General features: G+C 31.9%; 2 protein-coding genes across 3 annotated transcripts; both read left to right on the top strand.

Annotated features, from left to right (window-relative positions):
- Nucleotides 1–15,003: 15,003 nt before the first annotated feature.
- LOC148276566 (uncharacterized) lies at nucleotides 15,004–95,296 on the top strand. Of its 2 annotated transcripts, none has more exons than XM_088234074.1 (10): nucleotides 15,004–15,202; nucleotides 68,949–70,040; nucleotides 70,205–70,351; nucleotides 70,876–71,486; nucleotides 86,775–86,899; nucleotides 88,746–88,852; nucleotides 90,614–90,769; nucleotides 91,523–91,694; nucleotides 92,690–92,839; nucleotides 94,231–95,296. In XM_088234074.1, exons 1-10 carry the CDS (start codon nucleotides 15,183–15,185, stop codon nucleotides 94,438–94,440), a joined length of 2,790 nt encoding a protein of 929 aa, XP_088090200.1. In that variant the 5' UTR covers nucleotides 15,004–15,182; the 3' UTR covers nucleotides 94,441–95,296. The 2 variants fall into 2 exon arrangements, with proteins under 2 accessions (XP_088090200.1, XP_088090199.1); XM_088234073.1 differs by having other exon boundaries at nucleotides 70,175–70,351.
- Nucleotides 95,297–107,715: 12,419 nt separating this feature from the next.
- LOC148276565 (solute carrier family 35 member H1) lies at nucleotides 107,716–124,472 on the top strand. The gene is made up of 5 exons (XM_088234081.1): nucleotides 107,716–108,336; nucleotides 114,486–114,773; nucleotides 117,543–117,795; nucleotides 122,024–122,190; nucleotides 123,917–124,472. Exons 1-5 carry the CDS (start codon nucleotides 108,145–108,147, stop codon nucleotides 124,334–124,336), a joined length of 1,320 nt encoding a protein of 439 aa, XP_088090207.1. The 5' UTR covers nucleotides 107,716–108,144; the 3' UTR covers nucleotides 124,337–124,472.
- The last annotated feature ends 6,231 nt before the right edge of the window (nucleotides 124,473–130,703 follow it).

Genomic DNA, 130,703 nt, shown 5'->3' with positions numbered 1-130,703 from the left:
GAATAATTCTTTCATAAAATTATTTCACGTCGGGTGTTTTATTTAAAATATGATAGATGACCTAGGGTCTTGGTTAACTATAATCTCGGAGGTGCTATATTAGTTATTCATAATACAAATAAAAATCAATATTCATGAATCTTGGCTCTACATATACAGGGGTCGGTACTCGAAGTGTTACTTCTTCGGGCCGGATATTTTGCAATGTTTCACTCTCATCTATCCTATCTTACTTGTGTCTGGGGATTTGCTACGAAAAAGAGGATTGCGGAAATACAGGTTCTTCAAAATAGAGCAATAAGAAATGTATTTTGTTTTTGTTCTGTTGCATTTTAAAAAATAGTACCGCTAGCAATATTACCTACATAAAATCGTAAACAAAAATGCCGACTTTTCAGTTCGACGGACACGCAATATATTTTTACATCTTGGAAGGGTGCAATAGAAAGCCAAGCAATAAATGCACATCCGGGCGAATAGTGTGGGTATTGTTTCGTCTCGGAAGGCGCCTTCTAGAACCGAACCACATGTTCAAGTTGGACCATGCAATTCACGGAGATAAAGTAATATTTTTGAAGCTCGACCCATTTTAAACTCAATTTTAAAATGACCATTAGGAATAATATTTAGATTTTAAAATCAACGCATTGCATAATTATTCATATACGCATTTATGCCGCATAGGACACTGCAAGCGTAGCTAAAAGACAAGGTGATCCCGCTTAAGCTTCAAGTCCCAACTCTAAGACGCTAAATCCGGAACCGAACCGGAACTTTACGCGTTTTAAATCTCCACGTTAACTTCTAAGCTACGATGCGGCCGTAATTTAATTAAATTCCTTTACTGAGATATTTAAAATATTTGTAAATTTATTTAATTCAATAATATTATCTTTGCAGTCATTCTGCATGCCTACTCCATATTTTATAATATTTCTTTATATGTAGGCCTCATTTACTATTTTAACATGTTATTCAAAGATAATTATTTATATAAATTTAATTATAAGACTAGATTAATTTTCTATGTTTCATGAGATGATAAGTTAGTTAGGATTCAGAATTTTAACGCAAGGGTAGTAGATACGGGAAGGAAGGAAGGAAGAAGGGGGGGGGGTTTGAACCAACCCCCAACCGAAGATTACGCCAATCATAGGGGAGAAAACGAAAAGCTGATGGCGTCAATCCAATCAGTGGGTGGAAACGTCCGAGGAAATGATAAATACCTACGACACCCGCTAACATATCTCTTCCCTTTGCATCGGCATCCTCGTTGGATCTGCATCTCTTACATCTCTTCACTCCATATGTGAGTTTGTCTTCGAGGGTGCCATCCCCGTGGCCCAGTCAGCAGTCTAGAAGGTAGAGGAACCACCACGCTGGCTATCAAGCCCCCACGTAGCGACGCAGCCGCTTTCAACGTTGCCGCCTAGATCGAGTCTTTCGCGCCCGCATGCCTCCACCCAAGAAGGCCGCGCTCACGTCACCGCCTCCACGATGACGCAATCTCACGCGCCGCTTCCAGAAGCGCCGCCTGCGTCGTGTTACGCACTCGACGTCGCGTCGCTCCTCGCAGGACGCCTCCGCGGCACGCCACACCGCGCTCTCGTCGCAGCTGGACACCGCAGTCCCAGCTACCCTGCCGCCCTGATTGCGTCCTTCGCACCACGTCGCTCTCCAAGGACACACGATGCCTCCGCCCTACGCCGCCTTCGCATCATCACTCCGCCGTATCAGGGTTAATTGTGAGGTTAATTTTTAATTTAGCGCTTAAGTAGTTTAAGGCTAGTTCTTAGTAAGGTTTGTTATTGTTAAGTATAAGAATTTCTTTTAAATACAATATAAAATTGCACAATTTGATATTTTATGCAAAATCACCTCTCCACCTTAATATACTTAGACTAAATGCAAAATAAAATAATTGTTATTCTATAATTAATAACTGGCGCCCGACAAACACCAAATCCGTAATCTATCTCTTTTCAATATTTTTTAAAAATTTAATTATTAATTTTTGTATCTTTTAAATATGTTTATTTTAATCAACTCGTTTAAGGGTATCAACTGGATCGCCATCCTTTGCTCTACCGAGCGCTGCATTTTGACATGTACAAGGTCTTAAAACAACTTTTAAGAAAACACGTATCCTCACTCTCCGGATGGCCGGAGAAGACTGAGTGACTGAGCGACCCAGCGTTCGTTAGCAGACTTCCCCCACTACCATTCCAACCAGTCCGCGCACGCACATAGGGGCAAGATCATTCGAAAATCGGAAACAATTCACTGGGTACATTTAAAACAATATTTTTGGTTCAAATTGATTAGTAATGGCTACTAGTAAATAAATAACTTTTTTTAAACTATTTTAACAAGTTTTATTTTATTTATATGATGTTGGTCAGAAAATAAAAGTATTATACAGCATATTTTTTTTTTAATCGTGATAATACTTATGAATCATCTTAATTATAGTAAAAAATGTTAAGTTATATAAAACATAAAATTTTGCATTTTTATGAAGATCATCATAACAGTCATCATCACTTTCATTCTTATCAGATACTGAAACATTCGGAGAAATTATCATGTTGAAAACTTCCTTCGAAAACTATTTTATCTGTTTTTCGGTAGTTGCCCGTAGCTTGTAATTAAAGGATCAGATGAAATCATCATTAAATTAAAAACAATCTTCACGAGAAAACCTCCTAGAATAATTTTCACTATATTTTTTAAATCTTTGTTTCTAGCCTCTTGGGCCTCTTCTGATAATTGGTCAATTGGTGACAACGCAGCCAAAATCACCTCTGGCCCGTGGATAAGTATTTTGTGCCCAGTAGGAGGCATATTAAACCAAGAATTAATTTTCACGAAATACTTAGCAGTAGCAAAAGTATATTTCCTAAAATTGTCAATTTAAATATCATAACCACTGGTATGTATTCTTTTTATTAATTTTTTATCTACTCCCGTGATCTCGGATGGCAAATCTGCGTCACTAAAAAAACACCTGGCAGTGCTCCCACCGTTAGAGCTTCCATAACCCAGCTTTGGCTGATCAACTCTCAATCCCATTCGTTTTTTTAATTCCTTTTGTATCTTTACTTTATTTTCAGCTACAACTTCCGTATCTTTATTTTGGGCTTATATTATTATTAGTTCTGCTAATAATTTTGATGCAACTGGCTGTTTAAAAGCTTTCAAATTCATTTTCGTTGCAAGACCTAATAGTGAAAGCGAAGTGGAGTTCCGAAGATTTTAGATTTTGTGACGTTTGCCTCGTTCAGAACTATTTTCAAAGTTGTTTCCGAACAGCCACGCCTTCCTTTTATTGCAAAGGTAACTTTGTGCTGTTTCCAGCCAATTTGTATTATTAAACATAAATCTAGGTTTCATTCGATCTGCTTTAATCCATTTAACTTTGAATCGCCATGCAAATTGTGATATCTTATGATTCAGTTCCTTCAAATGTTTTTAATGACAATTGTTTCGTTTTATGAGGTATTTTTTTCAAAAAGCTTAGTTGGTTATGAAATACTTTTCAACCAGATTTTCTCAAAATGTTAAATAATTTAAAAAAAATTACAAACAAGCCATTTGGATTTGAACTTGTATAAAAAATATATGAATTAAAAAAAAATACTTATTGTAAAAATTTTATGTGCCCCCCCCCCCTTCGTGCTTACCAAATAAATAAATAAAAAATTTGTGCACACATTTGCAAAGATTTGATATTTATTCATAAATTAGAGTAATTATACTCAAATATGACATTCAAATCTAAGCATAGAAGGATGTGGAAGTAAACTATAACTCAACGTTTTAAGAAATATATCTTAAATTTTTGGCATATTTCTATTGAAAGCTTAAAAAAATCATTTAAAAAAAATGGAAAATATAATTCATATATAATAACTCAAAATACATAAAACATACTTAAAGGTATCGGATTCATGTCAAAAAAAATATATAAACTCTCTTTGGTGAGTGGAAATAATATGTCAAATATTTGGAGATTAAATTCACCGGTTGACACACGCGACCTCACCAGAAGAAAGCTGCTTTTTCACTTACCTTGTAACAGGTGATGAATCATGTCACTAACTTGAGGGATGGAGGAAATAACGCTCTGATATCTGTGTTTGAGAAACAATAACAGTTTATAGTCGTCTCTCTTTTTTCATTTTGATATTTCTTTCCGATTCTCGTTTAAGGCCTGCCCGTATGTGCAACGTACAGTCGCGTCAAAAAAACCACTGACATTACTTTCCACACACCATTATATCTTAATGTGTGTGATTTTGGTAGCACTAAAGGGGCGATATTTCAAGGTGTGCGAAATCCTAGTCATCCAAGGCCCGAATTTCTAGCGTGATACAGGCTAGTAAAAAATAACTTGCGTTTGTCATATTCCGTTTCCTGGGTCAGCGGGGACGACTTTCGCTTTGGGAGGGATGACTAAGGTGCTAAATTTACAGTAGTTCTTATGCACTAACTTATAATTACACAGTTTAATCTAATACGGATTTCTCTCATCTGTCATATATTTTTTTATCTGTAAATGCTAGCTAGAGTCCATATAAAAGAAAGTGAATGCCCAAAAGTCAGGGTCAAAGGCTACGTTCTTACGGGCTGCTTATTTGTAAAGGGGGACACATTACAATAATCACTAAAAAAATATTTTTAGCATCACAAAAAGTACATTGGCAAGGACTTATAACCCATAGTGCATGAATAACAGCCAAATAGACGTAACACATCGCACCCTGGGAATAACAGTGACACTAATAAAAATAATTTTAAAAAATACAGAAGAGCATTTCAACATATGCATTCAAGCTGTGAGTAAACTAACATTCATTCCTAAAAACTAGAACATCTAAGTTAACTCAATTGAGTCATCTATTTTTAAATGTTTTTAGAATTAAAAATGGCATACCAAATTATCATTAGGCCACTATTAGTTATTTTTTTATTACATATTACATTGCAGCCTTACTCTTGCCAAACCAATATTTATGTTATTTAATTGTTCACTTTCATCTGGTATATTTCCTAATATTTGCAAGATGTCGTAAATAAGACCCATTGTCAAATCGGGAAACAAATCTGATGTATGCAATTACTGACCAATATCATTAATATCCCCCATCCCTAAATTATTTGAATCTTTAATAACTCGTAAAATTACCCCACTATTTAAAAATGTACTGATTGAGGAACAGCACGGATTTAGAACTGCTAGATCAACTACCTCAAATTTGCTGGAATATTCACATACTATTAGCAAAGCACTTGAGAGTGGTCAGCAAGTTGATGTTCCCTACACAGACTTTGCAAAGGCATTTTATAAAGTTAACCATAAAATTCTTATTGCTAAATTACATGCTCTTGTTTTAAGAGACCCATTATTGTCATTTATAGAATCTTATCTACGTGGAAGACAGCAAAAGGTTAGGATTGGGAACTGTTTATCAGCCAGTATCGATGTTACATCAGGTGTACCCCAGGGTGCCCATCTGGCACTCCTTCTTTTTAATTTTTATTAACGATGTAGCAAACGTATTCTCCTTTACTTGTTTTTGGCTCTTTGCGGACGACAATAAAATTCTTAAAATAATTCAAAATACAAATGACTGTTTGCTGCTACAGTCAGATATTGATTATTTTAATATGTGGTGCAAAGTCAGCTACCTAGAATAAAATATTAAAAAATGTAAAATACTGTATTTTTATAGAATGAAAAAACCTTTCTCCTTTGATTACAATATAGTAAATATTAATTTAAATGTAGTCAAGTCTATTAACTCGTACCCACCGGAGATGGGATTCTCAGACCCTATGAATACGAAAATTATCAATTACGCGATAAATAAATTTAATACGTAATTTTCGTTTTGTCTAATCTTTAAAAAAAAAATTGGCTTCAATTCGAGACATAAATGAAAATTTTCGGAGCAAAGCATCAGAGAGAAAACACGAAAAAATGGAAAAAAATATTTTTATTTTATTTATTTATTTTTATTTTATTTATTTGGATAACCAACAGCTATAATTATATCATATTTATATAACAAAACAAATAACAAATAAGCCAATTACAGGTTTTCACAAGTAGCATCACAGTAATTTAAAAAAGATTCTCGAACATAAAATGAATAGTAATTAAATGTAAATTTAAAAGAAAAGAAAAAAAAAATACTACGAGTTATTTTGAAAGCAAACGCCGCACGTTATTAAGATTATTTTCAAATAAATCTATATTAAATGATTTATATGTTCGATTGTTTCCGCAAATTTTATAACGCACGTCGGTCGTATTTCTTATCTTTATCGCATCCACCGTCGTCACCGTGGACATAAGATAAAACACCATAAGGATTAGTAGATATTGTCAACCTTTGGCCCGTGCTATTTTTAACTGCTGAATTTAAAGGACAATATAACAATAATTATTCACAATATATCAATATACAAATAATAAACGACAATATAAAAATAATAATAATGGACAGTATAGTAAAATGATTCCAGTAAAATGGCTTAATAGTGCAGAGTCAATTCTACCATACCCAAAAAAAAACATATTTTATTTTCATGTAACAGTGTAGAAATAACTTACATTTGTACGAACAAAATTTCATAAATAAAAACCTTAAGCCACTACTTACTAGTCAGATTTTTGTGGGTATTTAAAACTTCCACACAAGCAAAACGCGTAATAGAACACCCCTTTGATGGCTTCCGTGACGAAATGGCAAAGATTTTGCGTCGTATATACATAAAGATTCTGGTTTTAAATCTCGCTTAAAACACATTAATTATCAATAAGAAAATATTAGTGTTGCAATTATTAAGTGCAAATTTTGACGCGAAGTTTTTGTGATATTTATATTAGTTCATAAAATCATTATATAATATAAATTAAGAAGAAAATATTAACACACGATACTTAAGAGAACACAGTATGCGTAAGGATTAAGTAATAATCCTTTTATATAAATACTATTATCAACGAAAACATAAACTCTAAATAAAGACCATTCTTTTCCAATGTATCGGTTTCATGTAACTCATCCAAAGATGAAATGCTAATTCAGATCCATGATCTATTTAGATAACGTTAAAACAATAAGAATACATATTATTCACAGCATTCAATAAAAAAATGTTTATAATTACTGAAGTATACTACTTACTGTCCAATGAGCGGGGTGGTGCGGGATGGGTGCGCGGCAAGCAGTACACGACGTACGAGGTAGTCCAACATAAAAAACTCTGCGCGTAGCACGTATTTAAAGGATATTTGCGTCGCTTCGATATTTTTAATTATAATTAGAAAAAACTCGAGAAATCTCAAAAAAAACTTCTGACATGTCATCTTATTGCCTTAATGTACATACCAATAATTATTTTTAATAAAAAAACACAGAACAGACCCAAAAAGCTACTTTTTAAACTGGGTCTGTAAGTATCCACATCGCCACTCGTGTTATTTTTTGGACCATCGGGCTTTACGTGTTAAGGACCTCGGACCATGGACTGTAAACTTACCTTTAATGAACATATTGATATTATGATTAACAAGACATCTAGTGACTTTACTGATATGTTCACGGTTTAAACACTATTTGGCTCACTTATTCGTCCTCTTTTAGAATATGCATCCGTGATCTGGTCTCCCTTCTATGAAGGCCGGATAAATCATATCGAATCGGTGCAACATCGTTTGCTAAGAAAAGTAGCATGGATGATTGGCCTCGAGAGGGGAGACTACACTTACGGAGAAATGGAGTCAATGTTAAAAATCTCAAGTCTACAAAAACGTAGAAGTAACATTGACTTCATATTTATGTTTGATTTCCTGAATGGCTTAATTGATGTACCATCGTTACTGGAACAAGCGGCATTTAATGTTCCGATCCGCCGGTTGCAAAATAATAATGTGCTGCTCCTCGATCTGTAAACTCGAGACAAGATCTGGACTTTTTTGGCGTAAGTCTTTATAGATTTAAAAAATCACCAAGATAGACCGGATCTTGTCTTGAGGTAGTTTTTTTTTAGCTTTAATTTTATTTAGTTGTATTTTATTTTATAGGCGTCTGTATTTATTATAAGAATTTGTATTTACCAGTGTTAAAAAAGACTGCATAAGTCCGTCAAATAAATAAACTAATTACAACAGTTATATGAAGAAATATATGTACAAAAACGGAACAACAATAACATCAAACTATTTGGCAAAGACAAATAAGGGCAATAAAATAATCATATCAAATATATTCATAAACACGATCAACACATGAGAATTCGAGCTGAACCATGCCAATACATCTCCATCCCGCACTGTTTTAGTGGCGAGATCTACGAAAATCTGAAACATCCATGCCAAAAAATTCCAATGAGTTTTTGAATTTAAGTAATAAAATATAGTAGAACTTGACATCAGCCTCGTGGCGTAATGGTCAGCGCGTTTGCCTACCATGCAAGAGGTCTCGGGCTCGATTCCCGACATGGTTGAGATGTAATATTTATTTAAAAATAATCTGGTTTTAAGGCCACATTAATATATTTTAAGAATTATTATACTATCGACTGATAGAAAAACGACTGATCTATGCAATACACCTATTATAACCACTACCCGCACCTGATGGTACATAGGGTACCGCATTTGTAAAGCAAATACAGTATGTCTCGATCATCCGTTACCAGGAGGTAGGTGTGATCAGTCTTACGCTTCAGGTGTCAGTCCAAAGGCAATGAATATAGCTGCGTAAAGCCATATTAAAAACAAATATTTCTTGTAACCCTCCTAAGAATCGAACCCAGAACCTCAGGCATGGTAAGCGAATGCGCCAACTATTACACTATGAGGCGGTTTCTCAACTCGATTTCTTTTTCTGGATTTTTACCTGAGAATCTAGTCGAAAACACTAGTCCGGGATTCTGGTTCTATCTCGCACACAGAACTGTATTCTTCATCCACCCGAACACAGACACTCCGTTTTTTAACTATTATGTAGTTAATCCTTCGATTGACATCTAAAAAAAGCTTTATATTTTTTAAATAAAAAAATGAGTCAGGAGTTCCGTAGGCGTAGAGGCAAAAAACATCATTCGGATAAATAATTTGCATGCCAAGAAAAAAAAAAAAAAAAAAAATAGAAAAATATCAAAAGATGGCGTTTTAAACACGTTCGTGAAACCATCAAAATTCATGATTTAAAAAAAGGATGTGGAAATCATATCATAGGTAGAATGGTAGTAATACACATTTACATATTTGTAAAGTCAGTCAAGTCATAGGCTGGTTTGAGTAAGCTCTGTAACTAATCTTTCATATTTTCTTATCAATGGACTCATTTTGCTTCCAAAATGAGTATTTTATGGCATTGGTCTGTGACTAACATACACAAACATCACTCTGTCAGATTTAAAATTTCCACTAAAAATGCATTTTGTAACTTAGTAGACATTATAATAATAAATATGTACGTCTCCCTTCCCCTCCTTATCCTTTCTTCATGCATCCTTGTCCTAATCCTGCCTAATTTACAATAACTTAGTGTTCTTTTTAGTAAACTCTTTTCTTAAATATGACGTATTTTTTTTAATTATCTAACAGTGGATTCTTTTGATTGGCTCTAGTATTGTTAGTATATTTCTACTTATTTTCTTATGTAATAGCGGTAAAAATCCCTAATAAAATAAATTAAATTAAAAGTGACAAACATTTTGTTCCGCCAAGCAATTTTTTTTTATTACGATTTATTTAAATTTTTAATCGTTCTTAGGTTGGCGCTTTTTTTCATAAAATATATTTATGTATTTATACTTTTACAATGTTTGTATTCTTTTTTTTATACAGAATAGTATTCCCTCACTGGGGTGAAACATTTTACAATAAGTAAAACGTGCCTTAAATTAGTTATTTAACAAAGTTAACTAAATAAGATAAAAATTTTATTTATCCAATTAATCTGATTAGCATTAACGTAATAAGCAATTGAAACAAAAATAATCATAAAAAACATAACCAATTTGTATAGACCTAAATTAAACCTGAATTAAAAACCTTAATTAAAACCTTAATTAAACCTGTAGACCTATTAAAAATATAATAGAGAGGTAAGTCAACTTTTAAGTCAAATTAAATTCTGACATAACAGTCAGTTTTTAAAACGAAGGCCTAGATGCACAGATAATGTGGCTAGATTCTGCCCTATTAACAAATAAGAGCATCTAGGCGTAAGAATTTTGCCACTAAATAAAAAAAATAAAAATTGTTATTACATTTTTTCTATTTATTTTACTATCTTCCTGAGAGTATCGAGATGTTCAAAGACACGGCTTTGTAATCGCTCTGTAGATAAATACAGAAGATCGTTTAGCATACCTTCTTAGAGCCAATTGTATAAAAAAAAATTTTTTAATAAATAATAATATTCATGGCCTCCGTGGGTAGTGGTCAAGACGCTTAACTCACGCACGGAAGGTTCCGGGTTTGATTCCCTGTGAGAATACAAAAAAATAAAATAGATTTTTCTCAAGTTTGGGTGTAATTCACCACTGTAATTGACCCTCCTGGCCTGTTGTAGTGCAAAAATAAATAATAATAAAATTTAAAGTTAAATAATTGTTGCGTTTTCGTCAAAATGGACAATGGAGTTCACACTAAAAGTTCAAATAAAACAGCTCCACATTTTGATAAAAACGATTATTTAACTCCAAACCTTATTTAACATGACTTTTTTAATGCAACTGGCTCTTAGTAATTGTCAAAAGTCATATTCAAGCGAGCATTTATTTTTTAATTTGGATGTTCTGAAGTTTATAATTGCTTTGAAGTGGCCACTTTTTATCACTGAAGTTCATTTAAAATATAAATGAGATCTATTTAAAATTCAAATTAAGTAAGGAACGTTCGGGGTCAATCATTGGTTGGATTCGATCATATGACGTCGGGATGACAAATCGGTAGAACATACCGAGGTAGATAGAGATAGTACAGAAGTTGAGTATATCGTCTTGGTATGTACCGATGAAGAAAGCCGTTGTAATCACTGCCCTGATCTGTCTTTTCTCTTCAAAATTTTGAACATTTTTTTCGATAGTCCTAAAATTACGATAGTAATAAATTGTCATTTTAAGTCAACACGATAGTTCCAATGTTTGTTATAATCCATTGCCAATTTTTTTTTAATTAAAAACTAATTCATCTATCGTAGCTTTTTTCTGCTCTTATAAAATATTTTATTTTTTTATTTTTTTTTTTTTTTTTATATTATATTGAAAACATATTATACATAATTATATACAATATTCCCAAGGAGTTTTTTTAAAAAAAACTCATTTAGGGACATACAGATAATAATTTTTTTAGAGACGTTTTTAAATTTTAAACTATAATATTATTTAACAAAAGCAGAAAAATTAAAATTATGATATACTACAAATTAAAAAGGGTATGAAAAATACTTGAAAATAACAGAATAAACAGAATACTAGGCATGGAAATAAATTCAAAATAATGTTTACATTATGCAATCTGGGAAAGAAAATTGAAAAAGTTTAAAAATTACATGGATGTATATATACATACTGAACTAGTACAAAATAAAATCATTTTTTTTTAATTAACAAAATATGCGCACACCCAATACAGGTTAATTTTTTTTATCAAAAACGTTGAAAAAATTGAAATTATGTATACAAGCTAAAAAAAGTATATAAAAAGAAAAAAACACAAATAACATTTAAATAGTATTAAAAATTACATATACAAGCAAAAACGGTGAAATATTAAAAGGTATATGTTCAAGATGCACATTCTCTATAAACTAACATTATTTATTCAAAGTACTTCTGGAAAAAATAATTCTTCAATTCGCACGTCCTGTTTCTATATTTTGAAATAGGTACTTTAAATTTTTGTGGCAATTTATTAAATTCCTTGAAACCTATGTATTGTAAAGATTTAGTACCAAACTTCGTAGACTATTAAATGTTTTGTTCTTTATTGTGTAATATGTTCGATCATTTTATTTGTGAAAACTTTTATATAGATGTACGCTATCTTTTATATTTTATTATTATTTATTATTTGTATAACATCTGTTGTTTTTCGATAAAAAATAAAAATTAAATACTTATACACAATATTATGAATAACATTATTCAATAATGTTTGATTATGTTCAAATGCTTGCAGACTGGCTGGATTTCCTCCCTAGGGAGTTTTTCATATTAAAATTTATTTCAACAGAGAGGAAAAACATTTTTGAGAAGGGAATATGGAAGTCTAGGCATTTACAGGGCTTATGACCTGTCATTGGCTGGTTTAAGTAGCCACTTTACACACTGTGTAACATTCACCATTCTGCCCATGTTTGAACATCTACATTTCTTCAACTCTTCCATCTGTTGACTTAAAGTGGCCACTTAAACCAGCCAATGACAGGTCATAAGCCCTGTAAATGCCTAGACTTCCATATTCCCTTCTCAAAAATGTTTTGCCTCTCTGTTGAAATAAATTTAAACAATATTATTACTCTCTTACTTGAATTTTAATTGACAATAATGTCTGAGCACCCGATAACGAACTAATGTTTGATGTATTATAATGTAAAATAATATTGTAAATAAATGTGTATTTTCCTGGATAAAGTCTCTAAAAATAATTGTACGAAAAAATAATTAAAATTATTACAATGATGTTCTGGTGTCGATTTTATGTGGGAGCAAAGTATGGATTCGGAAAAATTTAGGATAAAAGTAGGCTTAATGCTGTCGAAACGCGCTCTCTTAGGGAAATGTGTGATAAAACTATGTACGTGCACAAATGCCGAGATCCGTGCATTACGAAAAGCTAAGACAACCATTATCGACTAGGTCGAGAGGGGAGTGCTGTGTTAGTGTGGACATGTAGAGCAAATAGACGCGAAAAAACGGCAAAAAGAATTTACGGAGCGAAGGTTGATGCATGCAGAAAATGAGGAAGACCGAAAAAGACATGGCATAGCCAAATTCAACAAATTCTTAAAAAGATACATGTAAAAAGTCGGAATAATAATCGTCGTGCGTACAAGAGAAGATGTATGAATGTAGAGGAAGCGAGGTCTGTGTGCAAAGACATGGTGATGTAGCGTTCTACCCGAGAGCATGCCCACACCCACAGGGAAATGGCGTAATGATTTGTTTGACAAACATTTAATATTAATGCAACAGAGATGGAAAACAGTTTTATGAAAGCCATACGGAAGTCTCAGCATTAAAAGGACTTATGATCTGTCATTGACTGGTTTAAGCTATCACTTTGCACATTTTCGAAAACATTTTTGAGAAGGGAATATGGAATTCGAGGCATTTACATGGCTTATGACCAGTCATTGGCTGGTTTAAGAGGCCACTTTACACACTGAGTAACATTCACCATTCTGCCCATATTTAAACATCTACATTTCCTTATCTCTTCCATCTGCTGACTTTCGTAAAGTAAAAGAGCTGAAACCTTTATCATGTGGGTGAGATTCAATAGTATATTATTTATGAATTTGCCAGACTGCAACACACGTTATCAATAAATAAACAATGGAGACCTGCTTTGGATATGTAGAGCGAATAGATATGTTGATGGATGTAGAGAACGAGGAAAACCGAGAAAGAGATGGCATGACCAAATCCAACGTACAATTGAGGTTAAATAATCAGCGAGCGTGCACGAGAATATTTATGAATGGTGTGGCGTTCTATCTTCTCCGCCTACCCCTATGGGGAAACGGAGCCGCAGTGTGATGTTTTTTTTGTTTAAATTTTGGTGACGATGCAAAGTTTCAATGGAAATCTTCGAGTTATTTCAAAGGCAGTATTCGTGTGTCCATTGTTGGTTGAGGTAATAAAAGTTATTTGATAATAATTAATAAGATTGTATACAAAAAGTCCTCTTCGTAGTCTAATGGTTAGTGAGTTTGCTTGTAATGCGATATTTATTTGGAAAGTCGTTTCACTCTACATTTTTGTTAGTCACTGATTTAAGCGTAAGAAATTTTATTTGTTTATAATGTACACACGATGACGTTTTAAAAAACGTATCTATATAAATAAACCATTTTATCTTAAACCGGTGAATTATTATTTTTTTGTTACCTTAAAATAAAACGGTAAAATAAACCAAAGTAGGGAAGAAAATGCCGAACACTCCTCTAGTGGAACGGAACGCCTGTTGACTACTGCCAACAGGCCGGCTTCTTCTGAAGAGTTTTAAGTGGTTTCCTCTCCACATGAGCAAATGCTGAGAAGTTCCCGATTGGTCCACATCAGTATATCCCTCCTGATCCTAACAGTTTAGATAAATTTAAAGAAATTTAATTGCAGAAAAATCCACATTTTTATATTTAAACCTTGTATATTATAAACAAGGTAAATAATAAAGCAACTCCCATATAAAAAATATAGAAAACCGGTGTTTTAAAAAAAAACTACCCGCGTATCCTACTCTCAGGTAACAAAAAAAGATCGCGATACTCCTTAATCCATACACCAAAGCCGTGTCCTTTCCACCATTATGTGTGGATAAGGAAATGGTGATGACCATACCTGCTTCATATTGACATATCGGGTTTATCAGTGTGGGGATTTCATATATCCACGGAATAACATTCTTTCGGTGGAAAATATATTTGACCATAACTTGCATTAAAGAGATTAACTTCTCCATCAAGGTAAAAACCTCTGTGTCAGCAGACACAGGCTTCAACGGGCTTCTATACAAGTGGAGATTATTGTGATTCAGGTGAATTTCTGGTTTATTAGTGAATAATGAAATGAATAAGCAATCATTGGTCTCATAATGGTGGTGTTAGGAAAGTGGGATCGGGGAAATGTCACCGAAGTGATGATCAGTACCTTCGGCGGCCCGGCGCGCCTAGTGTTGGCGAGACCAGTCGGAGCTGGCCTGGAGGGGCGGCGCTATATAAAGAGAGGTGGAGAGTGGCCGCCGCGCTACAGTCGGCTTGCTGGGGATCGAACTCGCGTCCCCCGTCGCTGCACATCGCGCTCCCCGCCGCCTGTTGATAAGTGCCTTCAGTTTCGAATGTGCGGTACCCAGTGAATTCAACAGCCTTTTGAAAGCGCGCCTTCAGACAATCGGTGATTTGAAGACAGAACGTACATCAGTTGACATCATGCTTCTCAGGATAGCGCTGTAAGTAAACATTTTATTATTTTGTCGTTTATCGGAGAGATGTGTCGCGAGTACCTCGTCAATATCAAACGAGAGTAATGTTAAAGGTCGGTAGCGAAATAACTTTCGCTTTTTTCAATCGTCCTCATGGCCGCGCGACTCGCTCCATACTTTATGTACTGGGAGGGTTTACCTCTAAATTACCCGTTGTTCGTATTAAATTATTATTTTATTTAGATTCATCTTTAATTTATTTTGTTACTACCACCTTTTTATTATATGTCTTTAATAGTCGATCGACCCAAAAGCAAGTTCAAACTTAATTATACATAAAAGTATCGATAATTATTCTACAACTCCAAATGAATTAAAAATTATAAGCCCTGTAAGTACTTAGACTTTTTGAATTACTTTTGAGATACCCATCATGAGAATAAATAAGTAATTTATTGAAATAAAACAAATATAAATGAATAATGTTCTACGTCCTGTATTTTTTTGATGTAATTTTTGCGTAAATTATTTGAAAACACATTTTCCTGGTTGCAAAATTTGGCTTGCAATTACGGTATATGCAATTATTTACATGACAAATGTTTCTGGCAAAACACATCAGGTATGTTTAACACACGGTATCGCCTCGGTAGCCGCATTACATTTTTCAGGAATTATATATTAACATACGACATTTAGATTCCCAGGGCGTGATGGAAATTTCAAATGGGAAATTCATTTAAAATATCTCGTGCATGTGACAACTGAAATGCGTTTTCAAAACTCTATATGAGTAATTACTACCTACCATTGTTTAAGCATATTATGCGTTGCGACATTACTATGTGCGAGTTTCATGCGTATTCATTTTTAATTTCCGATGTTTTCAATTTTAAAAAAAATATATTTTTACAAAAATCAACATTTCATTCAAACCTTTTTTCAAATATAATATATATATTTCACAGAGGCTATATTAATCTGTGTTAATTAATATATATGTTGTCTAAATTAAACATACGAGTACATTTATAATTATTTACAATAAGTTAAACTTATAATATTTTTAATAAGTTTACTACCTACATGTATACGAAGTTAATAAATTATTTTATTTTCCGTTTTTTTTAATTAATTTTGATTAATTTATTTCAAATGTTTGTATCCTCACTAAACTAATATTACCATAGTTTTCTTTGTGCCCAGGCGGATGAAGAATACAGTTGTGTGTGGAAAAAAAAAACAGAACCCTGGACAATTTTATTCTACTCGATGACTAGTGTCAGGTAAAAATCCTGAATAAAGAAATCAAGTGGAGATAAGTCCGCCTCATTGTATAGTGGTTGGCGCGTTTGACTACCATCCTTGAGGTGCTGGGTTCGATTCCTGCCATAGTAGACGGGAAATATTGGTTTCCAGGGTTGTTTCAATTGCAATATTTTATTGTTCCTGGACAGGCGCATAACGTAGAACTGATCACCTAACCTTATGTCACAGGTGATCGAAATACGCTGCATTTGGTTTACAAATACAGCGCCTTATGCACAACTGGGTGAGGAAAGTGGAATTATGATGATGATGATGATCCTCACTGATCAAAATATAATATTTCGAATAATGTCTAGAACATTTTCGTATTAAAAAGTAAGTGATACAATACATTTAATTAAAAGCGATAGGCAGTTAGCAGCTTAGAATATCATTGGCAGTAAAAGTGTTCTCACTGAATCAGTAACTGTGAAACGTTTCAACTGGTGATAAGACTACCAGGGTCGGATTACAATAATAAACTATGTTCAATGTAATTAAATAATACAATTTTTTTTTTTCAATAGAGACAATTTTTTTTTTCAATTTCAAAAAAAGTTTTAAACAAATCATACATTTAAAGCTTTACCCAGTCAAATTATCATATATAATATTGTTATCTCAAATCTAATAATTGTTTTTATTTACTGTGCTTTTCCTTTATTGTGTTTAACAATGTTTATTTACTAACCATGTTTTCTCTTTATTATGTTCTACTGTATCTTTTAACAACGTGTTTTACATACGAGTATTTTGTACAAATTGGCTACGGCCGTTAGTAAATAAATAACAATAATAAATAATGTTTTTAGTAAAGATTTATATATTTTAAATAAAAAATAAGACTCGCAAATGTTCGACAGTAATTGAGAAACAAAATTGTAAATAATATAATATATTATACTTATATATTATCATCATTTGCCTATCAGCATCCAGTAGCCCATTTTGATCCAGTAGCCCATGATCATTTAGAGATACGATATTATTTTTATTTTATAATAATATGTGTATTTGTATGAATGAATAAAAATAAATTACTAAGTAAACAGGTGAAGACAAAATGATCAGACTTATGGTACAGAAAATCACATTTAAAAATGAACATGACTCCCTAACGGGAATCGAACATGAGTCCTGAAACATGGGAAGCAAACGATTTAACAGTGCACCCCGAGGCGGACGAATTTGCATTCGATTTTATTTTTCAGTTTTTTTTCGGGTACTTGGAAGTTATCTATCGAGTCATCTCTGGGTTCTGGTTCTTTTCCAAATGGAGAACTCTAGTCTGTATTCCACCCAGACACGAGAAATTCTTAGTTAAATTGAATTGAACATCTATTTTTTTCTGTTCCTAGACTTGATTTAAAACTCTGCCCAGATGTAACGGATATTGTTTTCGCTGAAACTGGTTTACCAATGCATTGCCCTATGCACATAAGGAAGTGTTCAGATAAGGAATTATAATGATTGAAACTGTATTTTAATAAAAGTGTCAAATTTAAGATCGTTTTTCCATAAATCAATTAAAGACCTCGTTCTGAAAACACCAAGTGTCCAATATTTTCCAAAACAATATTATTGGATTTTATTATTCTCAGTCTATGCGTCCATACAAACGTTCTTTCCAAATATTTCTAAAAAAGTCGAAGCTACCTTAAATTCACTGTTAAAAATACGGTGTTTTGTGTAAATATGAAAACAGCATCTGTCCGCATGAATTTCTAAGAAAACAATTTATCGTCTACTTCAATTTGTATGAATGAACAAAAAATATCCTTTAATTACCATTTCTACCACTATGCACTCAATATCACTCATTGTTTGACACTTCAAAGGTGTTTTGGATATTCATTACATAGTTTTTTAGCAATTTTTACTAAATATTTTAACTAATCTAAAAATGGAGAGTTCAATTCTTTAATCCTTATTTTAATTTCAATTTACACCAATTTGTATTTGTTTTTTTAGTTTGTACTAAAAACCACAAAGGTTAAAATAAATTAAGTAAAAAAGGCAAAAATTTTATTCAATGCATTAATCCATATATAATATTTATAACTTTTTTAATTTCTGTACTTTAAATATACGAATGTTTTTTTGTTCATTAATAACTTGAAAACAATAGTAAAGCCGTGTTCAAATAAAAAACTCTCCTGAAAAATAGATTGTTTGTGATACTGAGACCCGCATAAAGCGATCATTTTCTTGTTTTGTGATGGCAAAGGGCAAGATGTTCAGTCAAGATGATAATAAAATATTGCTTTGTAAAATAAATAAAAAAACACCTTCTCAATTAAAATTCTCATTCCATACTAACCATGTCGGGATCGAACCCGAGGCCTCTTGCGTCGAAGGCAAACGCACTGACCACTGAGACAGACAATAAATGAATACGTTTATAGATACGTATGTTTGGCGGCCTCCGTGGTGTAATTACGTTTGACTTACTTTTTTTTAGTACGCACGGAAAGTTTCCGGGTACGATTCTCGATGAGAACTCAAATACTAAAACGTGTATTTTCTCAAGCCTGGATGTTATGTGCTGTGATTCACTACTTTACCTAGTTCGGTCTTCTGACCTATTATGGTAAAAAAAAAATATACAGATATTTAGAAAACTTAGTATGGCTGAAATAAATTTATTTACAGGATTTTTAATAATACTTTACATTTCTTGTTTTCATGTCGTTTATTTTATTTTACGCACATTTAAATTTATATTTTATTCACTTGAAAGGCTCTTTTGTTCCATTATTATTTATGACATAAAAACTTTAGAAAAAGATTTCAACTTAAAAGAAAGGTAATCGTTATCTTTATTTTGCCGAAACGCTTGTTCCGTTCCTGCAATTAATGGACATGTGTGTATTCAGTATTCATAGTGTGATCAGACAGGTTTAGAGTGAAACATGGTTTTGCCTTAAGCCAAATACTTGTGAAAAGTAAAATCCCCCCCGGCCACTGCCTCCGATTTGTGAAATAAAAATACCAAAATTTGACGCATTAAAAAATGACAAATAAAAAAGTTGTAATAGAAAAAGTTAGCCTTTTTATCCATGGTTTAAACGTTTTGTGTAAGCATTTTTTATTTCTTTATTTCAATTCAAATAGGGCTGGTTGCATAAAAAATGTTAAGTTATATATTACTTTGTTACCTTTTTTATGTGACCCATTTCGTACATTTTGACGAAAAGGAAACTTTTTTACACTTAACTTTTTGACAGCGGCCTTCAGGCATTATTTGATTTTTAAAATGAATATTTAAAATATTGTTTATAACTATTGAATTGAAAAAAAAATGATTTCATGGAATTAATTTTATTTTTCTGAATTTTTTATTCGTATGCATTTTCTTCATTTATGATTTATTGTATGCGAATGTATACAATGCCAAAGTTATCTTTAATTTAATGAATATATAGGAACATAAACATTAATGTCCTTGTTTTTATATCCAATTAATATAATCAAGCATACAGTTTAACATTATTATTATTAATAAAAAAATCAGACATGTACATTCTAAATAAAGTGTTAACAATTTAACCAGACCAGACATTTCATGACTTGACCATATAATACATATGTTTTTTATATAACCTTAACAGGTTCTCAAAAATATTATAAAATAAATCAAAATAATAAAAGCACTAAGACAGTAACTGCTTAAATAAATATTATTTGCGTAATTAAATTGGTAAACAATTATACTTATCCTGCTATTTAACCAGATAACGACAGATCTAAAATTATGTAAATGTTTTGACTTGCAAAAATTCTTCTCCGAACATATTCGTCATTTTAAAATATGCTTGTAATAATTTATTTAAACTAACACAACAATTGGTATACCTATTTGATAAAATGATAGTGGCATGTATAATTGAATATTTATATTTTTATTGTAGTACTGAAGAAATTCGTAATAATTAGCTTGCCTTATGAATTGCGTATTTTTTCACTTTTTAGTATTGTTTTATAATTATGTTTTTGTATTTACATGTTTGGCGATATTTTGCTTGGCGTTACTTATTCAGATTTTTCTTGTCATGCTTTTTATATACCTGTTTTTGTTTTTAGTTTTATTTACACAAAACTTAATTATTAGTTAATAGTAAAAATATTATTAAATTGCATTTTAGGTAGCATTACTTTTTTCGTAATCAATGCAAAAAATATTTTATTTTAATTTTTTGTTTCTTTTACTGTTCAGTCTTGTGAGTTCTGTATTATTAATATCTGTATTTTGAAATGAATAATTAATCACTGCCATAATTTGTCTATACTCTATCTTTATACTAGTATCTTAATTCTCGAACTCATTTATGACGGCAAGATGATCATTGCCAGTCCAGCCGTGCGTGCTATTCTGAACCGCTTTCGCGGCCGTAGAAAACATTTTTATCTCGCGTATTTTGTATGTAAATAAAAGCGTTTTCTACGGCCGTGAGAGCGTTTGGAATATCACTTCAGGGAGACTGTGAAATATTGCTGTGTAAAAAAAATCAATATTTATCACGTCAACTTTGTCGATCCTTCTCGATAACTCGTGCGTGGTAAGTAAACGCGCTAATTGCTGGAGCACCATTCATCCCGAAATGTGTAGGTGAACATTTGATGCGTTATCCTTTTAGAATTATATCTTGGTAGACAGTAGTTACCAATCTCATTAGAAGCTGTGAAATTACTATGGAACGAGATATTTTTTATAAAGAACTCAAACAATAATAATAAATATACGGATTGTTTGACAATATGTTTCATATTATTGAGATTTTTTTCTTACAGCGATAGGTACTTACATAGTTTTATGGAATATGAGGGCATTAGAATCAAAATCAAAACTTTCTAATAGAGTTAGATCGGACACCTCTAACCCCGCCTTCCATATCCCCACATGAAGTATGCATATGGAAAATGAATAAATTAAAAAGATAATTATAATAGATTAATCTAAAAAGTTATCAATAAATAGAAATACGCCTCTGGGATGTATTTTCGCGTACTACGGTGTGGAATTTAAATTAATATTAATCAATTATTTTTATTCTTCGTAATGTAGGTAGCATATTAAAATAAATAATTGTCTAAGTGGTATTCTGATGTTGTTCGCGGTGACCTTTCGAAACCGGTCAACGTGCATAAATATACAATATGAATACTTACTTACGGTTTCATTTTACTGATTACATATTGCGAAAACATCGCATCAGTAGCAGAAAACATGAATTTATTCATTTATGTCTTAAATGTTACCTAATGAATATTACTTTTGACAATAAAGGAATGCTTTCGACCATTAACAGTCCATTTTACTTTTAAATTAAATTATGTTTTTTGGCCAATTAATTCAATGAAAATTCTAGGAAATTTGTGAGACGGGCATATATACTCACTTAGAAAATGTATAGGTACGTAATGGTTATGTCATCATTCTTCGTATCAAATCCCAGAGCGAACTATTTTTTGACAATAAAAAAATCATAACATCAAAATAACACGAAAAACATTTGGTTAACTAAAACAGTAGTGTTGTCGGTTTTATTAAGAACTAATGGTTAATGCACTAAATAATGACCAAATGGGAATGTTAAGAAATTTGAAACAATTATAAAAGAGACTTTGGCTTTTCAGATTGCCGGCGAGGATTGTAATGTTTATAGTCGTCCTAATCAGTTTAGCAATTTGATTTTTCCTCCATCCGGAGTTTGTGTGAAATTCGCCGCTGTTGTTGGCCCCATGGCCAGTAGAAACCATTGACACTTGAAGAAAAACCAATTTTCATAGACTTCAACTTGTACTGATACCGAACTATATAAAGCAGTCATTACCTAGCTCAGAACAGATCGCCTTTTCATGGTAATTCGTGATAATCTATAATCTACCATTAAGAAGATGTTGAAAACTAGTTATTTGCGGTGCAAACTAAATCGTTTAGTAGTCCATTTATGTTAATTTGTTTGCTTTTGGAACTTAACTTATTTATTTTCTAAATTATCAATTTTATGATATGATAGGACTTCAGCTGAGAGAACTCTTTTGAAAAAATTGTTCAAATTTGTTTCATATAAAAAAAGCCATTAAAAAAATGAAAAAGGACATATAATGTTGTAAAATTACATACTTAATTCACTAGTAGGAAGTTATGTTTCGTTTATTTATCTACAAATAAAAAATGTCTGCCTTTAAACAGGGTGTACCTAGTTAGACGGACTACATATAATCCAGAGATATCTATTACCATAATAAAATGTAGTAGATAAAGTTATTGTAATTTTATTAATAAACTATTTTTATTAGACCTATTTTTTTTTAAAGATTTAAATAGTTTATCAGTGTTTTCATTCGTTATGGTAATGAATGTTCTTTTCAATGGTTTTTGTAATATTAGTAGTTTTTTATCTAGCCTTATTTATAAAACCGTACATTTTTGCATATTCTACTGTTCCGGTTTTTTATGTAATTACTTTTACAACACTTTCAATACTCTTTTATTATTGGATGTATCCATGCTAACATGAGTATATTTTTTTATGTATCGTATAATGTATATTTACTTGTCTTGTTTGTTAAACATTTCTGCTCATCAACGCAATGGTTGTGCCGAAAAAATTATATGTACCTACCAATAATCATAATTTATTATAATAATTTTATTTTTTATTATTTGTAGATAATTTAAAAAAATAAATTATCTTTTTGGAAATGTTCTAAATACCTACAGGAATTTGTAAATCAGGATTAAGTAAACATATTAAAGATCTGCATATCGTAATACAATCTTGCGTGTACTATCCAAGTAGGCCTCGATCGTCAAATAAAAATAGTTAACGCTTGTGTTACTGGTTCGTGGTTTCATTCATCCATGCTGCAATAAATATATTATGTAAGATTGGAAACCGCGAAAATAGTTATACTGAACATCTAGGGCATCGGACTATTTTATTATTTATTTACAGGTATTTCGTAGGAAATTTTATTTTGCGTATACGTAATAACTGACTTTCTATTTCCATTTTATATCTCATTCAATTGATCTAGAAGAAAATGCCAATCTTATTTTGCCTTAAATTACACCAGTCGATTAATTAATGAATTAATATTACTAACTTATCAATATTTCTATTCAACTTGATTGAATTCAGAAGTACCCTACTAAGTGATAAGATGATAAAAAGTTAATGCAATAAGTACTGTAGTACCTACTCGTAATTTCTAAAAGTTTATAAATTGATTATATATTTCTGAATGCGAGAGGTAAACTACGGCAACTCCAAATATGATCAAATTGAGTTATTACTATGTCGAAATCCAATTTTCGTCCTCTATTATATGGTAAAAATACATTAACTCTCAATTCATTTAATAACAAAGACAATTTATTTATCCTCACCAAATTGTTGGTTTAGGACACTAAAAAAACACACAGCACTCCCAAAGATTATTTAAATGTATATTTCCGTAATGTGCATCAATATATTTTAGAAAGCAAATTTACTTTAAAACCTCTCATCGAAAAATCAAAGATGTTCAAAGTATGAAAAATCCCCAATTTAAGTACTAACCTAATCTAAAAAGAAGAGCATTTTCCGTCTCATATCAGATAATTCTGGTGGAATTGCACCACTAAAATTGACTGATTGTTTGATTCTAAACAAAAAAATATTTACAAAATCCGTTGCTTCAACGATTTTTTTTCCACCACAACCGACCAAGAAGTCCAATTAGAGTAGTGAATTACAACGCAGACCACCCAGACTCGAGAAAAATCACATTTTTAATTTCTTTGTGTTTTCACATGGAATCGGACCCGGAACCTTCTGTGCACGAGTCAAGCGTTTGAATCACTACACGATGGAGGCCGCCAAATACCTGTTTTAATGAAAAAAAGTATTGAGACCTCTCTGTTGACTGTGTGATTATTTTAATCCCAAAAGTGTATCATGTAAAAGAAAAAAAAATGCATTAGCATAGAAATTTAAGGCTACGGAAATTTTATGACGTCAGAATTCACAGATACTCTGAATCCAATCATTTCCAGGAAGCTTCGATGTGCTTTTAAAATCGACTCTAAATACCAAGGACATTGATAATTATCTCGAGAGGTATTTTTTGTCCTATTTCTTGTTAATACTCTCTGAGAAACTTCTTAATAAATACCACGAAATAAAATATTAAACCGACTAGTAGTGCAAGATAGTGCATATGCAACAGAATTCGGCTTGCGGTAATATGGGCATCTACACTCTTCTGCTAAATGTGTAAATGTATGTTGTTTAAATTTATCACTTGGTAGAAAATAAAGCCTTATAATATGGAAAAGAAATATAATTAATAAAATGAACGTAATCATGGTGAAATGTGTTGGCGGATTTTAAAATTCTTTCAGAAGTAATAAAAAATACTTATGGTGTAGGAAAGAAACTCGATGATATATTTTTGAAAGGTATTTAAATAAAATCCCTAATATCTTTGTCGGACGTAATGCGCCGTTTTAGGAAATACAAATTAAAAGTAGAATTTATAGCAAACGTTTTGTTCTAATACCTTTTAAAATAAACTTAAATCCATTCAACAAACTATCCATGAATTTCCATCGTTAGTTTTCCTAAAAAACTTGTTTATTGAAACACTATCGCATAATATAATACATTTTTCACTTTAACAACCTGGTCTTTGAGTGATTAAGTGGGTACTTCAAGAGATCGCATTAGTTTATAGACAGGCGTAAGGTACCCATCCTTTATGCTTATTTAACCTACATTACCTACTTGCACATATCCATAAAGTTTCTCAATGAAAGAAGAGCTTAATGAATGAAGATTGTATGAACACGTTGGCTTCTGCAACTGATCAACCCGCGCTAAGAAATAACTTAAATGGTTCGTTACTTTGAAAAGATTTTTCTTATTTACCTTTATCGACACATTTTTGCAATCGGTAATGCTATTTCATAATAAAGCGTTTTGAAATGTCTCTGATTTATTTCAATATTTGCATATTTGTACGAGGAACATAAGAATGATAAAAGGTTAAATCGGCAGACGAGGGCGTTGCGTAATAGAGAAAGAGACCCTCGCTTCATATCCTTGTTACGATATTTATCTCAATTGGAAATGTTACATTCCCACAATAGGTCTGTCTCGGTAACTAATACCGAGTGCGTCCAATTTTCTAATACTATGTACGAAAACACTTATATTTAATTATCATAAAACGGTCAATCCGCTCGATATGAAGCGTGAAACACGATTCCCTTGTGAAATATTGATTCCTAGTCTAATATAACTATTTGTGGATAAATTAAGAGCAAGGCTATAGACTGATTTTGGACGAATAAAAGTAATCAAAAGTCGTGCATTTTTAAATAGGTAGTAACTTCTAGGATTGATCGAACACTAACAACTAAATACCAATTTGATTTAATATCGAAATGTCAATAGAAGTTACACATCTACATATTTTAGAACGTGAGCACTTAATTGTTAGCAAATAATTATTACATGTGATGAATTTCAAATACCTTATATTATTATAAAACTAATTACTGATAGGTACAGCGTTCACTAGGCCAAGAACTGTTGAAAAGGGTTTTTAAGCTAAATTTTATTTTTAAAATGTTGTTTCAACTACCACGTAAAACTGTATTAATTTTTTCGTATGTTATAAGATATATAAAATAAAATAATGGTTTTTCTATGAATTATTTAGATAGCAAGTCTGACGATAATACAAAGCAAATAAAAATAATCTAGGTTTTTTTCAATTTAGCGAACGTACCATAAAATATGTACATAATATTACAAATTTTAATATTAGAAAACAATATTTTTTTTACATTGGAATGACAAGGAGATACTTAATAGGGAAATAATGTCTATGAGTCTTACTTTAAAAGGTTATATCTGAGCATCCATCCAACGCCAAAGTTGTACTAAAAACACACAAAAAACCAGTAAACAACCAAACTACTGTATCGCTCTTTGGTTGCACGCGCAAGCAAAATAAAATAAATTGCTCTTTTATTTTTGTTGTTTTTTAATCCACATTTTTTGTGTATGTAGCCACACTACTGGTTCATAGGTACGTTCCGGAGAGTCAACTTTATTATTTTGTTTATAAAATTTCTCTAATTTTAAATAAAATTTTCAGTAACTCAGTAAAGTTTTTTTAAGTTGATGGTATATGGCAGGTTCGGTATTTAAAAATTTATTCACACGGTGACCCAAAAACGTGTTATTAATAACAACTTTGAATTCAACCAAAACATAACCTTTCGATCAACTATTCAAAATGTTATCATTTGTGGGTGGAGATTATTAATCGGCTATCGACTGTGTTACATGCTAGAAAATTTGGCCCTTTAAACCTCAATTAGTAGGCTCTTTTGTGACTCTCAACTTCAAATCTTAAGTCAGTGGATAAATAAATTACCTATTTCATGTTTCTAGACAAGTCTTTCTTTATTAAAAAAATCTGCTTTAATAAAATAGGTTTTGTTCATACCCGTGCGTTTAGTTTCTCGTGTACTGAGTTCAAACTGTGTATTGTACCCATTGACTGGTAGTTGTACCTAGAAGCGAAAACCGTGATATGATTTTTCTATTATTAGTACAGATATCAATAATAATTTATATTATTTTACTAGCTTTGTTAACATTGTAAAATTCTCAATATCATTATTTGTAGGTGCATAATATGCATGGCACATAGGTAATATATTCACGGAGCAGTGGCTGTCTGTACCTACACAGCAGGGGCGAATGCTCCTTATAATCGATTATTTGCAGCTTACTATATTTTTTTAACATCGAAAGTAGTGTTTTATGTTACATTATTATTGGGAAGAAACACATCCCAAAAAAAAATACATTGCATTTCTTGAGTAAGAAAATTTACATCATATTCCTTTATTCCATACAGCGACCAGTTGCGCCTCTATTAGCCAAAAGTATTACTACTGGATTACACGAGATTACTCTGCTGAAGAAAAAACACGAATTTAAATACGCCTTAAACCTAAAGTTTTAGTAATCTTGTTTGAAAAATTACACTTGTGATTACAGTAAAATTTTGCAGCTTTCATTAATGCAATTTAGTATTTCAATACTTCTTCATAAGGGCTATTATTTTTTTTAATAAATCAATTTGACTTACGACGGTCTAAGGGAGGTGACAATATGCGCACTCGTTATGTGTGAGAAAGAGATAACGAATATATTTTGTATGTCTTAACACGGAAGTTACAATAATACTTGATCATTTATTTATTTGTTTATTTATTATATAAATACGGCCTAAGCCAATTACAACAGTTACATAAAGAAACATAAATGCAAAAAACTGAACAAAAAGAACATAAAACTATTTAGCAAAGACAAACAAGGGCAAAACAATAATTGTATACAATATATTAAAAAAAACGAAAGACCTAAAACTTTGAGCTAAACCATGCCAATCCAACTTCATCCCACACTGTTTGGTCGCGAAGAGATCTACGAAAAGCCGGAAGATCTATCCCAAAAAATTCCAAGTCGTGTGATGAATTGACTAATCTACACATTCTGGACATTGGGGCATAAAAACCAAAGTTGCTCTTAGAAGATTTTATAAATAGCAAATTTTGACTTCTGGTGACACGGTTGGGAACATGAAAAGAAATTGATTGTAACAGATATGGGACATCACTTAAAGCATTAAGTATTTTGAAAATGCATATAAGGTCCATCTCAGTTCTACGTCTCTCCAATGAAGACAGATTAAGAGATTGCTCTATTTCAAAAAAAGAATAATTACCCCTTTGTAATCCGAGCAACCATGCCACTTTTCTTAAAAAACGGTGTTGGACAGACTCGATATGGTCAATATGAGTCCTGTAGAATGGAGACCAAATAGGAGAAGCGTATTCTAGATGGGGTCGAACTAGTGAGCAATAAAGAGTTTTTATGGTATTAATATTTTTGAAGTCCGCCGTCACTCTATTGATAAAACCGAGAAGTTTGAGAGATTTGTTTACAATATTATCAATGTGTTCACGATAGGAGAGTTTACTATCTAAAGTAATGCCAAGATCCTTTATTGACGAAACCATTAAAAGAGAAGTATTTTTTAGTTTGTAGTTGAATTGTATAGGTTTTTTTCGTCGTACATTAGTTCCAGTTTTTTTTTATGCATTTTTTAAAATCAATTGTTTGTGCTACATTAGAAAATATTTTTACTGAAACTATGACCCACTAGTGCCATTTATTATGGATTATTTATCAAATATAAAATAGACTTATTTTCTATGTGCCATATTACCGCTATGTATAGGTACTATACCAATTACCAATTTTAAAACCGCTCGCCACTGCTACACAGAGCATACGTGGTCGGTGAAGTGAATCGACTCGTTACACGTATCACCTGTATATTGGTTGGTTTGTATAGGTACTATAAATATCAAATATCTGGCCTAAAGATCAAGTGTCTTGGTCGCGAAACCGGATCAAGATTATCCGACTCATTTTTATAGCAAAAAACATGTATTATGTGTTGAAAAATTATTAGGGAGGGTAATAAAACACTATTGCTTCTCACGTGAGATATTATATTAGGTTATTCAATTTTAAAAACAAGATATTTTTTCTTATTCAATTCTGACCTTGAATTCCTATTGCAGTAAATTATATTTTAAATGAATTTTATTTACCTCTTTATAATACATATATAGTCATAAATATGTTAATATACACACACATAGTACTTACTTATCCAATCAACTATATAAACATGTATATTTGTTTGTTCATATTTTTTTTATATTCGGCATAAGCCAAATACAACAGTTATATGAAGAAACATATGTACAAGAAACTGAACAAAAAGAACATAAAACTATGTGGCAAAGACAAACAGGGGCAATAAAATTATGGTATAGGTACAATACATTCATAAACATATGAACATATCCGCCGCTTGAATTATTCTATTCTTTTGCATTTCTCATTGATTACAATATTTGAGTTTGTCCAAATGTTCGTAGACAAAATACTGGATTTCACCCCCTCGGGAGTCATTTAGATTAACATATTACAACTGGGATGGAGAATACCTAAAATAAGGGAATATTGAAGTCTAGGCATTTACAGGGCTTATGACCTGTCATTGGCTGGTTTAACTGGCCACTTTACACACTGTGTAACATTCACCATTTTGCCTATGTTTGAACATCCATATTTCTTAAGTTCTTCCATTTGTTGATTTAAGTGAGGTTGAAGAACTGAAACCTTTATTGTTGTGAAGAGATTTATCAGACTGAATTATTTCACATACTAGGCAACGCCAGAAAACAATTTTTCAATTTTTTAACTTCTTCTTGGACCAGTTGGTTTCATTACAATATTTGAGTTTGTCCAAATGTTCTTAAATCAACAAATGGAAGAACTTAAGAAATATGGATGTTCAAACATAGGCAAAATGGTGGCCACTTAAACCAGCCAATGACAGGTCATAAACCCTGTAAATGCCTAGACTTCCATACTCCCTTATTTAAGGTATTCTCCGTCCCTGTTGTAATCTCATTGATTAGTTTGAAATTTATTGCATTAATGTCAAGAGTTTATTTCTGTTTTTAAAAAAATTGTTGAGTTTTAAATGAGTTTTAGATTTAATTTTTTTAACGCATTACTCCTTCATTAAATGTAAACGTATAAACCATTATAAAGTGATTTATTGAAAATAGAATACATTACAAATTAAACAACTTAACTTTTTTCAAAATACTTTCGTTTTGACAATGTACACAAATATAGCCATTTTATTATTATTCTTATTTATTTATTAACGGACATTGTCCATGTATACAATTTATAAGGTTTAAATATTACAATAAAAGAATAGTTTAAAACATTTTTAAAAAAGAAAAGAAGCATTCTCTCGTTTAAATCGTTGTAAACTTAAACCAAAAAAGTCCAGATCTTGTCTTGAGTTAACAATACGACAAAGACGGGTCATTGGAGAATTAAGGCCATAGTTTGTTCTATGCTGGTCGATGAACAGTACTTCATTGTTTCTCAATCTACGAGTCGGAATATTGAATTTTACTTGTCCCAGTAATGGTGGAACATCGATTATACCATTTAGTATGCCGAACATATATATGGAGTCAATATTAGTTCTACGTTTTTGAAGACTAGAAATATTTAACATTGACTCTATTTCAGCATAAGAATAATTATCTCTCTCTAGTCAAAGCATCCACGCTATTTTTCGAAGCAAGCAGTCTCAAATAATTCTTCTTGAAAATAGGAAGCGAGTTGTGATAAAGTGGGTTTTGAATCTCAGATAACATTTTTATTTTGTTTAAAATTACTCATAAGGATTAATTCGCCAGCCGGTTTCAGTTCATAGTAAACGGCGAATCGAAATATCAAAAAAAAAATATTCTTAAGTTATGATACATCGTATCCGAATTCTCTTTTTAAAACCGTCAGAGCGATACAAAGAAATAAAGTTGAGCATTAAAGCAAGAAAAACGGGTTTAAATGCAAGCCGTAAGTAAACGATATTCACTTTTAAATTCCTTATTTTTTAAGAGTAAATATTCTTACCTAACTCTCTTTGCGAACTTACACTCATACTGTCCTCACAATGAAATGGAATGATATAAAATTGACCACAATATATATGAAAAATATAACTATTCTTTATCTTTAGGTCATTTTTAATTTTGTGAGTTCTTAAATTATATTTTTGTCTCTCTAAAATTTTAAAAAGTAGTAAGTGGGGTATGTGTGCAAAACAGAACCAGAATGCTAGACGAGTGGTTTAGACTCAACGGCTAGATCTCAGGTAAAAATCCTAAAAAGGGGAAATCGAGTGGAAAAACGTCCGCCTCGTAGTGTAGTAGTTGGCGCTTTTGCCTACCACGGGGCAGGCTGACATGAAATATTTGATTTTGAAGGTTGTTTTCTACTGAAGTATTTCATTGTACCTAAAAGTGGCACTGACATGTAACACTGGTCTGGTGACCAGGTATGGTTACCTTCCTGTAAGATATGATCAAAATAAGCTGCATTTTATTTAGAAATGTAGTTTCTTATGCACCGTCGAGCGTGGATAAGGTTTTTATGGCGCTCTAGACATCCAACCAACGAATGAAAAGGTTACGTTTATTTTGTTTATTCTGCAACCAATTTATATTATCTGCAATACAATTTAAGCACATGTTTTCAGACGTATTTGTTTTACGTATGACAATTAACAAACTTACGGTTTTGTCCTTTTTTTAGTTTATTATTATTTCGTTGTAATATAATTGCGTATTAGCAAATTAAAAACAACAGATTTTATGAATCTAATTCGGACTTCAAGTCGATTGAAAGTAACTTACTAATATTGAATATTTATTTGATACATCCATTCTATACCTTCTCACTGTATTAGTCTAAGTAGCTTCATAGACGTCGCCGTTGGCATTTCTACTATTTCCTTTTGAAATTTAGACCAGAGTCATCTTCGCTCACACAACATAACTTGCATTAGCAGACACAATTGATTTATTTTTCAAATTTTATTAGAAAATATGAAAGAAAAAAAACTAGGTAGGTACGTACTCTAAGAAGTTGTTTGTATGAAAGGTTGAATCGTTACGTCAGATACGAGACGGTCAGACAGAAATAAAAAGGCAACTATAATACATAAACTTTCGTTAGTCTTTAAATGGATTCCTAATATTTAATCTTCGGCCAAGGATAACAACATATTTAAATATTATTTCGTCGATTCAACAAAAGGATAACTAACGCCATGTCGAGACGTTTCGGCCAATGAAAGAATTCAATTAACGTATTCGTAGATTATACTGACACAGATAAGAGTATTCAAAGAAAGGTAATTAAAATCGATTAAATACAATTTTCATTTCTAGGCAGTTAAATGTTGAAATATAATATAAAATACAAAACTTGCTTATTTTTTCAACAATATTTATTTACCTGATTTTTGCCTGCGTAGCCTCAAATAGAAATTTTGCAATGACCCGTTGTGTTGCATTTACATATAACACACATGTATGTATGTACGTAAGTAGTATATTATAAAATTTACTGAATTTTAACCATTATAAGATATACTAAGCGAAGCATTTAGCGATTTAAATTTCAAGATAACCGTTTTAAAACTGAGCAATTATGTTTTTAATTTATTTTTGTTGAATCCTCTATCTAACTTCATTTACATTAAAGTGCTATTCATACGTATAATTTGTAAAGGATAATCTCAATAACTCATTTGTAGCAAAAATTATGATGAGAAATTTTAAGTATGCTTAATTCATGTTTATTTCAACGCTTTGGTAAGGCAGTTGTTTGGATAAGTTAAAATGCCTCTCTAAACAAAAATTTGGCACTAATAATGTTTCGAAAGTAAACACTATCGCCACCATTAGTATTCGAAAAAAACATTGCAATGGGAATCTCATTATAAAGCTGTGATGTGATTATCACAATGAAAGTAGAAGCATAGTTATATATATCTTAGTGTTTGATGTTTGTCTAAAATAATTCAAAAAGTAACTTAATAATTTCATCAATCTGAATGTTTTTAAAAGTCTGTCCAAAAATCATCAAATCATTCATAGCGGATTTTATATTGCTAATATTATATATTAGTTTTATTAATTGTCAGTCAAATTATTTTAATTTTTTTAGCTAGATTAGCTAGAAGCTGGTCAAATTTATTAAAGATAAAGAAATGATAGAACGACGATAATAGGCAGAGCATTCGGTAATCGCTAACTATTAATTATGATAAATTGGCCCTTATTTATTTGTCCATTTATTTATTTTTTCTTCGACAATTTATAAGTTACTTTTTTTACGTTAAAGACAATGTTCCTCCATCACCTGGAGTGTCCCGTGCCGATGGAGACATTCGATATAATTTTAAAACATGCCTTTTTAAATGAACTCTCAAATTAAAACATCGTAAATAAAAACATATTTTTATCTATTTGGCTCCACAATCATCATCCACTCATACATCCGTGCGCACCCCACCTCTATTATCGGTATATTATCTTAATAGCGGTAATATTTTCTAATTGTCCTCATGGATTATGTAAAAGGGTTGTACACTTTAATGGAGAAGTCGACCAATCCTATATTACCGAAAGTTGTGTTCATTTTTTATTGCTTTTGCAGCATCAGGGTGGAATGTCTAGTAACTGTAGTAGTTGTTTGGTGTCACGGGAAGTATTGAATAATTGTTGTTTGCATACGTTAGTAAAACTTTCGCATACATTTGTTTTATAGTCATAACATAAAAATTTTCGTATATGTAAGTAAAGTGAGCTCGTTCTGACTTTCAGGATAATTTTTATTGAAGATTTTTGTGCAATAATACGTTGATAGAATAATGTGTCTTTTACGCATCCCCTTCCATTTAAACTGCGTAATATGTTTTTATATATTTTGCCTTGGGGCTAACTTATGTCGTCCCTCAGGACCTCTGTTAGTTGATTTTACTTACCAAAATTATTTCACACGCGAACACAAATCACGCATAAACACAACAGTTAAGAGAATATGCGTGACAGAGCAGTTTGATGGATAGCTTTTTTTAAAACTTAGTTTTTCTGTGACTCTCTCGCAGATGCCACCCAGATTCGATGTATTTTTAAAGAAAAAATATCAGAAGGAAATTTTCTGTGTCGGTACCTTTTGCCTTTTTAAAAAATATTTATCATATTTGTATACCGTACGTCTTAAAACGGCAGATAAAACTGGGTGCTTTATTTAAACAATTTATCAAAAAACAAAACAAAAAAGACTCGCCAACGGTAAATAACTGTACCGTGTAAAAAATCATTACTTAGTGCCACAATCCAGAAAGAAAATACAAGAATACGTTTGTATAAAGAAAAGTCAGGCCTCATTTCGTCTTAATAACATACAGTATAAATCAAATACTTTTTATCATTAATTGTGCCCACGTCTAAAAACAAATTTGTTTAAACGTAAAATGTTATATAAAGCAACGAGATACCATCGACAATATATACCCTTCTACGTGGGCATAATTCCATCGACCATCCAGTCGACCTTCTGGTGTAGTAGTCAGTGCGTTTGCCTACCACGCAACAGGTCCCGGGTTCGAACCCCGACATGGTTGGCATGAAATATTGATTGAAAAAGGTGTTTTTGAATAAAACTAATTTGACCAAGTCACAGTTATTGATATATATATTCCATTAACTATTAATGTGGTTATCAGGGATCTCTATTTATTTATTAATTTATGGTTTATTTAGTTAGTTCATAACATCGTAAGAATTAATGTAAACTTTTAATAACAATCAAATTTTTTATCAAATTTTCTCAAGAACATATTTTTTCAAATTCATTGAAAATATATCAATGCTTTATATTTCTTCAGGTACCTTACCTCATTGTACAATTATACAGCCCTGTCATCTAGAAGCATATCGTGTCCACAAACAGCCTCCGTGCATTTCCATCGGCTGCCAGCTCCTGTGCGTCCTCCCAAGTCAGGTTAACGTCCCGTAGTTCTGACATAATAAGTGGCAGGAGGCAACCGCCGTATATGGCCCAGTTAACCGTATCGCCTCCGCTTGATGACAGTTGTCACCGGAGTGTGCTACGTCCGTTTTCTTATCACTTCATTCCTCAAAAAGTCGAGCCACCGAACACCCAAGATTCTTCGGACACACCTATTCTCAAAACGCAGTTTTTTTACTGTTTTTTTCCACGCGAATCCGTAGAGGAGAATAAGTGTTATATAGGCGGAATGTTGTTTTTACTGAGTAAATATCCGATATCCAGACAGACTTCACACTGTTGAATGTGCCACCTGCTACTCCTAGCCGCACTCCCGGAAATCTCTGTAGCTGTAATTATATTTTTTGCCTAAATAAAAAAAAACGGCAATGAAAGCTGTATGGTCAAATTCAATTAAAATTGGGGATTACGATATATTTTTTTTAAGTTAGGTACACGGTTTTTGACAAAAACGTGTTTTTTTAAACACAATCTAATTAAGTAACAAAACGAACTTAAAGCACCAAAACACAGTTCAGTGAAACTCCAATTATCCGGATCTATGAGTGCTAGATTTTTTGCTTTTTAAATAATACAGCGAAAGAGAATTAAAGTAAAAACTTAGCGAAACAATGTTAATTGCACGATTAAATTAAAATTAAAAACGTCTTTATTTTTTACTTCCTGCTAATGATCTGGATATTTGGCAATTCGGGGTGACTGGAATCCGGATAAACGGATTTCTTCTGTATTTGAGTAGTATTTATAAGAGCTATTACTAAAAAAATAATTAATAATATTTTTTAAGTACTGCGCTTTGAGATTTACTCGACTTTTCGTTTTTAAGTTCGTTTAGCGCTAAACTCTCGGTTTCAAACGAATGGCTATGCATAATACATAGTATATGTGTGCAGTTTTTCAGCAATCACTTTCTCTGCGGACAGGGAAATATATTATTCACTTAATAGTGTTATTGTGCTACTCGGGGCCGTGACGTAACCAAAGGTGAAAACAAGAAAATATATTCAAAATCTCTCTTCGCCTGGACGCGATCCACGTGACCTTGATCACGTGACACACGCGAGCGGCGCCGGGTGGGAAGGGGGGCAGAGGGAGAGAAGGAATCCGAGGGCAAATTATTTAGAGAGTCGAAATAAATATCAGCCCTATCGCATTATTCAATTATATTTAACACAAATGTATCACCAACATAATATTACAAACAGAGACGGAGAACGTTTTGGAGAGGGAAATGAGGGTACCATTGGCGAACCCGGCAAAATCCATCTTTCTTTATTTTGAGCGAAGCCTTTTCTATGTTTTCTACGGCCACGAGAGCGTTCGTAATAGCAGCCCAGTAGCGCAATCACAAATAACTATCGACGTGCTAATAAGCGATGTGATGACAATTTCTCACCATGGTTATTTATCGTATTCGCGATCACGATGGAACATCCGTGAACACCTAAAAGTCACTCAGACACCAATATTATATTAAAATTCCTAAATTCCACACAAGTCATGGTCAAAATAGTTTTTTTTTTCAAAGGTGAAAAAAATTCAAATAAACTATCCAATGAACTAAAAACTATTAAAAATAATATATCAATATATAAATTTAAAGTAAATCTAAAGACATTTTCTGAATACGTGTAAAAACTACATTAAATTTTAATTAGTATAAATGTATTATTGTTTTATTTTTTAATACTCTTATAAATAAACAACTACAACAGTGTAAGTCACTCTCTAAGCGCAAGAGTTAAGCTAGGGTTTCCTAGGACAGCGGTGCCCGTATTTTAACGGCCGTAGTGAACGGTGATGCAGTGGACAGCCGTCGTAACGGTGACTAGAGCGTGGTTTCCTAGGAAAACGGTGTTATCAACACCATTTAACACCGTTTCCCTAGAAAACCACTCTCTAGTCGACGTTACGACGGCTGTCCACTGCATCACCGTTCACTACGGCCGTTAAAATACGGGCACCGCTCTCCTAGGAAACCCTAGCTTTAGTCTCTTTTTTTGGAGAGTTACAGTGATTACATTTACTGGATGTATAATGTAGATATGTGTAGAATTTTTAAAAAGCATGTAGGTACCTTTTATGAAATTTATTAATAAAAAATGAAAAATAAAAATATATATTTACGTTTCGTGACGTATAATCCTGCTGCGCAACATGTTTGAATTTTACCGGCGTAAATATGGAAAATATTTCAAAACTGCTATTTATATTCATTATTTATCAATTTTATCGAGCCAAATGTCAAAAAAAGCAGTCGCCATGGTAATTGTATTTTAATTTTCACTTTTTTGTACTAGATACTCCTTACTTTTTTGCAAATGCAATATATTGTATTATTTTTAATTATTAACGCCGATTTTTCGCCAACGAACTGTATTTATTTACGAGGAAAACAAAAAACTTACCGACACGAGCGTTGGCTTAAATATTACACACGCGTTGACTTAAGACAGCGATGACTTAAGCATGTTCATTATTATTCATTGTGATCGCTCAAATGTTTAGCATGTTTTTAAGCACGTCGATAGTCATTTGTGATTGAGCTACTGGGCGGAAAGCGTGACGCAGCGTGGCACCACAAATTAAAATGGAGATTTTAAAAATCATATTACATGCACTCAAATTAGGTTAATAATATTTTGGAATAGGTTGCAGGATGTGCGGGGGTAGGGGCTAGGAAGGGGAGGGGCTAAGAGGTTGAACGTTACACGATTGGTTAGTTTTTTTTTTAAAAAAGTGTACTGTACTAAAAAGATATTTGATTATTTAAATAATGTGTATACTGGTGATGGTTAAGGTGGAAGTGTATTTTAGTATTTGCATGTTGGTTTAGTGAGTGTCCTGGCGAAGAGACGGATACGTCTCGAAACCGGTAGACATAAAAAGTCGGTAAGTGATTAAATACTAATATTTGCTATCATCGAACCCAGGACCTCAAAAATGGTAGGCGGACGCCCTAACTACTTACAACGAGGCGGACTTATGTATCTACTATTGATTTTTCGGGATTTTTACTTGAACGTTGTAATTGAGAAATCATTTCCTGGTTTTAATAATATTTCGTTCACAAAGCTATATTATTTATTTCACCCATTTTATTTTAAAAATCAGAAACAAAAAAATATAGTTTTATTACTGGGCATTGAGGGTCTGATGAAGTAAGCGTGTCCCTGCTCGACGCGACGCTTATCATATTTACTTCCGAGAGGCCGAGAAAGCCGTGAAGCTGTATTATACGGATCAGAATACTAAAAATGTATGTAAACTAGGAAATTCGTATTGCACACATTTTCTTAATTTATAAATACAGTAGAACTCCAAATATCCAAACTTCGACTCTCCGAATCCTTGATTATCCGAATCAATTTCAGAATTTCAGAAAAAAAAATAAGACGGGAACGTACTGCGATTTTCAAATAATGATTCTGTCTACGCGCGCTATTGTCCTTCCCTCCGCGAATTGTCCTCCCTTCCTCCGCTGTTACTTTCGATTAGTCAGTCAGTGTGTCGTTGACCTGCTATTGGACGGTACTCTTTCGTGTCAGTCAGTAGTTTTTTTTGCGAGTAATTTAGTCAGTAATTAATTAAAATAGACCATTTTTTTGGAAAAAATCCTACTATCCGAATTGGGTCTGATTCCAATTGATTCGGATAATTGGAGTTTAACTGTACATTTTTACAGACGTAAATATTCTAATAATAATATAAAAATTGTTTACAGATTTACACGTTCTCATTTTGATCAAGTTTTTTACTCAGATTCTACTTGCGCGTACAATGATTATTATTGTAAACATCATCATCGGTGAAGCACCAGATATCTTTCCATCTTTTGGGCGGCCTTTCTGGCAGGCGATGTTTTATGGGTATACTATATTGTGGGCGTCCACATATGGATTTATCATATTATCCATCCTATCCACGTCATTTCTTCAGTTATTTGGTCACTTTTTATGACATCCGAAATTCTTACTCTAATACATACCTTACATACATTACAGTAATCATTCGTTTTATAATAAATAATCTACGCGCGCGTTTGGGCTGTGTAGTGCGCATAAAGCGTATTTATGAAAGTGACCTTCATAAGTGCAACAAGGAATACCGTCAGCTATTAAAGCTTTCCAGATACTGTAGTACAACGAAAATGTTTCAGGAAGGTGAGGTTCTTTCAATTCTCTCCTAAAAAGCACGATCCATTAGTTTCAGGCGAGAGTCGGAAAAACGACAAACCTCCTGATTATTGCAATCTAACTATTGGCATAATCAATCTTACTCGGGTAAAATTGATAGGACATAATCAACGATCGGGTTTTTTTTTTTGGAAGTCATCAAATCTGTACATCAAACAGGGTTACAGATACAGTTTGACTTAAGTCTCACACACAAGGAAAAAATTGCTGCCCGATGGAGCTCCCTGTAATCTGGTAGTCTGAGCGTATTTGTGCTGAAATACCAGAAGTACGCAATATTTACTTCACTGGATTAAGGAAAAGAGGGAAGGGAATTATTCACTGTCTGGTATTAAATTGACTTAATTTTCCTTTATGGCGCCAACAGATCCGTGTATCCGATGGGGCCCTTAATAGAACCGCTGATAGTAGCGAGAAGCATCATTCGGTATTCACAGTGAAGAAAAGAGACAAGATGTGTTCAAAAGATTGTTAAAGCATTATCAGCACCCCGAAGGGGAATCAACAATGTTGAAAACAAAGAAATTTTTGTTAAATTTACCATGACCTGATAAAAGCTAGGTAGCTCAGTGATCGGGGATAACCCAAAAAGATTTTGGGTCACGGATAGTTGCAAGAAGCAACATTTGGTATTCAAAGAGAGAGTAAAAAGGAAAAGATTATGAATTGTGTTTAGAAGATTGATGAGGATATCCGGAGCAGAACGAAAATGAATTAACAATATTAAAGACAAAAGTTTTCGCTAGGCAATAAGTGAAAATTTAAAAAATTAAAAAGATTTTTTTTTAAATTTGTTCCAACAGCTTTTCCTTTCTGTCGCAACAAATTTAGTTATCGAGAACTCCCTAGGGAGGAAATCCAGCCTGTCTACAAACATTTTAACATACTCGAAACATTGTTGAGAAGATGTTTTTCTCAGATTTCTGACCAATTTTTAGTTCAGTTTTCTGCTCCGTATGGTACGGCCATTACTCGGCAAGACAAGACGTCCTCGCATCTGACAGCGCTGTCTTCCGACTTTAATTGCGTCTAGACAGATGTGCGGTCAATGTTGTCCGCTTGTGTGCATGAACATTGTACATATGCATGCACTTCTGCACTGCCATGCAGAAATATAATGACGAATAATATTAATACATAGTATTTCGAGAATCGTGGAAAAATACTGAATTCAGCCTTCAAGGGATTTTATAAATTTTTCTCTTTATATAAAATCTCAACTTTGGGCCAATGTTGCAATGGGAGGTTAACGTGTATCTTTAATTTTATCTACAAAGTAAAATTAAGTTTTCTGTATGAAACATAGAACATGCATACATTTTTTTTTTATAAGCATGTTTAATTTCAGTTTACCCACGAAGATACTTTTAATTTTCATTCAAATATATACATGTTCGTGTAATCGAGGTCCAGGATCATTTATTCACTCGCACCTAATCATTTCACACGTATCATCGAAATCCACACGACACTTTGTTTAATTATTCCAAATTAATTAGCGGCTATTCTCAGGTTAAAATCCAGCAAAAGGAAATCGACTAGTTATTAGTCAGTTTCGTGGTGAACTGGTTAGTGCATTTGCGTGGCATAAAATTAAAAAAATAATTGCAATTAAAAATAACAATTCACCCTGCTATTTTATCGTACCATGTAAATTTTGGCCATGAAATGGCCAAAGCCATTAATACACCAAAAGCAGCTTAACTCGAGCATTTGTTAAATTAATAATAGCAATGTTATTGCCTATAAAGAGCATAATTTGAGTCAGATTATCTTTACATTTTCTAAAATTCTACTCGATGATAAATATGTAGATGTAGGACATCATGACCTAATATAAATGATTATTTTATCTCCATTTCTCTGACTTCAAATGAAAATAACAAAACCGTCTTAAATAAATTTGTTTCTTAAACTTGACCCGTTAAAAATTCAGATATAGTTCTGCAATAACTTTACGAAAATTTCCCATAATGTCACCAGGGATATGACGTTTTATTATTAAAAAAACGATATTATAGATTAGTAAATCCTGTGTCGAACTTAATGAAAAATCTGATTCATGAAGTAGAAAACTGAAAATAGTTTCATGTTGACATACTTACTACCTCTCGAGTCGAGATTTGTTTCCTGTTAGATCACGATTACTAGTTTACTATGAAATTCCAAGATAGAAATGACATAACTGACATAACGTGTATTCAGATAAAATAATATATATGTACATACATACATATTAATTTCCAACGCATTGAACATAAACATTAAGAGTAAAAAATCCTAAAGAATTTTATGCACTAAAAATATTTTTATTTGTTTATTACACAATCCCGAGTTTTACAAGGTGATTTAAGAATACATCCAAAAAATATGTTGTAGAGTGAAGTTATAAATGTAAGCTTGTATTTATTCAGATGATATTTACTAATATTTTTATGGCATCGAATTTATTTTTTTTTTAAATTTCGTGCTTTACCGCTAATTTACAATTATATTTTCTTGAAAATCATGACAAAACTATTCAGATATATGCCGAATAATGTAATGTTTATATAGTCGATAACTGCATCATTTATCGGAAATGCATATTATTGTTTTTTTATGATCATGAATAATATAAACCAAGTAATTTCTCGGTATCAGAATTCGAAATTGGAAAGACACAAAAATTCACACATAAATAATTGGCATTGTGATTTAAAACTACAACGTTCACCTTGTGTTCAAGATACTTTTGATCGAGATGCTTTCGGGAGGGACCAATCGAAACAGCACTAAAAACCTGATGTACGAATCGTGTAAAACTGCGCACTGCGCCTGAAGCCATTATACATAAATATGTTTTTGCGTAATCCATGATGAATGTACAATGTATTGATTTGAGAAGTGTGTCTGGAAATAAGTCAAGGCCTCTAAAACAATAGATTAAAAATATATATGATGATAGGTGTACCTGCATATCCTTACGCCAACGGGTAGATACTGGGATATATTGTAAGAATACGGTAATGGAAGACAATAAATCATCGTTGGCTTCGTGGTTTAGCGCGTCTTAAAGCGCCAGTTTTATTCTTGACTAGCCGACTCATAAAATATTCAAGTTTACTAGTGAAACCTCTTGGTTGAAAGGCATGGGATGGAACCTATGAACTTCTTGGATTATTGGCGATTGTGTTTACATTTATGTAAGAAAGGCCATAAAGTGTTTGAATGACACAAAAGTTCATTTGACCGGAAATCGATCAATTATTTTGCTGTTTCTTATGTACGAGTATGTACATTTAAGTGCTCGCAGATTTTATTAAATTTATTTTACACGAAATAAGTTAAAATCAATTTTTTTAAGAAACATAGTTTTTACTTTATTTTACAATTATTATTTTTTTAAATGCTCTAAAATTGTTTCCTCTGTTTTATCATTTTTTATTATCAAAAACTGGCGACTATTTTCATTTTTTAAAACTGTAAAATGAGAATATGTAAAGTTGAGTTCGCCTTTTTCTATTATTTCTTTTGTTACTGAAATCATCGTGATAAATATAATACGTCCATTAAATATGTACATATAGGCATACAACTTAAAAATCTAAATTGATCTAATTATATTAATTATCTCTTTTTTGTTATAACCATAAATTACAGTAATAAAAATAAAAAGGGAAATAAAAATTAGGCTTGCTATGAACGAATTTCAAAATTATACGGGACGAATGTTTAAGTTCGACGAATCCTAGAAACAGTTTGTTAACAAAATCTCACCAAACAGTACTTCAATGTGTTCCTTCAGAAAAGGCAAGCATTCAAGGAGCAAGCGATGTTATCACTCCTGACTTGAGATGACACACTTTCCATGTCTGCCTAGATCATGCCATGACTTTACTGTACATTTCAATACATTCAAAGATTGTTTAAATAAATTTAATTCATTGTTTCATACATATATTTATGATTAATGCCGATCTATTGGGGCTTTCAAAATCCTGTTGATTGGCTATAAAAAAATATACTTTTGATTTTGAAGTCTTCTTATGTACTATTGGATTAAATTTAATTAAACTGCATGCATTTAGTATCAACGATATATCAAAATTATTTTTCACAGAGAAGTGTATTAGATTAGTGCATTTTTAAAATGAAATGTAAACGGTTGTACTGAAAGTCGCTTGCATTCACACAATATCGAATGAGATTTTCATACCAACTATCCCATCTGAATCTACCTATTTATAGATAATAAATTTAAACGCCCGCTTCGACATCAAACAATCGTCACGCACAAATGAAGCTCATAAACACGCCAAATACTTAACATTGTTTGAATTTATAATAGCCGTAGAAAATTATGTGTGTAAAATATCTATGGATTTGCATACCGTTAAATTCAATAATTCACACAGCTTTTATAAAAGGTTCTTACACTCCTACACCCATTTCAGTTTATAGTATTATTATTCTTATCAAACTTACCATGCAAGAGGTCTCGAGTTCGATTCCCGACATGGTTGGTATGAAATATTTAAAAGAGTGTTTTCACGCTAGAATATTTCATAGTCCCTGGACTGGTACCTGGAGCTTAAAACCGATCATCTTACCTTCATGTAAGAAAAATGATCAAGATTCGCTGCTATTAGTGTACGAATGCAGAGCCTTACGCACCATTAGGTGCGGAAAGGTAAAGATGATGATGATATCATTAAAGAACATATATTTGACAGATACTTCAAGAGGGATGGATAACCTTCTTGAAAGTGAAATATGAATGTGTAGGCATTTACATAGTTTACTAGCTGTCATTGGCTGGTTTAAGTTATGACTTTATACACTGAGTAAATAATATTTACCTTCTGCTTATGTTTCAATATCCATATTTGTCAAATATTTTGATTTTTGTGACGTGCATGAAAGGCTGAAATGTTGATAGAATTCCACCGAATTATTTCCCCCACTAGGAAAAGCCTGAAAATACTTTTCAAGTTTTATATATCTTCGTGGACCAGTGCCTCGATTATGAACGCTATCTTCATCTGTATATATCGAGACGGCATACTTAACTTCTGTACTATCCGTATCTTACGTCGGTATGTTCTACCTACTTGTCATATCGACATCATATGATCGAAACAAGCCAATGGAATGACCGCAAACAATTAGTCCGTGTTCCTTACGTCATTAACATTTAAAATAGTTCTCATTTAAAGTTTAAATAGGCTTCTGTAATAAAAAGCGCTCACTTCAAAGCAATTATAAACTCCAATAAATACCAATTCAAGCAAAAATTGCTCGCTTAAACATGAATTTTTTATGACTTTTTGAAATTACCGAGACGGTACGCTTAACGATCGTCTGTATGTATTTACCGATCGACTACAAGGCCGTTTCCTTTAACGTCTCGATACATACACTCGGAAATATAGTAAAACAGATGGAAAAAATGTAATAACTAAATTATTTTTTTAGAGTTGTAATTTTCTAACGCCTTGATACTCTTATTTGTTAATAGGATAGAATTTAGCGACATTATTTTCACATCTAGGCGTTATGTCGGAATTTAATTCGACTTCAAAATGAACTTATTTCGCTCTCATATTTTTAATAGGCTTTTAAGAAAAAAAGCGCCAACCTCAAAACGATTAAAAATTTTAATAGATCATAATTAAAGGAAAAATTGCTCGGTGGAACAAAATTTTTGACACTTTTAACGGGTAGATAAACATATCAAGGGGTTCTAGACCCGTCTGTATAAACCGATGTACTTACATCAAAATTTGATGGTGGGGGTATCGGTAGTGTACCTTTATAGTCGATCGGGAGACTTATATCTTTAACTATGACGTCATACTAAAGCTATGTCATTTTACAGCGTAGATATGTGTACCTTGACGTACGCTTCCCCTTGTTTCATATCGATGTACCTACCCAAAACTTGAAGGTAGGGGGTCGGTAGCATATCTTTATAATCGCTAGAGGGAATTTATCTTCAACTATACCGTCAAGGTGAAGATATGACATCTTAATCTTCTCATCATAATCGAGGCCCTGTTGGTTAAATAGACATTTTTTATTATGTTTTAAAATGTTATAGTTGCACAGGATTTTATTTCATATACTAATGTGATAAATGTATTTTAATTCCTTCAACGCCCAATATCAAAGTATTTTTCGTATGAAGAACTCATTGTGATATTTTCGAAACACGTTTTTGTGTAAAATGTAATTCAATATAATTTGTTTTTTTTTTAATCAAGGTTAAGTATAAGGAAATAATTTTGCTTACATAACGTTTGCTTGCTTTTTTCTGTATGCCTTTTCTACCATTCATTATTATGCATTATACAATTAACAAGAAATCATTTAAATAACGCGTTCGTGAAACAATGCTGTGGTATTTATAAGCCTATCTAAATCACATATAAAAATGAAGGTGTTCGGCTCGTGCAAACTGCTAAATAATACATTACGTTTCGTTCAATCCATGTTATGTAATATGAATTATGACGAATTTAAACCCAAAGAAATGATTAATTGAAATAATTTGGAATAAGTAACTGAAAAGTTCTCTTATTCCATTTTTGTACAATATCACAGTATTTATTACGGTGTTACAAATGCAATACATGTGGACAAATTTACTTGTTTTCATTACTTCGTATAACATTCATACTTGTCTTCATTTGATACACTGCCGAGAAACATTATTTTCCCATTCAAAATGAGTATTTACCAATAGATCTGATCTTATTTTTTTTTCAATTCCTTCCATCCCAGTAATGGCAAATAAAAATTTTGAAAAAAATATTTATCCCAAAAATACATTTTCATATTATACTGGCGAAATTAACAAATACAACAGTAAATTTCTCAGTCTCAGAAACGGTGTACAATAAACTGAACATATTTGCCCTTTTATTACAGCCCGTGTTCTACCTTGCATATTTGGCCACCCTGTGTTTGTACTGTGTATAAAATTAAATTATTGGGAATAACTAAAAAGGGATAAAAAAAATACGTAATGGAATGGGGGGGACGGGGACATTTTAGATTCTTATTACTTGACCTCATATGAGTATTTTCCAAAAGTTTTTAAACTTTAAAAATCAATTCCCCTGGTTTTTATTACTCTTACAAATATTATAATATACACAATATACAAATTGTTTTAACACGTCAATATCAGTAAAGGAGGTCATATTTTCTTTTGTGTTTAATATGCATCTAAATATCTATTTAAAATAGTAATTAACCCATTTTACTTTAAAATCTTGGCACACTTTATAATTAATATTTTCTATACCAGTTTTTCTTTAAGATACGATAGATCAAAACATTTCATGCTTACCTATAGCAAAACACCCATCAACTAACCAAACGGTATTTTATAATAATATGAAAGTGCCTATTACAAACTGACGTTTACAGGTATACATTAACATTAGTTATGAAGTGAATGCCACTTAGTTATATGTTTGAAATTAATTTTATACGAATTCATTGCAGTAGGGTACTATCACAAAATATAAACAAATAGTAAAATGGCATACTACATATTTAAACCTTATATTTTGTTTCCATTTTCTAACTGAGTCTTATAAAAACTATTCTATATTTTCATTTATAAAATTAACAGTACTTATTTGTGACAATATCTATTTCTTCGCCTGCCCACGGTGTCTCCAGACATTTTTTGAAAACTTTCGTCTAAAGTTTAGTGTTATTCTTACGAATAATAATTCTATACCACTAATACAGCCGCCCATATGGATTCAAGTATAGTTCTAGAATAATCAATCACGAATTTAGGCAGCACAACAAGGGGCGCAGTTACTCAGGTTGAGAATTGCGAGCTTTGCGACGAAACCGTCCGTGACACATCTGTTGTTAAACCAAAAATTTGCAACGCTTTTGTTCTATACAAGTGTGAAATGGCATTTTAAGCGAGTCGCGCATTATTACTCCGAGGCTATCCTACGTACCCTTTCGATGGCTTATAATTATAGTAGCTTTTATCCGCGCCATCGCTCACGTGGTATTAGGGAGAAATTAATAAGGTAATTAGTTTAATCGTTCGGCAATGATAATTTTTCCGATGGAACAACACATTTATTTTTGGGACAGAAAATTAGCTTGAATCGATTGTCGCTCTTTCAACAAAAAAATACATCGCATCGTTATTCCGTTCACAAATCCAAAATTCAATTATTTTTTAATTTATATCAAAAACGTACAAGAAGTAATAAACAAATTATCAAGTCCTATTGAACTGCATAAAATGCAGTTCGTCAGCAGGTGCTTATAGTTAAGTTCCGATACGTATATATATATATATATATATACATATATACATTATCTTATCTCTAAAATTCTATAACATATTAAAAACTCTTATTACTAGGGAAAAAAAGAAAATAAGTATTCCCACGTGCATACGAAATATGTTACATGAGAAAAAAAAAAAAAAAAAATATCCATACAAAAAAAGAAAAACACAAAAAAAATAAATATAAAAAAGCACGTTCTAAAAGCCAAACTTTAGCATACGTCTTTCTCTTGAGCCCGATAAGTTTTTTTGTTTTTTTATATTTATTGGGAGCATATTATATATGTTTTATATATTGTACTCTAGTGTTCTACAAACACTACAAAACCAAATTAAACTAACCAAAGATAAAGCAAGTTAATTATAGAAATTTAAATCATTTATTTTAAATTGACTCTTTTTGACACCCAACCTTACCCCCCCCCCTCCACTCATTTCCAAGTAATGTTACTCATTGTTGATCATACCTATATATTTGTCATTGTACTTTTTTTTAATTCGGGATGAAAAATAAGTGGTATCCTATTTTAATCCTCACCTCTCCGGCTATCCCTAGGCAAAAAATATGTCAATCGCTCGCTCCGCTGAGACGTGATAGAAACACATACAATCACACAAACGCTCTTTTGCATCTACAATATTAGTATGGATGGTGACGGAATACGCATAACGTGACCGTTCCTTCCTTTTCACAGGATTAAAATATATGTATATATTTATTTATATTTAAAGCTTTAACTTTGTCAACAATATTTTGAGTACATCCAAATGTTTGTGGCCACTGCTGGATTTCATTAAAATTCATTTTAGCAGAAGGAAAACATATAAAAAAAGAAATAAGGAAGAGTAGGCGTTCATAGAGCTTATGGCCTATCAGGTTTTAGCTCTTTTAACAAAAGTCAACAGATGGCAGAGTTGACGAAATGTGGATTTTGAAACATAAGCAGAAGGATGAATATTACAGTGTGTAAACTGGCCAGTCAAACCAGCTAAGGACAGGTCATACGCCCTGTTAATGCCTAGAGTTCTACATTCCCTTCTCAAAATGTTTTTTCTCTACGTTGCAATAAATTTCATTAACTTTGTGGTGAAACATTTCAATAAATGATAGACAGAAAAATAGATACATACTATCCGCAGAAGCCGTATTTAGCAAGCGAATTTCCCTATTAATGGATGAGTTCTGACTTGCATTTTTACGGCTTCTGGGAACGCATAACATTGCATGGGATCTCGCTCTAGTATAATTACTGGAAACATTTAAACTGATCTCTTTCAGTATATTTGGATTATACATACTGCCAGAAATCAGTAGATTGAAATGTTTCCCAAGAAAAATCGGACGACGAGATAAATAATACTGTCGGTAGTCCTGCATTTTTTTTTTTAAACATACATATAAGCTAATTTTTTTAATGTGATAAAAGTCTATTAAGAATAAGTTCTGAAAGTATTAAAGTTTTCACCGGTAAAAATGTTCTGAAAAATTAACAATTGAATGTTTTGAACAAAGGAAACGTGTGCAATAAAAACGTTCTGGAAAAATCGGGAATTTAAAAAATAAACTCATGTCTTTAACGAAGGAAACATGTGCAGTAAAAACGTTCTGGAAAAATCAAGAATTTAAAGAATAAACTAAAATCTTTATCGAAGTGTGTGCAGTGTTTGCTTTTTAATATTTCCGTCAATTACTCAATGATCATTTTCCCGGTTAACCACGCCTCATATTACTAACAGGACACATTTCCGGGCACAAGTTATGTAAGTATTACATTAATTCCAAATGTACATATTATGTATATGTTACTTTGCTAAACACTTTTTCACAAACAAACATTTGTAACAGCTCTGTACTGATTTGTAGATATTCCATGTTAAATTGGAACATTTCCGAGTAATTCTTCCCAGAGAAGCCCTTTAGCTCTTTGCACAGAACAAAAGCGTACCAAATTTTTGGTTTGGTTTTTAGTTTAAAAACAAACGTGTTACGGACGGTTTCGGTTAGAGCTTGCGATTCTCGACCTGAGTACCTACGGCCCATTGTATTGCTGTAAAATGTAGCTAACTTTGAGGTTGATAATAATTATATAATGGTCTTGGTCTGTATGGGCGACTCCAATGCCAATGGCGTAATATTACTCTAAGGCTAATATGCAGTATAAATAAAATCCGTTTGCATCATCGTCATCATTATCCCCCTTTCGCACGCGATGACGCATAGGGCAGTTCATTTGAACATCAAATGCAGCGTACCTTGATTATCAGTTATATAAAGATACGGTGATCAGTCTTGCGCTTCAGGTATCTGTCCAGGGACAGAGATTTTTTTTGTGTATTTTATGAATTGTCAATTTTTCCAGAAAAAATATTTTTATTTTACAATTTTTCAAAATATTTATTTTTAGCCGTTTTCTTTGAAATCGGAATCAAGCTGTTGTACAGCGGGTTTTAAACTTTGTTAAATTACTGCACCGGTTAAAATATATACGGTGTTTCTGGGCCATACCGCTAAACTTCATAAAAAAAAATTTTATGATGAGCTTTAAAAGTATAAATGTTATGTATATATTTTTAATCGTCATAAAAAAATGTATTTGACCTACAAAGAGATACACATCGAATGCAGACTAAAATAGGGGATGGGTTGAAGTTTGTGAAAGCGATGCCAGTCAATGACATTAAAGATTATCTCCACCATAACAATAATTTTTAAAAATAACAATTTTTTGAGTTTCCCAAATTTTTGTAGACAAGAACTGGATTCAACTTCCTGGGGAGCTGTTAATATTAACATATTACCACAGAGGTGAAGAACATTTTCCAGAAAGTAATATAGAAGACGTTCTGGCCGGTGAGTTCTGCTGATTGGTGAGTTGGCTTTCCAGAAACCGGAAATCTATCACAGCACTCTATCGTTGGTTGATTCGAAAGAACTTGTGACGTTGTTCAAAGTAGATAATTTTTCAGATGTTTTCTAGAAACTTGGCGAATTCGTTAAATTATGAAATGCTCTAATTTTTACGGCATGGAAGAAAACATTTTTCATATTCAATTTCTTGTAGGACCGAAATTCCCCTTTATCAACATTTCCCTTTCCACACCCAGTGGTGCATAGAACACAACATTGGTAAATTAAATGCAGAGTATTTCGGTCTTCTGTTACATAAAGATAAGGTGATCAGTCCAACTCTTTAGGTTTCAGTCCTGGAGTATTGAGCTTAAACTATCTTTAAAATAAATATTTCACATCCACTCTGCAAGGAATTGAACCCAGAACCTCAAAGCTCAAAAACACGCCAACCACCACGCAGCGAAACTGATTTATCTCAGCTCGATTTCCTTTTTCAGGATTTTTACCTGATAGCAGCTGTCAAGTTGAAAACAATGGTCTAAGTTCTATTTCACACACAGAGCTGCATTCTTCATCCGCATGGATACAGATAATTTTCACGTATTAAAATTGTAGAAGAATCTAGTATATCTACATGGCATTCTAAATATTGAATGTACTTCGTTTAATTGTCTATTTTACTGACCATACATTACGATAAAGTCAGCCGAGGCGCCAAATTAAAAAAAAAATAAATGATGTAGTTTTATAATGAAATATTATACGAAATGGAAAATTAATTGCAGTGCTTACGGCTGTCCCTTGTTTATACCAAATATCAATTAAACAATTATTTGATCGCTGATAATTCGACTACAAACTTGTTTGTCGCGGTCTGCATGAACTAGATCACGCATCATTGTAACAATTATTGTCGAGGAATCTGCTTACTTCTGAAAAGAAATCAGTACAAGTTGATATGTTTTATAATAGTACGATCACCACGAACCCGATTTGGAAAAAGTTGTGTAGTTTTGTAAATGTTAAAATGTTTTTGTTTTGTTGTTTTATTTTGCATTCATGCAATATGTATACTATTTGTAGCTATCGTTTGAGTACCAAATGTGAGCGAACTCAACTTTCTATCCGGATTATTTCCTTTGCTATTCAACGTTGTTGTGATATTGGATTATCTATAGATAATTACTTCCATAGAAATATTTCACAGTTCTCTCATCACTTTTTATAGCTACAAAATTCGGATTATAGCCTGTCGCTTTAACAACTGAAGGTGTCTATACTTATGTATACAAAACGCTTGTAAAATAAATAACGGAGCAACAAAATGTTTAAAAAAACTCTCGGAGTTACATTGTCTATCCTAGAAAAGCAATTCGACAATCTTTGACAATAGGTAGGTATTATGGTTGGTTAGGAGTGCGTTGTTTTATTAATTTTGTTGTTACCTATGCAAAACATTTTATTATGTAGCTGGTCTCACCGCTTGAACAAATTCTCCTCAATTTAGGTACTCTTTTGTTCGGGTGGGTATAAAATTTATGTGTTTTGTTAAGAAATAACAATATACATTCAATAGTAAATAAAATGCGCGTTAGATTTTTTACCATGAAAATAACGATCATTGCTTATAATTTTATTGATATAAACCAGATTTTGTAACGTTTTACTTTCTAGATTTCTAGAATATACAAAATCTCGTTGATAGCATTATTATAGGTAAACTTAAAATACAGGTTTTTTTGTAAAAATTCAAAGAGTAATTAATCATGGTCTTTTCTATTTCGCGAATCGCTCTAATGTAATGGGAAGAAGATTAATATTAATAACGTACAAATAAGAAAACTTTAATATCAAAACCGAACATCAACTTGTAACTGAAATATCAGACAACTTTTTAATTTGGTGATAATTTATCTCCCATACAAAAGAATGTCTAGGTCAAACCAGAAAATACTTTCAAATCATACACGTAGTATTGAAAATGAAAGTGGCTTGATCGTGCAGATGTGTTCATAAGATGTCGAAAAGTTGCTTATCGGCCTATGTATACCTCCATTCCACACCTGTATATACGAGTTCACTCATAATGCTTTCCTTGGCGCTTGTGGATGCGGATGTACGCGAGATCGAGCGGTATCTGTGAACTTTACTCTTCTGTCTACTTATCTATGATTCAGACTTAAAAGGTTTGGGTACTTTAAGTTAAGAAGACATTTATGTAAAATGATATGTAAATGACTGGAATGGAGCAAGTTTAGTTGCTTGTTTGTCGATCTTCGGTGTGGTTTAAGGAAATGTTCAAGTTGTTTTTTTTTCGTACCATCAGCGAAAAGCCGCTCGCCGCAATGTATCTCTCTCTACCCTGTCGACTACGGTCGTGAAAGTGACGACCGAGCAACAAACCCGCGCGACACTCAAGTGCGCCTATGAAAAGCCGACTCCGACTCGAGGGCATTATTCTCGTCTAGCCAGTTTTTACTCGCATTGTAGCCAGTAAATGGGTCAGCTTCCTAATATTGGAAACATGCTGCGCGCGTTCGGATAGGAATGCCGAAGGAATGCTTTTTCGTGCAGTTTCTGAAGTGCACTACCCACTGTGTAATGCAGCTTCGGGCAAGGCAGTCTTCGCTGCGAGCACCTCCCAAAGCGCATTTTCTCACGCCGAGTCATCTCGTCATAGCCGGCATCTTATTCTCGGGCTGCATTGCCTCCACCGAGTCGTACGATCGGGCGGTGAGCGTACCCGCAAAGAGTGTTACCACAATACAACGTTACAACGATAACAATGTTCGAGATTGCAACACGGTTACAACAGTTATAAAAAGGTGTGGGTTCAATTTATGTACGTAATAATTGACAATGCTTAATGATTACGTTATTTTTATTTATTCAGAAATAAACACTGCTCGATAAGGTTCACCTGATTTTTACTAGGTACGGTACGTCCAAATGACTGAATTGTTTCACATGATTTGACTTATGAACTAATATTGTTGCTTTACATTTTTCGTAAATTTATTTAAAATGGTAATAATTTTGTAATTTATTATTCACTCTCGTAATTTTACTTAGAGTAGTTGAATATTTATAAAATAGTAATTACGTCTGGTTTAATGTGCAATTTAAAACTACAAATTAGTTCGTTTCCTAGTTTATTTATTGATAAACTTTAATACTGGTTTAATTCCATATAAATATTTTAAACGCAAGTAGAAGGCTACTGAGTGTGCATAATGATTAAATGTACTTCCTAGTACTGCCTTACACATTTAAAAAAATAATATTTCTGTTATTTATCCCAGCATCGACTCTTTATGTGTTTATACATAAAATTATTGTTTTTATTTTGAACAACAACCAAGTCTTTTTTTTAAATTGTTATTCGGGCAAACATCACTGCATAATTTATATTTTATTCAACATAGGTAATTTGTAAAGAGGAGTGGGGGTTTTTTGAAGCCGGTTACCTGCCATCATTCAATCAAAGATTGGCCAAGTTAAATAGTACAAAGTTTCACGCTATCGTCTTAGTATTTGCCATTCGACTATCAAATATTTACAGCATTGACTCGCAATGATTTAGCCTCAGCCTAATGTGACATTGTTGCCATGAATAATTCACCTACGGTAATTAGAAGAAAAATAATTGTAAAACATTGTTGCCACACATGTTCATAAGCTTTTACTATGCCAAGTTACATGGCTGTGGGTGGCTGACACGACTGTAACCATTTCGCAACCACTGGATGCACATGTAATTAGTCACAAATGCGAACAAACAACCTTGCTAAAATAATTATAATACTATTTTGTCTAATGCCTGCCAAATTATATTCGAGAATACGTAGGTATATCGAGAAAGATTTATTATGGGAAAAAAACTACTTATTATAATGTCATGCAAGTTTTTTTCGACAGAAATAATTATTACGTTAAAATACAGTTTTTTTAAACGTACAGAAACATATTTTTTTATGCTGTAGGTACTCGGAGTAGAGTGCAGCCGTATTTAAAATAGTCAAGCATCATTTTAGCAGCATTAACTACTTTTTTTTTTATATGCGATGCAAATTTTTTAATATAATGATGTATAGTAAGATAACTTAAGAGAAATTAGTATACTGTTCATAGAGAAAAAGAATGTATTGTTTCTTAAACAAAAGCCGCGAAGTCTGCTCACCTTATTTTTATTGATTTCAGTAAACTTCTTTGGGAACCTACTTACGTACTCTGCATAATCCGAAACTGTATGTTGTATCTATAGGTACAAATCAAGTTAAATATATTATAAAAATACGCGGTGCAAGAACTGCCCTTTATCAGACATTAGAAATGACCAGAGCTTTGTAAGATTGATGTTATTTTTATAATTATACGAAAATATTGACGGCAGGGCAGACAGATAGAACGACAAAGTACAATATTTTTGAATCGATGTTTTGTTTCCTTTATCTTTAGTTTTACTTTTTTTATCGATACACGTACACTGGTTAAAATGATACAGTTACCTGCAAGAAAAAACGTTCGTATGCCATTTTTTTAAACTTTTCATTAATTTAATCGTTCCGGATGTCATTCAGAGAATAGTATAATAATTTATCTATTTCGAGAAACCATCACATCAAAACATCCTATTATTAATATACCGAAAATGAAAAATAACATTCATACAAATAATAATTTAACTATGCCGCAAATAATTCGCATAGAGTTACTCCTTATAATATCGCTATGGAGATCACGAGAGATCTTATCACGATAGAACCTTCCGTTTTCGGTAGCATGGAACCAGCATATAAACCAAGATAATAAAGATTTTTGTCCCAAAAATTCAAACAAATTAGTTTGCGTAATTACGCAAATATTTTTTTTACGTTCATTTTACAATCGGGGCTTTGAAAAGTTGCATATTTGTTTAACTGATAAGATACGTAAAAATAAAAACAATCGTTTGCGCTAAGAGTCTTAAATACAATAGAACTATTAAAACATGACCTGAGAAAATGAGGTTTAAGTGTTTAATAGTGTATTACAATACGAATACAATCACCACACTTTTTCCTTATTCGCTGGCTGAGATGAAGGTGAACGGTGTTACACCAACTGTGTAGTACCGGTACCCGTTATTGGGAAATTAAGTGTCCATTACTTGTATGTAGTCGAGGTGTGGTCGCTCGTAACCGCAGTGTTCTCTCGTCGACAATCAATATCGATGGTCTTGACTTTTCGACCGCCTTGGTGAATTTTATATTTCCTCGTAGTGATAATCCGTAATACACAATACTTATTTTTAATTTGCCGACCTCAGAAATATTTAGAATGGCTAAATTTTGTTTTTAAAATGTTAAAATTATGTATAGAACTCTACAACAGTTTCGATAAAACAAATAAAATTACTACTAGCATTGAGGTAAAGTTTGCACAACAATATAAAATAGTTCGTGTTATTACAATTTTTTTTTTAATGTTTGTTCTTTTCAAAAGCTGTCTTAGTTTATGAAAACAAACGAAACCGTTTTATAAAAACATAACAACGATTTTTTTTAGCTTCAATTATCGGTTACATGTTACAGATATGAAATATACATATATATATTTATGATCGCAGAGCGAGCGTATTTTTGTGGATAAATTTATAATTATTTTTTTTTTCATATGAAATTGTCCATCATAAAAACGCGTTTACACTCGTTTTTTTCGTGAAAAATTTTAAAACGTATTGAAAAAACTCATTCAGGAAATAAATCACACATATAATATTTTGATATTGCATTTATTGACTGATACCTGTTTACGTGATACGCTGATAAATAATTAATTAACGTCATGTTTAAGGCTAACTAGGTTCTTGAACTCGGACAACTTGAAACGAAAAAAATGCACCTGTAAGGAAATATCCGTATTGCATTTCACTGTAAGTCGATATATTTCTGTTAACTATTGGTGCAATTGTGATACTATTTAAAATATGAAAGCCATTGTAATATCTTAATTTAAAATTTATCTGTAAAGTTTTTATGCGAATCTGTCAGAATTTCTCTTCATCGGCTCCAATCTCCAGCCTGCCTTCTCCAGTTTCCGCTTCCTCCTATCCTACTCCAGTCCACATCCACACATTGTATCCACCTCTCCTGTACCCACATCCAAGTTGTCAAGATTAAGATTTATTGCAACATAGTGGGAATTCATGGTCTTTAGCCCCGTAACTGCCTGGACTTCCTTATTCTCTTCAAAAATATGTTATCTTTTAAATAATATTGAAAATAAACTTTATACGCCGTACATAATATTGGTTTATTTATTGGAACAATAACAATTTATAAGTAACACTCACATAGCCATACACAAAACAAAATACAACGGGGCCAGAAAACCTTTAGTTTTTTTAAACAGGTTAAATATATAATATTAATCAAAGTGGAAAAAATATTTCAGAATGGTATTTTAAAATCCATACAATATCGTGTTTTTCCGGTTGTATACAAAATAACTTGAAATAAAATTACATAAATACCTCATTATTTCAAAAGGAACAAAAAACTTTTTAATTAATTTATTCAGAATGTTAATAATGGTTTTAAAATATATTCTGCTGGTAAATAATATAATTATTCCTACCGAGTCGCTGTAATTTACATTATACAAAATTACGAAGAAATATTGGGACTTAATAAATTCTCGGTGTTTTTTCGTGAAAATTAATGAGTTATTTTAAAAATTTAGTAAAGAACATGTCATTGAAAGTATTGTTTATCGCTAGCGGCTACTTTCTCCCATTTTTCTGGCAGAATACGAATACCATCTCGAAAGGACGACTGATATTTTAAGGTTATCCGTGAATAGAGATATTCTTTGGCATCTTCATAAGAATGGAAATTTGAGCATTTCCAAGTATATTTTGACTGGCCTTGCAACATGTGGCCGAGCGTTGTCTCGCTGCCAAATTACTTTGTAGTATCTCTCCTCGTGTTGTGGTTTTACCTTCAATACTAGGCTCAAACGCACCAATGATTGTAGCCGGTGGCGATCTCCCGTGATGGTTTCATTGGGTCCGAGGAGCTCATAATAAATACACTAGACCCACCTGCTCGCGGTGCAGAGCAGAGTTTGATGATGATGTTCGGTGATGTTCCGACAAAGCATGATCACTGCAAGTCTCCACGAGAATTCTACATGATGCAGATTTTATTTGAAAGAATTATTGTTGTAAAATTCCCCGCAAATGCTCTTCTTTTGGCACGAAATTCAACATGTAACTCTATGAAAAAGTGTGATATAACATCACAATATGTCGGGAAACAGCGAGAATTGTTTCAAGTTCCTGTTCTATGTATACCTACGTATGAAATGTATTTATAATGTGACATGTCATTTAAATTACAGACAGCTTCACAGTACATGATTTATATCTAAAAATTGATCAATAATAATTATTGCACTGTACTCCGTTAAACCTTGACATTTTATTATTTGGGTGAATTCAAATTATATTTTGTTCACGTAAACACTTTGAACAACAACTTTACTCATTAATCGCCACATCTAGGGAATTGGAGTCGAGACCTTGTACATATGTATATAGGAACAATAGCGTCTAAAGTAAGATTTTTATGAACATTTCTATAATAATAATAACTGTATTTTAATATTATTTTTCGGAACGTATCTTATTGGGGTTATTTATTAATTCATTTAATTGAAAATTTATTTATCAATACATACGGGTTAAATCATTAACCGATTGATTGGGTTAAAATTAAAAAGACTGTGGTTTCGATGAACAAATTTTATTAGGCAGTGATTTCTGCGTGTGGTTTAGTGGGTGGTTTAACGGCCTAACCAACAAGTTCAATGATTGGATAATTCTAATTATTATAAATAATAGTGTATCATTACAATTTACTGTTAGACATTGCCCAAACTTTCAAGGGTAAACATTTAAAATACTCAGACTCTAAGCGGAAATCGATGTTCATTAATTAGTTCAATTATTTTTCTTATCGGGGGTATACAAGGTATTTTAAATTAAAATATTTATTTCAGTGACTAACAACTCTTGACCTGAGCGGCCTTCACGATGGAATACAAGGTCAAAAAAATAGGGCATAGATATTTGCGAAGGTCGGACAATGATCTTACGCATTCGATTTTACAATTTACTCACACCCAACTCAATTATCTTGTATAGGGGACATATTATGCACATCGATCTTTTCTTCCCAAAGGGAAATACGAGTTGCTTCAAATTTGCATAATACGTTAGTAAATTATTTTAAAACTGTGGTAAGCTTGGAGATTACAATATTATCATTGTTTTCGACTTATTGTGTATCCAAAGATATGTGTTTATACAGTGAACACTACATTTTTTATTTATGATACTATCCGTATATATATTCCCTGTCCAGGCGGATAAAAAATACAGCTCTGTGTGTGAAATAGAACTAGAGTCCTGAACGAGCGTTGTCGACTCGATGGCTACTCTCAGTTAAAAATCCGAAAAAAGAAAATCCAGTTGTTGGCGCATTCGCCGACCATTCTGGGGGTCTCGGGTTCGATTCCTGGCAGAGTCGACGTAAATAATTTGTTTTAATGGTATCTAAAGCGTAAAGCTGATCATCATGCCTTTTATGTAATAAAATATATCTAAATATGCTGCAATTAGATTGTCAATTCAGTGTCCTATGCAATTTTATAGTGAGAGAACTATATGGCTTATTACATATGTTTATAACAAAAAAAATATACATAACTTAATAAGGTTTTTTAGTTTCTTAGCTTGATAGTCTATTAAATAACCAGTTAATAGACTATTAAATATCTAGTTAATAAACTATTAAATATCTAGTTAATAGACTATTAAATATCTAGTTAATAAACTATTAAATATCTAGTTAATAGACTAATAATAGTTTGATTAGCAGCCAATTTAAAAAATAGTTTGATTAGTAGCCAATTTAAAAAAAACTGTAGGTATTTTTAAATATCGTTTTATCAGCGCTATGACTTGTTGAAGAATTGTGATTTTTAAATTACTGAAATCTATCACAACACTCTGTCATTGGTTGATTCGGAAGAACTAGTGACAGCAACAAGTTCAAAGTCATAATCATCAACATTATTTTTCCGCACCTAATGGTGCATAGGGCACTGGATTGGTACACCAATCGCAGCGTATCTTGATCAATTTTGTTATACGAAGGTAGGGTGATCAGTTTTACGCTTCAGATACTAGTCCAGGGACTATGAAATATTTTATTTTGAAAACACCCTTTTAAAAAAAAATTTCATATTATCGGGAATCGAACCCGAGACCTCTTGCATGTAGGTAAACGCGCTGACCATTACAACACGAGGCCGACAAAGCACGAGGCTGACGCTCAAATTAGTTAATTTGTATTTACTTTTTTCGTACATTTTCGAGAAAACAATATTCTTCATTAATAAAAATACTTATTTGCCAATCGATTGCGAGTAGAGGTAATCTTTTCTGGGAAATAAATCATTGAGCTGAGATTCCATGTATTTTTTGTTTTGTTCCGCAGTTCCTTGTACTTTTTTACAACCCAAGGTCTAAATCGAAAGATTCATCGATAATTTGTGCGTGGAATATTCTTCACGTCTGCGGAGAGAATTCCAAATTACAATACAAGATGCCCATGCAGAAAGGAAATATCTTTGTTTTGAATAAACAAACACATATGTCATCACGTTCTTTCCGAAAGAACGCCACACCATTATTATCTTCAAATGCCAACATCGCATCACTATTTCCCGAAGTGGTCTACATATTATATTAATGGAACTTTAGAGGCAGGGGTCGATTTCGAGTTGCCAGTGGTCTGGAATAAAAATTACATAAATACTCATTAATAATTATGTGGATAAAAATCAACTAAAATAACATGGGTAATTAATAATATTAGGAATAAATCATAATTAAATTAAATTTGGAGATGGGTTGTGGTCCCGTGGCTAATATCGTGGACTTTGAATTAGGAGGTCCGAGGTTCAAATCCCGCTCTACCATAACTTGTTTCCCGTTTTCTAACACGGTTATTTAACGACTAAAAAAATGGTCTCAAAATTGAAATGTTTGGGTAAATCATTAGAACGCAAAAATTTCTTAAACATTAAAAAACATACTTTTTATTACTTCGTAAATCAATGTACTAAATCTATAGAGATACGCGACCTTTAAAGGTGCTATGCGTATAAAAATAACAAAATAAAAGTTCTTATTCAATTAATTTATGCATGGCATTTATTTAGGCATGTTTAGAAAGTATGTGTATTAGATTTTTGTATTTTTTTAGAAAAGTGTATTTCAAAAAAAAACAGCATATTGTTGACATACTTGTTGACTATTTTTTCACACAATCACCATCCCGTTCAATGCATGTAGTGAGCCGTGACACAAGTTTCTTTATCGTCACACAGCCTTGGCAACCAAGGCGTTTGTGGACTCTTTTGATATTTTGAACCACCCCCGTATTCCCCTGACTTTAATAGTATTCCCTTGACCTGGCGCCTTCAGATAACCATATTTCCACCTCCCTGAAGGCATACATGGGTAGATTAAATTTTCAGCCGACGAGCGGGGGTAGAAAGAGATTCTAAAGAGGGGGAAGTAGCAAGCCGGAGAGTTCTTCTTCGAAAAATAGTCATCAAATGTATCTTTTTACACTTTTCAAATACACTTTTTCTAAAAAATATACAAATCTAGTACACTTACTTTCTAAACTTGCGTTGTACATAATTATGGCGGATTAAAAAAAAACCATCAAGACAGACGAAAATAAAAAATAGAGAATAACCACATTTTTTTTTTTGGTAGTCTCATAAGGAATATAATTCAGAACCCTCCGCTCGCGAGGTAAGCGTTTTATCTATTTCACCACGGAGACTGCCAAACTCTGCCAAAAGAATTTACTAAGAGTTATTCCGCTAACAATGGAAATTATACAATTGTCTAAGATGCATTATTCCTACATGCTTAGAGTATCTATGGACAAAGCAAAATTGTATATTAGAATGATTAATTTGGAGGACGAATTAAAATTAGATTTTTACATGAATTTACAAAAAAATATATTACTATTCAACTCGGAATGCAATCAACATGGCTTACCTACTTAAAAATTCACCTACATACGAGTACATTACTACAGACCTACTGTAAAAAACGAATTGCATGCGCTTGAATAGTCCATAGAAATGTGTTACAGTGAAAAATAGTCTTAAAATCAACTCTAGCTTCTAGTCTATAGTTGGTTCCATTACAGTCAATATGTATTGCCTATAATAATGATTTTATTATAAGTTCAAAGTATAATAGAACTTATTAAAAGTCAAATACTCTTATATCTTTTTTTGTGTCCAGACGGATGAAAATAAAGTTCAGAGTGTAAAACAGATCTAGAACCCTGGACGAGTGCTTTCGACTCAAAGGCTACTTTCAGGTCAAATTTCAGAAAAAGGAAATTGAACCGATATAAGTCCTTAACATAGTGTAGTGGTTGGTGCGTTCGCCTACCATGCTTGAGGTCGGGTGGACGTGAAATATTGATTTTAAAGGTGCTTCAATATTTAATAGTTCCTTGGAAGACTAGTTCAGTTCCCTATGCACCACTAGGTGCGACTATGAAAATCATGATGATTATGACTTTTTCATTTTGGTTTTATTCATGTATCTCTTTTAATTAAAAATAATCTTTAAATATATAATTCTTCTGTACGTGTGATGTCACTGAACTCCTTCTAAACTCCTCCCGAGTTTGACATTTGCTAAAAGAATTTAATATTTTTTTAAACGAATTATTTTATGTTTTGGATGTTATCATGTTTTGGTAGAAGGCCCTAATAAAGGGGAAAAAAGTACTCAACCATAAACAAATACCTAGGTACCTACTTAAATTCAATATTTGAATATTAATATTTTTAGTTTTGGAATTCAATCATAAACAAGTACCTAGGTACCTACTTATCAATGAAAAGTCTTTTTCCAAGCTAATAGCAGGAAAGCCAACGTTCGGGCAGGACAACGTCTGTCGGGTCCGCTAGTAGTAGGTAAAGTGGTACGTAGGTACTTACAAACTACCGCGTATGAGTTACTTAAAATGTTTGCATGTACAAAATATATTACATCTTTTTATACCTTACATGTACCTGAATGCATCCTTAAATATGTAGAAAGGTAATCTATTCTATTAGCCTAATTATCTTTTCCAGTAAACCTCCCCATTTGTTTTTAAATACGTTTTTCTTAAAAAAACTATTTGTTGAATAATGAATTTAAAAATGTGTTTTTATGCAAATTCTACCCGCGCTTGCGTGTGTAAAACGTGTGACATTATTACTAAGATTCTTTTCCTATGTCAGTTCAATGCTCCCCATTCGATAATGAGAAGGTATTATGAACACTAGGTGTAGGTAATTAATTCACTAAACACGCCAAGCCATAACCCACGAACGACGTTAATCAGCCATTCATACCGTAGACTTCAAATAAAGGAATTTTTTCATTCTATTCGGTAGGCACATTAACTTTCCTTATATCGCTATTGTTATTCAGGAAAGCTTTGAAAGTGCATCGCAAATGATTCACTTTAGAACTTGCAGTCTAATCACGTAGCCTCTGACATCTTTGTAAACTTATGCAGGCATATGGTGAAGTTCTCAATGAAAATGTTCTGATGATGAGCTATTTCAGGCATGGTATAATAGTATTTTTACATGCCTTAACAATTCTAACATAAATAATGTAAGTTACCTTTACATTATTCCAAGTGCACGCTTTCATGAATAGAATAACAGCTTAGTATCTACTTGTTATACAAAGGACAATCGTATTATAAACACGTTTGTTAGGATGGACGTAAGTGTTTGTCACAAAGAGACTTGTCTTTATACACACACTTTAATAAAGGTTTCAGCTCTTTTACTTCACAAAAGTAAACAGACGAAAGAGATGAGGAGATGTGGGGAAATATCACAATATTTCTTAACCCAGATATTGACAATAATATTAATATTACAACGAAAAAATATATTCAACCATCACTATATATCGTTTACTGATTTTAAATAGTAAAGTCTTTATAAATTAATTAAAAGAAGTTCTTAGAGTTTGGGAGACATTGAGTTTCCATTTGTCCTTTTAAGATTATTTCTTGATTCTTATATTTGAATATTTATGCGGTGTAATTTTTATTGTATAGGTACGTGCTGTGACGTAAAACTGATTTACGTATACCCACGCACAGGCTACGCCCATGTGGGTTTTTTTTTCATATTGTGTTTTATGTTATGTTTGTATGCTATGCAATGTAAGAAAATAATAACAAATAAATAAATAAACGAAAAAATACATATTTATATTAACTAGCCAATGACAGGTCATAGGTCATGTAAATACCTAGACTTCGATATTCCCTTCACAAAAACGTTTTCCCTCTTTGTTGCAATAAATTTCAAAGAGGCTTGTTTTTTTTAATCGTTGTTATTAGAAATTTAAATGTACACCCTTAGATATTGCAATAACTGAAAAATCCAAAATATACCATGCAAAACGGTACGGATATGTAGAAAGATGCATAGATTATAAAGATCTACGACACCCAGTCACTGCTATTAAAAAAAATATATTTTTTGATGCAGACATCACAAGCGATTTGTAAATAAATAAATAAATATCCTTACCGATGGCGGCAAAATAGAAGGACGAGTTGGAGCAGCATTTATATATTTTTTTAAATAAAGTTGAAACAAACTGCTAAAAGACAAATAAAATTGGCAAATGAGTGTACTGTCTTCCAAAGTGAACTAGTGGCTATAAGAGAAGCCACGAAGTGGACACTAAAAAATGGCAAAAATTCTAAAATTACGCTACACGGGACAGCATGTCAAGCTTACAAGGATGGAATGATCCAAAGTCTACACATTCAATAATCTATGAAATAAAAAAGCTTACAGGAAAAAATACCGAACAAGTAAAAAACGAAATTGCAATGACGTAGATTAAAGCGCACGATGGTTACCTGGAAAATGAGCGAGCCGATGAATTAGCGAAAAGGGCTTCCAAAATGAGAACTCTCCCTACCCATTACCATATTCCCAAGTAATACATTAAAAAAATAATGCAAGAAATATCATATAATTTCATAAAGAAAAATAAATACAGCTAAGTTTTTGAAAATCCAGAGGAAGTAATAAAAAATGAAGCCACTGCGGAAAGATGCATTGACTTTCTGAAGCCCTTAGTTAAAAATATATTATGAAGGAACAGACCGAGACCCGTGAAAAATAACTGTTTTGCAATATATACATTCTAAGAAAAAATCTCTGTATGCATAGAAGTAAAGCAATAAATAACCGGAACAAGATGACAAAAATGCATCTTTAAATATATATATATTTATATATATTTTAAGTTTCCATAAAATATTCTTCATTTATGTTGAATTATGTTTATAATTTAGGCTATCAACTAATTTCGATCTTATCATCATACGACAATTTCTGTTCACTTCTGGACATAAGCCCCATCTCCTACTCGTATTCGTTCATACGTTTCTGTCTTGCGCTTTTTGTATCCAGTTACCAGCAGTTCTCTTAATACATTCTGATTTACTATTTTTTTATTTGCCTAAATCAATTTGGTTTAAGTTATGAGGACACAAGCCAAAACTTCAGGGGACTAAAGTCACGTAAAGACGAAAAGAGTGCATACAAACATCATTAAAAAATAAATGACAGAAATAAGCCACAGCATATGACGCATATTGTGCGCAATTGGTCGTGGAAACATTTTAATTTTTAAATTAACTCAGATAAAACTAATTCATTTTACTTTTCATTATTTGATTATACAAAATCACATTACAAAGGTTTATCTTCTTAAATAAAAATAGTGTGGGACTAATGCTTACGAGTATGATGAAAATGTATTCAAAGTGTTAAAATACTTACAACTCCGTATTTTTACATGGTTTCACCAAAGCTTGAACGAGTTTTTTTTAACATAATATAAATGCTTCGCAACTCAAAGAATCAATAAGTTAATTAAAAAAACGAATTGACCATTTCAAATTAGACTGGGATAAAAAATAATGTAAATAAAAAAATGAAATAACTAACCCATATCAATTTAAACAATTCTTCATCTTATTCTTTTAATTATTTTAACTGTCGAATAGTAAAAAAACATAATAGAAATATAAATGTGCCAGGAAAAAAACAAGTGCTTTAAATTGTTAAAATGTATTTACCGGCTGTTGCTGTAAATACTTACTGAAGACAATTTTTCTTTACTTTTCTGCTACAACGGATGCATTTGTATGTCATGATGCTAATGATAATTATTGACCATTAGCGGATTCTCTTCAAATCTAATAGTGCTAATTTGCGAATTATTTTATTATACCATAAGATTGGATTTATAAACTATTTGAATAAATGTATCATCGCATTCTCACATATCCGATTATTATAAGAAAACTGACATGGCTCAAAATCAGACGGCGCAGCGCCAGAGCGCGAGCGAGGAGATTATCACACCTTCAAACTTATGTTCACTGTACTCCATAGTCCTAAAGCTCCTCTTTATCTCCTATCTCCATGAAAAGTGTCAACGCTTATCAAATCGTGGCTTATTTACCTCTCACATATTCTTAAAGCACCCCCTCGATCACCATCCATAATTCCTACTTATTTACGAATTCATGAACTACTCGGAAAGAGATGCCAAGATATTTTGTTAAAATTACTTCTGAAGAAACATTTCTTTCCTCTTCCTTACACTCCTCTCATTTAATTTACTTATTTATTTTATAGACTAGCATCGGATTGCTAGTTTATTCATTTTTAAACACAGACTTATTGAAAAAAAAAATATTTGCGTTCTTTTGATTTACACAATATCTCATTTTGAGGGCCATTTTCAACGAGTTGTAAATAACTCACTATCAGAAAATGGAAATCAAGTTGGGGTAGAGTGGGAATCTAACCACAGATCATTGAGGAAGTTCAGTGGTTTTTTTATATTGTTTTATTTGTTAATAGACTTAGAATATCAAACTAAGCCAAATATCTTTTTTTTTTTCAATTTATTTCTAATATTATCATCGCTACATTTTCAAACAGTTTTGTATTTTTTTAATGAAACCGCGCGTGACGTCACCAGTTTTTTTCAGTGAGTTGTCATAATTAGTGGGTTGAATTCCCGGAAACCGGAAATCTACCATAACACTCAATAACTAGTTGATTTTAATAAGCTTGTGACATAATTGAAAGTCGTTTATTTTTATTTAATTTTAATTTTTAATTATTTCAAACATTTTCGGAAAACTTCGACGTGCAAAAAAATCCATTTTCATATCAAATTTCCCGTAGCACTGAACTTCCTCATTTTCGGTTTGTAATGTACAAAAAGTAAAAACATATGTAAATGATATACGAGTTTATAATAAATGATTTGAATTCTATAATGAGATTAAATTAGATGGATTTTTTTGATTATCATTTATCGCAATTAAGACAAGAATATGGTTAAAAAAATACCGTATGGTAATCAAAAATAAAAGAAATATGAGCTTCAGAGTAAAATGGCGTAAAATGTTTCCCTTGGCACGATAAGGAATATTAGTTTTTATTTTAAAAAATAAATACGAAAATTGTTAAAGAATAAATAATATAAATACATAGCCAATGCCGCCGCCAAGACCTGTCATATAAAAACGAATATAAGTGTGTGAAGCACACATTTCTAATAATATACATATTACTATAACCGATTGACCGTCTAATAATCAGTAAAAGCCTAAATAATCGTGAAAATAATCGGTTAACTGTTAGCATTACCGTTTATCGGTTTCAGATATATTTTTTAAGATAATTGATTAAACGTTAGCGTCAACAAAACCACATCATTTCACCTTGTTGAAAAAAAGATAATGAATATTGTTTCTAAGAGGGAATAATGATAGTCATAGAGAAAAAAGAAACGAAAAATTCTGGTTACTCCTCGAAAGGGCTTTCTATTTCTATTGAAATATTTACAAGTTTTTTTCTCATTCAGTTTTTGTGAATTTATCAAAAGGTTTAAAATCATTTTCCAATCTGTATTTTGATTAAATATATGAGGCAATATTTTCACATAATGTTTTATATTGTGAACCCGTTTATGCAATATTTATAATGTAAAGTTTTTCATTGCATTTGGTAGCAATAATATGACCTCACAATGACGAGGTCGTCGGTAATTTTCTCAATAGTATTAAGCAAACTAATAAAAAAACTAGGTATTTTACAACCTTCTCAAATTAGTATTTTTATCGTGGAATATGATTATACAATTAAGAGGTTTTTTGTTTTTTTTATATTTTTAATCAGACTTGACATGTTTTAGCAAATATATTTATTTCAACTGCATTTAAGGAATTTTACAATAATAAATCAAAGAAAAAAATAATATTAATATATAAGCATTAACTTTGTGGTAAAAAAATGACGTAAATAATAGGCAATAGTTGTATATTACCATTTGCCGACATTTACGTGTCTACTGATTTCGAGACGTACCCGTCTCTTCGTTAAGACATAAATTACACTAACACGCAAACCCCACTTTACACCTTTACCACAATGGTTGCACAAAAATATAAAAACAGAAGAGGATGATTTAAGTATTTAAAGAATCGCTTTATTCTCGAACGATTATATAAAAATAAGCATTTTTATAGTTTACATGTGAATCAAACTTCAAATCTTTACGATAACTAATAACAAATCAAGTGAAATGACAATGACAATTTTACATTTTTTCATAAGTAAACTTTTACTTTTCAATGCAGGCTTGGGAATTTTTATTAGAAAGAGACAAATAGAAAAAGGAAGAAAACATGTAGTTTATTCATATTTAACAGTAAATATTTAATTGAATAAGCATCACTGTAACTTTCCTATAATTAATGTCATAAAAACACACGCAATAGTATGTTCACCTTGATCATTAGAATCTAAATTTTCCGACTTGCCCATGGCCTTGAAAATAATAACTATTCCGTTTACCTCCAGTATTGCCAAGTCGTGTTCCTGAAAAATAAATGTATTATTTTTAAGGTAATTTTACTACGATTCAATTTACCGTATATTACCAATTACATAATAAAACTAATTTAACATTTTGTTATCATCTAATGTGTATAGTTATTATCATTCAAGTGTAATTATTTATTCAATAATTACAACTTAAGTCTTCTACAAACATTTTCTGTTTATATTTAACCGTTTTCAAATATAATGAAAGTTGGTTAAAACATAATATTATGTGCGTCTTGTGTACAAATATAAACTTAAGATTTCTCAAACACCATTCCATCGAAGTACACTTTCTTAAAATATGCGTGTTTACTTTGCGAGAGACAGTGATGACGCGAATTCTTATAGATTCTTATCACAATACGGTCTTGTTGGGCAAAAACTTTAGAATTGGTTTCTAAGCGAACATTTGTTAATGATGTCCTAATTTATTTGGTTTCAGGCTCTCGACGCTATGTTTGGTGGTTGCTTGCAAAGCTGAGGTTGAAATCATCACCGAACCAAGAAGCGGCGAGGAGTATGTGTTCGTATCGGGTGGCCAACCGCATCCCGTGAGGCAACCCAAGGAAGAGGGGAGACAACTCGAATTCGAAACATCCCACAAAATTCCTGAAAAACTTCCTTCACATCACGTAAGCCGAGATACTGAAGAAAAAACCGACAAATTCAGCAAAATTAAAACAAAACCAGAATATAGTCCTCTTATAGATGCTTTGAAATCTGGACAAACTTTTTCCAAGTCTCATGTCAAGAGGGAAAGCGGCGAAGGTATTATTGAAATCGAAGTGGACAAGAAAGCTATAAAAAAAGACCTAAAGAAAAAAGCTTCATCTCTGCCTTTAAAACCGACTGAAATCGAAATCGATCTACCTCTTTCCAAGATTGAAAATATCAAAATATCGGAGACGTCTTCGGACTCGGAAGTGAATGCGCAAATGGACGTAGAATTAGAACCAATGTCACTCTCTGGCAAACTGGTTGAGAAACTTGACGTCACCACCCAAAGGCCAGTACTGACGACTGGAGCTCCCTCCACGCCAAGGTCCTTCGAAGTCCTACCCGTTAATTTGGGGTCAGCGGATTCAATCAACAGCGGATTGTTAGCCGTGTCCGCTGACTCTGGGATTCCTCTCGATGTGGCAGGTTCTGAACAAAAGCAGCATTCCAAAATTGCCATAAAAAAAGGACCTAATGGCCAAGAGTACGAGTACGAATATGTTTACTATTACTCGGACGACGATTCGGAAGACCCTAAACTTGAAAAAACAGACGACATTTCTTCAGAAGAGGCTACGCAAGTGCTAAACTCGCACGACGGTCCCCAAAACAACGCAGCTGCTAACCAAATAACGTCATCTAACAGTCGCAGCAAGAATCGTTATAACTCCATCGAACGTACTTCCTCGACGACAACAACGTCTACAACCGCTACTCCAGAAAATAACGAAGTCCTTCCCGGATCTTCCCGAAGCCGTTATCGAGGCAGGAACTTGGCTCCTACTAATAATAGTGAAAACGACACCGTAGATGAAAGGTAAAGAAAACTTAGTGTTATTTTAGAACGGCTGAACAAAAAGCAAATCAAGTATTAGTTATGTGAAATTCACCAGTAATTGTATGTAGAAGTGAGACTGGATGTACTGACTGCGAATTACCGTGATATTTCAGACTTCCTGCTAATACACGATTCCCTCCTAGATCCAGGAGCAACACGACCCCCAGCGCCCACGACAAGCGTGATGACGAAAGCTCCGAGAAGGCTTCGCGACACCGGTCCAAGTCATCCGATAATCACGCGGAAGAAACCACCGGGGCCAATAAAAGCAGATCAAGGGCGAACGTACGGTATGTGATAAGCGTCGACAATTTACTATTTCTTTCTTGCAAAACATTTTCTTACGAATTGCGTTATGATGCCAATTGTTTTCTGAATTTTATTTAGCAACATTTATGAGTAAGTATGTACATTTACCCAGATATTTTCATTATTCCAGTGTCGTATTAGTTATTTTATCGTCAAATTACGTGTGTCCAATTTCAATAGAACTACGTACTTATATCTATCAAAAAATAATAACAAATTTCCTATTAATATTTCTCTATCACAAACTACAATTAAAAAATAATATTTAAAAATACATTTATTATATCCTTACAATGCATATTTTTTATACCGTTTTCCTCGAAGTAAAATAAACACAAAGGTTTACGTAAATCGTATTGCACTTTTCAGGAGAAATAATGTTTTCTGTATTGCCTTCAAGTTATTGTTGCGTCCATGAGGATTCGAGTTTTTTGTATTTCACAAGTTTGAATATGAACTTACAAAAACGCGGAGCACTTTTTGTAAACATTTTTGTCATTTTCAGGAGGCCAAGCTTAGAATTGGTGGATTCTGCCAGTTTCAACACACACTCCAGTGACGTATCTGTCGCTCAAAACAAAGGAGTTCGTTCAAAAATCAACAGTGTCGAGGACAGGGAAGCTGAAAAACTGCAAAAGTCAACTGTTTCTTCAGATGCCACCCACTCCAGAGTTAAGGCAGACCAATCCTCGGAGGAAAACTACGAGGAAAAGAAGGAAAAAAGCGCCGAGGAGGAAGCAGTGACAGTTTCTCAAGAGAGGGAGACCACAGAATATACTACCATGGCCGCGATGGACAAGGTCGCCTTGGAGCTGTACGCCATCTTGGCCGGGGAGAACCTGAAGAACGAGATCACCACCGTGGAGGAGGACGAGGAGGCCAGCACGGAGGAGGAGGACGCCATGTCCACCACGGAGGTCGCGAGTACTACCGAGGAGCCCACCACCACCACCACTACCACGGAGCCCCCCACCACCACTACCACAACAGCCGCGCCATCGCCCGCGCCCAGCGCTCCCACTCGCGCCAACCGATTCAAGGGCCGCGGGGCCGCCAAGCCCCGGCCCGCCGCCACGTCCACCGAAGCCCCCACGTCCGCTGCTTCTAAAGGCAAAGGTGAGTTACCTACTCCTACCACACCGCAACACCCATAACCCGCATGATGCACTCAATATAAATACATGTTTCCCGCGTATGTGTATTGTTTATTTTGTCCCGACATCGTTGGAATTTGTTGAAGTAATTTCGTTCATTTCAGTGAATAATAACGACGAAAATGAGTCGTATGAAATGAGAAAAGTTGCTAACATTTGAGTGCCGCACTTAACAGGTTTGCGTGATTCTAGCGCGATGACACGATACAATTCGTGATATAAAGTAATTGTAACACATAAAACTGTTTAAAAGTGAGGAGCCATTCAAGCGAGCGACTCAGAGGCGCCTCTGAGTTTCACAATCAATTTTTGTTCACTCTCGTGATGCTTACATACATAATTACATAATTTTACGATCAAGATGTATCAACAACACTTCATTGTGCAATCACTTGCACTTTTGGAACGATCCGTCAAATTGATTATTCATAACTGTTTATTATACCTATTTTCCGTCGATGCAATATGAAATAATTATGGAACGATACAGAAAATGTAATTAAATCATTTACAATGATCCATGTTTTATCTTTGTTAATATTTTTTAAGATGCTTGTGTTCTTAAACAATATTTTTCTCAAATCTTTCCCGTTGTACATGTACTTCCTACAACAGGCAAAAAAAATATCGTACACAAAAAACTAAATGCCTTTCACACCCACGTCTTTCGGGGAAAACATGTTGTCGGTGTTGGTTGCGTACCGGCAACCGGCGAAGCTATGCAAAGTTTGCCACACCACTAATTAAGTATTTAAATTTTGAAACATTTTCTTTGGTTCGTGCTCTCTGCACAAAATACTGCCCATTCTATCGTAGATGGATACAGCTATTCGCACTCTCAGAAGTACACGGCCGTCTAAATTTGGCTGTTTTGAGTTATGAATGCAGTTAAATCACATTATTTTCTCTTGGGAAAACACTCACGTATTCTAACGATTATATCTGCGAGTTATATCAGAAACTTCAGCGTTCTTTGAAATCAATTGAGTTAAAATATCTTAAAGAATACTGCAGTTATTACGATACCACAGTATTCTTCTCATATTCTTACAGTTAAATGCTCAGATTAATAATTCGCTAGAAGAACCCTTTAGCTTTATTTATTTCGTATAAAAATTGTTTTCTTCTAAATGAACACCTCACAGGGCACAACCCGTGTCGGGGCAATCATTTACATTATTTTTACATCATGTTCCAGTTACAATGGTTGGTATCTTTAATAATATATGCGAACATAAATGTTTACATAGATATCCACAACATAACTATCTATTATCATTTGTAATTTATTATTGTACTAAGAATGAATTGGCTTTTTTTTCTGTGATGTTCTAAATAACTGAATAAAATAAAAATTAAATAAAAATTAAATTAAATTAAATGAAATACACAAATTGCATAGAACAAAAGCGTTTCCAAATTTTCGGATTCGTTTTTAGTTCAACAATAAACGTATAAAGAACGGTTTCGGTTTGCGCTTGTAATTTTCGACCTGAGTATATTCGGCCCATTGTATTGCCGTAAACTGTAGCTAACTTTGTGGTTAATAATCATAGAATGGTTTTGTCGGTATGGGCTACTCTATTAGCCAGTGGTGTGTTATTTATTTTTACTCTCCCAATCACCACAAAAACTGGGCATTTTAATGTATACATTACTAATATCTTTATTTTATTTATTTTTTTTATCCATTAGGGTTATATAAGAAATTGGTAAATCATTGTTGTGTTTAAGTCCAGAGTATTTTTGACCGTCCTACGTTTGTCCTTTCTTTTTTAATGTGGTAGTGTTTTTGTTGTCTGGTATTATACTTGTTGCCAACGCGCACGCGCACGCGCGCCCAGACCGGGAGGGTCGCGGTCGACTACTAGGCGTACGAAAAATTCGCCGATTCGACTACTGCTCCAGTAGTCGAATCGGCAGTTCCCGGTTACGGGTTGTGAATCTGGAACCGAAACGGCGCGGTGCGTCGCGAGCAACGACAGGACCTTGTGATCCGTCTCGAGACGAATACAGGGACCGTGCACCTGGCTACGCCACGTCTTCAATCCGCACGCGTTCACCCCTCGGAGGGGGGGGGGGATACCAGTGGCGAACTGTGACTTTTTTATAGGTAAGGTACTTCATCTCGGAGGTCTAAAGCCCGGCTTATACAGCGATCTGCAAGCAGAAAGAACCTTCGGTCAGGTTCTAAACATAGTCAGCCACGGTGAAGCGCTCAACATGTAACACGCGAGGTCGATCAAAACAACGCTCTCGCATAACGGTTCTTAAAATTTCGAAAAATTGCTCAATTTAAGAAGTAGTGTGTACTTCCCGGGTCGGCTAGTCCTGTCGCGCAGTTTTTGTGTTATTTATTTTGTATTTCTGCGTACTTTTCTTGTGTTTTTTTAGTGATTGACAACGTTAAATATATTCCTTATAATATCTTCGTAAACTTAGTGTCAGTGCCGAAAGAAACCGAGAGAATACGAGCTAAGCCGAACGTGCCGTGCGAAAGTAGGTACACCCCTCGACGTTTCACTTGGACTCGTCCGCCGAGGAGAACCGAAAAGGTCCGAGGCGAGCCGAGACAAGCCGACCCGAGTGAAATAAGCGAAATAAACAAAGTAAACAAACAAATAAATTGAGCATAGACAAAGTGATAATAATATTTTTTAAATTAATACCTAAATTATCTTATAAAATAATTTTTATTTTTAAGTTTAATATAGTTTTTTCTCGATAATTTGTAAAATAAAACAAAATAATAATCATCTTTAATATCTCCTTTCGTACAACAAATAATAATTGTTTTTCAATTATTAAAAAAAAAAAAAAAAACGTTTTTAATTTAAAACAATTTTTTGTGCACAGATTTTAATTTTAAAACATAATCAATATGAATTGTAACAAATGTGTACAAAATATCAGCCCCCGAAAAGCACTCAAATGTGCAAGGTGCTATATATACTTTCATCCGACATGTGCTGGAACCACACTGGAAATTATAAAAAAATGAGTAAAATATATCGAGCACAGTGGAAATGTGAGATTTGTAAAATACATGATCCACGATATAATACAAGTGCACTATATTCTGATGAAGAAGATGACCAGTTGAAGACATCAAACAAGGAAACTAAGAACCATACTCAAAATAAAAACGAGGAACCAATCATAACAGATTCATCAATGAACTATATTAAAAACATGTGGGAAGAAATCTCAAAAGTTAAAGAATCGATCAATACACTTACTATAGAACTACAATTGCTTACTGATAAATATGAAGAATTAGTAAAAAGTAAGAAAGAAGAACGTGATGAATTAATCAACAATCAAAAGGTTGTTGAAAATATTGAACCGAAAATGACAAATCGAAAAATTAAATCCAACAAAATAATAACAAATAGTAATAAGAAAAAGAAAAAGAAGGATGAGTCAAATAATGAAACAAACGATACAATATCAACAGCTGATGATGAAACTAATGATACTTCACAAATTGATAAATACACAAAAAAAAAGAAAAAAAACTAACAGAAAATAATCTACATTTAATACAAAAAGAAGATAATATGCAGAAAATGAATATTCTTATAATAGGAGATGAAAGAGGAAAAAAAATCAGGAGAACCATTGAGCAAAATATATCTAACAATGTTCACTGCTGTAGCAACATTTATCCAGAAGCTACCTTAGAAAATTATGCTTCTAACATTATATCACAATCAAATACATTTACAATGGAAGATACTGTAATACTACTACTGGGACAAAATGAGACATCCCCTATTCAATTTCTAAGTTATTTATACTATATACTAGATAATCTTAAACATACAAAAGTATATATTTACTCTGTCTATAAGAATGATTTCCTTAACACCTTAAAACTAAATATAGAAATTAGAAAACTGGCAAAACTACATGAAAACTGTAAATTCATAGGACCAATATATCACGAAAAAATGAAATTTTATGAAAAGCAAATATTAAAAGAGCGAACAATGTATGAAATGGTTACTACATTGAATAAAATGTATAAATTTGAATCACAAGCTAATTACATCCTGTGACAAGAAAATGTAAATAAAATCAATGAGCTTGATCATTTAGACAGACATAAATCTAAACAATCAGAGGAGAAAAAAATGAGAAAAATGCATAAACTCAAGATTCTTTATATAAATATACGCAGTCTTAAACCAAAAATAGATGAACTTAAATCATTAATAACAAATGACTCATCAATACCAGATATCATTATGCTTACAGAAACATGGCTAAGCAACGCTGAAGAAGAATTGTATGGAATTAATAATTATAATGTAATTAACTCATGTAGAGAAGGCAAAGGAGGAGGAGTTGCAATATATATTGCTAATAATTTAGATTTCCAAATTAAAATAAAAGAAACCGCAAAAGATAAATCAAATGTAATCTTAATTAATTTAACTGAACAAAATATTAATATCTGTGTCATCTATAGACCACCCAATAAAAATCAATTACACCAATTCATCGACTTTTTTGAAACAGATATACTTACAAAAGAAAAAGGAAAAATAATAATAGTTGGTGATTTCAATATAAATTTACTTGACAAAAAATGTGTGCATACTAATGATTACTTAAATTCTCTCCGCTCAAATAATTTTAAAATACTAAATGAAATATCTCCTGAAAAGTATACTAGGTGGAATCAAAGAGGTGAAAATACAATAATTGACCATGTGATCACTAATATAATAGGATGCAATCACACCATTGACTACATAGATACACCGCTAAGTGATCATAGAGCATTGGAGTTAAATGTGGATATATCAATAGCTAAACAAATAGTAGCAAGGCAAAAATATACTTCAGAAAAGATCGATTTTAATAAACTTAAAGAAAGCGTGGAAATAAAATTACAAAATTTACAAATAACTACTTTTAAACAACTGCAAGAGTTGATTCTAACTGAAATTAAAAAGAATACAAAAACAGAAAACAGAAGATTTACTACTTCGATCCAAGAGGGGTGGCTCACAAAAGAAATATTTAAAAAAGTCATTCTAAAAAATAAAATTTACAAAAAAATGGTAAAAGAAAGACACAATCAACATCTGCAAATACAACTAAAAAATATTCAAAAAGAGCTGAGAAATGATATAAGAAATTCTAAAAAACAATACTATCAACAACAAATAGCATGCGCAGAAGGAAACAGTAATAAATTATGGAAAATTATTAAAAATATTAAATCAGACACAAAAATACCATCACCATGTATAAAGGAAATAAAACAAATGGATGGAAAAGTAACAAATAATCCGGTAGAAATAACAAGTACATTAAATGATTTTTATACAAATATAGGAAAAAAACTTGCAAATAAAATAAAGGGACCATGTTTAAATGTAACAGAAACACAAAAATACCAAATAAATGCTACCTTCTTTCTTAGACCCGCAACAATAGGAGAAATCAAAAAAATTATAGATAATTTGAAAAAAAATGCTTCTCCGGGATATGATAAAATTAAACCATCGCTAGTAAAAATTCTTAAAGACATGCTTAGTCCAATATTAACAAATCTGATTAATCTGCATATAAAAGAAGGTACCTATCCAGATGAATTAAAAATAGCAAGAATCACTCCAATATATAAAGGAGGTGATAAAAAAGATCATAGCAATTACAGACCAATTGCAAATTTAACAGTCTTCAACAAAATATTTGAAAAATATATTCAAAAGAGATTAATGGACCATGTTAAAAATCTCAATATACTTACTTATAATCAACATGGCTTTCAGGAAAAAAAAGGAACCGGAACAGCCCTAGTGAATTTAATAAATTTTATTCAAACCAACATGGATACTGGGATCCCAATCACGGGAGTAATCTTAGATTTTAAAAAAGCTTTCGATACGGTTCATGTTGAGACAATGATAAAAAAATTAAACGACATAGGACAAATTTCAAGAAAGTAAACTATTAAAATCATATTTAGCAAATCGGAAGCAGTATACATATGTAAATGAAAAAAAAAGCCTTTTGCAAACGGTAAATTTTGGAGTACCCCAAGGATCCATTTTGGGTCCAATATTATATATTTTATACATTAATGATTTGTCACTGTACAATTTCAAGGGAAAAATTATTATGTATGCCGACGACATTGGACTATTCTATAAAAATCAAACAGACGTATTAACAAACAATGACATAAACAAAGACCTAACTATGTTGACTAAATGGACAAACACAAACTTACTTACACTTGATGAAAAAAAATGCAATATTATCCATTTTGAAACTAGAAAAAAATGTCATAAAGTAGATGCTTACATAAATAATGAACGACTTACTGAAATTGAACATGTTAAATACTTAGGACTAACAATAGACAGACAATTAACATGGACAATTCATATCAACAATTTAATTAGCAAAGTGGCGACATTATCGAGTCTTTTTTTAAAAATCAAAAACTTTGTTCCAAAAACGGAAAAAATTCTAATGTATGAAGCCTATGTAAAAACTAAAATATGTTATACGCAACTATTATGGGGAGCAGGATATCAAAATGACATAAACAGACTACAAAGACAACAAAATAAAATATTAAAGTTAGTATATGACCTTCCCTATTTAACTGCAACTAGAGAACTTTTTAAACAAACTAAGCAATTAAATATAACTGAACTCTTTCAACTAGAATCATTAAAATTTATCCATAAATTAGCCACTAATGTAATTGTAGACGAAGAACTAAAACTAATAAAAAATTGTAGTCAACATGGACATAATACTAGAATATCAGACAAATACCATATACAACTTTTTAAAACAAGACAAGGACAATCAAGACTAATGAACCAGGGACTGAAATTATACAATAAACTACCAGACAAAACTAAACAAAAGACTCAGACAAACTTTACAAAAGATGTAAAAAATATTATTTTAAACAACAGAGTATAAATGAAAAATGTATGTATTATTTTATGTAAAATGAATGTTATAATCCGTAAGGGTTTATAAATAAATTTTCAAATAAAAAAAAAAAAAAAAAAAAAACGATCTTTGGATCCGGAGCGGAGGGGGCGAAGGTGATGATTTGACTATTTAAATAAAACGCAGAGTAGAGAAAAATTGAACATTTATTGTTTAAAGTTGCACGGGTTTTATTAATATATTTGCACGGTGTCCAAGCAAATCGAAAAGATGTAGATTTAAAAACAAAAATGTTCGTTACATAACCTTGGAGATCACATAAAATATCATAATATAAACAAAAAAATAGCTGTACGAGGTTTACAAGATCCAGTCTACGGCCAACTATTGGGATGGAAAAAAATCCCTTTGTTAAAGAGCTGGCTCAGGGCACTGGATTTTACAAGCATAAAAGTTATTAAAAATGCCGAATTAAATCGTGTAAATCAGGTAAGAGTTCACCAGGCCTAACCGCATGCGCATAGCGTAAATTTAAGGTCGTTTAAGTCGTTCAAATTTGAGATATCTTAGTCGGGTACATTTGAGACGGTTCGTTCAAAATGTATGTTCGTTGAAAATAAATATGTAGTTTTTATGCCGAATTGTAGAAATTTTAAAAAGATGATGATCAGCGAAGACCGCAGCGACATCAGCCCCAAGGTGCGCCCGGCATCGTCTTTTCCACCTCGCGCCGCCGCGCCGCCAGCCAGATTCAAACTTTCGCTTGTTTGAATCCGGCCGGCCGTTTGAGTCCTAGATATGCCACGTGTTCCAGTTCTTTGAAAGTTTCGTTGTATTTATGTTTACAATATGGTTCTTATTCTATTCCACGCATGATATACATTAAGTTAAAAGCATTAGTAAATTCAAAAAAGTTTGTTTTAGCTCTCCTGCAAACCGCCAATTTAGACGTACCACTGTGTACTTCTGGGGGTGTAAATTATTTGCGGAATCAATATCTTGTAAAATCATGTTTATATTATTTGTATCACACGTAATACAAAAATAATAACATTAGGAATTCATTACATCACGCTAAAGCTCAAGTCATATAATCCTCGTAAAGTGTCTTTGTTCATTCACAGGTAATAATTACTATTTCTAAGACGATTACGAAATCGTAAAATGTCATGTATTATTCACCTTGCGATATTTTCACAAAATGTATAAAGATAATTGCAAAAGCGATGAATTTATTATACTAAATGTTATTAAATATTTGTAAATAACCACTTACCGACTTTTCTATGTCTACCAGTTTCGAGACGTGCCCAGACGTGACTTCGCCAGGACGCCAATTAAACAAATACGCAAACCCTCGAAACCATTAGACATAGGGAATACCGACTTCTGTGGTTATATATAAATATTTAATAACATTTAACAAAATGTTTAATCACAATGTCAATGTTTCAAACATAGAATTAAGAATAGTCCAGAAGGAGCGTAGAATCATATTTGAATACATCGGACTGTGTCTAATAATCGCGCGTTCGTGATGTCACCGCGTAATGTTGCACGATGGGAAAAATTACAATCATAACACAAATGTAAGGTAAAAAATAGCAATCTGTTAATTTCTCTAAAATTTTATGGTGCACGTGGAAATTTTGATTAACACAACAGAGTAGATAAGTAAAAGGTCATTTAATAAGAGTAATTGAATTAATGAACTTTGAACTTAAAATATAAAACAAATTTTATTTTACATAAAACGGATATTTTTATATCATGTTAAATAATATTTGATGTTTCAAAGATAATGTCGATCAAATGTCCACCACAAAGTTGTTTAATCCGAGGTCAAATTTTCATTAGTTCTCTCATTAGATGAGCAAAGTAGGGTAAAAAAAATTACTACCCTGGCAGCACTAACGAAATATCCATTTTGCCTCTTCGACAATCTGACAGATGGAAAAATAATTCAATTTTTAAGTAATGCATTTGCTACTTACACAATCATAAGCTAATTACATATGAAATGTGATTCCATCCTGTTTCTTTAAGATCTTAGCAGTATTTCTACACTTTAAAAGGACATAACACGGCATTGTTGAATTTAAATCAGGAGTTGCATACTGAGCGACGCGCGACGTCTACAAAGAAACTAGTGGGTTAAAACGTTAACTTACTCATTTATGAGTAGTTTAGCCGCCTTCTGTTTGATGTGCGTATGCAGTTTCTGGACTATTCTTAATTCTGTGGCTTCAAATATTAATAAGAATTTAATTTGATTTTACGTCATTAAATTATGCTTAAAGCCAGTAATCGCCAAGTGGACAACGTACTCGAGATGTATCGGCGTAAGTCTTAGATGGTTTCATCAGTGAAAGCTACTTTGTGAAAGTGTTCCTGCCCCAGATGGTGGTAGAGTCCGGGAACTACCGTCACTGTATAAAAACTTGCCTTCACAGTTTGTTATGACGTTATGACATATCCAGGCTCGTGAGTTTTATTAAATGTTATCGGTATAGATATTAACATAAGTTGTGTCTGTTTATTTCCAAATTAGTCAATAATGTTAAATAAAAATTATAATTTTAAATAAATTTATTTGTAATAAATCAAAATATACATTAAATAATGATATTTACAACCAAAATGGCCAAAATCTAAAAATCTTCATGTATCTTAATTTCGTTGAGCGAAAAGCGAAAGCAAAAAATCTATAGAAAATATTTTCCATTCCCAATTTAATAAACTGCCCGATAAACTCAAAAACGAAAAGTCGAATAGCAAATCTAAAAGTCTCGAAATTGTTTTTTTTTTACTTAAATCTTTTGAATAAAGATAGTTATTAGAGTAATTTATATAGATAGTGTATAATAGTGTGTTTTGTGTTTCTTACATTTTATTTATTTATTAAAAGATAACAACAGACATTTCAACAGGAAAATAAATATTACATTTACAAACAAACCAAAATTATAGGCCAATTATAGTTTTTTATACATTACGAAAAACAATGTCAAAAAAAGAAAAAAAAAAGCGTAAGTACATTGAAATATCCACTCCGCATCATTCCCCGCGTAAAAAAATAATAAAATATTACAGTAGAAATGAAATTATAAAAAATAAAAAAATTAAAGTTTTTTGTTTTCTTACTGCTTTGGATTGTATTAACTGATATTATGTAGGGTTCCAAATGGGTTTTTAACTCCTGGGAGTGTAATGTTTTATTCATGTAATATATGTTTTATAATCAATATAAAAATGTATTTTCTTTCATTATTTTACAACAAATTAGTCAATAATTGGAATCGGGTTGTGGTCTCGTATTGTGGCTAGTATTGCAGCTCACGGATCAGAGGTCAGATGTTCGAACCCTACTCTACCCCAACGTGGTTAAAAGTTTCTTGTAGTGAGTTATTTACAACTCGTTGAAAATGTCTCAAAAATAGAAATATTCGGGTAAATTATAATAACGCAAATACTTCTTTAAAAAAATAAAAATAAACAAAGTATCTTCACCGTTCACTGTGCAATTATCACGAGCAGCTTTAGAAGCTTTTTTTCCAGAATTGAATGTTACCAAAAAGAAGTGTCGGAAACGCTCACTTTAGTTTATGTGACAATCCATTTTGAAGGCTTGTAATTAAATAAAATAATATGTGCAAAGTAATTAATGCAAGGTCAGAAAATTTTGTTTCGAATGACATATTAACTTGACCTTTTATTTTTACTTTTGGTGTTCATTTTTAAATTTGGGAAAACAGATACAATACATATTAACAACACAAGGTATATACCATTAATTTTTACACCTTTCAATATTCAATTAATCATTTTCATTTCACTAGGCATTAAACTGATCATTTTCGTTTGTAATAAAACAATTTATTTATTTTATGTTTAACTCTACCAATAAAATACCAATTTATAACAGAATATTTGTAACAATATTTTGAGTTTGTCAAACATCGGCAAAATGAACAATTTTACACGGTGTGCAAAGTGGCCACTTATACCAGACAATAACAGGTCATGAGCCCTGTAAATGCCTAGACTTATATATTTCCTTCTTCGAAATATTATCCACTATTGTTATTTTTTAATCTTAGAATAATTGTAACCGATGAATACAATTTCTATGAATTTCGAATTTTTCAAACATAGTTTCGTTTTCCGCTGATTTCGGCAGTAGGTGTTTTTTTTTTTTATATTTGTAATATTTAACCTCAAGTTTGAATTAAGTTTAGCTCCTAAATGATTTTTTTTAAAGCAATCTATTAATCTGTCTTCATTGGAGAAACTTAGAACTTAGATGTACCTTATACGGATTCAAAAAATCCTTAATGCTATAAGTGATGTCCCATCTCTGTTGCAATCAATTTCTTTTCATGTTCCCAACCGTGCCACCAGAAGTCAAAATCTGGTATTTTTCAAATCTTCTAAGAGCATCTTTTGTTTTTAGGCCCCAATGTCCAGAATGTGTAGATTAGTCAATTTGCCACAAAACTTAGATATTTTTGGAATAAATCTTCCGGATTTTTGTAGATCTCTTCGCCACTAAAACAGTGTGGGATGAAGATAGATTGGCATGGTTTTGCTCCAAGTCCTATAATATGTTGATCGTGTTTGTGAATATATTGAATACCATTATTTTATTGCCTTTGTTTTTGCCAGATAGTTTTATGTTCTTTTTGTTCAGTTTCTTGTACACATTATTCTTCATTTAACTGTTGTAATTGACTTAGGTCATGTGTAGTCGATGTAGAACGACCCGGTCATACTGACAAGGTCGGAAACATTGAACTAGATACATGTTTCTTACACCTCGGTCAGTTGGTTCGCGAACGAAAAGAGCGCCGAACTAAAAATATCTTCGTGTCATTTGGATCTTCGTATATTATATAACTCTAGTTCATTTAGTTCATTCGTTTGCAACGATTGTGTCCATATTCCGTGTCACGATACGGATATGGTATGCGTAGTTAGTAGATAGGTTAAGTATGGGTAAATTATTTTAAGTTGAGGTCACGCATACATGTCATTTGCTATATCTATAAACATTTCCGAAGTTTACAAATAGTGTGTTTATTGAACACGTAGACCCAATTAACACGAATCGTTCAAATCCAAGCCGCACGATAAAACTAGGACGGATTGAGATTTATTGTACTATTTTGTATTTATTTGAAATGTATTCAGGGGCTACTTTTGTAAACACTTCTCCCCTATCATCGAAAAATACTGTATCCAATAATATTTATACATGTAAACAAATTACAACAGGGATGGAGAATACCTTAAATAAGGGATTATCGAAGTCTAGGCATTTACAGGGCTTATGACCTGTCATTGGCTGGTTTAAGTAACCACTTTATACACTGTGTAACATTCACCATTTTGCCTGTGTTTGAACATCCATATTTCTTCAATTCTTCCATTTATGGAAGAATTGAATCCATTTATGGAAGAATTGAAGAAATATGGATGTTCAAACACAGGCAAAATGGTTAATGTTACACAGTGTGTAAAGTGGCCACTTAAATCAGCCAATGACAGGTCATAAGCCCTGTAAATGCCTAGACTTCCATAATCCCTTATTTAAGGTATTCTCCATCCCTGTTGTAATTTGTTAATCTTAATGACTCCCGAAGGGGTGAAATCCAGTCTTTTGTCTACAAACATTTAGACAAACACAAATATTGTAATATAAACAAATATTCTATTTGAAAATAAACACTACTAAAAATATAGAAATAATTAATATTTTTTCCTACAAAACCAGAAATATTTTTTTAAAATTAAAATATCTATTATTTCTTCATAATTCCCTTTCCACATCTAATGGTGCATAGAATACTGCATTGGTACACCAATCGCAGCGAATCTCGATTTAAAAAATTACATGCAGGTTAGATGATCAGTCTTACGCTTCACTTGTCAGTTCAGGGACTTTGAAATGTTTTAGTGTAAAACATCTTTTTAGTTAAATATTTCATGTCAACCATGTCGGGAATCGAACCCGAGACCTCTTGCATGGTAGGCAAACGCGCTAATTACTGCGCCGTGAGGCTGACTATATATTATTTACTTAATCCAAAAATAATTTAATATAAATATTATCACAAGCACTATGAGGATGCTAGAATGTCAAACATTCATTCGCTTTGTAGCTGCAAGACAAGCTCGCACACATTCCGCGAAAGTGAACAGAAGAACTAAACGAACTACAGACCCGAAAGAAACGAAGAAACAAATTAAACGAAAGATACAAATGATACGAAGTTGCGAAAGATGCGGAGATATGATGACCTAAATGAGCCAAATAAGCAAAAGATACATTAGTTCAATTGAAGTACTTAAAAGATTCGGTTACTTTAAAGATACAGATTAAGTGACACGTATCTTTTCGGTGACAGGGTCTGACCCACCTGTTATAATTATAAGTATACAATACCCGTAATAACAGCATCATTTTTTTTTTTTTTTTTTATTAACATACACGGCATAATTGCCTTTTACAAATTTATAATATAAACATATAAGGTTTGATATTTTTTAAACTACATATTTGCACTCAAAACTAAGGAACAATAATCAAGCCTACAAATTATATAACATATGTTACAATTATGTTACAATAAGAGGTATTAATGATCACACTTCAATTAAACTTTCAGTGGCTTTTCCGTAGTTTTTGACATATATATATACAAATATACATAAATAACAAATATTTAACTCATGGTCCTTTAACACAAGATATTGCACGAACGTGATTCTCTTCTTTAAATTAAGTAAAGTATTTAAAAACATAAAATTAGCAATCTACAGAAGCTTCGCAATCACTTTCTTCAACGCTGTACGGGTATTGATTATTCAGTATTGGTCGGCCTCGTGGTGTAGTGGTCAGCGCGTTTGTCCACCATGTACCATGCAAAAAGGCACGGGCTCAATTCCCGGCATGGTTGACTTGGAATATTTATTTTTAAAAAGTAAACGTGTTTTTACACTAGAATATTCAACTGTCCCTGGACTGGCACCTGAAGCGTACGACTGTACGTCCTACCTTAATGTAAAAAAAAATAATCGAGATACCCTGCGATTATTGTACCAATGCAGTGCCCTATGCACTATTAGGTTTGGAAAGTCAATGATGGTGACGATGGGTAAAGAATTTTTTTTTAGAAGGGAATATGTTTCATCTTTTTACGTGTCTTCAACTGGTTTAAATGATCACAACACACAATTTTACTTTTGTTCAAGCATTCATTTTTAGATACTTTTTTTTGTCAAACTGATTATGTAAATATATAAATATACTGCAGATGCCTCCTGAGAGCCTTAACCACGCTGGCCGACTTTACAAGGCATCAGGTTCTCGACGTCCTGGACGTCCACTGCTGACTGTTCGTCGGCAGTTCATGTCAGAACTTCGGGACGAGAACCTGACTTGGGAGGACGCAAAGGAGTTGGCAGCCGATAGAGATGCACGGTGGCTCTTTGTGGATACCATATGCTCCAACTAGGGAGCGGACATGGAATGATGATATTTTTTTAAACTTTCGTATTGTATTTATTGGCATGGAAACAAATGCATGCTAGTTTTTACAATTGCCAACCCTCATCAATTGATTATTAATCGCTGAAATCTTTATTTGGGTAGGTGGGTGATATTTTACCCCGTAAATAGATCGACTGTCATAAAAAATTCATCATTCCCCTTCCGCACCTAATGGTGCATAGGACACTGCATTGGCACACCAATCGCAGCGTATCTTGATTTTTTTTTTTTACATGAAGGTAAGATGATAACCTTTACGCGTCAGGTACCAGTCCAGGGACTATGAAATATTTCTAGTGTAAAAACACCCTTTTAAATAAATATTTCATATCAACCATGTCGGGAATCGAACCCGAGACCTCTGGCGTGGTAGGCAAACGCGCTGACCATTACACCACGAGGCCGACATATTTTTTTTATTATTAAGAAGCCAAAACTGTCTCTGCAGTAACTCGGCGGATAGGATGGGGCGGGGTTCTGATGGGACAGTTTTTTTTCGCAATTGAGGAAGTTTTTAAGTCATGAAAAATTATATGTAATACAGATCTTAAAGATTTGTTGAAGCTTATTGAAAATATGAAAGAAACACCTTTGCCTACCTATCATTTATGAAGATGCCAACAGTCGACCTAAATACTATGTATGTACGAGTACATAAAGTTTTTACTATTTGTTAATTTTTCATTTGACCAGCGTATTTGTAATAGCAAGATTATATCTGTTTCTTGTTTATGTTTATATTTGCGCTTTTTTTCATGACCCCAGGACGTTACAGCAACTCCAGACCATCATTTGGAAGGAATAAAGCTTCTAGCAGCACCAGCGGACCAGAAATTAAAGAAGAGAAACTTACTAAAACAGATGCTGCTCCAGTCCAAAGTCTGGCTAAGGTAAAAACACAAAAATAGTTTAAATTTTCTCCCGAATATCTTAACCGTGTATGGATGTGTGCACGTGAAATGATTTGAGGTTAAATGAGAAAAATGGATTAAAATTAAAGTTTATTTATTGAGTAGATACACACGAGTTACATCCTTATATTTTTGTACAGAAGGCATTTACAATAGCGAACACTGGACGGAGAGCTGTGGGGAGCGGCACGAAATGTCAAGACGAAATTTACTATGTTCTTCCGGTGGACGACGTTTAATATCTTGTCCAATCTGACAATGCAGCGGATTTCGCGTTGCAGATCAAAGCGGTGTTCGGTTTTGCTAACCACGCGGATTTTGGTGTTGCTCTCCATAAGCGTATAGCGAATTTGTTCTAAAGTAAATAAAACAATATTGTTAAAAATTGACCACAATAACATAATTATACACATCTCTGTCAAAAATATTCAGAAATAAGTTAGCTAATCAAAACCACACGTTTGAAAAAAATCCACAGATTTCGTAGAACACTTAAGGTGTAAAGACAAACGAACGGTGACGTCACAAATAAAAGCAAAAGCGGGGATTTCAAAACAAAAAAAAATCAAAATCATGGTGGCAATATAACGCGAATTCAGAAATATTTTTTGTGGGTTAGTTTAACAGTAAATTATTACATTAATCTAGGCATGCAAGAACATCGAAATTCTTCATTATTTAAATCATGATTCTAAGCATTGAAAATATAAATCTAATAACTATTACTCAACGGCAAAGTCAATTAGTGTATAATAAAATATGATAATGACGTTATTAGCATTATTCGAAGAGTTATGGGATATCTTATTATGTAGAACTCGATGATTTCACACTTTTACTTTCTTTTGTACCCGTACACGGACTAGAAAACTGCTCAAGAAATTGGTCAGATATCTGATCAAAAAAGTTATCGACCTCGTGGAGTAGTAGTCAGCGCGTTTCAAGAGGTATCGGGTTCGATTCCGAAAATATTTCATAGTCCCTGGACTGGTACCTGAAACGTGATACTGATCATCTTACCTTCATGGAGCAAAAAATATCAAGATACACTGCGATTGGTGAACCAATGCAGTGCCCTATGCCCCACTAAGTGTGGATAGAGAACGATGATGATGATGACCTCTCGCATACGGATATGCGTTATGCGCACAATATGCACGCGCAAATTCTGAATCAGAAAATAAATTAATTCTAAAGTCAGTAATGCAGTGGATTCTTATAAGAATCAGTCGTCTCCAATATTGTGACGGCGGCATGTCCGATATTTGTGTACGCGCGCAGAAACTGAGTGAAACATTTGATAATAACTACGACGTTTTTCGCATTCAAGATTGCATCTAATAAATGAATTTCACGTTATACGACGCAACATTTTCTTTGGCCGTGTGTGATAAATTAAATGACCTGTGGCATGGAATTCTCTCCCAGCAGAAGTGCGAAACTGTGAGTGAAACGATGTTTCGGAAAAAACTTGAAACCCGCATGTTCTCTAAACCATTTTAATAAATCTCTAAATGTGTAAAATAATATAATTATCAAACGAGGTACGAGAATAACTATTTCATTTTTTTTACCACTTCCTGATCTAACTACTCAGTTTTGTAAAGTTGTTGAAGTTGACACATTTTTTTTTAAATCCAAAATCATTTGCATTTTTAAAGAATTCCATAAATCATCACTTTACATACTTTGACGTTTGCCATTCTGCTTTATTCGAACTTTTCACATTTCTACGATTCTCGAAAGTTGCATAGAATCAAGCCAAGTATTATGTTTGTACTTGTGTAAATAATAACAGTAATGTATTCTTTATCTGATATTTTAGCCATCCTTGTCCCGCAACCGATTTAGTGGTCGATCTCGTCCAACTACATCTACCACTGCCTCATCGGCCGATGAAATCTCGTCTACAACAGAATCTGTAGGATCAAGGTAACAAAACTATAATCTGAGATACTTAAACTATAATAAGTGGTAAAAATTATGTACAGTAGAACACCCGAGTCTAAGGTAACAAAAATATGGGGACAAAACTAGAAGGTATCCTAACATTAACAAAAATATAGATAAAAAATCTAAGGTAACAAAACTATAATATCACTTTCAGTGCTGAAAAACAGCGTGCATTCGTTATATTTAGTAACATATTTTGATTTGTGTTACCCAGTAGGACTTTAAAAAAATTAATTAAAACGGGTTTATTTTGCACACATTTATGTTACATTCAAATACCTTTTAACATTTCAAAATATTAAGGAGATTTTTTTATCATTTAAAGATTTTCCATGTTAAAAATTACGGAAAAACGCAATTTAATGTTTGTTCTCCAAAGTAGAAGAACAGGGAATCTTCAGTTTTTAATCAAGCGTTGTGAGTGTGGAACCCTCTTTTTTTACATTCTGGATCAACGAGGTGATCTACAATCAATTTGTAGTCACAAAGTTGTTTTACCGGCAGGACGTCACATAATTTAAAAAAAATAAAAAATAATAATAATAATTATATATATATATGTATATAAAGCTTCGCCCATATGTTTTGCCTCACGGACTACGCTATTTGGTACCATCCCCTTAACTATCTCACCTGAATGTCATACATTTTACCCAGATACGACTGGAATCTACTATGTATTGACATAATACCATTTTGTCGGTTTTGATTATTATATCTCGTTCTTTTTTTAATATTTTGTGATTTATGTTTATATTTCTGTATGTATAAAAAAATGTTCATTGAAAATTACATTTGTTTACAAATTCATGCATTTATTATGGTTTTTAGGCTTTGCCCGTGTTAAGCTATAATAATTAACAAGAAGAAAAAATACATAGTAGGTACTGCAAATGGTAACAGTACGGTATCTTATACAATAAATTAAATTATAATATCATGTGATACAATAGAACAACAATACACAAAAGTAAAATATAAATAATAATAAATATAAAAATAAAACAATAAAAAATATAGAACAACAATAATAAAAAAAACATTTACAAATAATTAAATGAAAATTTTACATTTTGTTACAGGCATAATCAAATACACAAAATAATATAATCATTGAAATCAATAGACAATAACACAAAAACTTTATTAATATGCTAATTGAGATATGGTTTTTAAAGTAATAAATAGTCATTATTAGTATTTATTTACTTACAATTTTTTTTGTTTCCATTTGTTCCATTTTTTATTTCACAATATATCACTTTTTTCATGAAAACAAAAAATCCCACATAGGCATGGCCCGTGCGTGGGTATACTAAATCTAAAATACATTATTTATATGGATTATTTTGGCATCATTCAATAAAAATGTTCTTTAAAAAATCCGGCATGAAATTCCTAGCTAGTCGGGACCTGAAAAAAAGAACCTCTGAACGATGCAAAATACTGTGTAAGAAATAAATAAATAATACAAAACTAATATAAATAATAATCGATCGGAACATTGAATGCCAGCCACTTGTACCAGTAACAATGATGCATCAATTAAGCTATTTAGTAAATTAAACATAAATATGGAGTCAATATTGGAGTCTACGTTTTTGTAGACTTGAGATTTTCAACATTGACTTTATTTCTCCGTAAATATCTAATAAATCTAATAATTTAACCATAATTATAATCTACTATTTATAATCTTACATAAATAAATAAAATAAAATGTATTTTTTTCAAAAATAGGATTCGTCGTCCAGGATTGAAGCCTAGAAGCCGCCGCCCTCTTCCTGGAGCCAGTACATCCACTTCCCCCTCAGCTGACCCAGTGCCTTCCGAATCCAGCCCTGACAGCGCTTCATCAATAGATTCCTCGTCCACAACAGCACGATCACTTTTAGGGTAAGAAAAAAAAATGCATTTTGGCTCTTTCACTTTTTAGAATAAGTTTTTATTTAAATAATGAAGAAAATGTGGAAGTCGGAACTAGTCATATTGTGTAAACGGATTAAAGCCGATCCTGGGCCCCGATTACAATGTGATCTTCAATTTTATCAGCGAAGTAAAATTAACCGACAATATTTTGAGTTTGTCCAATTTTTTGTAGACAAGGACTGGATTCAACTCCCTGGGGAGCTGTTTATATGAACATATTACAACAGAGATAAAGAACATTCAAGAGAAGGTAATATTGAAGTCTAGACATCTAATAAAATATGGTGAATGTTACACAGTGTTTAAAGTGGTCACTTAAACCATCCATTGACAGGTCATAAGCCCTGTAGATGCCTAGACTACCTTCTCTTAAATGTTCTTCATCGCTGTTGTAATACGTTAAAAGTAAATATATGTATATTTATAAATAACATCAACCCCGATGGCCGCTGTTATGTGATCCGAAACATCATAAAAGAGTAAACGACACACGGCATAATAACTCAGAAATACTCGTTGTGCACTTTTTTTTACAATAATTAAGGTACATTTATTACAGTTAAGTCGATATTATATTTTTTACTTTGTTCCTCTCCAATAAATATACTGACACTAAATTCTTATTAAAATATTATAATTGGAATTTTGCTATTTTGAAGAATTCAATAAATTAGGTTTTCAAATATATTACTGTATTTATTTTTTATGTATATTTTTTAGGCGCCGGGCAGGAGGGAATGTGCGACCTCTTCGGCCTAACCCTCGGCTGGCACTGGGAGGACGCCTAGGTTCATCTACCACCAGCAGTACCACTGAGGCTTCTAGCGCTCAGCCGGACTCCAGTCCCGATGTGTCCTCTAGCGCGGAACAGTCTGACGCCACAACTCAACAAGTATTTACTATCTGAATTATGTATTTACGTTTTTTCCACAAATGTATTATTTGTATTTAAGTTATTTTATAAAACACATATTATGTGTATTGATGCTTATATTATATTATGATTATTTTGCTTACAGCCGAGAGCTTTCTCAAGTAAGCAAAATCTCTCAACTGACAAAAATTAATTCAAAATTCCATTTCTACGCCTAATGGTGCATATATTTAAATCCCCTGTTACATAAAAGTAAGGTGATCAGTCTTAAGCTTCGGTTGTCAGTCCAGGAACAACGAAATATTGCAATTCAAACAAACTGTAAAATCAATATTTCACATCCACCTTGCCAGGAATCGAACCCAGGACCTGAAGAATGGTAGACAAACGTGCCAACCACTTAAAAACGAAGTGAATATATGAGGGCATTGGAAGCAAAAATAGCAACCTCCAAAAAAAATTTTTTTTGGTTATGATACTCGTATCATTCTGTAGTTTATCAACCATATATTTATAAAAGTCGTGAGTTGAGTTGCAAATGTAGTTTAAAATCATTCTTCTGATGGTTTGAAAATAGTGTTTGCAAGCAACAGCAATATCCATCAGCCATTTTATTCGACCAATGACAGGCTTGAGATTTAAATTTTCAAAATGGCCGTTCTATACAAATATTAAGAAAGTTATTTGAATTCGTGTTTCTATGAAAGCTAATTTATTAGTATCTTAAAGTTTAAGTTTAGTGAAAATAACATTTCTAACACGAAGACGTGTCTTTGGTATTAGTGTAGCAGTTTTTGTTATTTTTTTTCGAAAACACCAAAACGGGGGCTTGCTATCTTTGCTTCCAATGCCCTTTTATCTCCACTCGATTTAATTATTAAGGATTTTTACCTGAGAGCAGCTAGCGACCTTCCGGGGTTTTGGTTCTGCTTCATACACAAAACTGTATTATTCATCCATCTGAATAAAAATATTAAAATGTAGTACGAATAACTTTTTTTGTGTTTGTTTAGCCCGGAGATGCCACAGTGGCGAACCCCCTCTCCCGGTTGAGAGGTAGACCACGCCTCCAAGTAGCCGCAGCACGCCCTAAAGTGGCAGCACCTCCAGCACCGCGACGGCCTAGCCCACTTCTTGCGAGGAGGCAGCAGTTACACCCTGAGGTATTTCGTAAATCCATATCTTCTTACACTTCTCCGCGCCCGGGCCAGTGCCTTTAAATCATCAACAACATTCCCTTCCTGCACCTGACGTGCATAGGGCACTGGATCCGCGCACCGATCGAAGCATATCTTTATCATTTTTGTTACATGAAGGTAAGATGATCAGTCTTACGCTTCAGGTGCCAGTCCGGGGACTATGAAATATTTTAGTGTAAAAAATCAACCAGGTCTTGAATCGAACTCAAGATCATGTAGCGTGGTAGGCTTGATAGGCAAACGCGCTGACCTTCAATTGAACGTAGTTATGCAAACAGCAACAATTTTGAAAAAAAATGATACAACAATTTTGAAAAAAAAAAATATTGGTATTAGATATCCGGTGAATTAATGTCAATTCTATGTTCTGCTAAAAACAGCCAGGCCGCTTTCATAAAAAATATGTAATAATTACCTTCTGAAAATAGAGTCGATCTCAAAAACGGCATTTCTTAATTTGCAGAAAACACCCACAGCTCTATAAAATTCTTAAAATACTTACTTTAAAACTAGGTACCACAGTCAAATACTTAATGAGATACTTGTTTGAAATATTTAAAAAAACGAAGGTATCAATTGTTTATCATTTGTCAAAGTCAAAAACATTCCAACTGTTTTGTAGACAGAGATAATGTAGAACTAACTTGTTTGTAGATTTATTTATTCACTCTTTTCACAAACGTGCTATGATCTCAGTTTTACTTTTCTATGGCTGGGATTTATGTTTAACTACGTTCAATCGATCTTATAAATACCATGGATTTGGATATTTAAATACCAATTCCAGCCATTGGTACTCCAACTGTAGAATACATGTTTTGGTCGGTGCTCCGTAAGTTTAAACATACCTTCTAAAAACCTGAGTCAGAATCATTTATTCCACAAAAACAAATTCGCCCTTTTTTTACTATTCTATGCAGAATTCCTTTGGCTTGCCAACACAAATCCTAGTCTTGATCATTTTTATGAGGATTGTTTTCCTTTGTGCTACTGTTAAATGAAATTCAAATATTATCGTCTTTCTTTTTTTATCATATAGTCAAATCATAACAATTACTTGGTTTTTTAAACGGATTTTTCCTTTTTTAAATATTTTTTACTTTGCAAATAAAAATATAATTTTGGCTCAAATGTTTTTTTGTTTTTCCTGTGATTATGAACAGAGATAATGTAGAACTATAAATTACTGATTATATATTGCCTGTATAGCATGTCAATTTATTATTTTTATGTAAATAATTTACGTTTATATTAAAACCATGCTAATATTTTTTTTAATCGTAGTATGTAACTCTGTCTTGTGAAAAAATTCACTTATTAAAAATAAATGTTGGTAAAAATATTATTTTTTGCAGTCTGCAGAAGTATCGTCTTCTACAGAGGGTCAGTCCATAACGGAACCTTCCGAAGATGCTGGAGCAACTGAAAAGGTGAGCTCAGGATCTGCAGAAGATAGTCAAGAGGTAGTTCCCAGCGAGGAGCCTGCTACAGAAGCCCCGCGGGGTCTCTCATCTCTCTTGGCAGGAAGAAGACGAATCAATAGAAAACCAGGAACCATCCTTTAAATTGGAATCAATTTAACATCAGCAGAAAATATCCTGCATGTATATACGTATAACATTATGTATAACTACTAAAAAAGCATTGTCATATGTAGAGACATACTTTTTGATAAGTAAACATTGCATTTCTTTCAAATTTAAGACTTTAGCTGATGCAATCATCATTTTACTATCTCCCATTTAATAAACTTTTATTTTAATTTCATTCCTAGAGATACATAATAATTAAACATAACTGTATACCTACCCACTGTCTTTTGACAAAAAGCTATAAAATTTATTTTTCAGTGTTATTTATAACAGCATTTAAATTTTCCCATGGTAAAATTAGTCCAACTTCTAATTGCAATCCTAAAATTCAAATGTGTTTCAAACTGAAATCTTAGTTTATTTAGTTAATTACCCACATATTTTCAAGTATTTTCTTTAATAATAGTGTCATATTTTTCACCTAAAAATGATTGGTTTATTTGCGCACCAGAAATAAAAATCTTATTTATTTGAGCTACTAACAGGACGTGTTTTTAAAACCTTGAATATAACAGAATACCTATGAATGCATGACTGGGTTATAAATATGCCAAGGGATTAAAGGAATGGATGAGAAAATAAAGTAATAAAATTGCGTTTATACTTCGAATAAATGTGAAGTGGATTTGGGATGAAAATCAAAAGTGGCCTGTGAGGTTTTTCATGGTTTTCGAAATGTACTTAGCTGTATTTTTGTGAAAATATTATATATTTGAAGTAATTTAAGTAAGTGAGATTAAAAATTGTTTTACATCAATGTAATATTATTGATTTGTAAATACATATTTATCAATCATAATTTTAGATTTATATAATAAAATCAATAAAATAAGAAGTTTTTTACTAACTATGATATTATTTATGCACATCCAAATATACCTCCTACACAATATTATGTAATTGCTTACACAGGGCTGAAAAAATCCAACAATACTCAAAACATTATTTCCTCTGCTCTCTACACCTAGAACAGTCCAATCGAATAACGTTCGCATGCCTCTGAGAAAAGAAAGAAAAGGATCACTAAAACTCGACAAAACTAGGAAAATAATAAAAAGAAAATAAAAAAGACAAATCTACGGTTTTAAAAAGAATTTCACCTACTTCACAAAAATTGATAGCTAGAAGAATCGATGAAAAGTGGATGTTTAAACTAGACATGGTGAATTTTATGCAGTGTGTAAAGTGATCACTTAAACCAACTTATTACGCGTATTGAGCTCCGTGAATGCACGGGCTTTAAAAAAATATCTACATATATGTTGTGAAATCTATTATTAATTTGGATACTCCAGTTCTTGTCTACAAACATTATATTATACCAAAAATGCTATTGGTTAGTATTTGTTTTCCTCTTGCTGCTGTTTTTTTTTCTTCCGATTTTAATTTTGTTATTATATTACTAATAACTATTAGTGAAGAATGTTCAGAAAGGAAGTTAACTCTAGAATTTCAAATACAAAATTTAATTTTAACTAACAATATTTTTAGTATATTCAAATGGCTGAATTTCATAGGTCATAAGCCCCGTAAATGCCTAGGCTTCCATATTGTCTTCTTAAAAATGTTTTCCTTTTCCTTTTATATCGTTTATTCCCCAGGTGTTTTTATTTTCGGCGAAGGACTGATGGCTATTTTACTATTGGTCATAATTATTTCGACCATGTGTGTTCAGACTAATGATGTGCCGCGGAAAAATTACCGAAAGCGTAACTTGCCGGAGCTGGAAAATTCCCGAAACATTCTCACTAGACTAGTCACATTCCCGAAACACTGGAACATAAAATTATTACTAGCAGGCAACAAAAATAAGTCTCACAGAATAATGCTACCGAAACCTCAGAAAATTTAAAGATATAATACATAAAATATCCCGGTGGCCTCCGTGGTGTAGCGGTTAAGACGCATGACTCACGCACAGTAGGTTTGGATTCGATTCCCGGTAAAAACACAAAAATTTCATGTGATTTTTCTCAATTCTGAGTGTCCTGTACTGTAGTGCAAAAAAATCTATCGATCTACTAAATTTCATCGAAATTTTACCGATTATTACATTTAAATTTTTTCCATATATTTTTTTAGCTATTTATTCGTCCTCAAAATAGGCAATCCACTTATAAATTAAAAAAACGAATTCTCCCTTTTTCTGTTTATTCAGAAAGCTACTTTTTCTGACATATGATTATTTTTAAAAATATTTTAGAATTATTTAATTTTTCAATATTGCACCACAACAGGCCAGAAGGCCCAATTACAATGGAGAATAACCGCACATAATACCCAGACTTGAAAAAATCTCATTTTGAATTTTTGTATTCTCACCGGGAATCAAACCCGTGCGTGAGTCATTTCAAAGTTGATGAATTGAAATAATGTCATTTCTCTTCATAACTTCATAGTTTATATTTTATCAAATGAAATATCAGCAGATCAATCATGGTAAAACGTTATTAACGTAAGTATTTTCTTCTCAAATTTATTACCTTGTTTCGTTATATTTCTATCCAGCTTAAAATAACGATAAACGTAAAAATGTACGTTAACTATTATGATCTCACTCATTTAAGACGAACAAGGGAAGAAAGGAGCAGAAATCAACAGTATTTATTAACGCCCAAAGGGCTTTTACATAAGTTATACAACAATTAATTGTTTACAAATATAGAAAAACAATTTGAAATAAACAAAAAAAACTAATTAAAATACTAAAAACTCAACAATGTTTGATTATGTCCAAATGCTTGCAGACTGGCTGGATTTCCTCCCTAGGGAGTTGTTCATATTTAAATTTATTTCAACAGAGAGGGAAAACATTTTTGAGAAGGGAATATGGAAGTCTAGGCATTTACAGGGCTTATGACCTGTCATTGGCGGGTTTAAGTGGCACTGTGTAACATTCACCATTCTGCCCATGTTCGAACATCCACATTTTCTCAACTCTTCCATCTGTTGACTTTTGTAAAGTAAAAGCAGCTCTTTTACTTCACAAAAGTCAACGGATGGAAGAGTTGAGGAAATGTGGATGTTCAAACATGGGCAGAATGGTGAATGTTACACAGTGTGTAAAGTGGCTACTGAAACCAGCCAATGACAGGTCATAAGCCCTGTAAATGCCTAGACTTCCATATTCCCTTCTCAAAAATGTTTTCCCTCTCTGTTGAAATAAATTTAAATACTAAAAACTCAATTATTATTTTTTTAAATTAGAAATAATTTTACTCTTGAAGTCTGATAAAGTTGTAGCAAATACATTTATTTTTTGGTCATCACTGTATTTGTTCCCGAGAGAGTGAATTCACGGAAACAGAGATTTAATGTTAAAATAGATATATTTGACCAAATTCGGACATCAAAAAGATTATTTACAACTTTATACAAAAAAACAGGTCGGATATTATTATTCTGTCGCTAATTTCAAAAAGAATATAAGAGAAGTTTCAATTTTCTCGCGGTATTATGCTATTTAAAATTTATAAACCGGAGAAATTTATACTGGATTTTTTCAATGGGCAATTATAGGATTTTTTATTAGCTAATAAATTAATTTTAAAAATCACAAGACAATCGATAGTATTCTTTTTAAAATCCGTTAAGAAATAAGGGAGATATAAAGGATTAAAGTCTAGTCATTTGAATATAAATAAAAACAGACAACTCATGACGTCGCCAAGTTTGACGTCTTTGGATGCGGAGATAGTTTTTACGTAAACATTTATGATTCGAGTAGAGTAAGGGGAATGGGGTGACTTTGTTCAGTTTCGAACTTCAAACCTTCGCAAAAGAAAATTTTTAATTCTTATTATTTATATGAGAAAATATTATGTTGTGTGAGCGAGAAAATAATAAAGACTTGGTGATCAAAGTCAACCCTTGGGGTCGCTTTTATACATCATGATTTTATGCGTTTGTTTTGAACATTTCGTTTTATTTTTTACTTTATTTAGATAAAAAATATAAGTATACAACGTATAGAACATTACTACTAAATACAATTTTATATCAATTTAATACATATATTTACATTAACGTTTTGCCTTACGTATAGAAAAAACGAGTCTTGTGTATAAAATGGGGAGTGACGTTTTATAATAATTTGTTCATTTTATTTTTAATCGGTAAATATTTTTAGTATAACATATAAATTATAAAAAAACGGTGTTTTTAGTCAGTGCTACACAAAAAAGAATTATAAATATAACTTTTCACTTCTTTCTGAATTATATTATCCATCCTCCTATACTAAATTACTTGCAAAAAAAAACACTCATGAAATAATTAAGTAATTAAAAATAAAGCTAATTATCTCATGAAATAATTAAGTAATTAAAAATAATATTTTTTATTTCCACATAAAACAAAAATTATTTTTCTAATTATTGTAAACCAAAATATTGATTTTTTTTAGAAACTCAAAAATAATAATTTAAATATAAATCAAGTTTAAAATTGAAAAATATTATGGTGATTAAAAAAATGTAGTTATGAAATATTTCAAATAATTGATAATGATAATATACCTTGCTTTTTGATCGAATAAAATTATCAGTTAATGAATGTATTATTGTGTATAGGAATTTGTTCATTGACTGACATTATTATCGAAACAGAATAAGAGGTTATTGTGTTCTTTTTATTTGGTGAAAACTTATCTTTCACAGCTTTAAAAACATTTATTTTACCAAATGAATTAGAATCCTTTACTTTATTCCAGGAAAGCAATTATTGTGTCTGTTTATCTGTTTCTTACAAAGACGTGAAACACACTTGGGAAATTAATATTGGCCATATTCAACAATGTTCAACAAAATTTCACAAGAAGTGCAATTGAAGTGTATGAGGTTTTTTAACAAGCATTTCGTAACAATTATCTGATTTACTAGATGAATCACTTCACCGTTATCATTCGAGAACGAAGCTTCACATTTATTTGCTCACCTTTAAAAGAAAATCTTTTAGATTCGTTCATTTGAGTCATAATATTTTTTATTTATATTCTGAAATCCCGTATGTTAAGGTAAAATCCCTAGTCCACACATTTTGGTAAAAAAACAATTTCCTTCTGTTCTGGAAAACTGGCTAAAATGATTTTAAGGATGTTTAACTTTATTTTATTCATTGTATAGTGTTTTAAATAATATTTTGTAATGGTTGGAAGCAGCTCGAATTTTTGTAACAGCTTTTCTTAGTATTTAAGCAAACTATTTTTTTGTAGTCCCTGTCTCAAAACTTTTATTAATAAGTTCGAATCATGTCGCAGAAAATCGAGGCGTTGTGCGTTGTTGTTGATAAACTGTTAACCCTTAACGCCACACGTGGGGGAGTAGGGTCCCTCACCACTCCCTCAAGTGTTTGAAACGCAACGCGGTTGAGTGTTCGTGTATGGGCAATAGGGTATTATCACTCTGGAGGAATATCGGATTTATCATACTGTACATACAAAGGATTTTTTAAAGACTCTTTAAGTGTTTATAAAAGTCCTGATAATCAATAATTTCATTCATAAATTTCGTTGACAATATTAAATGACTCAGATAAGCTATTTTATTCAGTTAGTCTGTCCTGACAATTAAACTAAACATTACTGGTATTTATAGCAATGAGTTTCCATTATTATGATTATTTTCATATTTTAATTTTTATTTAACGAATAATAAGAAGTTTTCTAAAATGAGCTGGAATTGATAATTTTTTGTGCATCTTTTTTTTGCGAGCGACACGATTCGAACTAATTAATAAAAATTTTGAAACGGGGGCCTACAAAAAATATTTTGCTCATATATTTGGACTAGAAAAATCTGTTATGAAGATTCGGGCTGCTTCCAAACATTATAAAATATGTTTTGGAACACTATACAAAAAATAATATTAAGTTAAACATCCTTAAAAGCGTTTTAGCCAGTTTTCCAGAACACATGGAAAATTTTATTTACCAAGCGATAGTGATATGTGGGGCCTGGAGATTTCCCCTTGTATTCCCGATTTCAAAACATAAATAAAAAAATCATGACTCAAATGAACGAGTCAATATTTTATTTTAATTTTATGTAAACCATAGAAAAGTATTCCTTATTGTAATTCGACAGTCAGCTACTGCAATAGCAGAAGTTGAATAAACGGGATGGCTTGCTTAAAATTAACACAAATCGAGAATAAATGGTGAATTTTTTACTTTTTATGAGAAACGGAGACTGAACCCTGCAATTTTTTTAAGTATACAGTATCTAGTATCAGTATAGAATATATTTTAATTTTCCGTACGAAACCTTACCGTTTGTAACCACTTTTTTGTTCTCGCGGGGAGTTTGTTTATGTAACATAGTATGTAGATACCTTTATTTATACCATTATTCAATATTAATAGTTCGAATAACCGAATTAGATTATTCCCGCAATCGACTTTTTATTTATGGATAATGCGTTGTTTTTTCAAAATACTTATGAAGTATGAAGAATGAAAGAAAAAATATTAATTAAAAATAAATAATATAAATATGCCTATTTTTATAATGCATTATTGTATACACTAACTAAAAAAATACTTAAAAACTTATGTATTGTACTCGTAATACTATTATTATTGTGAAAACTATTTTTTGGTCATTTCTCTTTAGAAAAAAGTGTTTCTTAATTAGATATTTTTTCTAATGTTTTTTGTTGTTATTACTTTTTTTTTAAATAAAAAAATATTCCTTCACACTGGTTTTACCAAGGGGACTGTAGAGAAAGGAATGGTGTATTTCTATGAAATGATTTTATAATATAATAATATTTCGAAAATATTAATAATAACGCGTAACTCAGGGAATCTTCATGTACCTAAGTTTCGCTCAACGAAGTTCGGAAAAGGGTATCTGGAAAGTATTGACTATTCCGAATTATAAATAAATATTAAAACATGAAAAGTCGAATAGCAAATCCAAAAGTGTCGCAATTAAAAATTTAACTTAAATCTTTTTGATAGCGATAGTTATTTATGTTATTTATATAAATGGTGTAAAATGTATACTCATATATTTATTTTCATATTTTTTATTTTTAGTATTTCAATATATTTATATTGAAATATTCGATACTTTGGAGGTATTTTTTTGCTGTCTTATTTCTAATGGTATTTCCTTAAACTGTCCAGCTCGGTGCATCAACGAGTTCGGTGTCTTCGTTTTCTTACTAAATGGCAGCCTTACTTCATTTTTATTTCTAGTTTCATATCCGAGTTCACACTGATTAGAAAAAAAACCTTGTTTCCTTTGTTCAAAACTTTTGTTCATTTTGTTTATAAAAACAATAGTTTTGTATTTAGCTTTCAATGCACAGGAATTTGGTTCTATGTAATTGAGATTTAGTGTCAAAAAATGATAAATTGATGAAACTAAACTAAAATTATGTTTCCGTATAAAAAACCAAACATGTATTTTTAAAATTGAATTTCATATTTAAAAGTGATCAATTAGAAACCTAAATTATTGGCAAAAGAGCAAAGATAGATATATTTTTTTTTGGCTTAGGTGGCATTAATTTGTTTTACTATTTCATTAGCCAAATAAAAAAACAATGTTATTTTTCAGTATTCAAATATATTGTTAGCTCTAGAGTGATTTAGACAAGTAAAAAAATAACAAACGTATTAAATACATTTAATGAAATTTTCATAATGTTCCTTTAATTGTAAGAAATATGAACTAAATGAGTATTTTTATTCACAGCGTATTATTATTTAAATTTTGTTTATATGTTTTACTTATAGATATTCGCATATATCTTAAATCTGTTATTTTTTATTCACAAATGAAATGATAAATTAGGAACCGTTAAGTCAATTGCACAGAAATTTAAATGAACCGCGCTGCTAATTAGCGTATTATTGAATACTATATATCGTCTTCATAGCAATCCCATCCCACCTGACATTTATTTATTTATTTGGTTTACAAACAATGAAAAATAAAATACAGAAACATTGAAAGAAAAAAATACACTACTTATTTTTCGTCAACTACATGTAAACACTAATGAAATACATATATATTTAAACAAAATGAACAATATAACCCATTATTTAAAAATATAAATTAGAAAGGGTATAAAATAAATAATATGCACTTTTTAGTGCAGTTTTAAGTTTTAATTATTCGGAAAATATTGTTTTTAAATCTATACCAATTTTTTTCAAAAAATCGGATAAGAAATATTCGATTATATCAACAAGTTATATAATATTCATAAGAACATCTCAAAGAGTTTTTACGAATGTGTTGGTGGAAAAGTAATGTACCGCCATTATTCGTTTCAATTAGCTTTGATAATAATATCGATTTATCGTTTATAAAAACGGATATTTATTTATATTAAAATAAATTTATACATGCTTCGGTAAAATTTAAATACATTATCACCAAACCCTTCTCAGAACCCAATGGTGCATAGGCCAGTGCATTGTTAATTTGAATGTATATATTATTTGAATCATTATGTTGACATTATAAAGCAATAATTGCATACAATAAACATTAACTTATGCGAGCGTAAGAGTCCTTGTTTACGCCTTCAACTTTAGTAAGCAGAAAATCAACTATCAACAAAATTACCAAAACATTCAAATTATACAAAAAAAAAAGATAATTAAAAACATTTTTTTTGTAAACCACTTTATGTGTTCACACAACTGATTAGTTTCGGCTACAAAGCATTTCCCTCTTTAGGGTTTTTTAACAAGTAAACATACATAATACATATATTCGGTTGTGTAAACAAATACAGTGGATCACAAAACAATATTTTTTATTCTCAAATCAAAACTAAATATTGCGATGATCCACAATGTTAGATTTACAAACATTAAAAATAATACAATGACATTATATTCATCATCATCAAACCCTTATTCGCACCTAATGGTGCATAAGGTACTGGAGGTGTAAGTAATGATGTACCGAGAGTGTAACTCCCCGGAGCGGGAGTACATTCCTCCACATACCCAAAACCGTTTTAAGGACTGAGGGTCTTCCTTTCGGTTTTACTCATACAAAAATGCAGTATTTTTGTCGATAAATGAGTGGTTCTCTTAAAATTTCCAATTGCGTATTTTATTTCGTTTGGAAGATTATATGGAGGGTTTTAGTCGGATATTGTCATTCATCCTTTGAACATACATGTGTTTATTGCAATCATAAATGGTAGCAAAACGGTAATTACTTGTATCACAATAAATTAGAGATGCAAGGCGGTAAAATTACCGCAGTATTTTACGGTAATTTTCAGTAAAAAACGAATATGACGTACAAACTTTTATTTTTCGAAGATATAACGAATACAAGTAGCTTTGTTTTAAAACACGTTACATGACAGTGAAAACCAGGCTTAGATTCGTCGAGTGGTTGTTGACATTTGTTATAAGTATGGGACGTTCAAGGTCATTCGGTATGTACTCTTTTTACTTTTTTTTTGATAAAAAAAGGTTATTATGTTTCGAAACTTAACAGGATCGGTGGACATAATGCCCTTAGTAAAACCTTAAGTGTGTGACCTTAAACGACCATCTCTCATGCCACAATTTTGTAAAAATTAATTTATTGCTTATAATTACATCCCTATAGATTTTATAAAAAAAATGATGAAGAAAAGAGATGATGATGATGACTTTTGGTAGGTCAACCATCAAATAATTAGTAAAAAGTTAGTGCTAATAGCACTTTTCCGCTATTTTGATAAAATGTATTTGATGTTCAAACGCGTATCTTGAAAAGTATTGGTCTTACGAAAAAAAAAATAGTACGATTTTAAGTAAATTTTATTTTTTTAGACTTTCGTATATTTTTTTTCTATAAAACCTTCAGGGGCGTAATTATCCACAAAAGACTGATTTTAAGCACCATTTTTTCAAAATCGTGGCATGAGCGGTGGTCGTTCAAGGTCACAAACTTAAGGTTTTACTAAGGACCCTATGTCCACCGATCCTGTTAAGTTTCAAAACATAATAACCCTTTTTATAAAAAAAGTGAAAAAAGTACATACCGAATGACCTTGAACGTCCCATGCTTATAATAAATCTGGACAACCACCAGATGGATCTAAACCTGGTTTTTGCAGTCATGTAAAGTGTCCTAAAACAAAGCTACTCGTATTTGTAATATCTTCGAAAAATAAAAATTAGTACGTCAAATTCGTTTCTTACCGAAAAATACCGTAAAATACCGTATTTTACCTAAATCTGGTAAAATTCCCGTAAAATACCGCGGTAATTTTACCGCCTTGCATCTCTAGACACGGTATGCAAGTAGATTAATTAGTTCTGGGGAATCAAATTTATTATTTACAGTTTTGTAAAGCAGGATCTGATCGAAGATATCTTTTCTGTGTGTTAATAAATCAAGGTTATGAAATTTTAAAGAAGCTAGGTATTTAATTTGGAAAATACAAATGAAATTTGCATGTATATTTATACATGATCCCGTAACTTCGAATCGACATTCGAATATTCGAATTGATACTTTAGAAATGAAATCGTTCCGGAGTTCCCATCCCCTTCTCACTCACACAAATACAATTCTACTGACTATGCGATGTCGCATGGATACGCGCTGCACATGTAAAATGGGCCTTTGAAACTAATGCCCCGCTGTGCCACCGCGTAAGGCCCGTACTATGGACGAGCCCTTTACCATAGACCGACTTAAACCGGCCTACATAGTGAAAGAAGAAACTTAAATTACAGCAACGACAACAACAGCATCAAAATTGACTTCGACACTAAATCATAAACCGCAAAAAAATATCCATACAAAGACAAGAAGAGAAAGAATCGTTCGATTTCTCCAAAAATACCAATCATAATATTTCATTTAAAACGGATCATTTTTAAACATTTCATAAAAGAAATAACACAACACAAATGCATTACAAAAATAACAACAAAGATCAATGAACGAGCAAGTGGAATGTAAACATCGTAACAAGAAACAATAACAAACACTTCAAATGCATACGCGCAGTTTTTAAATACCAGATATTATATTTCAAAACAACAATCCATTGTGTTTGGCGCGTGCCAATGTTTTACTATACTGAATTTATAGTAATTCATTCAGTAACAAGCATGGGTGACCCATGCTTGTTATTAATTATCACGTCAAGTAAGGGGCAAAAAAGGGTTTTTTCATCGTTCACCTGGGTGGCATTCGCCGAGAATGCATATGCGAAAAAATTGGAAGGATGCTTTTTTGTTTATAAAAAAGTTTGTTTTTTAATTGTTTACAAACAACATTCGTTTTTTAATAGATACAAATCAGATTATTTCCTTATATTCCTTATAATTTCTACCCATTTGTTTCTTTATGTGGATTTTTTGTAATACTAAAATAATATCAAACGACATTCAATTAATTTTGAAAATCGCCTTCATAAATAAAATGCACCTTTGTTGGTAAGATGAGCAAAATTTGGGGCATTTGCAAAAAGAATTCTATATTTGAAAATAAATTATTTAAATTTTTGGAATTAAACCATAAACGACTCATTTATTTTGTAACTAACCAAAATACCCATTTACCAATAACAAGTTACACCATCTATTTTGGGTTTATCCGAACGATTTTTACACATTTTCACGATACAATCAGGCATTTTGATTTCAAATTAAATGTCAAGATCACGTCGAAACCCGGCTGACAGTTGGAGAATGCCTAAATACGCGTTGGGCATGTGTATAGTTTCAGTCTCGGGGGCCTCAGGGCGCGGCATTGTGAAGTAAACTTTTTTGAGTAGATATACTAAACTAACTAATGTTTAATCTTAAGAGGAAACGCGGTCTGACTTTTCCTCATACAAGCATATTACCGTATTGTCTCCCTGGATTGTGGAATTACAGCAATGTTTTTTTTTACAGACTATAGATATTTACCATTGGCGTAATTAAATCGTTTTATTTTTTGATAAATTGTTAATTACGGAATTTCCGACATTCAATGAAATATGGCCAATGTATTCAGATCCTGGTTCTTTGATAAGGCTTGTAATATGTTCATCAATCACTACTAAGACTTTTCGTCATCCATTAACCATAAGCAATGTTTTATTCTTACGGCCATCAAAATATAAACCAAAATTATTATCATTAATTGATAATAACTTTTATGCTTAAGTCAATCTTTCCTTTGCTCAAGCTCGACAAATTTTGTTTCTGTCTACAACATTGGATGTCTTTTTTTGTGAAATTAATCCTATATCTTGAAGTATAGCAGAAATAATAGAAGATTCTGCTCGACCGGAAACACCGTATTGGTTCAGTGTCCTGGCGGCAGTAGAAAATATGGCATTTTTGAGGTTTATTTAAGATTTTTTAGGTGGGGGTCATTTTATTATTATTGAAAAAAGGTAATATTATGTTTTCTAATTTTTAAATTAATATTTTAAAAATATTATCAAACAAATGAGCATTAAGAAAAAACCCTAATTTTTTTTTTTTTTTTTGTTCAACAATTCACAGTGCTTTGTGACCATATTAAATGTAAATGTTTTTTGACAATATTTTTTTATTAGTGATAAGCACATAACATATTTCCCGTATATGGCCATTTTGAAATACAAAAAAAATTTCCATACATCGACTAATCCAGCCTATTGTGCAAATCAACTTCAATGATCCTTCACCTACACGCCTGCGTCGGTGCCTACCAATAATAAAATTTTGGTAGGTAATTGTTTCATAAAAAAAAGACGCATTTGAAAACTGACCATCAAAATGTAATACCGCAATTTGTGGTGAATATAAAGTAGAATTTTGCGTAACTTGCGCTGCTGAAAAATTGTTTTTTGATTTTTTTTTTGGTAATGAAAATTTTATGTAAGTATATACACGTTTTCGAAGTTCTAAAATTTTGTGCCATAATCAAAATATTTTTTATAAAAAAGCGTTACTAACTAAATTTATTTTAATTAGTTTTTTGCTTGTTATTGCCGAACCATTGCTTCATATATATTATATGTCTAATAAACATGAAAAAAACATGTTTTTAATTAGAAATATCCACCTCTAAAATTGTTCGTCGAATCGACGAATGGTTAGGTCTAATGGGGTCGTACGAACGTCAGAAGTCCAGGGTTAACATTAACCTTATTAACCCTCTACAAAAAGTGGACGAGAAAAAAATAAAATCTGACATTGACCTTTTTGACCATTGACTAGAACACCCCAGTACCAAAGTGAAAAAAGCCATTAAAAAAGAAGAAGAAGAATAGTCTCCGATTCCGATAGAAGTTTTAAAAAGAGTTGTATGATTTTGACAATTTGCACAAAATGCTCATAAATATCGCTAGACCTTTTTATTATCTGATACATGCGCTTAGTGGAACTGTTTTAACTGTGTGTTCATATTTATTATGATTGCTGATTGCTGTCATTATCAGAATCTACCTGTCATATCTTTATACTATTTTAAGGCTCTTACTTTTTGACTTTGACGTTAGACATCGTTATCGGTTTGTCCAGTTCCGCGCGGTTCATTCTTATGTTTCAAGTTTATTCCAATGGATGAGTTTAGACTATTTTATAATGTGTGTTCTTCAGATTTGAATGTTTTAACAAAGGGCTATTTAAATTTTACTTAGACCTTTGGTAGTTTAATTTTAGTTTAACTCTGGCATATGTTGGCACATGCCGATTGTTGACATTGACTTGTCAAAATGCCAATGGTACGCTATGAGCAAGTGAATACAAAAAGCGATGATAGGGACAACGATGAAGATACAATTAAACCTCAAACCGGGTTATTAAATAGAACGTGTTTCTTAAAAACATCGCAGTCTTTGTCTTTTATATTAATTTACTTCGCATTGTCTATTGGGTTGACTTTTTATCAGCGATGGCTACTCAAGGTAATTTTCGATTTTTTATTCTTCCTATGTAAATATGAAATAACGATTTTTTCCACAATAGAGATTGCGCTATATACCTATACGCCAAGAGTGAAACACAAATCAAATTGCACAATTCAGTGTTTAATGTTAACCTCGCTCTCGGCGTTAGTTGACCGATGCATGTTTATTAATATGGCAATTTATTAACATTTACTTCTCAGGTACTACTTACATTATTCATTATTCTGGGCTTTCATACACATTTTTTTTTCTTAGTTGTGTCGATTTTTTTTTGTGGGAATAGACATTTATGTAAATTAGTGTATCAAATATTGAAAATTTATTTTTAAATGTGTATATGTACCTAATATAAGTTTTGACAATCCTATTGTGTATTGCTGTACATTTGATTCAGAATATGGTACTCCTGATATAAGGAGTGTACCGCTTTACCCATCATTAAACTACCGGAAGTCTTCCTTAATTCTGATATTTCACTTGATGTTCAAATTAGTAGGACGATAAGTTTATGCTTCTACCAGTTGAGGCAAATCAAATGCATTTCCAAAAATTTGCCAGTTGATGACACCCGTCAGTTAACAATTGTTTTTGTAGTGTCTAGAGTTGATCATTGTAATCGTATCTACGTAGGTCTGCCAATGAATATAATCACTTGCCGTTAGTATATTAAACCCCACAACGAGACTTCTTTTTGAAATCTCTAAGTTCAGTCATATAACTCCACTACTTTGGGAATTACACTGGTTACGTTTTATCACAGAGGGTGGAATACAAACTTTATGGGCTTATGTATTTCACTACACAATAAGGTGTGCCATGATTGATTTTTAAAAAATATTTTCACTAATGTATATTTGTTCCATGGATCTAAATGGCTCCCAAAACATCCATGTTAATTTAAATTATCAAAACAGTTTAGTAAAAAATCGGCAAAAAGCTCACAGAGTTTAAAACTTTGAATACATGAGTTTGACCATTTGGTCAGTTGGTTCAGGTCACCTACAATGGGCTCTAATAAAGAACTACAGGCTTCTTAAATGACAAATATGAATTCAGATTATACTAAATTTATTAGATTTTCTTGATACACAATGGACTTAAACTCTACAATGACTTACCTTACCACTTGAAAAATTTCACTGGAAACAAATTTAAATTGAACCTGAAAAAGCACAATACGACGACCCTTACCAGACGAGACATATCATGACTAGACCTTATAATATTTCTTATATAACCCTAACGGGTTTTTAAAAATACGAAATAAATAAAAAATATTAAAATAAATTTACTGTCAGCAGTAAAGATTGTGATGTAAGTTTATGGAAAAGTATATGGGAAGAAGAATAGGGAAGGTTATTACCATAAATTCCAAAAAACTGAAACAGTAAAAGACTGAGTGGAAGAATGATTCTACTGAATTAATAATTTTGTATTTTATAATTGAATTTTTATTTAAATATGAAATTTCGTTTTCAATTTTTTTATTATTTTTACTCATTACAACACCATTGTGGAACCTAATAATATTGAGGTAGGATTTACTTCTTTTCACCTTAATATTATAATTAGTTTGCTCATTTTCATTACTATATGTAATTCGAAAAATTAATTTTATTTTTCTCCATACTACAGTGGTCCAGCCTACTCAACGCTGCTCCGGAATTATTTTTAATTAGTATATTTAATAAGTTATTACACCATGAAGAAATATATTGAATCTTAATTTTAAAATGTATATTTCGCATTATGCTAGAGTGCGTGTAAGGTACAGTCAACCGGGCTGGAGCCACTCGCCATGCTTGACCCATTAATAAAAGTACAAATAGTAAGTATACATATAAATAATTTTGAAAAAAACAGCAATACAAAATATAAGATGATTTTACGCTAAGGTGATGCTAAAGGAAATTTATAAAAATAAACTGCTTTCCTTCACCCACACTAAATGCCTACTAAAGGTAAAAGGAAAGGAAGACTCCAAAGCTAGAATCGCGTTTATTCAAAGGAATGAAATATCAAAAGGTTTAAAAAACGTACTACCATTAGAGATTGCTTTTTTACCTCATTAGAGATTTGTACCAATCTAAGTCACTTATAAAAATCTTAAGAAGTAAAAGAGAAGAATAAATCATTGTAAGTAACATTGAAAAAAAAAAATACTCCTGTTTTTTAAAATACAAAAATTGTTCTGAATAAAAAAATATACTTTTACCAGGGTCTTGTTTAATCTGAATTATTTAATTAGTTACAAATCGAATTTGTTGAAAAAAAAGGGATATGTTTTTATTAAGTTTTTAAAAAATGGTTTATCTGATTTATGAAGATTACAGATTTGTTTTTTTTTTTTTTACATAGGATTCATTGAATCTTTTATAAATGCCAATAAAATCATAACTGTACAATACAATTCAACAATTAGTAAATTAAACCCAAGTTCTTAACAATTCTGAGTGTGAAATAGAACCAGGTCCAGAACCCTGGATAAGTGTTTTTAACTCTATGACTATTCTCAGGTAAAAATCCTGAAAAGGGTAATTGAGTAGTGCAGTTGTTGGTGCATTTGCCTATCGAGCTTGAGGTCCTGAGTTCGATTCCTGGGAGGATCGACATGAAATATTTGTTTATAAGGTTTTAAACTGAAAAATTTCGCTTCCTAGACTGGCACCTGAAATGTAAGACTGATCACTTTACCTTCCTGTGACAGATGATCAGGATATGCTGCATTCACTTCAAATTCAGTACCATAATCATCATCATATGCGGATAATAGTTTTATGATAATTATTATTCCATTGTACAATCTTTACTACAATATGGTATTATTGGTTGGGGAGGTTCCTACACAAGTATTATAAACTCAGTAAAAATAGTACAATGATTAATAATTAAAGTGATTTTAAAAAAACCATCAACTTTTCCAACAAAAGAACTATTCCAAATTTTTAATGTTCCATCAATTGACAAAATATATTTAAAAAAAATCAATTTTACAAATCTATAAAGAGAATTTTAAAAAATCTATGCATTAAGTTATTCACATAGACGCCAATATTATATTAATATGCCAAAATTTAATAAACATTTTGAAAAAAGTTATGTACATCAGGGAATAAATTTCTATAACAATTTGCCCGACGAAATAAAAATTATATATGTCTTTACAAAATTCAAACTAAAGATAAAAATGATTGTTTATCAACCTCCTTAATTAAATGTTGCTTTTACAATTAAATCATATTTAAGTTTTTTATTTTAAAATTAAGGAAATATATTTTTTTATTTTTTTCAATGTTTTTTTCTACGGTACTTGAAGTTTTTTTGTCAAGTAACTTGAAAACGTTATTTTATCATTTTCTTCGCCATATTATATTATGCATGTGTGTGAATGTGTATGCGCGTGTGAGTGAGTGTGCGTGTATATGTGTGTGTAATTATTTCATTGCATTTGCATTGCTCATTTGCATGCATATGTACATGCACTTATTTATAAAACATGTTTTATATACCTTAATTTATTTTTTGAAATATATGTGTATTTTGTACTTAAATTATTAATATTGTAATCCCACAGCAAGCACAAGAGGTTGCTTCTTTTTTGGTGTGGTATTCCGTTTCGTTTTTTGATTCTGTACTTTTGCTTTATTACGTATTTATGTTGTAACTTTATATTATATTAAATAAAACAAAAAAATAAAAAATATTTAAATAGATTTTAAAAGGGGATTGCAATATAAAGGACAATTGAGTTGATATATATCAAACACCAGTATGTCCACAACAATCCATCACAATGTCCATGTGGACCTACTAGTTTCTGAATTGAGTTCTTTTGACAGTGTTTTCATTGTAATAATGAGGACACGTTTTCAAAGAAATAGTGAAATCATCTTTTTTTTCACTATACTTTGTAAAACAAATGTCAATAAAAAAAATGGGTGGACATACTGGCGTTTGATATTTATCAACTCAATTAAAAATATCGTCAGTGATACTGCAATACTGTTTAACTGCATAAATTTGTTCCGAGGACTAAGAGCCCTCAGTTTTTTAAATTGTTTATGTTTTTACTCTAAATAATGGTAATATTTGCTCTAATACACCAGCGGTATTTTGAGTGATTAAAATCATTAGTAATATACAGATGTTTGTTAAACCCTGTCACATCTGAAACCGCAATTATCGGAATGAGCAAGATTGGCGTATGAAAAAAAAAATGGAAGCATTTCATAATTTGAAAAAACATAATTAAAACCAAATGGTTGCCCACTTCTGCTAACCTCCTGCTCTAGCTACCCCCTCCGCATTCCTGTTTTCTCCTGCTGAAGTAAGCAACCATTTGATTTTTTAATAATTTTGAAAAGCTTCCAAATTTGTTTTTTTTTATTATGCCAACATGTCATCTTGCTCATACTGATCATCGTGGTTTCGAATGTGACAGGGTTTAACGAACGCCCTATATTAAAAAATAATTTGCTAAGCAGTATTGCAGTATAACTGGCGATAGGCATAATAGTAAATGTTACATAGTTTGTAAAGTGTTCACTTAAACTGTTTAAATTTAAAAAAAACATTGGTATGTCTGTATCCCAGCTTAGCACAGGACATATCGCGGGTATTCTGCGAAAAAGCACTAAGTTACTACTTCTGAGATAATTGAAGTTCAAGGTTTGTAACGAAATAACTTTTTTTTTTACACTAAACATTACTAAGCAAAGTTGAAAAAATGGTAAATTGATTTATTTACTACATTTTATTCAATAGTTTAACAAATAATAACTGAACTTTCCGAACATTTTTTTTCAAAATAATAATTGATTGACATGACTTAGTGCATTTTCGCTGATACATAATACCATAGTAAGGAATTCAAATTGAAGTCACATTGTACCTACTATAGTCACTTTGTGAGAAATGGTTTTTTTTTTTATTCAAAAAAGTTATGTAATCATTTACTCCAATGTACAGTACCTATTACATTATGTAAAATAATAATTAATTAGTAAAAAGAGAAAAGAAAGAAAATAATAATTGCCACGTTTGCCCCTGAGTTAAGCATGTGGACATCACTTACTATACATCTCCAGGATATCATGTCGCCGACCAACAAAAGTCAGTACTGCTCCATAAGCTCCGCTCTGAATACATCCGAAATAATGTTATTGATGGCTCACATATTTTGACTTGTAGTGTAGATAGGACTTTTTTTTATTTTTGTTTTTGCATATTGCAGAGTATTTTTTCAACAGTATAACCTCATCATTAAGTCAAAATATCAAAATTTTTACTTAGTGCTTTTTCGCAGAATACCCACGATATATCCCATGAAGTTAAAACGCTGAGTACTTGACATTTTGATCCCTTGGAACATAAAGGTTCCATCTGACACCGGTACTTTATATTATTTAATACAATTTGTGAATCATCTTCACAGTTGAAACTTTTAACTCTTCATAATTTCTTTAATATCTAGTAGACAGTAAGTGTGTACAAAGGAATAAAGACTATTGCAAATGGAACTGTTTTCTCAATATTTTGAGTTTGTACAAATAAGATGAATCTCACCTGCATCGAGAAAGGTAGAAGAATTGAAGAAATATAGACCTGTCATTGGCTACTTAAACCAACCAATGACAGGTCATAAGCCCTGTAAATGCCTAGACTTCCGTATTACCTACTCTGAATGTTCTATTATAAAATATGTTGATCAAATGAGAAAGTTTAGTGCTACGGGAAATTTAATATAAAAATATTTTCTTACACGTCGAACAAATTAGAGCATTTCTCTATGTGGCTTAGTTTCTCAAAATTTTACATCGAAAACTACTTTGAACTAAGTCACAAGTTCTTCCAAATCAACCAATGATAGAGTTATGTGATAGATTTCCGGTTTTCGGGAAGCCAATTCACCAATCAGCAGAACTCACCGTTGAGAAGTTTTAACGCCCTGGGTGTGTAATTACAAAACTTTAAAAAATCATATTGCTGATAGTACGACGATACATAGAGATAAAATTTTTAAAATAATTTATAAAAACACCTCTGAACTTCCTCATTGTTAATCTTGATATTCCAAGGGGTTGATTTTGCAACTTTTTTCTAAGTAAGATTAATTCAATTTCTACAAAAGTATTTTGTTTTTGTAGGGTTTACACTTTCCCCTGTCGGTGGTGATATACCACTTGGTGGTGAAGTTCTGCCTGTCTGCCTCCATCCGCAGCATCATGTGCCTGTACAGTGGGAGCGCACGCGTGTCACTCCCCTTCCTCTTGTCCCTGCGCTCTGTGGCACCCACTGGCCTCGCTAGTGGAATCGACGTCAGTTTCTCCAACTGGGCCCTCGAACTAGTCACTGTTTCTCTCTACACCATGACTAAATCAACCACAATCATTTTTATCCTCGGATTCGCTATCCTTATGGGCCTAGAAAGACGAGTAAGTTGTTTCTTGAAATTTAATTATTTGTTTAACTTTCAATTATTGTTTGTTGACACATTAATTATTTTTTATAATCTATTAATTAATTGCTTTATGGTTGAAGCTAATTTTGCTAATACAAATTTTTTTTAAAACATGTTTAGAAAATAGTAAGACTGTGGTAAATATAAAAAGTAATAGGTACATATTAATAAATCATACCTAATGATTGTTAATATTTTTATTTCACCATCACCTAACTATCCAAAAGATGGTTAGCGCAATGCTCACCATGCCAAAGGTCTCGGGCTCGATTCCCGACATGATTGACGTAAAATATTGATTTAAAATTGTGTTTTTACACTAAAATATTTCCTTGTCCCTGGACTGGCTTTTAAAGCTTAAGACTGATCATCTTACCTTCGTGCAATCATCAAAAACAGTATATGCTGTTATTGGTGTACCAATGCAGTGCCTTATGCACCATTGCAGGAAGATAATAATAATGAAATAAATAATCAATTATTTAATTCAAGTTTTTTGAAAATGAGCAACAGTGATTATCATGACTTATTATGACATTACGTATAACTAAAAAATTTGAATGAATTTAAAAATTCAGAAAGGAATATTTAATTATTGTAGGGTTCTTTTCCAAAGTTGACTATTTCCAAAACACGAAAAATCGAGTTTTATATCACACCATATTATGATTTTGGGATGCAAAATATGTTGATATAATAGATTGGGGAAAAGGTAATTTCGTATTTTTCGCTTTATTTCAACGCTTTATAAAAAGTGTTACAATCATTCGATTTAAGTCAAATATGCGCCATTCTGTTCCATAACTTGTTGCCAACGAGAATACAACTTCATAATGCCCCTCTTGTAGAAGCCCTTGTCCGTATTGGCAAAAATTCGGACAACCAATTTTCACAGGCCTCTATTGGGGCCAAATTTTTACCCTCAAGCGCGTTAGCCATATACGGAAACAGGTGGTACTTACTTGGTGCCAAGTCCAGACTATAAGGTAGATGCATAAAAACTTCCCATCTGAGCTTCTGGCGCGTCATCAAAGATGTTTGCGACCTGGCGTTGTCCTGATGAAACACGATTCCTCTCTTATTCACCAATGATGACCACTTCTGCTCGATCGCCAACTTCAAACGGTCGAGTTGTTCACAGTAGAGGGCAGAATTGAGCGTTTGGCCATAGGGGAGCAGCTCATAGTAGAGTATTCCCTGCCAATCCCACCAAACACAGCAACACCTTCCTGGTCGTCAGTCCTGGCTAGGCCACGGTCTAGGCTGCTTTGTTGGCTTTCGACCATGACCTCTGTCGCTTGACATTGTCGTAAGTGACCCACTTTTCATCACCCGTCACCATCTGCTTCAGAAATAATTCAGCAGTGATTCGCAGATGGAAATTTGGTTCATGAGGTTTTTTTGCATCTGCTCGTATGGCACCCAAACATTGAGCCTTTTTTTTAATCCAGCCTTCTGCAAATGGTTTAAAACTGTTCAATGATTGATATTCAGCTCCTGAGCGATGCTACGACTGCTAACATGATGGTCTTTCTCAATATCTTCCATGATTTTATCGACATTTTCGACGACAGGCCTGCCAGAGCATGGTGCATCATTCACCTCCACTACACCAGAACGAAATCGCTCGAACCACTGTTGTGCAGCACGAACTGAAAGAGTATCGACCCCGTATACATCGCAATTATAATATACACTCACACCTTTTCAACGCCGTATTTTATGATCCGATGTGACCAATAATGAATGAGATATACTTAGTTGAAAACTAAAGGCGCAAAATATAAAATCACTTTTTCTCCAACCAATAAATTTCAATGCAGAAAGTTTCAAAATTTGGCAATAGAAATATTATTTGAAGTTATAAACATAATGTGAAAAGAAGATATTTAAAAAGTCATCATAAAAGTGTGAAACATTTTTGCTGCGATGTAAATGACAGCTGAAATTCTGTGGTACCATACAAAAAAAGTTATACCATATAAATAAAATTTCCCAATACTTTTGGGAAAAACCATTGTATGTATTTTATGCAAATTCATTTTTTTTTGTGTTTTTAAGGTTAAGTACCTACGTAAAATTATTCAAACATGTTTTTTTTTAATTCTATAAAAAAAACACATTTTAGTATTCATTGAAAAAATATAAAATATTTTTAAAGAAATCACAGGTAATTATTGATAATCCCCAATTATGGGACTTTTTACAATTTTTCTGTAGTATATTAAGTATACTCTAGTACAATAAAATATTTTTATGTAATTTCTTTTTTTCCATACATTTCTCATTTCCTCACTTTAGCGTTTTCCTCAATTTTACACTTTTTTTGTTGCTCCCTAGAAAAACGTGAAACGGGGGTTATACTGTATTTTTCAAAATTAACTGTTTCCGATATAGGCATTAATGTTTTTTTTTCATAAATCCAACTATTACCATGAATTAGTCAGTTTTAGGAAATAAAAAAAATAAAAACATTTTTTCGAATATTTATTGGTGTATTTGGTGGACCAGCCAATTTTTTTAGGAAATAAAAATACGTGTCATACTTTCTTAACAGTATCATTCTATTCAAACGGTTTATAGTAAAAAAATATTGATTCCTGAAAACTTTCAAATTGGAAATAGTCTGCTTTGGAAAAGAACCCAACAAATTAAGACTTGTTTATATGACCTTATCTAAGAATATGAACTATAGAGTTGTTAAAATATAAGAAATAACCTGTTTATTGTGATATGATTGCAGTCCTGGTCGCTGGTCATGATTGTGGTCATGATAAGTGCAGGTTTAGTAATGTTCACTTACAAAGCGACCCAATTTAATGCCCTCGGGTTCCTGCTGTTGTTATTAGCCTCTTTGTCCAGCGGACTACGGTGGACATTTGCACAATTGCTGATGCAGAAATCTAAACTGGGTCTAAATAATCCACTTGACATAGTTTATTATGTCCAGCCGTGGATGATGCTCTCTGTTCTACCTCTTGCTATCGGTTTTGAAGGTAATGCAATATTCTTCTCACTTTACTTGCTTGAGAATGCGGAAAACTTTACATGCAAATTTAGTCTAAAACGAATTGCGTAATAAGTTATTAAGAATATAAATTGATTCGCATCTTTTAAGTGCTTTAAAGATATTCATTGCAAATACTAAATAAATGTGAATTTAATTTTTTGTTACTTGTATCACCTTACAAGGTAAAAAACTTTGAAACTTAAATTGAATTACTAAATGTTATTAAATATTTGTATATAACCACTTACCAAATTTTCTATGTCTACCGGTTTCGAGACGTACCTGTCTCTAATTAGTGCCCTGACGAAGAGACGGGTACGTCTCGAAACCGGTAGACATAGAAAAGTCGGTAAGTGGTTAGATACAAATATTTAATAACATTTAGTAAAATGTTTGACCACAAAATTAATGCTTTAAATATTTATAATATTGAATTAATTATTATACAACTATTTTTTGTGAATTCAAGTTTCTCTCGTCTTTTATTTATGGTTTACAAAAAGTCAGTTATAAATGCAAACTGTTGCAACACACGTAACTTCTGTTTGATTATGTTTATTTAGTTTAAAAATAATATAAATTGTACAAATATATTAATATTTTATAACTTTTATCTGCTCTATCAATATAATGTTTTTTCTATGTAATGACTAATTTAACAGCGATGCATTGTAATTTTATGATTGCGAATTTTTTAGTTGGATTTATTTAACTAGCTGATATTTAAATCATTATTAACTATCATGGAGTTTGTTTATGTAAAATTGTATTTATAGCGACCATTGCCACAAACATAAAAATAATGTTTTATCAAGTTATTTCAGGAATTAACTTTAGTCTTTTACAGAATATTTCAAGTCAGTATAGAGAAAAATCATATTCACATAAGTAATTTATTTAATTTTTGGGTGTTGATTGAGATTTTAATAAAAAAATATTTTTTATATTTATTAACAATGTTTTTTTTTTATTATTTTAGCGAAATTAACAAACATAAGCTTAGAAAAATCATACACCTCTTAATTAACACAATAATGCATTCTAATACACACCTGTTTAATTGCATGCTTTTCCACTGAGCAGCATCATTATGTAATAGCGTTTTATTTATATCTCATTTAATACTACAATATACTCACTAGGCGAGAACCCATAAAAAGATGTTAATTTACATTGTAAATTAATATTTACCTTCTTTTTTTTATTATTACAAGTTACTTGAAATAAAAATAGAGTGACTAGATTTTCACTGGGATTATTATTACAAGTTATTACAATTATTACAATTATTACAATTATTACAATATTACAATTATTACAAGTTACCTAAATTCCCATGGATTATTTCATTCAGGTTTTCATTTTGTATATTATAAAAAAAGATATTTCAAATACCAATATTTCTCTCGGAACTGGCCATATTGAAAATACCAATGTCACTTAATACTTAGGACTATTTATTGGCTCAAAACTTTCATAGAGCTACCAATTTGAAAATTTTCAAAATGAAAAATAGCACTCGTAACTGGTGTATTGCATAGACTTCGTGGCTTGCTTCCTCATCCCATTTTGTTTGCCGTCTACTACGCTATGATACATTTCCACCTATCCTATCTATCATTTAAATAGGGTTTTGCCAGCCAAAATCAGATCTCGGAGATACAAGTTCTTCAGAACAGAGCTCTGAGAAACATTCTTGGACTGAAATGGGATTCCCATGTCAAGGATATCTACCGACAGACAAAAATACTTCTTTTAATGGTGACGCCACTGCATGACATCACCAATACTATTTTGAATATCATAAACTTTTCTGCTCACACAAATTTAAAATACACATTTAGTCATGATATTCACAACTACAATATGCGTAACTCGGGGAATCTTCATGTAACTAAGTTTCGCCCGACGAAGTTTGGCAAAATGATTCTGAAAAATATTGGCCATTCCGAATTTAATAAACTGCTCGATGAGCTAAAACACGATAAGCCGAATATCAAATCCAAAAGTGTCACAATTAAAAAATATTACTTAAATCTTTTTGATAGTGAGTTATTAATGTAATTTATATAGACTGTGTAAAGTAGTGTTTTATGTTTCTTATATTATGTTTTCTTACTATTTTGGATGTATTAACTATGTATGATATAATGTATTGTCACAAAAATGTTTTCTTTTTATGTATGAGTTTTTTTCTCCTGGGAGTATAATATCTACCATATGTATTATTTGTTTTTTTTATTTTTTAAAAATAAATATTTGCATTCTTATGATTTACCCAAATATTTCATTTTAAGGGCCATTTTCAACGAGTTGTAGTAAATAACTCACTATAAAAAATAGGAATCAAGTTGGGGTAGAGTGGGATTCGAACCACAGACCTCTGGTCCGTTAGTCCGTGACACTAGCCACAGGACCATAACCCGAAACGTTTTATTAATAATAAAAAATAATTAAAAAACAAAAAATAAAAAATGAGTGTTTGTGACAAGTGTAATGGACATTCTTATCACAGTGTTTATTGCCGCCAATTTTGTACAATCTATTTATGCGTAGGTATATCGTTACAAGTACTTTCAATACTATAATTTTGAAGATAGAGGATCATTCATGAGGATGTTTAGATTTTTTTATTAATTTATCATTTGTTTATAGACTATCAAACTAAGCCAAAAATATTAAATTTTAATGTATTATATTATTATTGGTATGATTTTTTAAAAGTTTTGTAATTTTTTATTTACACCGCGCGTGATTTTAGAGAAACTTTGCCGTGCAATTAAATGCTCTAATTTTAACCGCGCATAAGAAATCACTTTTTATATCCAATTTCCCGTAGCACTGAACTTCCTCATTACATCATATTTTACATCAACAATGGTCAAGAATAGTACAGTGTAAATTGGTTATTTTCGACTATGAATACTTTAACTTAATTCATTCAAATATTACGAATATAAATTGAACGTAGTTATGCAGAAAGCAGCCAGCCATAGAAAAGTGAAACTGAGAACAGTTGGAATGTTTTTGACTTTAATAAATAATGATAAACAATGAATTAATTAGTTTTATTATACTAAAAACAGAAATCTTATTATGTATTTGAAAAGTTTCAACGATTTTTAAAGTCCCATAAGATTTTTCTAATGCTGTGGGTGTTTTCTGCAAATTGAGAAATGCCATTTTTTGATCGACACCATTTTCAGATCGACACCATTTTCAGAAGCTGATTAACACAGTTTTTGTCTGAAAGCAGTCTAGCTGTTTTTAGCAGAACATAAAATTGACCTTACTGCACCCGATAACTCCAATATCACATTTTTTCCAAATTGTGGACTGGCTGCTTTCTGCATAATTGCGTTCAATTAATGTGTAACTTAAATACTACTTTGTACTTCGGTATTAATAAGTGGTTTGCTGATTATGGACACCAAATTATCATAAAAAAACTTGCAATGCTTTTCTTGGGCACTAGAACCATTTCCATTATTATTAAATAAGATATTGATTGGTTTCAGTGCTCTTTTTAAATGTCTCGCGTACTGTTAATCTGCGTGCAATACTCCCAATTAAAAAATAATAATGTTTTCAAGATTCAAACACTTTGTTTTTCAATCAGAAAAAAATATTTCAAACACATTGGACAAATTAATGAGAGTTTTATAAAAATACATTTTTTATCAGATTCATGATACAAAGTATTAATTTATAGATTGGCAGTAATGCATGTTGACTGATTATTTAATAAAAAGCATTTTTCGACAAATTTTACAAATCGCACCCCCAAAAGTTCATCGTGGTATGTCTGAATTATCAATTTTTTTGTTCCATTTTTGCTTTTGAGCAACACCTCTCCTATTGGATAGAAAAGCAAATTTTTTTTCAAATTGACACGATAATGCCCAGTTTTTTTTTGTAATGTTTGCTCATTTTACTCAATTAATTTTAAAGAATACTAAGGTTTGTGATATATATCACAAAAAAAAAGTTGATATATGTCAGTGGTCTCCTAAAAGAATAAATGTGGTCATACTGCATTCTAATACAAAGCAGTCAAATTTAGACCTATGACGGTGTACTTCTGGGGATGAGAAATATGTTTGTGAAATTAACTCTATTGCAGTGTTTGATATAAATCATGTTTCTGTTTGAAGAGCCCTTGTTTTGTATTCCTATTCATTTATTATTAATTTTCTTTTGATCAATGTTATTAGGTTTGCAGCTTATTCAAAACATAATGACGGTGCCCAAAGAAGCATATTTACTAAATTTTTGTAAAATATCGTTTGGGGCAATTCTTGCCTTTGCAATGGAACTCAGTGAATATCTTGTAGTCACCAATACCTCAAGTCTGACCTTATCTGTAGCTGGCATTTTTAAAGTAAGTTGAATCACAATAATTTTTTTAAATGTTTAGTGTAAATAATGAGCCATTTCAAAATTATTATTAAATTCATATTTTTTGTTTATATACGAAAACTCGTAAAACTGTTTTATTGTTTGTCTTTACAAAAGTTTATTCAAAAAACAATTAAATAAAATTGTATATATATTTAAAATAAAATACTTGATTATAAAGGCCACACACGAGTTTAATATTATAACACAACTAGTTTCAGATAATCTGATTACCCATCATCGGGTGTAACAATTAACTAGTTAATAGAATTTATAATAATATTAGAATTTTCAAATGATGATTAAATATTCGGGACTGTAATAAGTTCCCGCTGTTTCCCAACAGATTGTGTTAACTTAGTCTTTTTACATCAGGCAATACTACAGCTCCACCATTAGGCTTGAAATGACAGTATATGTTATCCCGTCCAAGTGTCAACAACATATTTTTTCATAATCACATATTTCACATATTTTTTCATTTCAAATTAGAAAATTGCGGGGTAAGCCCAGACATGCATCAACATTGACAGCAAAGCTGAATATCCATGGTTTTAAACTCATGCTCTGTATTTGGTGGGATCAGCTTGGTGTAGTGTATTATGTGCTCCTCAAACCCAAAGAAACCATCACGGGAGAACGCTATCGACTACAATTACTGCGTTTGAGCCGAGTATTGTAGGAAAAGCAGCCACAATAGAAGGAGAGACACGACACAGACAAAACGAACTTGGGAACGCTCAAACGGGACATCCTACATCCCCCCTCGCTGTAGACGCTGGACATTACACCTTCCGATTACCACTTGTTACGATTGACGACAGCTGTCGGAAAGATAGGAGAAAGTAGTCGCTAGCGCTGGATAATGCTTTCAATGACATGTTCTTAACTCATTTTTTAAAATAAAGCATTAATTTTCACGATAAAACAGCGTGAACTCATACGTCCCCAATAATTTTTTTTTTTTTTTAAATAGGTCTACTTGCAAACTGTTTTGAACACATTCTTATCTTTTACCAGAAAAAATAATGGCTTTAATGACTTTATTATATAATTGTTTCATGGAGCCAATAAAATTCAGAGAAATACTGATATCAGATAGTAACAGTAGTGATAATATTAGGAAAAGTTATTTTCCGTTCCCAAGTTAGGAAACGTGATAACAAAAATTGAGCTTCATATTGTGAATTGATCATTTTACAAATACTGTCTTTATTTGTGCTTGGTCAGCTACCACTTAACTATTTTTATTAAACACAATTGTTTACAATTTTTAATTGTATCAAGAATGTACCACTCTACTCCAGTAAATCTAAGTGTGCCCCTTATGGTTGTAATACTCCATCTTTTTTATTCACGGCTCGTACAATAATTTAGCTCATGCCAAATGCTCTTATCTCTAATGAGGTTCTTAATGAACTATCAGTAAAAATGTAATTTTCTTATCTGCACCATAAAGCTATGCATTGCTACACCAACTGCAGCCTATCTCAATCATTTGTTACTTCAAGGCAATTCAGCTGCCACCCCAGGCTATAAAATGTTAGAGTTAAAAAATGTATTTTATTCAATAAATAATTTATTTGGACCTTGTCCGGAATAGAACCCGAGATCTCATACATGTTTTTACCTTCCGTAATGATATTATCTATCAATAATTGCATTACCAATATTACTAGGTATTTATTATTTGCTATTTGTTATTTTAGGAAATGGTGATTTTGGTCTTAGCTGTTGAGTTGACTGGAGACCAGTTAAGTATGATTAATGTGATGGGGCTCTTCATGTGCCTCTTGGGTATTTCGGGGCACATCGTACACAAATTCACAACCACAAATAACAGCCACCAAGTCACTACTAGCATCAAGTATCCATCTAGATTGGCTCAGGGTTTCATTGTGACAGAGAAACTAGATGTATCTGGTTTTGACAATCAAGACATATCTTTGTTCCGACGGAATACTAGTTACAAAAGCAAAGGGGAACACAGCGTACCACTGATGTCTGATGTTGATGGTCCTTCCACTTCACGACCTAGAGATAATGCAGATAATCATTCCGAAGATAGTGATGTGGATTCTAACCGAATACTCTTCGATATCCTTCAAAGACGAGATACAATCAGATAAGCTACTATTGATCTTAATATTGAGAGTAAGACGTGTTTCTGAGTTTTAATCTACCAAAAATGTAAAATGTGTTGATGTATTTTTTATAATTATAAGAAAGTTTTGTAAATTTTATATAAAATTTGCATATCTTTGTATGTGCTTGGTTTTTTTTAGCTTAAAATCTCTTATTTGGTTTTGCTCCATAGAAGTAAATGCTTTGATTTTATATATAAGACAAAGGATTTATTTTTCCTGTCTAACAACTCGTAATGTATCATTGCACATATAAAATACATATGATGAGTGTTAAAACAAAGACAGCAGTTTCCACTTTTTTCGTTTCGATCAATCCGCAGCAAATGTTTTTTTAGTACTTTTTCCAGACTGCGAGAATAATTTATTACTCTAATTAATAATTGTAGCCAGAAGTTACTCCTGTGTTTATTTTATTGGGATAAATTGCCAATTTATTTTAAATTGATAGATGGTTTTAGTTTATTTTTGGGTTTCTGTTCGGTAATGTAAAGGAGACTGCCGTTATTGTTGCGAAACTAAATATGTTGAGTCAAAAATGAAATGGATACTGCCATTTTTGCTCCGAAACCTTTGCAACTGTCAATAATATTTTTGTTTCTCTATCCATTTCCATATCTAACTCATTTCAGATCAATGGATGCGATTGCCATCTTTGTTTTAACATACCTCATATGTAAGTTTGATATATAATACCTTTTATATTACCTTTAATCACAGTAACAGTACCAAAGCGAAGTAAATTTTTCCTAAAGGGTTATGATTTAGTTAATATTTAGACATCTGCTCTAATCAAAGCATTATATTTATTTTAGTTATTTATGAACTTGCTGATACCACTAATAATGTGTTTTAAACATAATCCTCTCTTTGAGATGACTGTATTTTTATCAAAAATAATTCATATCAATATACTTCTGAATATGAAATTTTTATTTCAATATTTAATATGTACAAATACAAATATCTACATTTTCTACAAAATATATATCAGATCAGTCCATAAGTTCGTGCGCATTTATAGAATATATGGGATTTCCTGTGACTCACTATGTTGAATAATAGATTTTTAAATTTGTTAAATCTTGTCATCGATTGCCTATTCTATTAGTCAGTCTATCACCAACTTTCGCAAACATCGGATGATAATAAAATTAATAAATACACTATAAGTACCCATAGAAAATGAATATTGATAATCAATACAAATGTGCTGTTTTATATTTTCGCGTGGTGAAACCGCCAGATCTGTAGCGATAAAAATTCACAGTGTACATCGTAACTAGTACTAGAACTGCCCAGAAATGGTTTAGCAAATTTATAGAAGAAGAAAGCAGTATAGATGATGAGCCTCATTCAGGTCATCCTGTTAATTTTGACAATGATGTTCTTTATAGTCTTGTGGAGTCAAAGCCTCAAATTACAGTGGATCAGATTTCAGAAAGGATGAATTCATGTCACGGAACAGTCTTTTATCACTTAAAAGAGATAGGGAAAGTATCCAACTTGGGAAGTAAGTACTGCATGAGCTATCCGAAGCCAATTGCCAGCAGCGAATAAACATCTCTACTTCCCTTTTATCTCGCTTTGACAACACTACACAAGAGGCATTTTTAGACCGCCACACGAGAGGCATTTGGAGGCAATGGATTATTTATCACAATGTCACGAAAAAAAGACAGTGGATTGATAAAAATAAGCAGCTTACTCCCAACAGTAAAGGTATCTTTGCATCCTAAAAAGATACTTTTAAGTGTTTGGTGGGATATGTATGGTGTTATTTATTACGAACTGTTAAAACCAGTCAAACCATTAATGCAGATGTTAACAGTGAACAACTTTGTCGTTTAAACTCTGAATTTAATAAAAAAACACCCTCGATTAAATAAAGAAAGTGTTATTTCATCAAGATAATGCTAGGCCGCACACAGCTTGGAAAATTCAACAAAAAAATGTTTAATTTAATAGGAAGCTTTTGCCGCATCCTGCTTACTCCCCAGACATTGCTCCAAGTGATTGTCACTTATTTCGTTCCCTACATTTTTTTTGCTAGGAAAAAAAATAAATTCTTAAGATCTTAAGAAGTACAAAAAGATATTTTAAGTTTTTTTTTTGCATCAAAACCAGAGCCTTTCTACATTGAAGGAATAAAAAATCCACCTATAAGATGGCGAGAAATTTTAGTTAGTTTAGGAAAATATATCATTGATTAAAATAATATAAAGAACTTTTGAACTGACCTGATATTTATCTTTGATGTAAACTCATATAATTGTCTTTTATTGAAAATTGATTTATTTTAGAATTATAATTATAGATCAACAACCACATAACTGTTGTCTGTACTATTAACAATAATTAAACCGGTTAGTTGTATTGAGTAGTTTTTTTAAAAACATAAAGACCATAATCAAAATATGTTTTATATTTTTTAGTGCAAAGATAAGCTATTGAGAGAAAAGTGCCATTCCTAGTGAGTTATAAAAAATATCACTGACTGTAGACTTGTAGGTTTTTTTTATTTTTAATGTATGTGTGAATCTATTATATAGGTATTTGAATTAACATTATAATATAATACAGCACACATAAGATTTATTTTGCTTGAGAAAATGAAGAATATTTTTAATGAAACTACTTTATAGTTCTGCAAAAATACACACCAATTTATGTAGGTATTGCTAAGGTGAAAAAATATCGCCAGGACTAATCTAAAATTAATTTATATACCTGTGACTGGATCCAAAAAATCCAATGTCGTAATCGCAACCTTACAGGATAATAATATATACTTAATTACCCAGACATTATATGATGTTATCATAAACAGTTTAAAATTAATATCTTTAATAAATAAATTAATATTTTATTTAATAAAAAAATATATACATATTCACACAGACCATTGCGATAATGATGAAATAAAAACGAAAACGAACATTGGCCCATTTAGATTAAAACCGCAGATATATGGATATGGAAACATTATGTCATATTATATTAATTTATGTATGAATTATTGTAATGATTTTCTTCTAGCTATAATTAATAATATTTATTAGTTACAGCAAAAATACATTTTTCACTACCTGACAATTTTTTAATTTTTTTAATCGGAATTATCATCAGAATTCCCCTATTCCTTATTATATTCGAAATTACAGTATGATCTTGCTAAAATTGTCTAATATTTCATCCATGTGACTATTATTATGTCTTAAATTTACTCCACACTTTTACATTTTGCAAATAATATAGCAAGTTATATTTTTATTATTACTTTTAAAAATATACTATATCTGGCAAAACTCCAATTGTGAAACTTTTGTCATTGCGGAAACTTGACTGATACAGGGTGTCCGCTGGCAGACTTGACACTTTAAAAGATTATGATAATTCTAATTAAATTATACAAGTAATTTATTTATTTTCATAGTGAGAAAAGATTCAGATTTATGTTTTTAAAAATAATTTTACTCAAATGCCGTCCGTTTTGTTGCAAACACTTTGGAAATCGAGAACTCATGTTGGCAAAACCTCGCTTGCAGAGATCTGGACTGATAGCTGCGGGTAGGATCAAAGTGACTCATTAATTTTCCCCAAACAATGCTCCTCACTTTGGCTATTGATGCTCTAGTGGTGTGTGTTGTGGCCCCATCCTACTGGAAATGGGTTCTGTTACTGTAACCATAGTATTCTGCAGCTCTGATATAAAAAAGTTTCTATAAAATAAAAAAAAAGCTAGCCATCAGCGCGCAACATCGTTACGCGATTACCAAAAACAGTGGCCCATTTCAAGTCACTAACAAGAAGTCACAAAAAAAATCTGTTCTAACTTGTCAGGATAGAAAATTCTTTCAAATTCACTCTGGCATAGTTCTCTCTCCATATGTAAACATCTCCATTCAAACTGCTGGATAATTTGCGGCTAGCAGGAATGAAAATTCAATTCTTTATCTAAAATGTTGTGTACCGAAGTCTTCATTATGCCAGTAGATGCTGCAACCTTACAGATAGACCTGCAAGGATTTTGTTGTTTTCCAGACTCAAAACTAAAGTTGAAGGTTTAGGGTCGAGGCTCATTTCCGACTGATCTTGTTCTTCTAAACTTCTGCAACCACGTCTATATCAACTGGTTCTTCGGACCATTACTTAATCAACAATATTTTGAGTTTGTTCAAATTTTTGTAGACAAGGACTGGATTCAACTCCCTGGGGAGCTGTTTTTATTAACAAATTACAACAGAGATGAAGAACATTTAATAGAAGGTAATATAGAAGTCTAGGCATCTACAGGGCTTATGACCTGTCAATGACTGGTTTAAGTGGCCACTTTACACACTGTGTTCAAATATGGGCAGAATGGTGAATGTTACACAGTGTGTAAAGTGGCCACTTAAACCAGCAATTGACAGGTCATAAGCCCTGTAGATGCCTAGACTTCTATATTACCGTCTCTTAAATGTTCTTTATCTCTGTTGTAATATGTTAACATTACCGAATCATCGGTATCGAATTCTTATTTGTGAAATACGTCTCAACCGCGATACGCTTCATAGCTATTCCAAAGATTCATAACTATTACAAAATACGCAACACTTCCACATCAATTGATACCCCTCTTCTTCCGCTGCCACTACTTTCACCAGGGATAGCGCGTCAAATCTGCCAGCGGACACACTGTAGTTTTAAATGGGCTTGACAAACAAACAAAAGAAAAAATATCAATTGCTTTATTGCAGGCATTTTTTTGTTCACAATAGTTTATAATATTTCATTTATTTATCTGGCAGGTCCTGGTATCGGTTTCCCTGACTTTGACATCTTATTGTGCTCATATATAGACCAAGTATTTAGTTCCTATTTGACAAAGTAATTTTGTTTGCATTTATCAGATTTTAGATGTTTTCAATTCCAATAATGTTTAAAATCCATCTTTAGGTAAACATATTCGCATAGTATTTTTCTATTTTATTACATATTATAGTGTATTATAATTACAAATAGGCATGTACATTAATTTTTAAATGTGACCTATTTTTGGACTGTTTTTCGTTTTCATTTGTACAGTTGAGTACAATGGAAAAGTTGTTTTCCAATGCCTTTTGACTTTTTCCCAATTTCTAATCATTAATATTTCTCGTATATTTGATTAAGTTTGCTACTGTATGGAAACTTCGCAGGTGACACTTGATAAATAAAATTTGGTATTAGTTGAATTTGATGATGTTTCTCTGGGTCAATACACTGTATTGTTTGTTTTCTTGCCAATGTTTCGAGCAGCATAGCAGTGTCCATCTAGGCTGATGTATGATTATGGGCTCTGAATTGCTATCAACAACAAAGGCAAACGATATATAGCATAGTTACCCCGAGAAACGCCATCAGTACCCGAAAGACAGTGAAAATTTAAGAACTTTAGTATTTGAATTTGCGTAACTTTTTCCTATCAGGTATTTAATGTTTTTATTAAGATAGAATTTAATGTTTCCATGGTTAAGTTAAAAAAACCTTTTGTTTGTCACATAAGGGAACAATATTTTGATCCCTAAAAAACATGTACTCTTTAGTTTTAGCTAACTAAGCATTTGATACGCTTCCATGTAATAAATCAGTCATTTATTAGAATAATCATTAATTTAATGGCATAATTTCAGCACCCAGAATTGAACTTCTTGGAAAACAGTGTGAACCAATTAATGTTGATTCTTAAATACTTCTCTATATTTTTTCACCTTAAAACTAATTTTAATAAATAATGTTATGTAAATGTTGGAAATATTTTTTAATGAAATTTGTTGAAGGTATTCCATTGTTATTGGTAATAACTTACATTGTCTTTTATTAATATGGACCAATTAGCACATTCATTATCTGACTGAAGATGTGCGAAGATACCTCTTAATGGATGATTAAAAAAATCAGATTTAAGTTTAGAATTTAATTTTGTAACTTATGTGATAATATAAGTTATTACTTATTTAATTACATAGTTGTTCTTCTTATACGAAAATATACCATGGCTAGTGTATTATTAAAATTTTCTTGGTTTAGAAAAAAAAATGTTATCACTACTTTATATATTTTACTAAAAATAATTTAAGCACATTTTTTTTTTTTTACTTAAAATTATAGAATAAAGTGTGCATTTTGATGTTTTGAAAAAAAGGTCCCTTTACCTTATATTACAACCTCAATTTTATGGGGCATACTGTTGATAAACAATGACCTTTTTGTTTTTCATAATGGTAAAAAAAATTTCACTGAAAAATGTGTGAAAGCATGTGCAGTATGTCATTATTTTCATCTCCATCGTTTCAGAGGAATTAAACCATTATTCATTTAAAATAGG

Source organism: Micrasema longulum, unplaced genomic scaffold (genome assembly GCF_059751315.1).
Source record: "Micrasema longulum isolate JH-2025_06_02 unplaced genomic scaffold, ASM5975131v1 h1tg001192l, whole genome shotgun sequence".
NCBI classification, from domain to species: Eukaryota; Metazoa; Arthropoda; class Insecta; order Trichoptera; family Brachycentridae; genus Micrasema; species Micrasema longulum.
The sequence above is the reverse complement of the archived record's forward strand: the minus strand, read 5'-3'. Positions and strand labels throughout refer to the sequence as shown.

Excerpts from the sequence above, each read along its gene's own strand:
- LOC148276566 (XM_088234073.1), top strand. The coding sequence starts at position 15,183 with ATGCTTCTCAGGATAGCGCT. Across the intron at positions 71,487-86,774 it reads CGCTGCTTCTAAAGGCAAAG|GACGTTACAGCAACTCCAGA; the intron begins GTGAGTTACCTA and ends TCATGACCCCAG. Across the intron at positions 88,853-90,613 it reads ACAGAATCTGTAGGATCAAG|GATTCGTCGTCCAGGATTGA; the intron begins GTAACAAAACTA and ends TTTCAAAAATAG.
- LOC148276565 (XM_088234081.1), top strand. The coding sequence starts at position 108,145 with ATGCCAATGGTACGCTATGAGCAAGTGAATACAAAAAGCGATGATAGG. Across the intron at positions 108,337-114,485 it reads ATCAGCGATGGCTACTCAAG|GGTTTACACTTTCCCCTGTC; the intron begins GTAATTTTCGAT and ends TTGTTTTTGTAG. Across the intron at positions 122,191-123,916 it reads CTGTAGCTGGCATTTTTAAA|GAAATGGTGATTTTGGTCTT; the intron begins GTAAGTTGAATC and ends TTGTTATTTTAG.